The sequence below is a fragment of the Sparus aurata genome, chromosome 19 (genome assembly GCF_900880675.1).
Source record: "Sparus aurata chromosome 19, fSpaAur1.1, whole genome shotgun sequence".
In the NCBI taxonomy this organism is placed as follows: Eukaryota; Metazoa; Chordata; class Actinopteri; order Spariformes; family Sparidae; genus Sparus; species Sparus aurata.
In genome coordinates this window covers 11813468-11957646 of record NC_044205.1, presented here as the reverse complement: position 1 = coordinate 11957646, position 144179 = coordinate 11813468, and the positions used below count along the sequence as shown (strand labels likewise).

Here is a 144179-nt window from a genome sequence, read left to right as displayed (position 1 = left end):
TCACACCAAAGCCTTATCAGAAATTACACTGACATGCTATCAGGTCTAGACGTGGAAAATTGGGCGGTAGCGATAGCCCTGAATGGTGATGCCCGTTCACATTTACACACGACGCCATGCAGGAACTGTTCCTGGACATTTCGGGGATAGCCTGAATGCATGAAGAGGAGTAAGTAGCAGTCTTTCTCTGAGTCCCTGTGCTTGCTCATTGTTTATATGATAGGGATGCAAGTTTGCTCAGCAGAAAGCCCACACACAACAGGACTACTGCAAAAAATAAATAATAAATAAAATAAAAAAGCCATTTAAACAACAAGCAAAGCCCAAAAATCTCTCTGTGATACCGGAGCTTTATGTCTATAGGAATATCATCTTCAGCACAGTGGTTATTTTGAAATGCTTTTTAGGTAAAACATGCTCATTAAAGTACACTTACTCTTGTGCCTTGAACATTAGTGGATCTCTGAGCTTGTATTCATTCAATAGACAAACTCGATCGGTTATCTCTTCCCAGTAATACTCCACACAGCTGCCGAGACGTGACCATTAGTGGACGTGTCTTTAGGGAGGCGGGAGGAGAGCACGGACACCATGTCATCAGCTGATGGTAAAAGGAATAAAGGTGAATTCAATTACAACAGCACTTGAGGGAAGCAACCGACTGCTGCCCATATCAATTCTCCGTGTCTCTCTGACTCAGTGGGTCTAATGAGAGGTTTCATTTACAGAGAATCATTTGATTAAATTCACCTCACACTGGCAGAGCTCATGTCAGCGGAGAGAGGACAGGAGAAGCTTTACTTTGTTAGGATTTGACTGGGCAAAGCTCATAAAAAAATCAGAATTCAACTGCGAGTGACTCTTCTCTATGAATATGTAGTCGATAGCCGGAATTCATAAATATTTGAATTGGACAGCCATCACATGAAAAACCAAAGTTGTTTTCTGAGGGCTTAAACTGCCGCTTGAGCTGCATCCTGTCTGACCTGCCCTCCAGCTGTCTGAGTCACGGCTGTGTGACGTCTTTCCAGCTAACGCAGTCTCAAAAACACTGGCTTTATTAGGCTACAGTAAACAAAATAACAGTGTGGATGCCCAAAGTGAATAGAGTTAAATGTCTTAAAAAATCAAATCTAAAATAACTTACATGAAATATGTAGATGATGATAAATGAATAATGACCCTAAAAATTGTGAAATAACTTAATCAAATCAAGAAAGATAACCTATTTGTTATGAAATGTTATTTCTCTACTCCTTGTTTTATAATGTTATAATTCTCTTCAAAATACCCTTTTGTTCATTTTCATGTCATGGCTTTTTTGGAATGCTTCACTTCCTGTTTCCATCTGCATCATAAGAAATAGAGCTCAGCAGCTGCTACCGAATTTAGCTGGTTAGCTCCTGTCAGCGGTAGCAACGTCAATGTTGAAGTACAGCTGTGAACTGACAGGGAACTAAACTGATTACTCAGCTTACCAAGGCTCCTAATGCTACCTGGCTGGGCAAGCTAATTAGCTAGGCTAGTGTGTTAGCAGTTTAAGCGAGCTACCGTTAGCTATCGTGGCCAAGACTCCTCCTCTGTTCTGCTCTCATAGGATCAAACAATGCTGACATAACATTAGCAACAGCCACAGGTTGCTAAATTTAGTAGCTAGCAGCTATTTAGCTTTTTGCTTGATGCTTAATGTTAGGGGGGCACTTTCCATTATTGATGCGCCTCATCTGACGCTTGCTTCTGTGGCGCAAAGCAGCTGTGGTCACGGGGTCGCCATGTGAATAAAGGTAGCTAGCACCAGCCCCAACATTTGCTAATAGTCGTCAGATGGCACCATGCGCTTATTTACCTATTCACGACGGTTGCGGTGAGAGATCACTGTAAGCCATATAAAATCCTCACAAACTCACTACAGAAGTCAAATAAAATCTACAAAGGGAAAGCTTTATGAATATGTGAGATATCATCTATTCAAGCTGATTAGCTACTCTGCTAATTCAGAGGGAAAGAGTGACAGAAACAAAAACAACAAACTATTGAAATATTAACATGAGCAACACATAACCACAGAAAGTCAGTACGAGAGGGGAGGATGCCGATGCCGTGTCTCTCTCTCCGTGCTTATTCTGAGCAGCATCAATGGAATTAATCACAGCTGGCCTTTGAATATCTTTCCCGGCTTTTCACTGATGGTCAGAATGAGCCGCCCAATTCCGCACTGGTCGCTTCTTAGAAATAAAGTCACCGAGAGGGTCTGAAAATGTGCTAAATCTGACGTGCCTCATGAATTTGGTGCCCCTTTCTGCAACTTGAAAACAATGATGTTTTCAGTGTGTTTGAGGCCTGAGGACACGCTGTGTTGATATCCATTAAAAATGTTCAGGGTGTCAACAAAGCTACACCACAGTCACTTTGTAAGGACACAAAAAACTACAGCTCCCATGAGTTCTACCAGTGCAGTACTGGGGGTTACTTGTAACTAATTTTAACTTCACTCTTTTCAAAAAACTTTCCAACTCTTTAAATTTAATCTCCGTCTTATACAACATTCAGTCCTCCCTTATCACACACGTTTGAAGTAACTGCCCCACAGTTTGCCCATATTAAACTCAGCTAAAAACAGAAATATTGAATAAAGAAAATGTTTTAAGTGCAGCTATGTTCTCTGACTGGATTTTTGCTTAATTTCACTCAGTCTCCCTATTTGTGTAACATCCCATACAACCAATCTCCCTATACAACAACACGTTCCCAGTGTCAATCACTCGTGCGTGTTGTTGCGTGGGGGGGGGGGGGGGAACAAACAAAAAGGACTCACGCTAACTTGTCACTCTTGTTCAAATTCTCCTCGCTTGTCTCCGTCCGGCTGCTGCGAGCTGATAACGAATGGGAACAATAACCATAAACACATCATAACGAATAAAAGATCGCCTCCCCGGACATTTTGCACTCCCCCCCTTCATCATTTTAAAAGTGCGGGGCCCAGCCAGGCATAAACAGATCCTAAGGAGAAACAAAGACCATAAAAACCAAAGAGATGTGCTGCTGCAGATAAACATAACAGGCGGACCGTGGGGGAGCAAAGCAGCTTCGAGTGCCCGGGGGGGATAAATTCAGGCAAAAAAAAAAAAAAAAAAAAAAGAGAGAAAGAAAGAGAAAAAGGTTTTTCCCATACGGACTGAAGTGGTGGTTGTTGTGAGCGGTTGGACGTCCACTTAACCGAAGTAAACAGCGTCATAAAATAAACATGCCTGCAAAACAAACAGCGCCATAAAACAAATGAGCACTGCAGATAAGTAAACCTAATTGCTGCGGGGTATATCATAAAAAGCAATTGCGTGTTTTTTCAAAGTTTTCAATTGTGCTCCTCACAAAGGTGACTGACTCTGCCTGTTCCTCTCCTCTGTTCATTATTAATATACCGCTATTTTAATTTGGCCCCCAGAGCTGTTTATGTGTACTCCAGCCCACGTCGGCCTCCGCAGATAAGCGTGGATTATTGCCAGCTAATCTAATCAATATTAATTACAGCGGAATTAACAATTCAGAATGCTGCTTATCATCTATCTTTCACGGCGCGTTTGCTTTATATCGCGTTTTTGAAGCCGCACAGTCTTTCCATCATCAGAGTGAATCATCATCTGTTGTTGCAGAGGGCCAGACCAGTTTTTAAAGTGATGATCCTGCAGTGTGAAATTAACTTTTTTCTTCTCCTCTCTTCTCTTCTCTTCTCTTCTCTTCTCTTCTCTTCTCTCCTCTTCGATGCCACGTTGGAGCTAAATGTCCAGTTGAGCTGACCTTTCTCCGCCGATGACTCACGGGGCCTCTTTCTGAGCTCCTGTTGTGATGAGTCAGCAGACAATCACCACCGATGGCTCCAAATATCGCATCCTGTCAACGGATGCAACGACAGACGCTCCTCTCGGTTTCCGGCGGGAGGATGGAGATAATCAGCTTTGATAAGGGGAAACTTGTTTTTCCCCAGTTGTGATGCTTTGTTGGGGCGTGAATTAAGCAACAATTCGCACCATTTATCCCGCACGTAATTGTCCCGTTTCTCTATAATATAATATGACCACTGCGCCCGAATCAAAGGGGACAACAGGACTTTTTGTGTTGCCAGCTGAGCCTCCACAGGTGGTCTGGTAGCCTGAGTACAGCAGAGTTGTTTTTGGAAGTGAGTCTCTCCCGGTGCGAGAGAGGCGCCAGCACAATGCTGCAGTCACGGAAAAGTGCTGCTATTATTACTGTAGCCAGCCTGAGAGTGTGTAGATAGACTCAGTGAAAGTATAATAGTGATTGAAAAGATGCGCTTTGTTTGCCGGCACAGAACAGAAGGCATACAAGGCACCTTAACATTATGCATTCTTCACATTATGCAGTCGGGCGGGACCAGTGGTGGACTTGAGGATGTTTGAAGGGGCAGGGGCAAAAAACATAAGAAGGGTACCAGCATGGAGAAAGGATACTGTAAGGACAACCCTGGAGGGCACTTTCGTAGCGTTTCACACAGATTTTGCGAAGAAGCTGGTGTCAGCCATCACCTAATCCCTTTGACGAGATTCAAAGTGGGATACAGCAATCTCCAACTTAGAACAAATGTGAGTCAGGGGCATAAAGCGGGCTCCCTTCCCTGCTCCCTACCTCCGTACGTCTGGCACCTTTGCTTTGACTGCACCCGTCTTTTTCATGACATGAAAAACATTTTTGTATAAAACGGTAAACTGCTCTTGTGTTTCAGCCGTTCGTTCAGACAACATTGTTTTGGAGGCCAGAAGATGCAAACTATTGAAACCCGGCTCCAGAGTGTAATCTTTTGAAACTGCCACCCTCACCATTGTTGCGTAAACTGGCAATAAGAAATTCCTGTGAAATTGTTACAACATGGTACCATATTCTCACAAAGGCAATTTTTCTTGTTTTTGAGTATCCATTTGCAGCACTTTTCCATCCAGTTTTACTGCGTCGCCAATGGACCTAGTCCAGAGCAGAGCCAAACAGCGACTGCCCCGCCTCCAAGCAGGCTGTCTCCCCTTTAAACAGTTGCATGTTGCAAATCGATACTCAACCCATGTCTGTGCAGGAAACCGCTTTTTAAAAGTTTGTGTCCCGTTTGTTATTCTGAAGACGATAGTAAATAAAACAAACTTAATTAGCGCAGTCAGTTTGTTAGCGCTTCTTTGGTAGTACTCAAAGACACACCTTCAAGTAGGTAGCCCAGTGGTGCTGTCAAACCAAGTGGAGCCATGCCAGCAGATTGGATAGAAAACAGCATAAATGTCACCAGGACCCAATTTTACCATGATGACACACACACACAAACAGAGACTCACAATGGATGGTAAAAATTAAGTTTTTAGTTGTCTGGAAATGGATTCTGGCATTAGGTGATACCACCCTGGAAGGCAGGATACGTATCTCTAAATGTCTTTGGAAAAGACGAGGTGGTACTGTAACAGAACACACAACCACCAGTGCAAACCACCAGTGCGGCTTCAAACACTCATTATAGGCGTCACGCTATTGTAAATAGTTTGGTTTATTTGTATGCGCATACCGGCTGCTTGTGAGTTTGTGTATGCTGTGTTTGTCCTGTGTGCAACGACGTGTGAGGACGGCCTGATTGCATGTGCGGCGGCTTTAATGCATTTTATTAGGGTAAATGAAAGGCAGCGGGGTCCCGGTGTCACCCTGGTTAACATAAGTGTTTTGGTATTTGGGCGAGGGCGACGTGCTGAAAGGTCAAACTCACTGACGCGACGCTTTGATATGTGGCAGAGAGATGACCTTCACCCCTCCGCCTCCCTCCGCCTCTCACAAACAAACCTGTGGCTCCAACAGCAACCAGGTGTGTTCTCTCAGCAGGCGAACAGCACTTCCTGTCTGTCCCCAGAGGAATGAATTAAGTTGTTGAGTTTCAGCAGCGTACAGTAAAGGAAAAAAGTCTTTATTATTGCCTGATGGAAATATTTCAAGGTCCCGCCTTGATCTTTCGAATATGTATCTGCCGGATTCTTTGAATTGTTGCGTTCCGGTGAATTCCTTGCTCTCCTCAGCCCAGCGTTCGTCACAGCTCCTCCTGGAACACAGACACCTTCCTCCCACAGTTTGTTTTCATGTGTTCTGCTATTCTTTACTTGCCGCCGATTTCACACTTGTCTCATGCAGCTCGTGTTGACGTCATTGTGATTTTTTTCACCCCCGCCAAGATTAAATTCAGTAAAGGTCCTTCAAGGACAGAAAATGCTACACTTAAGACAGTTTGCTTCCATTGTCTCCTTCTCATTTGTCTTTCTTCATCTCTGTAATTCCCCTCGTTTTTGTCCTAGTTCTTTTTCCTTGAATGTTTACAGGGTCTTTGATGTATGTATTGTGTTAATTACCCCTTTATTTTGAGTGACATGTCATTTCATAGATTTATTGTTTACACAGAGGGCTAAGAAAGGCAAGAAATGTCCCCAAATGTATATTTCTTAGGTGGCCTTCTTGTAGATGGCTGAAATATGTCTTTCTGTAGGTTTCCTTTAAGCAGTACACTGCTCTGCACTGACTCTCAACATGGGGGGGTGATGGTCATCTGCTGCAGGTAATACACTGAGTTAGTATAAGTACCTCATAGAACCCCACATCAGAAGACCTGAACCATCGCTTCAAAGAACAAGGCAATTTCATACTGTTTTACTTTGTTTATATCTGGCAGACCCTGCCACCTTTCTAGCCTCAAACAGTGTTCTGGGGGATTTTCCTCTGGGAAAAGCTCATTTATTCAGTTGTGGAAAAAATGAATATTTCGGAGTTTGCATTATTGGAAATAATGATAATAATAATAACATTTGAATATTAAAATTCTGAGTTTGATTTTTCGCTCCAAAACTACATACTGCCCCTTTAAATAAAACATTTCATGAAATCCCATGGCTGAAGAATTGAGAGCACCCACTGATAATCTGGTGAACCGCAGTTCATCCAATACATAATTTATTACAATAATAATATCTTGCCAGTCATCAGTTGTTGCTCCAGCGTTAGAAAAACAAGTAATGTGGCAACATCTAACGGGCGTGTAGAAGGGCGTGACTCACTCCACATTTAAGGGTTTCTCATCACCCAGTGCAGCACATGCAATTGACTGTAACTGCTCTCATGGCTGTGATATCATGTTACTGCGAGTCGGCCCCTGTATGGATTCGTAACCCTCCTCAGAGAGGTGTTTTGCTAGAGTGATATCATCCAGCGAGCTTCCACGGGGTGATTACACCTCCGAAGCGAATGTTTGGCCCTGGAGTTAATAACCTGATCCTCCGTCTGAAAATCATTGTAACCTGAGAGGCCAAAGGTGCATCACAGCGGCATGACATCACAGATTGTGTAGTCACTGTGAGAATATAAGCAGGAGAGTTTCAGCTCTCAATGCTGAAGTATGTTTTTTGGCCAGTGAAAAAATCCAGATAGTACATCATAAATGATGGAGGAGCCGCAGGGCCCTCTGCGTGTACGGGTTTTGATATGTCCAAAAGTTTTGGACCAAAGCATAATCTGATCCGATCCAAAATTCAGTCAACCCAAACAGTGGAGGAACACTGGCAGCAGCATGATAGTCCATTAATTATTGAGCAGCATCGGTGGAAAGTGTTGCAATATGTCAACATAACACAACAAACAGCGACACTGAGGAATTATGGGACGTTGTTTTTTTTGGGCTCTCTGAAAACAGCTCAGAATTAATTAGAATGCACTATATGCAAATCAGTTATTCTGTTGCTGAGCTAATTTATGGAGTACATCTCTATAATGTTATTTTCAGGATAAAATGATTTGTGTCCAAAGTGAAACACCTGAACAACACGAGCCACATCCCTCCTTCTTCAACCCCTTGGCGATATACATATCACACTCAGGTTACATATATATGAGCAGACGGTCATGTCAGGAGATGGAAGGGATGGCGGATGAAGATCAAACTAGCTGCAAAGCTGCCAAGCCAGCGACAACTGTTCAAGACTGAGTCCTCCGACACAAGTGTGAAACCACTGGATGTCTTTGGCTTAACCTCACAATTTCTAACTTAGATTGTGGCGACATAACTGGGTGTTTTTAACAACTCGTTGGGACATCTCCAGCTGGGTTGGTGGTGACTGAAACAGAAACACTTTTTATTTTCCAACCCCAAACAAGTGGTTTTTGTGCCTCAACCTAACCAAATCAGAAGTATAATGTTATCACAACATAAAACTGAAAACGTACCCAAATGAAACAGAGAGGTGCAACATATTATATAGTTTGGCAATGTAGTATGCCTAAACTTACATTTCCAGTATTCATTTTGGCGGTTGGGTTGGTTTTAATAAAGTCAAGTTTACAGTATATTTATTTTTATTGAAATATATTTTTTAAATAACCTTAACTAATAGCAGCCCCTAAACTTTAACCAGCTGTCATTTCCAACCTGCTGTGCTTCAGTAATAAAGTACTTATTTTTTAATCACTATTTTACAATAGCTCTGCTGTGTATTCGGCTTACGCAGACAAAGTTAGAGGCGACTTCTTGACTTTACTGGCACACTGCCAGTGAAGCTCTGCTCAGCACGTACTGTACATACTGGAACACCAATCTGCTGTTTTAAGATTTACACACTCTGGAGGCTGTTAAGGAAAAGCTGTTGAAAAACTCTGTTTTAGTCTGGATGGACAGCTGAAACGGAGAGGAAAATATGTGTTTACTTGGGCTCTTCCTGTTAAATTGATAATGATGTGAACTCAGGCTGACATGAGTCTCAGTTGCTGAGAGCTGAGAGGACCTCCTCTGACTAATAATGTATATCACCTCATATTGGCCCATGGTGTTTGCTATCCATACCCTGATGAGTACAATTTTTTTAAATGTGGAAACCAGTCGGTCTCATCATCAGTGTCTGAGACACACATGATGGCGAACAAGAGTAATCAGCTGAACCACCCTCTTTGTTGTGCCAAACTGAGCTCTCAGCCACTTCACACCTCCAGTTTCCTGCTACATAAACACTTGTGTTTGTCGAGGCATGAGGAGATCATTGTCGCTATCCACTTTTATTCCCGCGCTTAAACGTCTCGTCCGTATGTTGACTTTTCTCCACCATGTGTTTCTCGCTGAAATAAATGGCCGTATGTCCTTGACCCCCGGAGGAAATAAATCAACTCCCGACGACAGAGAAGAGAAAACAAACAGAAAACGGACCCTAGAGCTCTCAGTAAATAATGGAACCAACAGCTATTATTATATTGTTGTTAAGCCACTCAGGGAATGGTGATAGATAGAGTCATAAAAAATGAAAAACAGTCTTGTTTTGGTCACAAGATCACTGGTGTAATAAGTTTAATGGTGTAATGATGTCGACATCAACTTTACATTATGGGAGCGGGAGTCTTCAGCGCTCAGACTCCTTAAGGATGTTAACTACACTACACTGAATTTCACGTGTCGAGCCTCTTCCCGCAGTCATACATATTCAATAGAGGAGCATATGGTTGTCATCGGAGGAGGTCAGCGCTCGAGGCAAAGTTGTGGCTGTGTCCTGTTGGCTATACATATGCCCTCCCTCGTCGGACTGGGTGAAGGGGGGAAGGGAAGAAAGTCCTGCAGGAGCTCCGAAAAGAGAAGGGACACTTGAGACTGACTGTATTATCACCCATTTTATATCCGCGTGAAGGTCAGTTTATTAGTAAAAAGGAGTAATAGTCAGCCTGTGAAAATCTTTTGCTTTTGTCCACTGTCAGAGGTGCAGCTTTGAGCTCAGTGGTTGGATGTTCCTTCTCAATAACTCACCCTGAATGGCAGTTAACTTCTCACTTAACATTTCTATGTACACGGCCTTGTACCTCTGACTCTGTGTTAAAATGAAATAACCAGATATTTTCTCGCACAGTTGTGAGTAATTTGCACTTATTCAACCAGGAGCGTTTCATGTCAATCCAAACCGTACAGGTGCAGCACTTATGAGTCATCTAACATCACCTCTTCAGACAATTAATGTGGCTTTGACTTTAGAACAGCCAAGAATCAGTCCTCCAACTTTGCCGCTCTATGAGAAGTTGAAATGTTGGAGGAAATCCAAGGTTTTCAGAGCTTTTTTTCTTTTTTTCTTTTTCTTTTTTTTTTTATCTGTCTCTTGTGAGTCCCCAAAGCTTTATCGGAGTAGGTCATGATATAGGTTACTGACATAACCTTTTAATTGAAAAAAGAAAGTCACAATGAACACACCAGCATGTGAAGCAGAAAAAACGTTCTTCTAGTTGTGCACCGTGTCACTGTCGTGTTTACCTCCCGGCTGATCCAAAAGTGTGCAAAGAGGTGGCTAGCTAGACAGCAGCTAGCTGTCACTCCAAGTAATTCATTATATATCATTTTAAGATTTAAAGGGGCACTTTGTAGTTTTGAAAAAGATTAAAACTCAGAATTTTAATATTTAAAAGCTGTTCTCGGGGGGCCAATAAAGTCCCCAAAACACTGTTTGAAGCTAGAAAGGTGGCAGGGTCCGCCACATTTAAACAAAGTAAAATAGTATGAAATTGTGTTGTCCACTAAGATCAATTTATTCAGTTTAGTCAGTCATTAAAGCTAAGAGTTTGTTTATTTAGTTTGTTTGACCAAAGTCAAACTCTTGTCAAGCAGTGGCGGTTCTAGGCCAGTTTTAATAGGGGGGCCAGGTTGGGGCCGGCTTATTTGTTAGGGGGCACATACAACCTGGAAAAAAGGATAAATCCCTCATTCAGACAAAGCAGTGTTTACAATTTCAGCAATTTTGATTGGGTAGTAAACTGCTGAGACACTTAATTTTTGCCTTTCCCTTCAGAACAAAATCATTGCAAGAAATCTGTCATTGTATTATTAATGCAGATTCACTGTCAGGGGGGCCACAAGGGGGTCCAGACTCAGAGTTATGGGGGCACTGGCCCCTGTTGGCCCCCCCCTAGAACCGCCACTGTTGTCAAGTTTGCTCTTCTCAATTTCTTCCTCAAAACTACAGAGTGCACCTTCATTATCATTTAAAAGAATGAATTATAAAACAATTTACACAGATATTGTTGTCAGCGACAGGCAAATTAGCTATCTAGTCTAGATAAGGTAGTCCTCGGCCCTGGAGGTTGCCGTTTTGTGATCAGGTAGCTTCGACACACATGACTTAACTAGAGCTCCAGAGTCTTGCGAACAACCTTGTCTCGCATTGCATTGAATAAAAAGCCACCAACCTGTTTTAAGCCTTTAAAGCCTTGAAAATGACTCTAAAAACTGCTGTAATAATAATGTCAGTTTTGATGGAGGGCAGCACTGTTGCATGGAAAGTCTTCCAAATGAAAAAAAATATACATACAGCTGCGAGTAGACATGGAGAGTGGCTCCTCAGATTGGAGTGCTGCTAAAGCTGTGCAAATGGAATATACTTCAGCTTTAATTGAATGCATGTACTCACACGCACACACACACACGCACACACACACATTTCCACGTGTGTGTTGGTGTGTTCTTCTGCCTTCTCATGGCCAGTTGTTGCAGCGTGGCAGAGGTTTGACGCGGCTGATCATCCTAATGCACCCTCCTCTGCAGAGGTCATAAATTAGTCTGAAATACGGAGCGGGGCCGACGCTGCCAACCTCATCTGCAAAGTGAGTGAAGTGAAGCAGAAAGAGTCGGCCCGAGATGCAGCGTCAGGCTGTTCTCAATACAGAAGTGTGGTGTGTCTGCGGCGGCCGGCCCGCTTCTTCTCCGACTCAGAAATGAGATATTACTTTCTGTCATCTCCGAGTCCTCGCTCCACTCCACGGCTAAGGCCGCATCCAGCGCCGACTGTAGATAATATTGACTGATTGGCCTCATTCTATAAACCCGGGATTAATTAGAATTTCTATGAGTAATAAAATGTATTGGATTCCCATTATTGTGGAGAGAGGAAGATAAGGAGCTCTTTTTGTCTGAGAGGATTTCCTTAGCTCCGCGCTGCTCAAAGCGCGAGCGACTCTTAAAAGTGTAGAAGGGAAAAGAAGAGATACAACATGAAGCAGACGTTGCTTTTTCTATTTTTCGATTGTAATTTCATTTCCGTAACCTTTTGAACCATTATGGAAATTGAAAATTAGACATTCCAGAGAAAAACACTAATTTCATTCCGACCCAAAAAGCAACCTTTTATCTACGTCTGTCTATTGTGTTCCAAAACGCCCCCTTTGTTTGGATTGATTGGAAGGTAATTGTGCGCTGACTGATATAAACTCAACAATAGCTGCGTTTATTGCACTTGTATTCCAAGATGTCTCTTCAAATCAACTTTTTAACCACTGTGATAATTAACAGACTGCTCAGCTGAATTAATCCTATATCTGCCCGCTGCCAGCAAATCTCACTGTTTTAGAACCAGTAAAAACGAGCAGCTCCGGGTCGCGCTCCATCATCTGAACGATTTGTGAATATTTACCGAATGAAGATCCATGTGTGTGTCAGTCCCTCAGTGAGCTTGAGGAGAAGCATCAGCTCAGCATCCAGCAGTCTACACTCTGTGTTTGTCCAGATCTGTTGCAGCTTATACAGCGCTCTGTAACAGAAAAAAGACTTTCCATGAAACAGTATCTTGGCAGCCTCGGCTGGGGTAACAGTGTTTCTTAGAGTAGTACAAACAGAATTGATTAGCTGCACTTTTATGTGCCTGATTAACATTTCATTTTGATGATGCATATGGATCAGAATTGTGTCTGGGTGGTAGACTGTGCTGCGGCTATAAATACCGTAAGGGAGTTTTTCAGGCAGTATAACATTTTCCCCTGTCTTGACTCCTTTGAAATACATTATTCTGAGAACTACTGTTCTGAAACTAAGCTCATATAACCTTATTGCTGTTGTAGTTACACAAACCTTGATTGGTGAACCCCTGAATGTTAAACAGTTACACAATTCTTTAAAATTGTTCTTGTTTTTTGTATGTGTTCCCAGTTTTTCAACACAAAGCAAGAATCTATAAAAATGTAATAACCATGTTAAAGTGGTATTAAGTAATATAAAAGATATTTATGGTTCAACATGCACAAAGTTTATATTAATGGATTTTGTCTCTACGTTTGTTGTTCTGTCGTGGTTTGAGGATTTTGTTGAGTTGTTTCCTGTTTTATTTTGTCGATCTATCCTCATGTTTCATGTGTTACTCTCCACTTCCTGTCTTTGTCTTTTTTCCCGCCCCGTTCCCTGCTCACCTGCACTCCATTTGTTAATCAGTTCTTCTTCCTCTTTCTGGTTTGTTCTTTGTATTACTCTTAAGATTTTGTTTTTTCTCTTTTACCTGCTTTTATTTTTGTTTTTGTGATTCCAGTTTTGTCAGTAAACCTCACCTTCACCCTCTTCCTTTTTTTGTTATAAACTCTATGTCTCATTTCAGTAAGGGGGATAATCCTGCTCTAGGTTCCCGCAGTTCCTATAATTGGGAGGCTATAGGGGGCTCAGAGAAAGAGTACAAGATGCAAATTATTGCATAGTATCTTAATTACCTTCATGAGCTGTGTGTCACATGCCAGTGCTACTACTGCTTCTGCCAACCATGTTGATGACCAAGTCAAATTCATGGGCCAAAAACAACAATAACCAAAATCCCTTTATTTTCTTACTAGACATGAAGTATCTTTGCCTAATGCCTCACAGTTGGAAAAACTCTGGTGTAGACCATTATTACCATCTCTGCTTTAATTATCATACCACTAGTGGAGCAAAAAAATGTAGCATATGGCCTGAAGGAGGCACCTTATAAAGAGGACACACCACATGTTAATACAACGTGTCATCTGGCTTGTCAGAAGTGTTAATGGTTGCTCCGAAGTGCCACAATGGCGGGAAGAACAGCCAGCTGTACCACAGAGGAGGGAAACGCCATAATCATTTAAGTGTGGAGATAATGATGCACTTTTTCATAGTCTCAGCTAGAGGGCATTCCCTGTGTTGTACTCGCATGCACACACAAAAACAGAAGTACTGGTGTGCTGTTGATATCTGTATGGACCAGCTGGTGAAGAGACTTGAAAATCTCATAGCGAATATATTTTACATGAATGTTGGTTGAGACCAAACCAGAGCTAAAAGAAAAAACACTATTGGATTTCATCAGGTGAACAAAAATGTGACTCCAACTGAGGTCGTATAGTCGTCGTAAAATGTAACTACGTCCATTCAAGTACTGTATTTACGTACAAATGTAAGTTATTTATACTTGAGCATTTCCATTTTGTGCTACTGTATTGTACTCTTTCCTCCTCAACATTTATCTGACAGCTTTAGTTACTAGTTACTTTTAAACATTACTTTTTTTTAAATACTTTTCCAATCCAGTAAAAAACATGTACCTCTGAATTTGGTGATTTTGAAGCAGAATCTTTCTGATAATCTGAAAGATTTTGTGTTCATTCATGTGCTGAGGAAACATGTAGTACCTCTAAAGGGGCAATACCTAGAATTAGCCATCTGTTATATTCATACTCAAAACAACTATCGGCCAGCATTTCACCAGAATAACCACTATTTGCTACTAACAGTGGCTGCTGTTAGCTAGTTAGCTCAGTTAGCGATGCAGCTAGCGGTCTCTACTTTGAGCTTGCGGCACCTGGGTAGTGTTGGTGTTCTGACTCTGCCAGTTATTCAGTGTTTTTTAGTGACTCCTGCTGGTCAGTTACCATCATGCAGTGTTTGGGCATTGCATTTCTACTTCCTGTATGTCAGGAAGTTAGTCAGTAACTTGTAAACAGCATGTGTGCTGCAGGAAAGCTGTTATCTGTTCATCCATTGCCATCCTGCGTTCATAGCCCTTGAGAAGGCATTACCTGTGAGCATGCACATTGTGATATGGTGTGTCTTTGATATAAGCACAGTCTTTTGACCAAATGTTAATTATATCTGCTGGATATAATAGCCAGTTAAGATTGAGCTAGCCTTAGTTTCATAAGCATGTTCTAGCATTTATGTATGTTTTCATATATTTTTAGGATACAGTGTTTAATCCTCAGTGTAATGCAGTTTATGTTGTGATGTTGTGCGTTCATATTTGATATAATGCATTCAGTCTTTCTGTGTTTGTGTAAACAATATAGCCTTGTATATTACATTCAGGTACATTAGTACTTACCTTGCTGAATACTTACCGGGTGTATAACCATGCATATGTAATAATGATATGATGGCAACACTTTTATTTCTTCATAGTACAGTGACGCTACACACATGTTGATCTGATAGAATATCACACTTTGTTGTAGATGAAAAATACTTAACGTTGCATAAAGTAGCTTAAATGATCTAACTTGTAGTGGAGTATTTTCACAGTCTGGTATTTTTACACCTGACTATACACACACACACATGCGCGTGCACACACACACACACACACACACACACACACACACAGACAGCAGAGTTTCTCTTCCTGTCTCACTGAAGCAGCAGCAAGCGTTTAACATTTACAGTGTTTAATCACTAGAAAATGGAGGCAGTCAGTTACAAGATTAGTTTAATCAGCCCCTTCCTGCTCCTCTTCCTGGCTCATTATAGCGAAGACACTGATGGTTTGATACGCGTCAAGGTGCACACTGACAGGTGAGGCTGATTGACCTGAGACAGCTCTTTATCAACTCATTCAAAACACAATTCAGGGCTGTCATGTGTCTGACTTTTATTTCTCCTGACTCGTGAACTTTTTTATATCAATTATGCCTTCCATTCTGTATTTAAGGTAGATTTTTCTGTCTTCAGATAAGTTGTCGTTCGTAGATTATCAGGTGGCTATCGCACAAAACTGCAGCGATCCTTAGACTAAAAGACTTAAGTGTCAGATGTGAAGTCACACCAGATTACGTCAGAGAAGGTGATTTCAGGTGATTTCAGCAGAAGTGGCTAAGTTCGGTGGTTTAGGACTGACGGTAAGCGTCTGTGGCCCATGTTGCTGTAGTGTGTCCCACATTGTTGGCACTTGTCAGCCCTTGTTGGTGGCTCTTCGGCTGATTGAGCATACTGAATCGGTGGCTGTGAAATCACTCTGTTCACTGTCAGTGCAGCAGAGTAGAAATTGAAAAAGAGAAAGCCTCTTGAGCCTGTAGCTGTAGTAGCCATGATACAAACCATTTAGTGTTTTCTCAACATGTTTTTTTTTAACCAACCTCCAAATCTTTTGAATGAACAGAAAAGTAATAATTGGTTGCAGGACTTTCTGCTCCCGAGGGTACATCTGTGAAGCAGTAATCGTGCTTCAAAACAAAGACCAAATAGTAAGTTACTTTTTTTGGAAATAGAAAACAACACACGAACGTCAGCCATCTTAATCAGACGCAATCGCATCCGCTTGTTAATTAACAGTCTCCTGTGAGATCTTCCCATTTGAAAAGCTCGTTTCAGCAGTCCTTCCCATCGTGCACCGTTCACTGTCTGCTGCAGACACACTTAAGATAATGAATAGCTAGAGGAGGCTGGCGTTCTTTACTGCAGCCCAGTAAAAGGCCACTCTGTCTGGGTCCACCAGGCCAAAAAAGAATAATTTTTCCGGCAGCGTCTGGCTGGACGGTGGACAAATCAGAGCGCTGAATCTCTTTGGATTTCGCTGAATTCAGATGGTTGTAATAAAAGACCCTAACCCGCCAAAATAAAATGTCTTTGTTTAAGTTCATCTCCCATCCTGTGACTGTCCAAGACTCTCTATAGAATGGTCAGGGCTTTACAGAAGCTGACTCCAGCTGTATCTGCTCACTGGAGGAGCTTTAGAAGGGGCTGATTGGCTGAAACCATTAGCTTTTGATGACATCTGCCAAGCTTATGTTGGAACATCTATTTGAGTATTTACTAATGAATTCATGTCAAATAAGCCAACCGGTGGGTATTGGCTCTAATAATGACCCTGTTTTAGCTATAAAAAAAAATAGCAGCTTCTGCTGCTAGGTAAAAACGCCCCAACTCACAGGCGGTTACAGAATCATAGCTAATAGAGCTAATGAGCTTAGTGAAACAAGAAGAGAGAGTCTAGAACAATCTGACTGACTAAAATCCAGAGTAGGTTTTATTTAACTCTTAGTTCTATTTACTGAATCATGAATTAGGATCATTACATGAAAGTATTTATTATTAAATACGTAATTTAAAGCGTCTACAAGGAACTTTGATTGTTTTTTGACTCTGGCGACCCCTGTGGATTAAAGTGGTATGAGCACCACCGCCTTCTGTCTAAAGATTTGGATCTGAAATGACTGTGCCTTTGTTTTGGAAGCATGTGAAAGAAAGTGGTGGTGTATTTTTAAAACATGAAACGTGACAAAGGTGAGCGTCTCAGTGCCGTTCTGTGCCAGCAGTCTACAAAGCAGTGTCTTTCCACAGGCTGTGACACTCCTCTATTCATTTGTTGCCCTCCGTCATAAAAAATAGTTTAATTTTAGGGCTTTTCCAGCAGTCAGAATGACAAGTATTAAAAAATAACTGTAAAGAGCCAACTATATAGAAAAGGCCAAACATATATATTTACATATATATTTCTCCTCTATTCTTACAGTGTTATTTTATTTTATATTATTTATGTATATGTATATTTAACAGTGCTGTGTGTGATATGGAACTTCAATTTCCCAGAGGGAACCTCCCAAAGGGATTAATAAAGTTAAGTCTAAGTCTAATCTTACTGATGACCAAGTGTGAGTTCAAAATAAAGACACATTGACACAAATTGCCTGAGAGATTTAGGGGACTGGAGGGGGGAATCATGATTGAATCAATCTTTGTCGATGTTGAGTTTGAACTGAACACCCCCTGATAATCTTGCTTTTGCGGACCTCCACACGCCGCTGCAGTGTTTTACAGGTGGAGTCAAGGGTGTGGTCGCTCCGCCGTGACATCACTGGCACCAACTCCATATCAATTTCGATGTTTGCACTTGAGGGAACATGTCGTGTATGAAAAGTGCTGTATAAATAGAGTTGTCCCTGAATAAAGACTGGCACAGCAGTGGCTCCGCACCGCACGACTCCCCTGGGTGGCTGGTTGTGACTCATTCATCATTAGGAAGTTATAAAAATTCTAACTGACTTACAGTTTTATATCAGTCAAAAATCACATTAGACATGCAACCATGCCCTGTTTTGTGATAAGAGACGAGACACCCAGAATTGAATCACTAATAAACCCGCACAAATGCTTCTAATTTTATCACTTGAGTGACAGAAGCTTCGGCGCACACACTCGGTAGATCCCTCGTTGTAATTGTTTTGTTTTTCGACTGTTCACACCTCCGTAGACACGGCTCTCGTCGATCGGCCCCTCAGACTGTTGGCGCCACGGCAGCGGCGAACCTCAGACTTCATTTTATGCAACAGCATGCAAACCGTCTCCGACGAAAGCCTGAAGTGGGTCAGGGGATATTTAGGGACAAGACAGTGCTCGGGGAGCGAAGGAGGGAGGATTCAGAGGGATTTAAAAGGCTGTTTGTTTCATCACCATTTGTTATTGAAGGGGGGGGGATTATGATGCAAGACTTGCATTTATTTATTTTTTGCTATCGTGCCGTGTGGATGTTTATCACAAGCTGAATTAGGCCAAAAGGGCAAAGTGTGCTAAAATGCTAGAGATTCCTTTAAGGTCACCAACTTACTGTAGGCTATTTACATAATGAGCTCCCTGGAGAGTGAGTATTCGCAGGCTGAGGATGAAGTGCATGAGCGTGGCTTAAAAACTCACGCACCAGCATAAACATACTGTACAAAAAGTGTGTACAGTACAGATACAGCTGCCTCTTTTCACTTTTGATAGTTTTCCTGCTGTTGTTTGTGTCACCTCCATCTGATCTTCTCGGGGGCCCACAGGGGACCCCTCCAAGATTCAGTGCGTGTCGTGCAAATTTGAAACAGGACATTAGCATGAAAAACACGATTAGCTGCCATTCATCACCGAGCCAAATGAAGAAAAAAAAAACAAAACAGTGAAGCTCATTAAATTCTGGTCTAGTTAGATTTTCAACTCTGAAGACAAGAAAAACTGAAAAACTAAAAATGGGATGCCGATCATTTAATTTTGTTTTTCCAGACGCGGTGAATCCAATCTCTATTAACCGCAAGCCAAGGCTATTTCCAATTTTTCTAATCGGGGAGCGAACCGAGTGAACTCATTTTTGTCTGCTCATATGTGCGGCATTTTGGAACTGCAAATGTGATTCATCCACAGTGGAGGTTAATTTAGGGAGATGGTGGCAAAGATCACACACATGCTGGGAATCAGGCACACAGGGTTCAGAAAGATAAATGTCGGCTTGTTTGAGATCAGAAGCTTCTTTCGAGACGACACGTCCATCGGTCATTTGAACATTTGTGTCAGGCTCTTGTACCACTTTCGACCTGGTCTGGGCTCTCTGATAGGGTTGACAGTTTTGGTTAATTCAGCTTTTGATAGCCTGACGCCCGTTAACCAGTGACAATTGAGCGATTGATTATGAAAAAAAAAACAACACAAAATGACGTGAAAAACCTCTGCGTTTGGCTCTGTCAACAACAAAATATCAGGAGTGCAGTCCCTCACACGGGCTCAAATAAGACTGTTAATACCGTTGGAATATCAGGTTATTGTGATACCAGGAAGTGATTTTTCAGCCATGTAGATGTACATAACAACAGAGGATTGGGACTTCTTTTAAAATGGCTCCAAAAATGATTTGAAAGGAAGTTTTCCAATAACCTTTTGTAGCCAAAATCTTCACTGTAGCGCACACCCCATCTGAAGTGTATGCATGCAGCCCAACAGCACGTCTAGGGTGTGAATGATGTCTTTTTAAAAAAAAACATACGTGTGACCCTGGAGCTTCCAGAGACTTGGATTACGTCAGACCTGCATGGAGCCATTTCATGTTTTTTTTTTTTTTTTTTTTCTGTTCCCATCTACTTCAGTTGTTTAGGAGAGGGCTGCAGCGTTGTTTTGCCGTGATGCTCCATAAAAATGTGTGGACTATTAAACTTCACTCAACTTTCCATTGGCACGAGGGTCAATAGACGATGACTGGATTTTAATTTTTGGGTGACCTGTTCCTTTACCCATCCAGCCAAGAAGGCTTGATCCAGAAGTGGGTGTATCAGAAGCTGAAGTTCCTGCAGCAAAATTAATTATGATCTAGGAGCAACACCAACACAGCAGTATGAGATAGACCTCAGCGGTCAGGCTTTAGATACGTATGAGCTTTAAAATGGTCAAAATGAATACATGGATTTACAGGCAGCAACGCTCAAATATTCAAGTTTAAGTTTTTAACCCGCGCTTAGCACCTCTGGCTGGCTTTCTCAGCCTCATGTACCGCGAATATCACAGATGTGTCCCCATTGACTGTATACAGGTCAGGCAATGACACACTGTAGCGCCGAGGGGCTGTCGACTCCTCATCCACATCAGACACACACACACACGCAGGCTGCAGGCATGATGCGTGGACTTGCCAACAAACACAGACGAGCGGCCGTGTTCTCACACAAAAACACACATATGCAGCCTCAAGCTTACATACACAAACACATATATGGGGTCATTTCTCGCTCTGGCACTATTCCACTCGTTCAGACACACACACACACACACACACGCCGAGCGAGGAGGCCAGATGGAATCACAGCATGGGCTGTTGGCCTTTCACACTCCGGAGGACTTGATTTCTCACCGTTTCTTCTCCTTTTCCGGGCCCTCTTTCTTCCCCTCCCTCATCCCACTTACCCTCTTCTCTGCTGCTCTCTCTCATCTTTGTCAGCGCGTCCTCGCCTCGGTCTCACCTTCTCCGCTCTTTTTATCTGACCTTTTTATTTGTTCTCCCATTTGCAGGCCTTTTCATTCCGCAAACAATACATGACAAAGGTCGATCGTATCGAGCAGATTGTTCGATTCACCGTGAGGGCAAGAAGACGCTTTGACTCCAGAGGTGCGCTGGAAGGTCAAGAGTTATCACACTGGGATTTTGGAGAAAGAAAATCACCCGATTGTCCCGAGCCATAACCAGGAAGTGCACTTTCACTCTGGCCCGCAGTCTGCCTTAATCAAATCAGAGGCAAGAGAAAAGGGAGAAATGCTTAGTCCTTCAGCCCTGTGGGTTGTCTGTGCTGTAAATATTGATTACAGGTTAAAGGCAATTAGAATAATGGAGCAAAAAAAAAGCCGGCCAGCCGCTGCCAAAACTCTTCTTGGCTTTGGCGTGCAGTTTATAGAATAAAGATGGTGGGGAAAGCTTGCGAGCAGGCCGGGTTCTGATTTAAAGAGCTGGTGTGTCTTACCGAAATAAGCCCTCAATACGTCTTGCAGAGGATAATGCGCATTATACACAGCCGATCAACATCCTGAGCAAGAGAAACCTCCTGCCAAAGCCCACGAGCTGAACTTAAAAACGTAAACTCAAAATTAGACAAGGAAGTGTTTAAGTAAATCGAAACAGCCCGAAAACACCGAAGATTTAAATAGCGAAGGTGTTTGAAGTCCCAACAGTCTCTATTCAGTAAAAACAGGAAGCCAGGAAAAGGCAGACATCATGAACACCAGTCGTTTCTCAGCGTTTCAGTGTGATGTTCCTCAGCACAGCCCCTTTTACATTGTTGTTTTTAAATGGTTGTCAACACTACTGATTTATAAAAGTGTTCATTGTCACGGTAATGTTTTCATATAAAGTGTTTATACAGTCGGTGTTCAGGTCAGTTTGGTCAAGTTTACAATCATTCTACCTCGAGTGACTTTTGGACCACTTATCCATTACTTTATCTATTTTATTATTTTTACCTCAACTTTCTCGTTCTCATTATTCTTATGCTACCTTCAAGCTAGCTAATAACCACACCAATGTTTATCCATTACTTTTAACCCAACATTTTCAATTTTGTATCCATTATTTTTTTGCTGATTATTCAAACGTTATTCTATGACTTTTCACTATGAATTTCAACCGTTTTATGTTCGTCTTTCTCGCCATTTTCCTTCGTGGGCTAACTTTAAGCTAGCGATAATTATTTTGTCTGTTTATCCATAACATTAAGCTAATGTTTTCAGTGTTTTTTGTTTTGTTTTTGCTAATTGTTCAACCATTTTCTGTTCTTTTAAGCTATCTATTTCATTTTATTTTATTTAGCTTTCTCACCATATTTTCTCATCAGCTACCTTTAAACTCGCTAATAACTATTCTACCTGTTTATCCTCTACTTTGAGATAACATTTTTGATTATTTATCCATTATTTTTTTGCTAATTATCCAAATATCTTTACATTGCTTTTGGCTTTTTTACTCATCATTAACGTTAAGCGTGCTACTTCATCTTTCAGCTAGCCTAACTGTAATTTTTGCTTAAATAAAAGTTTGCCTACTTTTAACTAACATATTCAACCATAACATTACTGGCTTTTTCACTTAGGATAGTTAGCTTAATCTGTTTAAGACTTGCAGCTATATGTTTATACATTTTTATCCAACAATTTCATGCATTTTTTTAATCTTTTTTTTTTTTTTTTGACTATTTGAACTGTTTATTCATATTAATCTTTTATGAAATTCACAGATAAATATATTTTTGGTTACCTGTTTAGACTTCTCTGTTTGCATTATAATAACTTTTCACACATTCCCTATTCAGGTTGTTGGAGCAGACTCAATATGTCTTTGTCTAGGCTTTATTTTTAAATAAATCTATTTATTTTTTTTCCCACATGGAGATACTCCACTCCGGCCCCTTGGCAACCGCAGGAGCACCCTCCAGGGTACAGGTATCCTGGGTTGGTAATTATTTCTGCAGACACTACGGTACTCTGCTGGCGCTGTTGAATTGAGTCCCAGGTTTTTATTGAGTGACATTAACGAAAGACTTTGCATGTAAAGGTAAAAGTGTCAAATGCCTGCAGTGGGAATAATAATCTTGTCCCCGATGGCATGTCATGACATAATCTGTATGAGGCCTCTTGATGCCAGGCTGCAGATGGCAGACACCCCAGGGTCCTGATTCTAAGCAAAGCATGGGGAGCGGTCCAGTTCTGTCTTATAGTTTGCCATAAAGCTCAGGGCAAATTCTGTATCACCCACACACACACACACACCGCCCCACACATACAAACACACTCTCTCGACACAGGCTCTGTGTAAAAATGTCATATAAATATTTAAAGTCTGATTAGGGGACAGTCAGACAGCCAGAGATTCCCAGAGGGTCCAAACTCCCATTTCTAGCTCTCAATGCAATCTATTTTCTGGTCGGACTCAACACATTCCCACGGGTCAGACTGTGATCGACTCCAACAGACACACACGCACGCACACTTTCTTTATCAATACAACCATTCAATCGGCAGCGCCGTGGGAGTGCTCTGTGGAATATGTTTCAAAAACCACATTGGACTGCAAAAAAAGTCTCCAGCAGATAAAGCATACCTCTGTACTCGAAACTTTTTTTTTTTTCCACTTTTAAACGGAAGCTTCTCAGAACTGCACCCTCTCCTTGTCCCTGCAACAAAAATCTCATCGACCTGACTTAAATCGTGCACTCTTGATTTTTTTTCTAGGTCGCGGCAACCTGAGGGGATTAATAATTAGCTCAACTCGAGCATAACACAAATCACCACCGGTACGGATCGCCATGAGTGATGCTAATGTTACTCTTTCCCAATCCCAAGTCCAAATAAAGCACACTAAAAGATGAACTACTCTCTACGTCTGTCAAGGAGCTACAGCCAAGCTTGGCTCGGGTTTTTTTTTTCTTTTTTTACAAATAAATCAGTCCCGCTTGTCCATTCAGCCCCAATGTAAACCGGGTGATGGTTTTCACTTTAAATAAACACCCAGCTTCTCCTGTAACCGCCATTACGCCCTGTGAGGAGGTTTTTAAGGATGGACTGACACATGGCTACTGTCAAACTGACAAGGGAGTGTTCACATTACATGCATGCTTTCGCTTATGTGTAAGCGCAGGCATGTGTGTGTGGGGGGGGGGGGTGTACGTGTTTGCTAACATTAGTAAATATACAAGCGCAAACATGGGTCAGTGCGTGTGTCCTTCATGGGATTGATTTACCCGGTTTGTGTGTGCATGAGAGGGGGGTGCTGTGCCATGTTTTTGAAGGCTGATGCTTCATGCTTCTATCAGTGGTCCCACAGTGCGTGCATCATCACCTAATGACACGCATTTAAGGGAATAGTTAGACATTCTAATACGGTAAATATCTGTCCTCTGCCCAACGTTAGAAGGGAAAATTGATACCACTCTCATTTTTCCGCCACATTACAGCAAGCAAGGGATTAGCTGAGCTTAGCATAACGACTGTAAACATGCGGGAAAGCTAGAAGCCTGGCTCGAAGGTTGCAAACATCCACCCGCCAGCTCATCTAAAGCTCAATAAGTAGTTTTTTGTGTGCGTTTAATTATTCTATCCATTATTTCTTGCTAATTACCCAACCATGTATCTAGTTATTTGAGCTTTTTCACTGTGTATCACCTTTAAGCTAGCTAAAAGATGAAGCTTAACTTAAAGGGGCCGTATGTAAGCAATTTGGTTGGAGAGTTTTAAAACGTACTTAAAGTTATCTACAGAATGTAATGGAAGTTTTGACATTATATTAAAAAGCATGTTTAGCATGCTAACCAGTATGCCCTAGCCCATCACGATCCAAAAGCTCCTGCGCTAGCAGTGTAAACACAAACACTTACCTGGTGCTCCGAGCTCCCTGTCCAGACAGCTAGCTGCGCTAACTGCAGCTATAGTTGGCAGCAGATAGCAGTTACTCTGGTGACGTGCTGCCCCATATTTGTTTAAGTATGAATTCAACAGGCGGGCCAGTTCTTACATATTGCATCTTTAAACAAATAAAGTAAGCCTTTAATTAACATATTCAACCACATCATTATTAGCTTTGTGACCTAAGACAAACAACTAACTTTTTTACTTAAAGCTGTATATGTATCAATTTTAAACAAACATTTTATCGGTAATTTTAAAATATTTGAGCTGTTAATTGTTAATAAACTATCAATAAAGCTCAGTTAATATTTACTTTTACTTTTATTCTATATATAGTTTTAATTTTTCTGATTCAAACGGGTACTATTTAATATATGTTCACACCCAGGGAGTGCTCATATAACACTATTTAGAAATATAGGAAGACTCAGTCTTGGCAAAGTATTCAGAAAATCTTCTTGATCTATATTTTTTATTTCAAATTAAATGAAGAAGCTCTTTTCCTGCTGCGTCTCCTGGTGCTTTGTCGTAGAAACTTCCCAAACTTTTTTTTTTTCTCCACAGTAATCCGGATTTGTGAACAAATCTAATTATGCAATTCATTTGTTTCATAATACAAAGAATGTAGCTAATCTTAACCACAGCAGTCCTTTTCGGGAGGCTCAATTACCCTGATGAGTGATGTGGCTAGAATGTGCACAGACAATTTATGTTATAATTCAAGAAGTATATTCCAAAAAAGCTGAAGGTGCATCAGATTTTTATTGTGCTGTTTTGTGCTGATCTTTGAGGTGAAGTTCCAGAGCGAGCGTACAGTAGTTAAAATCCATTGTTGTGATTAAAGTCACAATTATAGATGTAAAATAACATCAAGTTTTATAAAAGGTGGGTGTTTTCGGTAGCTAATTCCTTTATAGTAGCAGTAACAGTCACATGTTGAGACCCACTATACCAGCCTCCATGGCTTTGAAATCCAACTATATTTAAAGTGTTGAATTGAAAGAGCGACATAATGGTCCTTTTGCTATTCACAGACCAACAGAATACTTGGGCAAAGGACGAGGTTGTTGCCATTATATTAGCTAGCAGAGGTTTATATCCCTCACAGTCTGAATAATGGCAGCCAATGATGGGCTGCTTATGGTACATTATGCTGGTTAAATTGAAAGAGGTTCATCCACAGAGGAGTGTGAATGTTCTTAATTTCATGGAATCTTACCTTATTAAGTTTTGATAATTCTGATGGCAGGATTAAAGGGAAGGTAAGAAAGAAAATAACAAGGTTAGAAGGAAAATAACAAAACAACAAGTACAAGCAGGTTTGAAGTTTACCACGTTTGTTGTCCTAGTTTTAGAGTTTTAGCATTTACTAATTAGCACTTAATACAGTGCAATTCAGATGAATAGGATGTCAATAGTTTTGAAGGTGTTTGGTCATAAATCAAAGTGTTGGACGCAACCCAATGATTTTGAATTCATCTTGCGGGGACCAAGAATGGCAGTACCAGATATCATGACAATCCAACCAAATATGACGAATAGTTTTTTGAGATATTGAGAGCTGTGGAGCGACCAACCAACATGGCCTCTCCTATAGTAATGTCTCCAGCGTGGATAAAATCCATCTATCTTCTGGTGAACATGAACATTTACAGACAGTTCCACAAGAATTTGGCAATTAATTTTCAAGTAAATGTGTAACGAGCAAATTATTAGTTAAATTATTTAACCTGATGGTCGCACAAGATGAGCAACCGAAATCATGAACAATCCTCTCAACTATGAATATCCACAGCACATGTCACATTAGTGGTTGCTGTGAGATGCTGTATGTTGCACTAGAGTCTGGACCAAAGTGTCTGCATGACACACACTGAGAGATAGACCGTCTGACGTTGTTACAAACAAGCTTCATGTACACTTTAACAAGCAGGAACCTTTTCGAAGTAGGGGTGGCATCTTTTGACTTTACATAATCTTACTGCCAGATCCCTGCACTGATCTCTAAACCCAGTTCATTCACTTTGATCCTTGATCCTCCTCTATCCTCTCTCCCTCTCTCCCTCCTTCTCTCCCTCACTCTCTCTCGCTCTCTTTCTCTCTCCAGAAGCCCCAGAGGAGTTTGTGGAACAGAAACACATCAAGGAGATCAAACAGGAACCCTTCAATACCGAGAGCTATGAAGACCATAAGCGTGCTGAGAGATACTGACTGTGTGTGTGTGTGTGTGTGTGTGTGTGTGTGTGTGTGTTGTGTGATTTTGGGAATATGCAAAGTGGTCAAAGTGTTTGTGTGTGTACTATATTTTTGCGTGTATGCACATTCCCAGGGCATGTGCGCATGTTTGTATCAAATTTGTGTGTGTGTGTGTGTGTGCATAAAACAAACCGTTTCTGTGCTGTATAGTATATTCTCACTGTGTGTGTGTGTGCGTGTTTGCACAGGACCAGGGTTCTGTGATATAGAATATGAACACCAGAGTGTGCAGGGAAAGAGAGAGTTGGCAAACCCGCTTGGCTAAAATTGCTTCCAGCTTTGAAAGAGAAGAGGAAATACCATTCTGGGAGAGAGATCCTCTGCGTCTGTGTTAAACATCATTGCCATTGTTAATGTCTGCAGAGTTTAAGCTGAAACACCTGCTCAAAGAGGCCCCGTCGAGCTGAAAAGCCCCCTTTTTTTTTCTGTGTTCATTATTGAAGTTTGTCTTTCAAGATTTAGACTGGAGAGAGTTGTCATGTAATGGCCTCGGTTAACCTGGCCCGAGCCATTAGCATTTAGTTCAGCTTAGGGAGGCAGAAATGTTCCACAGGCTAAAGCACGCTGGCAGTTTGAGGAGAAAATCACAAGGATCTGTTTGTATTGAACATGTGCTGCAGTCCAAATCTTGAACATTTAGCTACATTTTCAAGGCTACTCGGAACAACTGTTCTGCTTTTACAACTCACTGTAGAGGTGCTCGGATAATCCACAACCTGCTGAGCCAGTCCCTTACAGCTACTACTACACAGAAATGGCGTTTAAAATCCAACCTCTGCTTTAAGTAATGCGGATTCAAAACATTGCATCAACATGTGATCGCAGCGGTTGCCTGGATTCACTTAAATGCACAACATGTAATATCTACCATAAGGGGTCTCTATCGAAAACAGATATAAAATCTGATGTGACTCGGGCACAAATGTTTTAGTTTCGTTCGCTTTACGTTAAGTTCCATCCTCACCCACTGACTCTCTCTCAGAAGTCATAGCGACAGGTGACTAAATGAAACGCACCGCTATCTTAAGTGAACTTGTGGACTTCTCTGGTTCGAACATTGTCGGAAACAATTGGGATATTGTGAGTAAAGAGCTCAACAAAATATATAACAACGGTCTGGAAAGGTCTCAGTGTATTCACAATTTGTGAGGAGCACCTTTAGGATACACGAACAGCTCATACCAGGGTGGCAGAAGTACAACGAGGTCACGTCCTCAGCGGCTGTGGAGGTTTTTGCAACCCACTAATATTTGTATGATTAAGTTGGGTGGAAACTGGAAGTCAACGTTTGTGATTACATCAACTTCTATTTAGACCTTCAGGCCTTTGGGTCTGGTATGTGATTTCCTTTGAAGCATATGGCCTCACAAATGTGTGTGTATGCATGTGCGTGTGTGTTTGTGTGTGTGTGTGAAAGAAAACGGCCAAAGGCGCTATACCATACATGATTAAAGACATCTGTCCCCTTCTTAACATTACCGCGCTCTCAAGTTTGAATTTCACTGGGGGGCTAGTTCGTCTAGTCTGCTAACGTCTACAGCTGAAATCAGCACTGATATTAGCAAAAATAGGCCACACACTGAGCGCTGTGGTCGTCTGCGCTGAGGACGGGAGTGTGTGTGCGTCTCGTCGTCTCTCCTTCATGGGTCCAGTTGCAGAGGGCAAATCAGTGTCCGTTCTCTGGCCGTCTAGCTCCTGTAAAATACAGATTTCAAAAAAGCATCATTCAAAACCGTCACCAAAATATACTGCATACAGATTTCATTTTGAGAAATATATGATTATCTTATCATATACAGCAGCTGCATGATCCTCAGTCCTTTATTAACAAACAATAGAAAAGAGAAAGATAAATACTGCCCTATCCTTCCTGCAAAATAGCCATACTGTACATGTCTGGCTACAGCCCTGTGCGTGTGAAATGTAAAAGCCTTGAACATTGCTGTGTTGATATATGCGACTAAGCGGACTCTGACTGAAAGAATCCGTGGAGTACAAATGCATCTTTGTGGCGAAGCATATAGAAAGCTGCTGAAAGGAAAGGCAATTCCTATTAAATAGCTGTGCACGTGCCAAGAAAAAAGGCAGACATTTCCTGAAAAGGGGGTTGTTTTCTGATAAAATCAAACACACATGTTGCGTGGACGATGCCAGTGATCAAGTGTGGCTGTTTGGGAGGGGGGGGGGGGGGGGGAAGCCTTTAGACGATGAGCACTGGACAGGTTGCGATGGCTTATGTCGATCACTCAGCCGAGGACATAGTTCGGCCCACCCACCTCGTCTCACGTACGATTCTTTGGCTCTCCGTCGCTTCCTCTCTCGCCACAGAGGGTACAGTGCAGACAGTATCTCGTCATCGGCCATTTGGGCCCAGACTGCAGCACCAGATGGATAAAGCGAGAACCTTTAAGACTGTGAAGGGAAAAAAGAACATTTTCTAACTGTGAGATAAGAGGCCGGATGTTTTGACACGTCCAACTACTTTTTTACCAAATGTCTATTTATGCAGCCGAAGGCACTGATCGTAGCAGAGTAAATCCGCGATGTTAGTCAAAAGGTTCGCTTCAGCAGGCAAGGTCAGTTTGGGATGCGATGCCAGGGGGAAGCGGGGGGAGGGGGGGGGGGGGGGGGGGGGGGGTAATCATAATTAGCTGAGTTATTGATTGAATAATATCACTATAAATGTATGAAATGACCTTAAGAGCATCGTTTGAAGTGCAGTGATAACAGCACTGTCACAAAAGATTCTTTTTTGGAATCAATCACTGACTATGTTTTCTGACGTAGCATCTGTGCAGCACACAAAGACGTCCTGAATCACCTTCCTCACACACGGTTCCAGTTGTATACCGTCTTCAAGGTTGCTTCTGTAAGGAGCTGATGTCATGTTGCTCCAAATACAGCTCTGTTGTGGGACTTTTACATGGATCTAGTGCTTAATATGCTCAGCGTGGCCTCCCGTTCACCCCAGAGGCCTCCTAAATAGATGCCATTCTTCAGTGTCTCATTGAGCCAGTCACTCATACGAGAAATAAGCAGTTGGAAGGCAGTGATACCCTTGGGGGGGGGGGGGGGGGGGGGGGGGCACAATTAACCTGCGTCTGCAGTTATGAGCAAGGATACCTCCATGGTTAATTAGACCGGCCTCGGCGAAGACTGTCGTGACGGTGATGAGTTTGAGATGCTGGGAGATGAGCGAGGCGTTCACACTGATGGCGACGTAAACGTCATGTGGTGGCCGGCCATTTTGAAATGCTGCGCTCAACCAGTTTGCTGTGAAAGTGGAGCAGACAAAAGGAGAGAAAAAGAACGAGCAGAGGTCAATGAGATGAGATGAGATGGCGACGACAGGTCAATGGAAAGCCCATCACGGGGATGTCAGGTATAAGTCAAAGGCTGTTGACAGGACTGAGTGCCACACACCGCTCTCCAGCCCTCCCTCTCAGATTTACGGCTCTCTTGCCCTTGACAAACCGGCCTTGAGACACACGGAGGATTGCCGGCAGCAGAGTCTGAGTTTGTATTGTAACGTTGATCGCAAGACCTCTCAATGGAAGGAATTCTGAAACTTGTACTTTTCGGCAGCGGCACAGTCAACTGCACATATTGAGCTAAATTGTAAACTGTCTCAGTTGACCTCCCTCTGAGACACAGAGGAGCATTTCTTGCCCAGTGAGTGCCATGCTTGTTGAGTCAAATTCAACTCAATTACTTTTCTCCTATAAGTGCACCATGACACCGGCAGAAAATATACAGTACTGCAGGGCTCGCAGGAGAGGAGGGAGATGGACTCACTCTGACAATCTCCAGCAGAGTGTCTGGGGTTGATAACACCCATAACCCCCCAGTGTGTCCAATCTTTCAAGGTTTCACAGGGTTTGGACATAAAAACACTCCCCCAAGGCAATCATACCGGCTTGATTTTTTTTTATGCCACAGTATACTCTGACTCCATAAAATCATGTCCTCTCATAACTGGCGTTGCTACACAAGCAGCAGTGGATTAGTTGTTTTTTTTTATTGATGATGATTGGGTGTTTTTCTTTTCCTCTGGCTCTTTCATGACTCCTGCCTGCAGCAGGCCACACAAACAATAGGGGGTTAATGCATTTTTATAGCTCCATAACTCCCTTCTGCGTATTAAGATTGAGTTTATTATTATTGCTCTCGTAGGTGCACTGTCATCGTTAAAGTCCCCCCCCCCCGATTCAACAATGCACGAGTGGCGATGGCGGCCGCAGTGCAGGGTTTTCAGCCAGTTCTGAGCGTACCGCAAACAGTCTGCCTGAAGGGGAAATAAAAAATAATTGAAGAGCGACCTGTTGTTTTATGACCCTTTTCATTTTTGTCAAAAAAATAAAAGTTTAGAAGACTTTCAGCGCTCACTATTCAAATATTTCTCACTTAAGGCAACATAACAACTATTGCTGGCAAAACAGTTTGCCAGGTCATTGGACTTAATGTCGAACTGGTGAATTTGTTTGAAGGGCTCATCGGAAAATGTAAAGCAAGAGAGCTAATCATTCTCTTGGAAGTGCACTTTGAAAAGTTTAGTACCGTTTTCCTAAAAAAACAGAAATGAAAGCAGGGGTTCTACCTGAAGAAAAAAATCTCTCAAATCATTTCACTTTGTGATGATTTGCCATAATGTCTCACTCAGGCGCAGTACCGCTGCACTTTATTTAAAATAATTTCAGAAATGTCAGCAATGGGCAACATTTAATAAATTAACCTTATTTGGAAGTAACATCTGTAAAAATCTAAACGTCTCGTCAGTGTTTTGGCCGCAATCTTTGATACAGGGACATTGTTGCATCAAGGTCATTTTCCGGCAATTGCTACATCTCCCGCTTTGTCTTCCTCCAAAGGACTGTTAAATTAAATCAGGGCATAATTTAGGCCAATGCTTTTATACATTTTAATGGGAACCTGTCTGAACCAGGTGCTTTGCCGGAGGGTATTAACAGAATGGCCTCCCAAATTTCATCCTTGGTAAAATTGAACATTTGGACGAGCCGGTATTCATATTCTGACACAGCAGGCTGAGAGCTGCTGTCCAAGTATGTCATTAAATCTTCTCTTGAGCCTTTACTCCGCTCCGAGGTTAATAGGGATTTATAAAAATCATGAAATGGGCTATTAATGACCGGCGGCACCGTCTAAGTAATAGGTCCCAGACGTTTGATTCGGTTGTGTTCGCAGCTGTCGAGTCCTTCTTCCAAACTGGTAGTATCTTTGTTTATAGCTCATTTCATCTCTTGTCTTGTCACAAACAGGTGAGAGCAGAATGCATCATTACTCAGGTGTTAAGCATTCAATCTTCAGTTATTTACCATTCCTAAAACTTCCCTCCGAACTGTTCACATGCTGAAGTGGTGTGCGCGGGGTTGTGGCGAGAGCGAGCATCTGTACAAAGTGTTTTGGTGTCAGTTTCTTGTTTTAACTCTTTCATAAACCACAAGTATTACGACAAAAGTCGGGTTTAAACGCGCTTTCCTACGCTGACGTTAGCCGCTAACTTTAGCATTATCAGCTAGCTAGCTTACTAGGCTACCTAAAAGTGCAAAATACTGTTATAATAATGTAAAAATGTCCTGCTTGTCCACGTGTGTAAACTAAACAGAATGAATTAACTGCCCGACCTTACATTACATACACTGCAATACAAGAGCTATATTGTTCCTTTACTTCCATGACTCAGGAAAAAGTGTATTCTAAATCTATATTCCCTGCTTAAAAAACTATTATTCTCATACTGCATTGTATTGTGCATGTAATAGGAATTTCTTCTTGCGCACAAGTAGACTGACTCCTCAATGAATCACCAGCACTTTCCTATAAGAAATAAATACTGCAGGATAAATATTCAGGAAGTTAACTTTGTTATCCACCCAGGAGTTGATAGAGAAGTGTTCCTCCACGGCCAAATGTTTGGCCTTAACCTTGCATCTTGTTGAGTGAGAAGAGAGAGCTGTGCTGTACCAACACTCGTTCGCAGCTGATATCTGTCCAGAATGTGGGAGGATATGTTTTGAAAATGACCCGTAATCCAATACAGGCTCCCTGCTTCCACCCTGATGGGATTCCCTCGCCGGCCTCCGTTGTTTTCATTTTTTGACAACACGCTGAAGCACATTTTCATCTCCGCCTTGAGCGACCTCCTCTACAGGATCAGCCAGCGCATGTTACACTGATGTTGCCGAGCCAGGTGCCCTCGCTCAGAGGAGAACATGCATTTTCAGCACGGTTGTCTCCGGCGGTGAGCGAACCACAGGCTTTTACAGTAACAAGCTTTACCAGCCGAGCCGCACGGAACCGGATTTCAGCTGGGTGCTCCGATTATACTGTATCACTGTGATTAGACTTTCATACCACATCGCAATTGAATGGAAACACAAAATGGTCCCGGGCTTGTTTTTTATCAAGGCTGTGAATGAGAGGGAATGGGCAGGAGGTAAACCTGTGTAGATGGCTGTATTATGGCTCAGAGTGACATGTTCCTAGTTCTCAGAAAAGCCTCCACTAGGAACATGAAATCACAGAGTTTATATTTTGGACATGTTTCCTTTGGATTGCAAATGTTAGAGTCACGCATTCACACTTCCCAGACTAGTTTTTTGTTGTTAGACATTTTAATGCAGAATTCCTACATGTTATATCCTTAAGTAGCCCTTGTCGCTTTTTCTTTTGGTAGCGAGTGAATGAGTCGAAAACAGGTAGAGTTTGCTGTGAGAGCTAAATGATAACGCATGCTAGTCAGTGACAATCCCCAAATTATTTTGTAAAGCCATCATTTTTGGCAGGTATATTGTTGGTCTTTTTTGCAACCTTAGTTAGCACGTTAGCACGCTAACATTGGCGAAGTTTATTTTTTTATTTTTTTATTTTTATTTATGTTGTTTATTTCGGGCATGTCAATTCATAAACATCACATTTCATCATTGTTCAAATAATACAATACACATGGCCGAAAGGGAAAAGCGGGAGAAGCCAAAGCTTATCAAGTCCCGCCCCCATAAAGTAGAAGTACAGCTGAGGTTGATTTGGCTGTGAGTTTTGGAGATATTTGGAGGTTAAAAATGTCATTTAATTCAAGTTTTACAAAAGAATAAAAAAGACATTTCTGATGGTAGAGAGCTGAAGATGACTTGAGGAGTCTCACCGCTTGAGTGAAGAGGCTTTTGGTATCTCACTTCTCACTTCACCTGTTCGCTGATGATGTTCTGGCCGGTTTTAATCGCCCGCTCTGCACAAGAGAAAAAGTTGAGGGATCACCAAAGTTATTACAATCACTCTGAGGGGCAACATGAATGTCTGCTAAGTTCGTGGTGATTCATCTAATAGTTGCCTGTGTGATACGAGGCAATAATCCACTGGTGTTGTGTTGTTCTGAATCACAGTGTCGGAGTGCTGGAACAAATCAACAGATCTGTAACTCCCACATGAATTCTCCCACTGGCAGCATCAAATGTCATTGTCACCAAAAAAAGATGATGTCTGCAAACTGCAAAAAGCTGTGCTTCGCAGTGACCGCTGGTGACTTCCTCTGGACTCGTACGTCCTGTACGGATTCATTTCCACATACGTACATAATGAACATGATGTGCATAAATATGTTTTCGGTGCGTACTGATGCAATCGCGTTTGTCATGTTTTACTGTTGATACCAGTTTCAAACTCCTTTGGTTTAACTTTGCAACTCTCGACCGTTCTGTGTCTATCTGCTTCCTCTGCTGGACACCAATTACAGCAGAGATGTTCATTGATATTTTTCTTCTCTCTTTGCCCTGCGGCGGATTTCTTTCTACAAAAAGGTAGGGCGCACAGCTAAAGCTTCCTTTCGCCTGCAACGGCTCCATCTGGGCGCCAAATGACGAGTGGGTGGAGAGAGGGGGGAGAGAGAGAAAGAGGGAGAGAAAAAGAAGTGTGCAAAGTGACCAGAGTATCCACCCCAATGTCAGCTCTGTAACAGAGACAGATTGCAGTGGGAGGGACGTGTCCCAATTCTGAGTGTGAGTAACGCTGAAAGCAGATGACAGCATGATCTCAATCAAAGAGGCTGTCGGGGATGAAGGACTGGACAGACAGAGAGGGGAGCAGAGCCAAAGTGTTCAACACTGCGTACATTTAAAAAGGGGCAAACCAAACCTCAATAAACCTCATAAAATGTTAATTCTTCTGTTTTCTTTTCCTGTGAGTATCAATCAGTAACAGTGATATTGCAGCTAGTGTGTGCCTATTTTATTGTTAATTTTTTTTTCAAAAGGGGATGCAGTTTTATTCAGGATAGACACCATCTAAGTTTTTAAGCCTCCGGTGGTGTTTCCCATCGCAGCTGCTGACTGACGTCTGTGAGCTGCTGTGGCGAGGAGGCTTGCCGTCAACTTCTGCAGCGAGCTACTGACTGAGGCGCAGCAGACTTTAAGCCTATGTGATCGCTGAGAGCCTTTTTTCAGCACATCCATACAGCGTTAGGTATCGAACACAAATGATCTATCCCTTTACAACAATCAACACTGTAGAACACTCTGTGCTTGTCCAAAACTTAAAGCAGCTAATACTCCTGCACGGGGTTCCTGCAATTTGAGTTTCCCGATCATACCAGTGGAATTATAAAGTGCAGTGGAAAACTAGCAAGGATGATTTAACCCAGACTTATTTACTTATCAGGACCTCCCAGCAATGAGTCATGACTATTACTAAAAATCTGAATGATAACATTCACTTTCATCACATAATAATTACTTAAAACTAATAATTATCACTTTTAATCTCATAATAATTACTTTTGAACTCATAATTATGACTTAACATGAGAATATTGGAGAATATAGTATAGAATACTGTCTTGGTACTTGCTACCAGTTGTAACATGGCTTACTACAGGTCATATGGTGCTAACTGATACTGAACAGCCTGCTGATTGCCCAATACACTGTACAAAATCTCACATTTGATTTGTAAGGCTTAATTTGTAGGTAACAAAAAAATCCTAAACCATGATCGGTATCAAAAAGAGGAAAAAAGATGCTTGTTGTGATTTTCATGAAATTCAGATAGGAAGTTGACTGTTTCAGCCCTTTTGGACAATAAAGTTTATTGTGTAACTGTAAAATATCTACCACATTGGAGCCAGCGCGGCCCTGTGGTACCAGCAGAGGGATTATGTTGCTCCCACTTGGAACATCTGCCCTGCAGCTGTCCACAACGCTCAATACCCACTCTGACAAATGGCAAACGACCCAATCAAACAATCCAATTCCACCTGGCTGACAAATCCAGCGGCTGAGCTGCCTGGATGGTTACTAGCCATTGATTACAGCGCTCACAGATTGTAGCTTTAGATAAAGCTCTAAGAACCTGTTTGCTGCACGCCCATACTGGGTCAAATGGATAATAATGCAGATAGCAATGTGCGGCATTGATAGCAAGACAGCAGCTGAAGCTGTTTGGCAGGCAGCGCACCCACATTCACTGGAGTCATTACAACACAGAAGTGGAAGAAATTGAGCATTATTACTGTCAGATTGTGCTGTTTGCTTTTATAATGGGGACTGATGATGATGAGGAAGTCAGCAGACCTCAAAAGCCCATCAAGTGAGCACAAGGGAAAGCATACAGACAAATGGCGGGGGCTGCAGATTGATGAAAATGCTGCACTCAGTCTACAGCAAGAAACCGAGAAAAACCTCTGGAACATTACCCGCCACAAACATACAGTAGCATTGTTCAAGTAAAGAAATAATGTAAGAGAGCAACCTTTGAGCCTCCATCTGTATGCCGACTCCACTTCGTTGATTCGTTGAACTTCTCTGTGTTTGTTCATCTCCCGGACACCCGCTAGCCTCAAGATATTCATTCCATAGATAATGTAATATTTACAGATATCTTCAGCCGTCTGTTTCAAACAGGCCTGACCTTTCAAATGAATATATCTTCTTATCACGACCACACTTCTGATAGATTTGTTTGAACCTGCGCTGCAGCCAAGCTGCATACAAACAGCGGCGCTCCCCTAGGCTGCATTTTTATTTGCTCTGGCATTTTGATGTGCCCCGCTTCACGCCGCGGGACGCTCATCAGGGCCGGCTCATCATCCCTCTGGATGTGACTGCTGACCCGCGCTGCGCACTCGAGACAGCTGGATGTCTGCTCTCCCACCTGTGGTCAAAAATCCTCGACTAATTCACAAACCTGTCTGGAGTTACATAATGATAAGTCTATTATGCTATGTCTATCTATCAATACGTATCTGTTGATGTCCTTTTTTAATGGACGAGGTAAAAGCCTGGACCAGAGGACTCCACACCCGAACTGACGTGTTTATTAAAGGATGAGTCCACCCAAAAAATGAAAATTCATTAGTCCTTATCTACTCAGTTTGTGCTGATAAAAGTTCAGCAGTCCCACAAAACATTTTCTGGAGCGTTACAGCAATCAGTGGGAGTCAATGGGAGAAAACAACAACATCAACAACACACAAATGGCTCCATACAGCTCATCCTGCGTCTTCTAAGTGTCTGGAAGCTGAGATCCCAGATTGAATTGAGAGGAAGTTATTTACACCATTTTCCAAGCCAATGTCTTTACTGAGGCTGCTGGGCTAAAAGTGTTAGCATGCAATAACTCTGAAGCAGGTGCACAGACTCGACCACAAGTCAAGGAGTGTACCTACCGTCTTTCCGCTCGACTTCCAGAAACTTGCATTTTGGAACCATTTTGTGAATGTTTTTGTCCTTGCTGTTGTTGCTAAGAACGTAGCAACGCTGTTTTGCTGGGAAGCGCCCCCCAATTTTTTTTTGCAGACTTTTGCAGGCTTTTGCATTTCTGGCCAAACTTATCCTTTAAAAGCAGCATTTCTATGAGTACAGGCTTACAGAAGTTGAAATGTTCTTGTTATGAGCTGTAATGTTAGCTTGCTTAGTTAGCAAGCCTCTTTTAACATTATTATTGGAATATATAGTTTTGATTTTGAGGTGAACTGTCCCTTTAATTCACTTTTTATTGGTCCTGACTCGTTGCTGGAAAATGACCCAGTATGACCTCATTTTTAATGTGTTGATGGAATTGAACTGTATATTGAATATTGTGTGGACGTAATGTTTTTAACTTCCTGTTGAAAAATGTTTTCATTAGGATATTTAATTAAAAATCGAACAGATGCATGTGGTGAATATGAACAAACTGTTACTTCAGAGATGTTTCATCTCCAAAGTTTCTCATGGGTTTCATACTTTATGTGCCAGAGGAAGATCACACTAATTGGATCGGACTTATGCTGAAAGGCCAACATACAGCAAATATCAGAGGATGTGACCTATTACATCCTCCGCGCAGGGATCCAGCACTCATAGAAACACGTTGTACATCATCCCCGTCCCAGTTGGCAGTTTGGTTAATGAGTCAGGGTCATAAGCAGCAGGTGAACTTCCTGCGATGCCGTCACACACATGTGTTTGTAGGGGGGCTGCCAGGAAATGACATGTTGTCTAGGGGGCAATGCTGCCAGGTTTCTCTCTGACGACGCACACACACACAAACACACACACATACACACACGCATATTCTTTGTCTGTAGTCAGTGTGTGCATGTCTCTGTGAGGTTCACAGATGTATCTTTATTCAATTCTTTTGTTTCAGGAAATGATCCTCGATGTTAATTTATTCAGATTCTCTCCACATGGACCACATTTGCCTCTCAGATCAGACAGAAAGAAAGAAAGAGATGGCTCAATATGATATTAAATGCACCAAAAAAAAAATACAAGAAAAAGAAAATAATTTGATCAACTAATGAATCTACAAAATGTGACATAAATGTATATATAATATGCATCCATATTTATTTACTGTTTTATTAATTCAGCTCTTTTTTCATTTCCCCCTTTGATTTGATTCATTTTCTGATTTCTGCAGTTTCAGTCTTCCACAGCAGGAACATGTTGTGGAGGCAGATTGAGCTGCAAGTGTCGTTCAAATTAATAAAGAGCAAATTTGACGAAATAGACAACATGGTGGACAGAGAGATATTACACCACACGTCGTCCCCTGAGAAAATTGCTTCAAATGTTAAGTATTTTTCTATTATGTTATACCTCCATTATTAAATAAGCAACAGTCAAACATTACACAAGACTTACTGACACGACAAGACAGTAGCAGGTTAGAGCTAAATGCTAATGTCAGCATGCTAACACCCTCACATTGACGACGCTAACATGCTGACGCCCAGCAAGTATAGTTTGCAATGTTCACTGTCTTAGTTTAGCTATTAGCTCTTAGCATACTAGGGTGTTATACTATTGGCTTACAATCTTATCAGTCAATATTAAGAGACATACACAGCAATCATTTTGGACCCGACAAGCTTTTTAAAATCATGTTTTTAAGGAAAAGTGATACTTTTGTGATTTGTCTTCATTAAAATGTTATCAATATAACCTCCAAGAGTTACACAGTCTCAGACTTATGGACTGTGTGCAGTCCAGTTGTAGATGATTGTCTGACTCTGTGCCTTTGGCAGTCTCCTGTTAGTGTAATGCCTGAGCTGCAGGTGTGCTCTTAAAAAAATATTTTCAGGATTGCACTATTTGGTGTTAACAAGCACAGCAAGCCCTCGCTCATTTCCTCTTGCTCCCAGTAGTGTTTCCACTTGCACCATCTGAAAGCTTGGCAGAGACTTCAGTCAGGAGTATGTTCTTGTATCTGTGTCACAGTTAGACACAGTAGTAAACCCTCTGACTCCTCACCAGTGTTCCCAATTCACCCCGCTCATTAGTACGCCACATTTCCCGTTAATGATCACAGTCTGAAAGTATTCCTCTTTGTATCAGCTGTGCAGCTGTACCATAGCCTCCTCGTGAAGTGTTTCTTAACAGTTGGAGCAATTTTGTCTTTGAAAGTCCGGGGCTTTTTTGCTTACAATTAACATTTTTAAAGGCCTCTAATGTCATAACACCTTTGTTTTAATGTGATCATTCATCTGAGCAGCATCTGCAGGATAATGGTTTTCCCATGGCGTGTTTTCAGCTTCGCGATTATTCTTGGCCCACGGCTCGTTTTTGCCCATTACATTTTCTACATTTACATTTTAGACGGGTAGCTAACACTTGTGTCTGGAGCTGCTTACAGTGAGCGCTGGAGTAGGCCTCAATGTCAAGATCCCCAACACAATCAGCAATAAATTCACTGTCAGAGAATTATGCAAGCTGTAATAAAGAAAGCACTCAGTGTGAATGAATACTTGGTTTGAGGAGTGAGATTTAACCCGTTACATAACCCAGCCATTGTTCATAGACCTTCCTGCATCAGTCCAGCACTGAGCTCAACAGTAGTTGCTTCTGACAACCAAAGGACCAAATTCTGAGCACCACATTGAGTACTGTCATAATCAATAGTTCTATTTTACCAATAGGTCTTGATGGGTTCCCTCCAAAGACCAGGGTTCATGCCATGCATACCCTGGTCTATGACCTAGAATCAAAGTTAATCAAAGTTATTTTATGTAAGTAAGCAAACAGTTATGAGACTCAATAGTTTGATCTTTTCCTAAATGTAACCGATACGTTTTGGAGCCTAAACCTAAGCAAACCACAGCAACATGAACCACTGTCCAGAGGTCTGTCCTGTCAGCAAGCTCTAGTTTGAAAGTCTAAACAGAGATCGCATATTTATACATTATCGCAAACTTGATCACGGAGCCCTTCACATGCAAACCCGATGCTGGGGGGTTAGGTAGAGCTGGTGGTTTGAAGCATAAAGCCACTGACCAGGCTGCCTACGATGAGTTGGGAGTGAGATCGTGTTAAAGGAGCTGGTGGAGCGATTAAATGGAGGTTGCACAAGCTAACATAAAATTACTAGCGTATTTTACTTTGTAATTTTGATGTCACTTTGTCAGATTTTAGGGTTTTAAATAAATGCAGGGTTTGTGAAAAAAAGCAGACTTGCCTGAGTCGAAAGGATTTGAAATGAGGTGTTTCGCTGAATCGTATGAGAGCCCAGTTATGGTCAGTTGTTTAAAATGGCACAACAATGAAATTCGATCCAGATTTTGTCACATTTTAAATGTATTCAGCTGACCTGGGGTGGATCGGCTAGAAAGTGACTGCAGTTCCTGTACATTTTTCTTTTCACTCCCTTGAGCTGAATTGACAAAAACTTTCTGTCTGCACTGCTTCACACAACATGAACCTCGCCAGTCTGGGCCAACTATTCAGACATATTTCAGAAAAATCATATGGGCCCCCCGACTGCCCTGGAGCCCGGTCTGCAGTCAGGAGGGTCTAGGTATTCACAGCTCAACCCAATTCAGACTGCAGGCTAATCCGTGCCGACAGCTGGGTTCCCACAGTCGCACTCAGAATAAGAATAAAACTCATCCACTGTAAAGTGGCATTAATTCATGTGCTAACTGCGACAGGTCTGGGGTAGCTCCCTTCTGCAGGCTGTGGTCATGCTTTTAAAATATCGCTGTGTGAAATGGTGCTTCCCCCGAACGAATTCAGCGCCCTTCGAGGAGCCATAATCAATCATAATTGCTCAGAGTAGGGTAGTGAGTGCACCGCTCATCCTTTCTGCCGTGGCATTCCCCTCACTGCTGAACTTGCACCATTGAGCCTTTTTTATTCTGCAGTATGTCGAGGTGGACGACAGGGAGCGGGCGGCGGCTGCGGCGCCCGAGGTGCTTGATCCATCACTGAGAATATTCCCACCCTCACATCGGCCGTATTAAAACATATTGACTGAAGTCTTATGTCATATTACTCACACAAAGCCTGCGTGTTCCCTCTGGGGCTTAGGTCACAGCCAACTCCTCATTTCCTCAACACACACACACACACACACACACACACACACTAGAAAAAGATGGTTCAGATATTGTAAGACCCTGACTGGTAAATTATAGATCGGTTGGCAAACACAGCTCTCTCTCTCTCTCTCTCCCTGTGCGACAGCATTTTCGTGCTTTTTCCCCGCAACAAAAAAAAACCCCACAACACTAATAATGAATAATATATCGGTGGCAGTAATTTATACTCTTCATATTTCTTTTCTCTGCAGAGAACCGGTGCACTGGAGCCACTTCCAATAACACTAGATCATTCAGGAATTGTACAAACAGTAATTATCACCATATCCGAATGAGAAAAAGCGATTAAAAGCCATGTTCTGTGCAGATTATGCCAACCATCGCCTCTAAAGCTCCCTAACAAACTCATTATGCCGTGTTTGTTTATCCATGTAGCAATCAGTTCATTTTTCGGCGCTTATCCGGGGCAGGATTGTGACGGCAGACGACCAGGCAAGGTAGCTCAGATGTCCTCCTCCATGGCAGTGTGGGGAATCCTGCGGCATTCCCAAGGCCAGGTGAGATATACAGTACTGGAATCTGTCCGGTGTGTCTACTGTAGGCTCTCCTACCATTTAGACATGCCAGGAAAAAAACAAAGGTAGGCACCGAGAAGACACCCATATCAGATAATCATGGAGTCCTGCACCCCTATAGAGGAAACTTAACTCAAAGGCTCATGACTGAAGGCGAGGGTAAGAACCTAGATCGCCCGCTGAATCAAAAGCTTAGCAGCCATTTTCGGCCACCTCTCAGCGGTCCGCTACCATCTGTGGATAGTCATATCAACATCATATCAATGCTCATGCCAATTAGCATCTCTACTTGGGGCAGCAACTCTCTCCCAACTCAGAGGAAACCATCCTCCCATTATGAACACTGAGCACCCTTAAGACAGATGGCCAGCCCAGTGCGTACTGGTGGCTACGATGCAATGAAGCAAGTAGCGGCCCATCATCTGCAAAGAGCCGAGATGCAATTGTGGATCCCCCCAAACCCTCGCGCTTTCCTTCATCCTCGAGAAATTCACAAGAAGAATCACAGAATAGGGAGCAACCTCGCTGAGCCCAGTGCCCACTGATAAAAGTGAGGGACTTGTCGCGGGAGAATACAGACACAGCTGTCACTCAGCTGACACGTGGTTTTACAGGGGATTTATATGCCAGACTGTTTCTTGGTAGGAAGCAAGCCTTTGTAATAGGCTCAGCAAACCAGCTGCTGGCTGCTGCTTCACAAGCTAAATGTTTTCCAAAATGTCATATTCCTCCAAGCTTACAGTGTGTCTACCGTTTCAAAAACAAAACACCTACTGCAAAAGTTCCGTGCCTCCACACACAATACACAGAGTCTATATCTTGCCATTAGGATAAAAGAGATGGGAGGTAGCCGCTGCCTTCTCTAGTCTCGTACTTCCCCTCCAAGTTTCTCCCACTGAAGTTATTAACGGCTCTGTTATGCCATCAGTCTGCCTTCATTCCCACAAGCACAAGTTTGAAAAAGAAACTGTTGGCCGCACTGAGCGAGAGGGAGAGAGAGAGAGAGAGAGAGAGAGAGAGGGAGTGGGAGACAGAGTTTGCCAACAGCGCCAATCGACCTACTTCCGATTTTGCGGTACGGATCAGTTTCAGGTTTTTGGCCAGTGGGTGGCTGCATGGTACGAATGTTTACCCCGTACAGGAAGGGTGGAAGCGTTTTTGGTGCAGAGCAGACTCCGGGTTTCAGAAGCCACTGTAACCACAACCAATCAGTAGGGAAAATCTCCCCAAAGCCATTTGTGTGTGTGTGTGTGTGTGTGTATGTATGTGTGTGTGTGTGTGTGTGTGTGGTGAATTAGTTTCCATTGGCCTGACTTTGAAGCTTAAAGTTCCTAATCTTATCAGATCTATGGGGAGGTTCTGCACAACTATTTTTGGACTTCAAAAACCTAGGAGGTAACGTTAGTATGATAACTGTCCTGATGGCTGATATCATTAATGCATTGATAGCAATTTGGTGGATAGGTTTCTAATCAAATTCCCTGTAGTTGCAATATAAAGCACTTAACTGACTAATTTCACGACAAATACCGTAATTAGGATGTTTAACAGTCTGAAAAGCTCAAAACTTTTATTCTTGACTATAAAACGATGTGCAAGCTCTGTGTGTGTGTGTGTGTGTGTGCGCGTGTGTGTGTGTGTGTGTGTGTGTGTGTGTAAGCATCTTTATGGTTTGCCCTCCGCACTTTATGAATACCAAATCATAATCAGGCGTTTAAACATCTGAGGCAAAAATGTGGTTTACTGCACCTTTATTTTCTGTATTAGCCCAATATTTCCATGAGAATTTCGTCCACAGTGGATCATTTTGCTCATATACATCCATCTCCAACACCCAGGAAGTGCAGAAAGTCTCACGCAGAGATTTGTCACTACAGGCGTTCAAAAAACCCTTGGGGAGGCGTGTTTTGGGCAAAACAGCATGGTGCACCCAGGGGAGCATGTAACTCGTGGAAAAAAGCAGCAAAAAACTTGACGGGCCGTGCAAGTGAGGTGCGCACACCAAAGCCACGGGAGAAGAACGGGTTTGGTGACACGTCTCTTGCGACACATCTCGGTGTGATTGTCCGATTCCAGTTGGCTTTTTGTTTCTGTATCCACGTCCTATCCCAAACCAAATCACAGAACTTTCAACTTCCTATTTAACTGTGGCCACTTTGAACTTGAGCTCATGTTTGCAGAGATTCAGGAAACGCAGAGTTTGGAAGAAATCCTATCAGGAGCAGGCAGAGCGTTGTCCCTCTCACTCCTTTCCTGCTTGTGTCACCATTCTTGTTCATTCGATTCTTCACCGGACTTAATTTAACATTTCATTTGAAGACCAAAATGATACGCCTGAAAAATGGCCACGCACTGAGGGAGCAAACTGATAAGATATAATATAAAAATATCATTTATACCAAAAACTGAAGTTGGTCGGGCAAGATTAACGAGGCTCACACTGCTTGGACTGATATATGTCAGCGAGTGCCCGACTCATAGTCAAATGTGGACAACTGAGAGAATAAACCAGCCGCACCTCATTTATCTGCTACCGTACCTTCACCATATGATAACAGCTAGAGTTCAAGAGGAAGACCAACACCGGATCACACCGAGCTAACTCCTCACAGCCTCCGACGGTGAACGGTGCCTACGCCACGCTTTGCTTTTCACAGCACACCTCCACACCTTCTCTCTCTCTCTCTCAAACCTTAATCTTTTCCGTCTCTCCATGCAGGTTCCTCTTGGTGTGTTTTTTTGTTTTTCATCAGCAAAGAGACTGCCAGGACTCTAAAGCAAAAAAAAAAAAAAGATCATTGTCTGCTCCGCACAACTAATCTACTGCCAAATTACCTGACAGCCCTCGCACCTGAACAGCTCGTCGCATTCATACATATTTTCTCTGTCCTCACTAAACTCAGTGGTTCCTGAGTCCATACGAGTGTTTCGTGCGCACGTTTTGCCCCATACATATTTCTCAGCGCAGATAACAAGTACCCCATCGCTTCTGCAAAGTGAATCTGGTTTGTTGCTGGTGTGAAACTGACTGCACGACTAAGCTTATTATGTAAATATCCAATCTGTTCTCAGGGTTGGCAACGTGTGGGCTGTAATCAGGTTATTTTTATACCGAGCAGACCCATTTCTGCTGTCGGTCTGTGCGTCTGTGTGTCCAAACTTTAAACAAGCCAGTGCTCAGATGGAGCCACATGGCAGGGACTCACGGCGTCACGGGTGGGTTTAATAGAGATCAACTCTCTGCCTTATGTCAAAACTTCCTAGAAGGAGGCGCAATCAAATCATCGTCAGGGCTGCGATCAGAGCCAGGCGCCCAGATGTGTTGATTTCCTGTGTCATTTGGTCTTGAGTGCTCAGCCAAGCCATGATTAGAAATGGAAATGTTTTGTATTGTGGCCAGGCAGGGCCATTTTCCGGCTGAACATCATGTGTAAAAACGAAACCTGTAGAGGGTTTCTCTTTAATAAATGTAAGGATCTGATGCGCGCTGGGAAAGAACGAGCCAAACTTTCCATCTTCTATTGAACTGCGTCACTGACTGTGCATTAGCAGACTTGAACTCTCCCCTGAAAACTCCTGTGAATCCAGAAAAAAAAGAAATATTAGACAGCTAATGACGCACGTAAGAGCAGAGGATTAGCAAAAGCTTGAACTTGAAATGACTGAAATCTTTTAAAGGTGCAGTATGTAAGAAATCTCCATCTCTCCAATCCAGTCCTCCAACAAATACTGAAGGAGGCAGCATGACACCGGTGTAACCACTAACTGCTGCTAACTGTAGCTGTTGTTGGCTAGTTAGCTCAGTTAGCTGTGCAGCTAGCAGTCTGGACTGCAAGCTATGAGTGGTGTTATTAAAAAAAGGATGGGCCAGGGCTAGCTGGTAAGCATGCTAACTTCAGTAGAGACCTCTGCAACACCATACTTAGTTGTCACAAAGTTGAAATTGCTAATTTTTCAAGTCCTGTTCATAATTTAGCTCATTTTTGAATGTTTTCAACCACAACTATTACATATTGCACTTTAAGTAAAAATCCCTTATTCACTATGACTGTTTACATTAAACTCAAATTACTGGTAGGAAGTAAATAAAAAAGTAATGATGACAACCGCAAACTGTTTATGGTTTGGAAGAATTCCCATGTGGACAGAAAGCAGCCCTGTGAGGGTGACAAGCACCACAAATTGATTTGGGGTTTTGAAATACATGAAGAGGTCCAACTGCGTAAAAGGCCCTTGTTGGAATAAAGCAGCTAATTCTGACTGGAGCCTTTTTTCTTTTCGTTGGCTTTAGCTGTTTGGTGCGATACAGCTGCAATCAGTTAGGGCGGCTTCTCACTGTGCTTCCAGACCGACCCCGGAGCTTCATCTGGAGAGAGATCCGATCCTGAACCCACCCAACCTCAAGAAGCACAGTAGGAGTCAGGCAGAAGTGCCCAGGAATTATTCACCCCCTGAACAAAAGCACTCGGTTTTAAAATACCTTAATTGATACAATCATTTTAGTTGAAGTCAGCGCTCCGTTCCAGATCACTGCCCCCTCTTCCTCTTCCTCTCTTCCTCTTTTCTTTATTCCCCTGCTCGGAGAAAAAAAAAAGAAAAAAAAGAGAGAGACAGACGGGAGGCTTTGGATTCATGCTGCCAGGAGATCCAGGAGGTCTGACTGGGAGCAGATGCAGCAGTTATGAGACAGAGTCATGTTTGGAGAGAGAGGCTTTGAGGATCCTGGCAAGGCTGGGTGCTGGTGGGAGGACCAGTTGGAAAGGGCCAGAACCTTTCAGAGAGGGCATTCAGGATTATGGAGCGAGAGAGGAAATCATTAAGAGGAGGAGAGGAAGAGGGACGGGCGAGAGCGAGAGAATTAGGAAAGGAAGAAGGGAAGTCGGGTTGAGAAAATGATTCAACCAGCCAACAAAACTTCTAAATGAGCACGAGGCGGACAAAGAAAGGAAAGTCAAACTTTTACGCTCGCAAAATTACTGTAAACCTTTATCCCAGCTTAGTAGTGAAATTAATTAAATCCAAGGGACACAACTTCTCTGTCGCTGCTTAGCTGCCTGTGATTCATTTCAGCTGCTCTCGGGCGATTTATTCTCCAACAAATATTCAACAGAATGCGGTGTACATCGTCTGCTCTGCACCCATGTTAAAGTCGCACACGGATGTTAACACTCATGTAACGTGTGGGTCAGCGTACGATAATACACAAAAGAAACTCATCGCTGCCGTCTTGACAGTAACCGCTGTAGCTCCATAGACACCTTTTCTGTCAGACATTATCATGAGATGTGTGCACGAAAACAGAGAAGAACGACTGAGAATGTAGGATGCCATAACCCTAGCAAACAGCAGTTTTTTGGGTTAAAATGTTTTCTAAATCTACAGTAGCCATCGTGTAATTAGGTGTTGGATAGTTTCACACCCCCACTGAGCAGAAACATGTCCAACAGACGCTAAATCTTTATGGCATGCAGCAAAAACCACAGGCTGGTTCTGAACCCCGAGACTCGGGGGGACGAACAGCGTGAATTTCATGTACGCTAACGTAACTTTTTTTCATGCTAACGTTACGTGTGTGGGCACTTTTACTGCTACTAGCTGTGGTTTCTATATAAGACTCTGTGTGTTGTATTTAGGGTCAGATGTCTTTAGAAGGCTTGTTTTAGAAATAGAAGAATAGAATAGAAGTTCTTGAGGGCAGCAATTAAAGCTGCTGTAAGTGTTAGCTACTTCCTGTTAGCATTTTAGCTAACGCCCAGCCCGTTTTTCAGTTAGCCGTCCCCTCCCTCCTCTCTACGTCAGCAAGTGAGCGTGCAGCAGGAATCACCAGACATAGCAGACAGGACTGCCTCTATGGAGTTCACAACACAATTTCATACTGCTATACTTTGTTTACATGTGGCGGACCCTGCCACCTTTCCTGTTTCAAACACTGTCCTGGGACCTTATTTTCCTCTAAGAATGGCTTGTTTATTTAGTCATGGGAAAAAAAAAATATTTCTGAGATTGTGCTATTACCTCATTGACAGTGTAAATATTAAAATTCTGAGTTTGAATTTCTTCTAATGCCCCTTTGACATAGGAAATATATAACTTACAGCAGCTGTAATTAAACTTCTAAACAGACATTTTTACTGGTTTCCAGCAAGCTGTCTGGATTTTCAAAATACCAATTTGTCGCACTAACTAGCATCATGATTTAGCGGAGTTCCAGGGGGATTTTAGCGCCTATATTCTCATCTCTTAAGAGGTAAATCAACCATCTCCGCGTCTTTCATAAATCACTACAATTGTAAACAGGGTCTCAACTGTGCTTAAGGTAAATCAACAGTTCATAAGTCTCCGATCCCCCTTGTTCAGCACAGTGCCAACTAATGGCCGTGTGAGTCAGCAGACCTCGGTGCACTACACAGTCTATAACCTTTTCAACCCACGATGAACCGTGTCACGCGTCAACCCCCGAGCATCAGACTGTGTCTATCACTTACTCCAGTGAATCTTTTGCCCTGCCACGATTTACTGTGAGCATAATCATGTGCGCTTTTGACATTATAGTGTGACAGCGTGTCCCCGCAGCGAAAAATGAGACTCACAGGTGACTCAGGGGTCAAAGCGATCGCTGCGGTAAACAGTTGCGGTCCCGACCGTGGTGCTGCGGATGCTTTTCCAAACTTCAAATGGGAGTTTTCCATTCAGTGCGATCGGTGAGAATTCCTCGGAGGAAAGTGGCGATGTGTGTGCAAATTGAAACCTCATCAATGGGCTAATGGTGCGACTCACCTAACTCTCCTTCTGGCACGCACACACATTCACACACAAATCATTGATGGGGCTCTAAAGATCTCCCCCTTCTCTATTATCTGAGATTACAGGAAAGGCGTTTGTATTAGATTCAGGATTTTTGTGTATTATCAGTGAGCCATGAGTCAATGAATCATGTATCGCTCTTTACACAGGCAACATAACTTACATAACACGTTTTAATATCAGTGTGTGAGACGTACAATTGAAAGATTATGCTCAATACATGTAAAGATGATAAGACCTCGGTGCCTTGAACACATCATTCACTCTACGGTAAGAGCAGTGACCGCCGACAGCATCATCGTCATCTTCTGGGAACGGTGCTGAGACACGGATGAGACTTCAGGGTACCATGGAAGACTCACTCACAGCACACTGAGGGCTGAAAGAGGCTCTGGGCCTTTCATTGCCCTCTAGTGGCGCTGACTGTCTTCTGAAATGAAACAGCAGTAAATAAAAAAAAAAAACCCACACACGGCAGGAAAGCAGTGACACAACATGCAGCTGTGCGTTGGAGGATAGAAAGAAGAACAATAACAATTCAAAAACATCAGAAACTCACAAGGCACAACATAAGGCATCATTACTCTTCATTCTCATGTAGCTAGTTTCATTTACAGTGTTTTTATGCAACTTATTGAGCCATTTATGTCAATGAAAGGGTAATTCAACTTGTATTAAACCAATGCTTCAGCAATTATACGAATTTTCAATTGATAAATATACCCCAAATAAGCCATATAAAGTAATTTCCTGAAACCCTCAAAATGTGACGTAACGCAAGGCGTTTAATGGGAATAATAATAGTATTACTAGTAAAGTATAAGCTCCACTCAACTGATATCTCTACCTGTATGGTCGCAGGCTTTCTTTGAATTCTGGTAAAGTGAATTCTGAATTCTGGTATGTTGAGCTGGTCCTCTTTACAAAAGAAGGGTCGCACAATGTCATGATGAAGAAAAAAAATGTTGCTGTTTATTTACAAGACCAAGTAAACTATAATGAACTGACTGGGGGGGATTAAACTGCAAGCCTGAAGCTCATGAAAAACATCTCAACCGTAGCTGTGAGTGCTGAGGACTGTGTTTATAGCAGGATCTGCACCGGAGCGCGGGATTGGGGGGGTGGGGGGGCGCGCTCGTGCCAGCGCGCACATGCGCACTCGGTGGGAAACAACGGTTGAAAACGGGCAGCTATGCCGCGCGGTGCAGAAAACGAGTCGGACGTGTCCGCTTGGAACAACGGCCGGTGTAGCGGAGGACTCACCCGGGGACTGCGGGACCGGGAGGCTGCTGACAGGCGCTAACGGCGACTCTTTCCCCGGGGACAACCTCCCTCCTGAGAGCGGCGGGGCGAGCGGTCGACGAATCCGCTCCTTCTCCCCCTCTCCTCTCCTCTTCTTTCCTCTGCTCTGCTCTCCTCTGCTCTGCTTTCGGCTCCGCTAGAGAGACACACACCGAGACAACCGGCTATGTCGCTGCTAAACGTGTAGGATTTATCCCCGTTGTCCGTTTGTTCGTGCCGACTGTAAATAAAACTGAGACGCTAAGCGACCACGGCGGGGTTCACTATGGCTCTGTCGGCGCTCCGCAGGAGGAGATGTCTCAGTAGCTGCTGTATGGGGACGTTATGCTTGCAGTTGTTGCTGTGGATTTTATGCGCCGTGAACGGAGAGGAGCAGCCGTTCAGCGTGGAGGTAAGAGCCGGGACCGATATCTGTTGACACCCCCCTTTTACTGTTAATATCCTGTCTTGTCTTCCCTCAGGAGAATAATGTACCACATTGCAGCCCATGTTGTAGCCCCGAGTTGATGTTTTAACCAACAACAGGGTCTTTGTTGGGGTGGGAGATGCCCAGCTGGGTCGCACCTCCATCCCTCTTTTTCCTCCACTTTTTGAATTCTCTCTGGAGGAATCTCATTTCTCTTCCCACCAGTAGCTTGTGTGTATGTGTGTGTGTGTTCTAAAAATCGACCAACCTTTAAGCTGACAAAAACAAGGACTTGCTTATTTTCACCATAATTTGATTTACAAAGAAAAAGGAAAAAAAAAAGAAATGTCCCTAGTAGACATCAGCGAGAACCGGTTTAATTTTAGTCAACTGTAATGCTGTTATCTCCCCCCTTGCAAAAGCCCACATGCCCGTGTAATTCAATACAAAGTCAACAGAAAAATCATCTGTCAGTGGGGCAAATACTTGGACAGGTCTCTGTGTCTCAAGGAGTTTTTAAGACCGAACATGAGAGCCTCCACTACAGAGCGTTCAGATGGTATCACGTTGTGCCTTTTTTTTTTTTTTATATGAAAAGCAGCACATGCTCTGAGGCTAAACTCTCCAGAAAGAGATCTGATGGGTTCACAGGCAACAATGTGGGCAGTGAGATGAGATTTTAACTAAGGAGAGAAAAAAAAAGGGTTTTCTTTTCAAAGGGAGCTTTTATTCCCATCTGATATCTCGACTTAATGGATTGTTAAAAGCCTTCGGGCTACAAGTGTTGCGCCAATAAACTTTAACACTCAATCAGCCTTTAAAGGGAATCGATGTTTATTCCCTTTGACTTTTCTTCCTGCCAAGAGCTAACACGAGCGGACCCCAATTTGCGTTTTTTTATGAAGGGCACATCCGTCCACTTTGCGCCCTTTTATTATTTTCGACAGCAAAGATCTGCTTTTGAGCCACAGTTGATTGGGCTATCATAAAGTGTGACACTGCCAGCCCCCTCGCCTGTCTCTCACACTTGGCTGCACATGCGCACACACACACACACACACACACACACACACACAAACACCACACAGGAACATCCTGGCATGTCTACTGACAGTCATTTAAGTCCTACATCCACATATCCACATGATTTGCAAGCTTGGCATGCCGCGCTGTTCCCTTTGGAGAGGCAGGGAGCAGATTCAGTCCAGATGCTACAGGTTATTCAGTTAGAATGTGCAGGCTCACATGACGGAAAGAGGAAGAAAGTTAGAGAGATTTAAAAAAAAAAAAAAAAAAAAAGGTTTGTTTTGTGCGCTGTCTCAACTAGGGTCTCTTAACTCTGGGCCAAATAGACGTCAACCTACCCAAGCTTTTCATTGAGATCCAGCCTCAACATAATTAAAAATCTAAATACAAGCGATTGTTGATAACGTCCGGCGTGTAATCGCAGTCATATTTCACATTCCCCTCTCCCACATCCTCTGCCCTCACTTGTTATTATCCTACACAATCCCTCGCATCGAATATCCTCTCAAAGCTTTTCTTTGTTGCACTTACATGTGAATGCACTGTAGTCAAGGAAATCTGAGCGCCGCTGTAAGTCAGTCTTTGGCAGCCAAGTGACTCCCGAGCAAAGATATGAACTTGCAAACCCACTGGCTTTTTAAATGTATGAGATGTGTGCTCAGCCCTGGGGTTTAAAATGGAGAAAACGCTTCATACTTTTCACACGAAAAAAGAATTCCATACATCTCTGCATGCATACGAGTCGAGACATCATAAAGTAAGATGTTCTCACTGTGTGTTGATGACAGCCTCCCGCTATGCGTCTGTCATGTGTGGAAACTGCCGTGTTCTCACTTCAGTCGCTCAATTATCTGGCTAATAAATGTTATTTCAGTAGTTGCACATCTGTGATCACTGTTTTCTTAGCTCCCTGACATGATGGCGTGTGTAAGAGGGCTTCAAAGCCTCCACATGTCTGGGTTTTCACTATAATGAGAGCCATTGATGGTCCCTGATTTAACCATTATCATTGTCTCGGATATCCTGGAGGTGAGACAACTTTGAGTAAACTTGATTATTTTCGTTATCGATTCATCTGATTATTTTCATGATTAATGGAGAAATCTTTTAGTCCTTAAAATGTCAAAAAATTATGAAAAGCACCCTTCACAATATCCCAGAGCCCAAGGTGATGTTTTCAATCACTTCTTTGGTCCCATAAAACAGTCCAACCCCTTAAAGACTCTTCATCTGCTGTCATAAATGACAAAGAGTAGGAGTGAATCCCTAAGTGGATGCAACCAGCACATGTGTTTTTGCTTAAAGAACTACAAAAACCATTGTCGGAATACCTTCCGTTTAATCTCCTTTCGAGCAACCTTTACAGGTTTGAGCATCACGCTGCCAAACGTATCTGAGTGAGACTGTACTGCCAGCTGTCTGCTGTAAATGTGGAAATGAAGAATGATACAGATTCAGTTGGCTTTAAAACAAACCTGATTTGACCTTGGGAGGCAGTTGAAGCAGGACAAAGCGATGTCCTGAAATGTGTCGTACTGTAAGTGCTGTATAAACAGTGTTCAGCCCGGCAGTGTTATGTTGCAGCCAGGCAGCGGTCCACAGCCAGCAGGGTGACTGATGTCTCATGTGTGTCTGCGACGGAATAAACAGTTTGTGTGGATTGCAATGAACTGGTTTCACTGGAGCCACATACTGGACTTGTTATGACTGTGTGTGTGTGTGTGTGTGTGTGTGTGTGTGTGTGTGTGTACCACAGGTTACAGAGGGTAATAATGAAGAGAGAGAGATGAGTGTTCCCGCTAAATGACAAGTGTGGTCTGAGGTAGGAGGTCACCCAAACCTGCCCTGTAATTGCCGGTCAGACTTGTGGTCTTTCAGAAAATGTTACCCTTTATGTTGGCAGCTGTAGCGCCGACTTCCTGGATTTGACTGCATGGCTGAGTTTACTGTATTGCCAATTTTCTCCTTTCTTACAATTTTCTTTGCTCTGGATGACATTTTACAGAGAGTGCAGCCTGTCGCCGGGTGATAAAACAAGTAATTAATACAAACTTGTAACACCTCTCTTCAGTCTAACACTATAGATCAGCCAGCCGGTGCGTACTGCTGAAATATTTCTGAAAAGCTCCTCAGCTTTTGTTTATCCGATTGTCTTCCCTGAAGAAGTAATTTTCTCTGCAAATTAGACAATGTCATTAACGATGGCACAGCCATGACTTAATTTCATTTATCTCCTTGTGAGTGTTATTTTCTGTTTCAATCCATATTGATTTTATATGGGAAAGTAACGACTTAGTGCGACAGCTGGTCAAGTCGTCCGATCCATTTTCTCCCGATGGTATGTGGTGGGTAGGTGGGTATATTTCATGTAGTGGAGAATTACTTTATGAAAAAATATATCCGATGTAACGTTAGTCTCTCTTAGTCTACATTGAGAAACGTGACATCAATTAATTGTCGCACATGTATGCCTGCTGTATATCTAACGTTAACGTAAGGCAGTTACCTGTTTGTGTCAATTTGTATAACTTGGATTAAGAGGGAGAGGGAGATTAAGAGGATTTGGATGTTTTCAGCAGAAGTGGCCCTCAAATGATGATTGACTCAGCGCATCCTCCATGCAAAATGGTGACATACTCCTCTGCAGTCGGTGGAGGCTGCGTAGCCATTGGCAACTATCAGAGCCAAGTGCAGCCAATAACAATTGTTTGTAAGAGGTCTTATCATCACTGGCATCGACCTCTAAAAGGTGCAGTGTGTAGGATTAAGAGAGCAGTTGAGCACCCCTAGTCTCATCCTCCCCTATAATAGCTGCGTACAAATCCCCCCCAAAAGCAAAAACAGAAAGACCCTCTCTGGAACAAGTGATTTGTCTGTCCCGGGCTACCTTAGAAACATGGGGACGCGACATGGTGGACTCGGCATGAGAGGACCCAGTCCCTCTGTCGATATTAAAGGCTCAGTCTAAGGTGACGAAGAAGATTAAGAAAACAACAGTTCTCTGTTTCAGTTGATTATGCCCTAATGAAAGCATGATTATGACTATTATATTCCATTTCTGACCTTCAGTCCCACACACTGAACCTTTTTAATATTGCATAAGAATTTTCTCTGCTCACTGCCAGCCTGAACTGTGTCCATCGTCCCATTTTGTCTAAAGTGGTTGTTTTGAACTGGTGCTTCAAGGCTTTCACTTCAAGATACAACATCATATTTAAAGGCCAAGTGCACTACTGATGCTCTTCACCCTGTGCTGGGTTTGCATTGGAGTGACGCTACCCCGAAATCTATGGTTTGAGCTTTGAATGCAGGCACAGAGCGACCGATATGTACATTTTAAGAATTTACTAACATTGCAGTGAAATAGGAATATATTGATCTTAAAAGCTTTTGTTTCCATTTGTGTCCAAAAATTGCCTGGTTACATAAAATCCTCATTGTATCACTCGCAGCTGTTTCCGTGCTCTGTAGCCTACTTTCTTCTCCTTCTGCTGGGATTTGTGATATTTTGACTCATGGCTGATTTTTCTCACCACAGTAGCTTTCTCTAGGAACACAACAACAACAACAACAACAACAATGAGGAAGCGCCAAAGCCTCATGAGCATCGCACTGCCTTGGTTACACTTGGCGTTTCACAGAGAGGCATCAGGTGCAGCGCTCCGCTCTGAGTCACATTAAGTGTTTGAATCATGCCACTGTGCTCACCAGAGACTAAGCAAAGTTGCGTAGTCAAAGGTAATCCACTGTACAACAAAGAGAGCGCAAAGTTGCTCCAGTGTACTCCCATCTGTTTGCACATCCTGTCTCAGATGAATTTAATGAAAGCTGCTTCAGAAAGACTCCGCTGACAGTCTACTGTAATTATTAACTTCACAAAGGAGTTGATCTGTTCCCACTGTTGGTTCTGTCAGTCAGTCAGTGAGGTATCTGAAAAATCAATGATCCGATTTCCATGAAATGTGGTGCACAGACCTTGTGTCAAGAAACAATTGATTAGATTTTGGTCATGATCCAGAAGTGGAAACTCAAACATTAGTCAGTCCATTGAGTTTAAGCCACAACTATGAAACAAATACAGATATAGACTTTTGATTACAAGGTATGAGAGATGCCAAAATCAATTAGGTAGGAATAGAAATGTGTCTTTGGGTGTAACAGTTCATAAAGTGCTTTTTTTGCTCTTATTGCTTGCAATAATGGTATTGCCCTCAAAATGATTGACTTGCTGACTGACTTTTCAATTGTTTTATTATTAAGATCAATTAATTATTCAGCTTTAAAGGTACTGGTAGGCACATGATTACCATTTGACAGAGCCAGGCTGGGTGTTTTCCCCCATTTCTGGTCTTTATGCTAAACTATGCTCGTAATCTCTTGGTTCAAGCTTTAGATTCAATGGACAGACATTATAGTGAGTGAGATTTGCTATTCATATTTCAACAAAAAAATGAGGCAGCATATCGCTAGAGTCACCGCTAACTGTAGCTGCTGTTGATTAGTTAGCTCGGATAGCTGTATATCTAGCGGTCCAGGCTGGGAGCTCAGAGCACCAACTGTGGACCGGACAGGTCAGGTTAGCTGTCAAAATTTCTATTTCTTCCCATTCTGTTGATGAATTAAGTTAATTATTTTAATGTTTTAACAAATAATCATTTTAATCACAAAACATTTTACATTTCCAATTACTCCAAACATTGTTAAAAACCAAGTAAATCACAAGTATGCAGTGTAATGTACAGCAGGTACAGACACCAGTTCATTGAATCAGTTTATTGTTTTATAGACTGTTACCTCCCATATCATAATGTACTGTATCACCAAGCGCTGCTGCAAAACTATGAGTCACATACCACTGTAGCTGTTTTCAGCACTATGCTAATGCTGAGCTCATGCCTATCCAATGCAAACTACTTAGTTCTGTTGTCACTATGTGGAGAATGGTAGAGATTCATTCCTGCCAGTTTGCATGCTCGGCCTTTGACTGGCGTCTGAGTAATGGGAAGCAACTGATGTGAATGTGTTTGAGTGTAGGCAGTCGTGGCTTCTTTGGTTCTGTCTTCTCAGTGTTTGTTGCTAGTCACATTTACATGGGACAGTGGCTGCTCTCAGTAGGTAGCCACAGTCCTGCTGATGACTAAGACAAAGACTGTAACATTTACTCTGCTGGACTGAACTGAGGCTTAAATATAACTGAATGCAATTCAAAACAGTCTGAAAGATCTTATTTGCTATTTTTGGTGATAAGCGTTCACTGGCATGGTGTTTTTTTCGCTGCGTTTCCCAGAAATCACTTGGCAGTCACACCAATGTCCATGGTACTTTGGTATGTTTTGACTTGAAATTTCTGTTAGTGAGGCTTAAATTTCCTTCACTTTCCTGTGCCATGGTGGTTATCAGTACTTATATTAACTACTAAGCTACACAGTTATTTGGAATAGACACAATTTGAACACATTTATAAACTAGAACTTTTATTTTCAACAAAGTAGATGTTTCATGGTTGCTGATCATTCCATGCGGCTGCGTTTTCCGCCTACATACAGTACACTTTGTATGTATGAGCTTACCTTCTGTGTCTGACTGCATGCAGGCCTATTCATGAGTGTTTGCCCTCATTTCTCACTGAGCAATCATATGAATTGCAAGAGCACAAATGCCTGCATGCACACACACACACTCACACACACACAAACACAGTATTCTTGACGTCATTTGGCGTTGATAAGAGAGCAGATTTCGGAGCCACTGGGGTGTCTGTGTCAGTCTGTTCACCCAATCCTAGAGAAATACACAACACCTGCACTGACCTAAATGATTCATAATCACACACACACTGACACACACAGACACAAATCTTTCCAAGTCTTCCTCCCTGTATGTCAACACGCAGTCTTTCTCTCACTGAAATGTATCTTTGGTCACAGCTTACTGAGCTGCTAAATCTTTAATGTGACTGACAAGTGCAACATTAGATGATGCCAATGGGGCATCACATGTAAGGCTGTCAATTAAGCTGTTGACAGAAGCGCTCAGGGACGTGTGTGTGTGTGTGTGTGTGTGTGTGTGTGTGTGTGTGTGTGTGTGTGTGTGTGTGTGTGTGTGTGTGTGTGTGTGTGTGTGTGTGTGTGTGTGTGTGTGTGTGTGTGTATTTTTACACCACACAGTTTAGTGAGTCATGTCAACTGTTGCAATCTGTTTCTGCGCACACTAATAGAATCTTATAGCAGCATATTTGAATATATGATTACGCCTCACCATGAAATGAACATAAGTAGAATATCAATCAGCCGTATGGAGGTTCGGTCTTGATTGAGATTTTTCTGCGTCAGCTGATGTCAGATATCATACTCCAGACAATTGTCTTTTCGTCATTTTCCAAAATCTGAAGTCTTTAAAATGCTTTGGAAAACCCCCAAAAGATTAGCCACCAGAATAGGCACTGTTCTGATCAGTATGTATGATCAGACTGTGACATTTTTGGATGACATTTTTGTGACATTTTGTCCTAATGGGGCCACCGAGATGGTGAACATGGTGTGCATTGAGTATTTTCGTGTCTGTGTAGGCACTGGCGGCTAAATATGCAGTAATACCCTGTACAACCTCTGCAGTGATCTCATCGCTCTTGGGTCAAGAGGTGCAGATAATAGTTGGGGCATCATCATTTTTGAAATTTAAATTCAAGTAGAGCAGTTAAATTATGTGTGTATGTGTGTGGGTGCATGGTTACTGATGTGGGCAGGAATGCTGCGGTTGCCTTGGCGACCCTGGCATACTCGCCAGTGGTTCGGCGTGTAACCGATGAATAATTCAGGGTGGTCAGAGGCGGCAGGCTTTCCCATGAGGCCGGTATCATGTTCCCACGAGTCACCTGGGCCGAAAGCTCCCGTCACTCCCGAGTGCTCCGTCCCAGCTCTGTTACTGGAGAGATGAAGACACGTTTTTTAAACCCCTCCAGCTGCCATCACCCACAGGCTTTGTCATACAGTCAGTGATACCAGTGTCCAGTTGCATGGCATACGCACTCTGCTTTGCTGAGTAGTGGTGAAACAGAATTAAGTTGAATCGTGATCTGTTCTTAGTTATATTTGACCCACTTTTGCTTATTGTTTATCTATCTGAAAAATTGCTGTATCTCTGCCTTAAAACCATGACTGGATCTGAACCGTGACCTTTGTAATCCATTGTACCACTAATTTTCAGAAGTCTTCAAGCACAAATGTTGGAAAAGTTACATTTGTGACAGCCATGTTTATTGTGCATTGGCTTTTTTTCACCACTGTAACTCCTTGAAATTGAAATAACTTATCTAATACATATTTAGATAATTCATTGAATACATAATTATTTTAATTAAATGTCAGGGCAGGAAAGATTAAAACATCTTTCTTCTTTAACTGTTTTCTTATCTAGGTTCTAATTGGTAGACCTGATATTTGTGGTATAAAACTTCAAGGTCTTCTCCTGCTGAGTGTCTATCCTTGCAGGGAGCTAATTGTATTCACCCAGCACCCCTGGGCGTAAATCCTTCCCTGATTAGATGGGTAGAATGAGAACCTGGAAAGCTCATAGGCAGGTACTGACAAGGAGGTGCCCATAGCAGAGAAATTTGTTGGCATTTTGCATCCCTCAAGCAGTTTTAAGGCAGCATCTCTGTCCTGCCAAGTAGCACACCTGTGTCACTTGATGTTTGTGAAATTCTAGCGAGTAGCATATGGCTCAGAGTGACCGCCAACCCTGCTTATTTAAAATGAGACATTATACTAGAGTTTGTTTCCATTCTCAGTTTGTACAAATAGATCTTCTGAATTATGAAAGAATGTGGAGATTCAATCCTAAATAGTGTGCATTCATTGTGAATCCAGTTATGTCGATATGCAGTGTGTCGTTCTCTGCCTGAACTGCCAATCTATAAGTCAGATTCCGTGTAGACATGTAGGTACAGTACGTTTTTATGTACACATTCTTAAGAACATGCAGGGACAGTATGTGTACTCAACATGAGTAATACTGTTAAATATACAAGGAACAGTTGTCTCCTCTTTTCCATTTAGCCCATGAACATTCTCGGAGTAGCTCAGGCTTGTAAACACACACTCTGCTCTCAATGATGGTGTGTGACAAACCTGCCCTGATCACAGGCATAGAGACTTTATAGACCAGTCTGAGACTAATTACCTCTGATATTGCAGTGTGTGTAACAGGACCCAAGGGTGAGTGATGGATAATGTTGCAAACACTTGGGAAATAACTTGTAATTCCAGGCACTGTCACAGAAATTGATGCATGCAAGGACATGCAGAGGAGCCAGCAGTGTTGTAGTCAAGGCCACCTAAACTAAGAGCAAGACAAGACCAAGATCAAAGCAGGGCAAGACCAAGTCAAGACCGAGACCAATGCTTGTCCCACAGTACATGGCACGCTAAAATGTGGAACATGCAAACTATAGGTCTTGAAAGGAAATCCAGAGTCTTCATTTGTCCGAGACAGAGACGAGGCAGAGTAAGAATGCAGTGGATTCAGAGACGAGACCTTCAAAAAGTGGTCTTGAAACCAGAATGAAACCAGACTTGAAACCAAGACAAAGTCTCAGTTTTTGTTTCTCTCATACTCAATTTATGGCAGCACTATCCAACGAAGACTAACTAGTGTGACATTAACAAATATAAGCCAACATTCTTCTCTTGATTTTTTGTTCTTGTCACAATCTTTTCATTCGTTTTTGAAGTCACTTGATGTCAAAAGTCCGCCCTCACCATCTGTCTAGAACCAAACTTCCACGTCCACAACTTGCCATATAGAATTTATGCACATGTGATCTGCAGCCACATGCTGTCTGTAACCCAAGGGGACCGAGCTCCTATCAGCTGATCGGTCACAAACGTCAACATCAGCAGCCACTGCACGTTGCCATGCCGATCGTGCTTCCTGAGGCACTTCTCATCCATAATGGAGTGATTCCATCGCCTTGCCGGTTGGCCTTTTGATGGCACCCATCGACTAATTAGCCCGCCTTCTGCTCGTCAGGTAATGGGCCAGACCGGCTGGTTGGGAGGTGTTCTGGGGACATGAAGGCTGCGGGTTCACCCCAGTTCAGCGCATGTGCGAGGCATCTGGATGAGGACAAGGACTGCGAGTCACTTCAGGACGAAGCCTACTCTTCCACCGGATAACTCGCATGTTGCTCCCCTGATGTGCAATATTGGTAGCAGAGTCTCATTTAACCTGAGATGACATTGCTTTGCTTCTTAGCTGACAGGTTCTATGTAGCTTTGGCTACATAAATACACTGAAATGTCCTTTTAGGGGAGATATGAAGGCCATGATTTTAAACCACAAGCTTTTTTTTTCATAGTGTGACAAAAGTGAGGATGAAATGCACTCTGTGTGAAGCCTTGTGTAGAGAAGGGAGGTGAGGCCGAGTTCTTCCTGCATCAGGCGCATGAGCGATATCTACTTCAAAGTGAAGTGAAATCAAGTGTGGACGACCCAAAAAAAGGCACTGATGAATTTGGGAAACTTTAGCCTTCATCGGGGCAGGCTGCTGGACTCCATATCATTGCACTCCAAATCAATCTGAAAACTTGATTTCCAGAGAAGTTGAACCTCATTATTGCACTCCACTCTTTCCCCAACACACACTGTTTTTCGTACTGCAAACATTATCCGATTACACATAATTGGCTGGTTTGATTCCTCTGCATGACGATGCAGGTGAAAGTTTTCGTAAATGCATGAATGTAGAGCTGTCCCAAACGATTAGTTTTCAAACGATTAATTTAGCGATTATTTTTTTGATTAGTTAATTTAATGTTACATGACCAAACAAAAGTAATGTAGTAACTGTAACTGTCGTTGGTAATTTATATGAGGAAAAAAATACCGCAGTTGTAGGCGGAGCAGCGTCTGTCCTCCCGCCTGTCCTACCAACTCTTCGTCACATTTCTGCCTGAAAAACAGCGTATGTCACCGGCAAAAACCTTAAACTCACTCAAGTGGATGTGTTGATAGAAATCACCGTCACGTCTCTTTAGGAGCGGCAGCGCAGCTTTCTGTGTGAATTACATGGCGGTTCTTCTTTATTCCAGCGATGCTTCACTCTGTGAATTGAAGAACCGCCGCTGCGGCGTGAATGCAGCGTCTGTGTGAGAGGGGCTATTCTCAGCCTCCGCAGGTACTACCACTTCCTGTTTGGGATGACGCGTCGCGGAAAAATTATTCATGTCAACAAATTGATGTCGTCGATTACGTCAACTACGTCGATGCGTTGTCCCAGCTCTACATGAATGTATCGAACAGACAAAACAAATATATTACTTGTTCGTTAAAACATTTTTATCTGATGCCTAAATGTATTCCCCCATAACATGTTGCACTATATGACATGTCGTCTGATCTGTATCCTTTGTTATTAACAATCCTTTTGTGTTCTCTGAAACTGAATGTGTCCAGTTGCATTTTAAAGGAATAGTTTAACATTTTGGGAAATACCCATGTAATTTCTTACAGCCGTTTAGCGAGTGAGACCCCCGGCCTGGCTTCGACCAAAGGTTAGATAATGTATACCAACTCTGATTCATTAGCACGTCATAGTTTATTAATCCTTACAAAAAAAACTGTGTTCGAATGTCAATTCGGTTTTCACCATTTCACGCCCTCAGGGAATTTTTTCAAATTTGACACAAACTTCAACCCCGTTCACCAAAACTACATTTGCCTTTCATGTAATTCCTTTAAAGTCTTCAAAAATGTAGTCTATAATAAATGAGTCTGGGCAGACATGGATGTAAACTACAACCTAACTGGTGCATAAAGGCATACGATCGCGAGGCATTCAATCAAGTTTTGTTTTGTGTAAGACAGTGTGTCAACTCTAAATGGGCAGGAGTGTAAATCACCAATGTATAATTTCCTGCTTTGATCCAGAGGAGTGAGCCCGAGATGTGAACATTCATATTGATATCTCCTCATCAACAATTCATGAAGCTTTTCTCCCCCTGTTATGGTCTGATGCTCTGGTCAAAATAATGATGGTGCCTGATGATCGTCCCTCTGATGCTTTACCTCTGGCTCTATTTGCAGTAATGTTACTGCGGCAGCCCAGTGAACCACTTGTCATGCAGCAGTGGATGAAGTATGGTTACCATTCTGCATCATTATTATTACATCAACAGGGAGTCCAAATTGCAGCTCTATTGAACAGCACCGTCTATTCTTACAAGCCCCCTCGTTATCTGCAGAGAAGACGAGGAGGAATTTCTGTCTTATTGAATAAGGAGGCTGTCGAGCTGGAGCCTCCTGGTCTCTAGACTCCTTACATTGGCTGAACACAGGACCCATAGATCACGGAGAGAAAGAGTGAATCGATGAGAAAGAGAAGAGGGAGGATGAAGAGAGAGATAAGGACTGATAGGAGAGCGAAAGCTAGAGTAAAAGGAGTGGAGCTCGTTGCTGATTCAGCAAAACACATCCTTAAGATCTACCCTTCCCTCTCTAGGATTACAAGCAGAAGATGGGTCACTCTCCTGGAAGTAGTAAAAGAGTGGGAGACACTGCTTCAGTCCATTGTACTGTAGGCATCAGTAAACATCTGTATTGTTGTTTAGCTATTCTTTTATTTTCTCGGCTGTCCAATAGCGTGTCTAACATCACTGACCGTTTCCTTTCTCGCTGAATTCCCTTCAAGTTTAACCTCTTCCCAAAAGAAGTCATGGAAGACAGAACTAATAAGATGACGTGAATCATGATCTGTAAACTCTGTCAAAGACTAGGATCCAATCTTTTACAGTTCATGCAGTATTGGGGTTTCCTCAAAAAGCTTAGCTTGGCAGCAACATTGAAGGTTTCCGCTTAAAAATGGTGTGGAAAAACCTCTTTTCACACTTTTCATTCTTTGGCTGATGCAGCATTCTCTCACAAAATGTCTCACCCACCACTATATATGATTGGTCAAAGCTATTAACCTATAAACACCGAATAATCTGAATCTGCACAGTAACACAATGTATCAGATTAGAGAGGAAGAGGAAGTATAAAGCAGCAAAATAGTCTGAAGAAAAGTTGCTGAAAATGGCGGGTGTTCGATGCCAGGACGAGCTGTAAAGAGTCGTTTTACTGTTTACTGTCTGTCTGAGAATCTCCAGAGATGTTTTGTAGATTATGAATTTTTCCAGACTTTCCACTGGCATGGGACGAGTATGCTATGACTGTGTTTTTTTTATTTTTGGCTGAACTAATCCTTTTATTTGCAAAATGTCGCTAAAGAAGAGGCACAGAGACTTGTTGTCGCCGTCAGTGTACAAAGTTTGACTGAAATCACCGGCTGCTCTTTTCTGCTCTACTCATTTATTGTGCTGTGTGAACCGGTGTGACAGCTCCACCCTTCATGTCCTGCCAATCTGCTTCTCTTATGGGACGCTGAGCAAATCCCCCCCCCCCCGCCCCCCCACAAGCTCCTACAATCACACACACCTTCCAATATCCTGTCAGTATCTGAGTGACAGACATATCACACAACAGCTTCGGCTTTCTCTTTCTCTTCTGCTCCTCTTTCTAATGCATCTCTGGATCTGATAATGACCGCATTGTCTGGAAGCCCAAACACATCACAGCGCCTCGCTGAATACTTACTGCCAGCACCTCTTGAAATACACACTGTCATGTTCTCTCCATGGCTTCTCATTTACATAATAGTGGTGTTGCTCATACTGCAAATGCATTTCGTACGCACTGTTCTTGTGTTCTTAGCAGAGAACATCTCAGATCTGTACTAGACACAAATGTATATTTTGTGTTTGTCCTCAATCACATAGACGTATTCATCTAAGAAAAAAGCGGGCCAACTTTTTTTTTTTTTAAAAACCCATGTTCTGAAGCTCGTGTCGAATTAAAATGTCTAAACAATCAGCTCGTATAGCATTCCGACGCTGCAGGAGGCGCGACGGCCTCGTGGCAGTCTGATGCTTGATACGCAGTGCCACGTCTAAACCCTAAACTTTTTCTGAAGTTTGTTTTCGTTGAAGCTCCTTCGCTCCAAAAGCAGCAGTGGATTTCACGGGGTCAGTGGTTTTAGGACAGAGCCAAACGTGGTCACAATGAGAGACCTCCGATGTCAGAGAGGAGATGTGAGGGAGCTGATTATAGGACATGAAAAGGGAAAGTAGACATTAGGAGGAAAAAGCGACGACGGTAGGGAGTGATGGAGAGGAGATGTGGGAAAAGAAAGCATGGGGGGAGCAAGTAAAGATCTTCCAGCATGTGTGACACCTGCTGCTTAATGGGATTGGAATGAATTAGGCTTAATGATGGCAATATGAGGATGATTTTCAAGCATGCTGAAATCAAATGTGAATTTAATATTATAATATACAACATAATATAATGTAAATGTTGCTTGACCTACAATCTAATTTACACTCGTAAAACTGAAGACTTGTAACTTTAAGCGCAAGTTCTAAAAGTCTGATTTGTGAAGTTAAAGATAAGAGTTGTTCCAGAGATTTAAATTATGTTTGTGCGCTCGCCTCCCTGAGATTTAACACCCTCGTTCTTCAGAGATTCGAACGTTGCCTTGCCGACTTTGCATGCGGGTATTTATGACCCTATTTTATCAGGGGAAAGATCTGAAACTGAGAGAAAAAACAAAGCAGCTTTAACTAAACTTGGCAGGGTTTAAAAGAGGTCATTTGTGCTTTTCAAACCTAAATCATAGTTTTTATGCTTTCCAAACCTTACTTTGGTACTTGGATTTGAGTGTGTTTTGGAAGGAAATGTGCTTGTTTGTGTTTGTATGTGTGTGTGTCCACCATGTGTGGTATTTCTGTCATGATTTTATCATGGCTGAGCTCTCTGTCAGTGAGTCAGGCTTATTTTCAAGTGTTTCATGACATTTCTGTGTCGTCGTCATGAGCATGCACGTGTGCCTCAGATTGGGGAGAAGTCATTATAGCGTCCGGAAATATCACACCCGCACCTGTCGCCCTGACGTCTATCCACAGTGTAAAAAACCTGACACACATCACAACGTTATCGCACACTCAGTGAGCGTGAAAGGGCGTACATAGAAACGAGATGCAGTGCACCCAGCAGAGGAAGATGGAAAGTGTAAGCAAATGAGAAAGTCAACAGGTGGAAGAAAGAGTGAAGTATGAGGAGGAAGCCCTGGTGTGCAGGAAGGTGGGAAGAAATGTGAATCATGACACATTCGTAACATTTTGACGTCTGCAGCCCTGATGAGAGCCGGGCTGGATAAGTCATCGTGGCAGAGTGCGAATACGTGCATGCACCCAACTGTAGTCCTCAGGGGATGATCTGGGATTTGTCAGTGTGTCAATCAGAGAACAGATAAACTACAAGGAGCAAGTCAGCCTTAGATACTGTATGTTCCTCTCTGTTAATCTCTTTTAATGGAAGCTTGGAAGACTTTTGAAAAAGTTAAAAAAAACGAAACAATGTTTGAGTCTTTTGAGTCCTACATCTATTTTGGAAAATGGAGTACTGATGATGAATTGAGGGGTCGCGGCTAATAAATATTAGCATATTACTGTCCTTTTGTATAATTACAGTTGTCTATTCTGTATGGCCAGATACCTTTTCTGTGCTGAGGTGACAGCGCTGAGGATGGCAGTGATGTATATTGAGCAAACGATGTAGTTCACAACAGTATTGTATTATCTATTTACGTCAAACTGCAGATTTCTTCACTTGAAAAATGAAAAATGAAAAATTTACGACAACATTTCAGTGGAATCAAACATTATTTGCCTCGTGCCATTGACTGCTGTACAAAGTTTATCCTGAAATACGGTCCCATGGGGCACACTTGAAGCGACGTCACATTGCCTCCCTATTGGCTTATTACCTTTCTAGCTAACATGAGCTAGCTAGTGGTTGAATGCGTATGTGAGCTGTTGTCTAACGGAAGCTAATGGGTTATCAAGTATGTTGTTTAACCTTGAAATACGGCCTGATTTCCATCGCAATTTTCACCGTCCATTGTCTAGTCTAGTTACTGGTTGTAATATTATAACAATTTGTCGGATTCCCTATGTGGTGTAATGCCTTGTAACATCAAACTCAGCATGATTGCATGACTCTGCTAGAGATGAAATGCTGCTCCCCGTCCCCAAGCTCAGTTTAGCTTTTGCTCCACCACAACCTCAAATCACGAATATTGCCATCACTCAGTGTTGTAACGGGCCTCTTTGTGTCCCAGTCGGTAGCGCTTTTTAAATATCTACAAACGGCCCCAAGTTTCTGTGGAACTCATTGTCGCTGCTTGGAGCCCGACACGAGACTCGCTCTGTGTTACAGAAGCTGTAGACTCACATTTGTTCCGTTGTTGAATCATGCTTTGCCTTTTATTGCATTCTCCTCGCTGCCTCTCACACCATGCTTCCCTTTCCCGTTTAGTGAATTAAATTCTCAGTATGTATGCTATCCCGAGCAGCAGGCCTCCATGATGACTAAAGCAGCCCGACAACATTGTGTACGAGAATAGCGCTCACGTTTCACAGCACAGCGCTGCTGAATGAAAAAGAAGAGGTCTGAGGCAAATATGCAGCCTGAGAGCACCGAGTTCACTGGGTCTTTCCAGTCCAATGTCTTTGTGTTGTGGTGTCTCCCTCCACTTCAAACAATATTATTAATATTTTATTGGTTTAATTTTCTTTTTTATTGCGCGGCTTTGTGTTGCTAAATGCAGCAAGACGAGAATCTGTATAGCATTGTTATGATGAAGACCGAGAGGCTGGGACTCTCCAAATCCCTAAAGCCTCTACAGTGGGAAAGCCCAGTTGACAAGTCAAAAGATCTGAGCTGCGATTCCCTGTGGCAGGATTTTAAAGGGGCACTGAAAGCTCTATTACACCAAAGCCCTTTCCTGACGAGCCAAATGACTTGATAACAGATGACATTCTGCTCTTTAAACTTGTATCTCTCTTTCTACTCATGCCCTTTTCCTTGCTAAGATATTCTGAATAACGAGCTTTTGGATCTGTTATTTGCTTACTATCTTTTTCTTACTATTGTATCCTTAGCTCACATATAAATTGGTGCTTTTCTTTGTCTTTTATGACAGTAGAAGAAGAGTCTTTGGGTTTGTTTGTTGGAAAAAAAAAGAGAAGCAATTTGAAGTTGTAGCTTGCGGCTCATGGAAATTGTGGTGAGCATTTCTCACTATTTTTTTTCAACGTTTTATGTGCTAAGTGATCAACTTTAAACTAGCTGGCAAATTAATCAATACTGGTACTGTTGGACGTGAGCTGTAGCCATCAGCTTTCAGAGATGGGGACTTGAGCCCTTGTGACTTGTGTCTTGTGAATTCGAGTCATTGTTTTGATGATTTGACTTGAGACACGATGACACAAATTACTTCTTTGTTGAATATTTCTAGTCCTTTTTAATCTGGCTGTCATTATTTCACAGTTTGAAAGTGATGGGGAGGGAGATTTTTCTTGGAGGGAGACAAACTTATCTGTCGGCCTCTCAACTTGTAACTTGGGGTGTAACAATCCATCGATTTATTGCGTTAAGGCCTAATGATCCAGTATTATCAATGTGAAGTGAAATGTCATCGTCAGATAAACCTATACACCATTTGTTTCCTGACAATTTTGCAGAATTTGAGACTTTTGTAAAAATGATTCTTGTTCTTAAGCCATGTTTTATGTGTTAGGCCCATGAATTTAATGGGATCTGTTAGAACCCCCGAAAGAAATTATCCAAAAGAGGTGTAACAGAAACAACAGAACCAAGTTGCAATTGAAATAATTTTTTTAACAAGCAGCAGAAACCCCCCCACATAACCTCATAATAATCAAAACAACAAACTAATGGGTCAGTCAAAATAAAGAAAAAGAAGGGTAGCCTTTCAGACCAACCAACCAGGGGCCATCGGACTGGGACTAACCCTATATCCTAACCAAAAATAACAAGCAAACATGAACTAGCCATGAAAATAGGACTATTCAACCCATCAGAACAACACAAAAGAAAGCAGCAGAATTGAAAACATCTCATGGCGGACTATGTCAGCAAATACTGTATCATCGACCAAAGAATCGATATGATATCGAATCATGATGAACTTGGTCATTCACACTCCTACCCTTTACTGTGATGTCTCACCTCTCTCTCCGTCCCTGTTTTTGTCCATAGGCATGGCTCCAGAGGTATGGTTACCTCCCATCTGCAGACCCCAGAATGTCAGTGCTGCGTTCTGCTCGAGTCATGCAGTCAGCTATCGCTGCCATGCAGCGCCGCTACGGCCTCAATGTCACAGGGACTCTGGACGGCACCACTATAGAGTGAGTCATACTCTTATAAAAGAATCTTTTAAGGATGCCACAAAATGGGAGGTTGGAGTTGTGTGCTTTATTCATGATGTGTTTCTTCTTTATAAAAATTTGAACAGAAGGGAAGTCATGGCCAGTTGCACATCTAGCCTATTCTAGGAGGTAAATGTCGGTATAAAGAAAGGGCAGTGTTTAATTTAGTAGCGTAGATATTTATTTCTTGTATTAGCTTACATGGCAGTAATATGTATGGATAAGTAAACAAATAACGTGTGATTTTTCAATCAAATGACATGTGACAATTTAAATTTCTACCTCAGAATTGTTATATTACCAAAAACATCATGCTCCTTATATATTTTTATAAAGAGATTGTTTTTTTTTTTGCTTGGTAAAAAGAATGTTTTTCTTAGTCAGTTATGTTTTTGATTGTTTCGACGCACAAAGTGACATCTTCAAAATGGGGAACAAATGGTCGATGAGTCGTCATTCATCCCTTGATTTGCATTCTGAAGGCGAGCGGAGTCATTCTGCCAGACACAAAGTTACCCTGACACGGATTAAGTGGGGCATTTTAATTTGATCAAAGGGGCCTTTTACAGAGAGCACACCTCTACCATCAGATCAAAGGCTGCAAAATGTCAAAGTATTACTACTCAGCGGAAGAGACGGAAGAATGGGGGCAACGTGCGATCAGTCAAAGCCGACCACCACAGCCACGGGCAGGGGTGGTTTGACGAGAAGGGATACATACACGTGGATGTAAGGGGAGAAAATAACAAACAAAATTTCTGATATCACATGTTTGTAGTTTCCGCTACATGTTGTTATGTAGCTCGGATTTCAACCCCAGGACCTTAACCAGACATCCTTTTACCTGCAACTCACTAAATTCAGTGTTCACTGACATTTGTCCCCACCAAATACCATCCATGCTACAAATAGCAATGAGCTCAAATTGGCCGCTGAACTGTAACATGGCAATGTGGTGGCCAGCGGTGTGAATGCAGACTAACAGCTGTCCAACCACCGGGCTGAAACAGAGTGAAATGTGATAAGCTAACAGTATGCCTGTGTTTTTTTCTCTCTCTCTTCCTCTGCTTCTCTCTGTTGATGTAGCGATAACACGATAAGGTGAGGCGTCTCTTGTGTGCAATACGTGAATGAATAAGTACTCTTAGACGGTGGCTGTGATCAAATGTGTGCATGTGTTTTATGTGGTAATTTTTTGTAGTACCTCATCCACTTCCTGCCAACACTTTGTCAGTGTTAGAGTTTCTTTTACATACAAATGCAGATTACTACATGTTGTGGTTGTACAAGCAAAATGATCAGTGCACTCTCGGTATTGATTGGTTGTCTCCTCTATCCTTCGCCATAGGTGGATGAAGAGGCCCAGATGCGGTGTACCTGACCAGATGGGCGGTGCAGCCAGATTCAGCGTCAGGAAACGGCGGTACGCCCTCACAGGACAGAAGTGGCAACACAAACATATCACATACAGGTGGGTGTTTTTGAATTCATCAACAATATGTCGACCAACTGAAAAAAATGAAGACGCTGTAGTTTTTTCTATTAATCTGACATGCACAGAAAATCTCAGCCACACACACACACACACACACACACACACACACACACACAGCAACTCTTGCTGTCAAGAGGGCTTTTGTCAAGTTGTGAAGACATCCGGTCAATAAAATTAACCCAGTGTGGGCCCACAGCCACAGAGAAAAAAACTGATAACCACACGCACACACACACACACACACACACACACACACACACACACACACACACACACACACACACAGGCATGTGCACACAGAAGGGGCTTCAGGACTTAACCAGTGTCGTTGACCTTTTGATTAAGACACACATTCCTTTCACAGAGACAGAAAGAGAAAAAGCCTGCTGACAATTTTTTCATGCAGTTGCTTCTATTTTCTTACACTTGGTATCTTTTTTTCTTCTTCTTGCCTCCATGGTGCAGCTTATTTAAAAATATAAAATTTGGCTGACTCTTGACTTAAAGGGTCCCGTTTGTCTTGTAAATATTCCCAAATTCACACTAGTTGAACTAAGGAGCAGCAAATACAAATGGTCTCTCTACTGTTTGTATATATTATTATTGTTTATAATATATTTTGCATATTTTGTTTTGTTGTGTATATATTGTTATTGTTTATTGTTTATAGCACACTGTGCATTGTATATATACACTATGTATATATTGCCTTCTATTTATGTTATGTACATAATGTTATGTTTTATTTGCGGACCCACTACTGCTGTAACATAATAATTTCCCTGTCTGGGATCATTAAAGTAATTCTATCTATCTATCTATCTATCTATCTATCTATCTATCTATCTATCTATCTATTTCTCTATCTCTCTATCTATCTATCTATCTATCTATCTATCTATCTATCTATCTATCTATCTATCTATCTATCTATCTATCTATCTATCTATCTATCTATCTATCTATCTATCTATCTATCTATCTATTACACCCAATCAACAATATTTGGACTTGTATAATGGACAGAAAACTACACAATCACAGGTTAAACCAAGGTAGAGCTGCAACAATTAAAGGAGGCATATGCTTCATTTTCAGATTCATTCAATTCACATTTGATTTTGGGTTTACATGCTTCAGTGTTCAAAAAACACATACATTTTCTCAGACTGGCGTGTATTCCCCCTCTGTCTGAGACACTCTGTTTATTTAAGGCCACCCTCCTGAACATCCAATACTAAATCAAGTCTTGCGTAGCAAACTAACTGCAAGGCATTACTTATGCAAATGTGTGACTCTGTGACATAGTGTGATGTCACAAAGGGACTACTGTCGAGGTGTTTCAGGAGCAGTGTTTTCTGTGGGAGAGATGAACTTCTGTTGATGCAGACCTTTTTTAACTTTTAAGATCTTTTACATAAACAAGAACATAAATAATGCGCAGAAGGAAAGGGAAAAAAAGAACACGATTAATAGGTCCTCTTTAAACAATTAATTGATTAGTTGTCTATTTAAAGTGAAACTCACACCAAAATGCAACCCAGGGCCTTTTTGTGAATGTACTTAGGTCAAACGTTCGCTCAAAAGCATAATTACGACGAAAGCGCCACTTTTAAGATTGACTGTATTTTCGTTTTCAGGTCAAAATCATTTTCCATGGAGTGCTAGGGGCAAATACTAAGTTAGCATCAAAATCGCTATTTTTAAAACACTTAGGAAGGCTCGACACAACATAAAACTTTACTCGTAGTATCACCAGGGTCTCTATACATGAACTTGAGCATTGAGAACATTGTTTGTGTACACAGAGTTTATTAAAAAGAAAATTTTTAAACAACTCACTTTAGCAGTTGTGTTTTCCGAGAAGTGTCGATCTCCACACGCGACGTAACAAGGAGGACAGTTAAGGTGGAACGCTACTGTCTTCCTGCAACAACTATCCACGTGACTTTTTACGGCTTTAGGTTTTAGTAATTTGGATTTATATGGCACTGGAACAGGACGGCGGCAGGCAGAAAAACTGTTTTAGTAAACTCTGTGTACACAAACAGTGTTCTCAATGCTTGTCTTCATATGTAGAGACCCTGGTGATACTACGTGCAAAGTTTCATGTTGTGTCGAGCCTTCTTTGTGTTTTAAAAATAGCGATTTTGATGCTAACATAGTATTTGCCCCTAGCACTCCATTGAAAATTATTTTTGACCTGAAAAGTAAAAATCTTAAAAGTGGCGCTTTCATCGGAATTATGCTTTTAAACGAACGTTTGACTTGAGGACATTCACAAAAAGACCCTAGGTTGCATTTTGGTGAGAGTTTCACTTTGATAAATTGCGAACTACTTTGATCGATTAAACTTGTTTAAAAAAAAAAGACAACAATGTGACTTCAGCTTCTTAAATGTGAATAATTTCATGTTTCTTTACCCCTCTGCGACTGTAGGCTGAATGTCTTTAGGTTGTGGACCAAGCACGACATTGGAGGACGTTATCTCCACCGATCATCATTTTTCAAATTTTAAAGACCAAACAATTAATCAGTTCATCAAGAAAGTAATCAAAAGATTAATCAACAATGAAATAATCATTAGCTGCAGAGCTGCAGGCCTTAACTCTAGGTCAGCATAATTTTAAGCCAAACTACACCATTATACACATTACTGACTGTGTTCTTCAACCCTGGGACTTTAGAAGAGCCTGCTTTATCCTCAACAGAACATGTAGCACAAATGGGAAATAGATTGTACATGTAAGAGCCATGCGTGGGCCAGAGACCCTATCACCAATTTTTTAATTCACAAGAACATTTTCTGATGTTCAGCCACATGAGTATTAATGTAAAGGACAACATGCTGCGGTTATATAATATTTCCCTGTTGATTTAGTGAGGTCAGTAGCCCAGATTCTGTCATATTTTATACATACTATATGCTGCCTGCCCGCAGCTTCATGTTTAATGGGATAATCTGACTTGTTTTTTATTTTTGCTCTGCCCTAAGGATAAATGTATGAGCGGCATTACATGCTGAATATAATCTAGTGGATCAGTAACCTACAGCTGAAGTAGGATAGTATATCACCGATGGCTGAACTGTTCAGATTCATGCCTGCGCATTTTTTCTTTTTTAAAAATGACACTGGGATTGGGTTTGGAGTTTGTTTCACCAGAGCTTGGTTCGTCTGTCGTGGCGCAGATTTGAAAAAAAGAAAATGAGCAGGCAGATGAGTGGAGGAGCGGATAGGTGGAGCTGAGGAGGGAGGAGAGCGAGGCGTGGAGGGGTGGGTGTTGGAGGAGAAGCAGCTGCAGAGAGAAAGAGATGAGCTGAGAGGAGAGGAGAGGAGGAAACCCCAGTGGAAAGCAGAGGGTGCTCTCTGACAGATTAGGGTTATGTAATAGGATGGGAGCATTTTGAGAGTGTGTGCGCTCCTTTGCGTGCATATATGCGTGTGTGTGTTGTACGTAGATGTGTGCCTGGCCTCTAGTCAATAGTCAGATGTGCCTGCAGCTGCTCCTTTCTATTCAAATTGGTGCTAGAGAGGTGCCTGGAGAACATAGAACATTATATTTCATTGAGAGGCATCTTAATCTTCTTAAAGGTCGTGTGTGTCACGTCTACATATCATTTATCCCAAAAACTCATAAACATTAGTGTGAAAATGTTATCCAAAAGGAATGTCCGTCTGTCTGTTTGTTACTCGTATATCTCGAGAATCGTTCATTCGATGTACTTCACACTTGGCAGGTTTGTTACCGAGGACCCGGGGAAGTGCAGTGTCGATTTTGGCGCAGTGTTTATTACCAGATGGCCGCTTTGGGTGCTTTGTAACTATTTCTTGGGTGTGTTGTTTAGGGGCGTATCGTTGAAGTGTGGGTTCTGGGCAAATGTCTGTTCAAGATGGAGTTTTAATTCTAATGTAATGCTGAACAGTTTGATGACTAATGCAAGGTATGTTATATTTATGAACCGCATGTTTTGAACGTGAGGTTTCAATACGTTTCAATACGTTTTGCTCACTTGTGGTTAAATAGATTCCTTTAGCTGATACTCAACTTTACTCAACACAGGGACACAGGACTGTGTCTCTGCTGGTTTATGTTATAGCCACCAGGTTTAATTATTTTAGAAGGAGGAATCATGTTTTGTCCGTTATTTTGGCAGGGCATATTGCTCTAAATACTACAATACCCATGAGCCTCAGCCGACATTAGTATGGAGAAGAGGTCAATCGGAGGCATGAACTGGATTTGTAGCTGATTAAAGCCTTGTTGATACAGTTGAATTCACCAACAATAAAACCAGATTTTATTACCATTGTCATATTTAGCTTCCACTCCCTATTAGTGGTGAAAGAAATTTTGAGTGAAGTGATTGTATGTTTCTTGCCGGAATACAATATCAGCCTTGAATTTTAATGCACACAGGCTTGGTATCTTCAATGTCTTATCAAGGTAGCACAGTTCTTACTTATTCTTACTCATTTGTGCTGGTGATTTAACTGAGTTTCACTGATCCTAGCCATAGAAGTGCTATAGCTGTGAGTCACACAGTATTCTCAATGGGTAGCTCTCAACAATTTCATTGTAACTGATAGAAATGTCAAAACTACTAAAATTAGACAGAACTTAACTTATTAAGTTATCTTATTATTATAAGCCAATAATATAAAGATACTTCGCTGTCTCACTTTTCCCAGTGTTCTTTTAACCTCCAACGTATAGGATCTAGGGCAGGCATGTCCAAACTATTCCACAAAGGGCCGGTGTGGCTGCAGGTTTTTGTTCCAACCAGTCAAGAGCACACAATTTGACTAATCAACTTTCTGAAGACTGAGATCAGTTGATTGAATGAGTCAGGTCTGGTGCGTTGCTGCTTGGTTGAAAAGAAAACCTGCAGCCACACCGGCCCTTTGTGGAATAGTGTGGACATGCCTGATCTAGGGGGACCTGTAAGCAGGGATGGAACATAATATTCATGATTACGTTTTAATTAGTCAATAATCGCCTGAAAATAAGAATCCTGTTTCACTTCGACAAATCAAACTCTGGCTTTAGAGAGGGCCTTTCTTGTTTATTAGTGAAAGGGTGAGACGAGGGGTGTTCAGTTGGCTGCAGTCAAACTCACACCTTGTGTGTGTGTGTGTATATAATGTGTGTAAAATTTCATAATGGAATATGTCATTTTTCTGCTTGTAGCCAGGTGGTATAAATTGTAGCTGAAAAAACTGCAATGTGTGTTCTTAAATCCATCTTCAGGTCTTTGACTGAAGTCAAGTCAGTCTTTGTTCTCACTCTATAAGCTGAATGCTCCAAAAATAATTTGAAAAAACAACCGTGGCATTTCGAAAGCATAACAAATGCATGGCCGCCCTAGGTGTGTGCTAGTTCCCATGTAGCCACATACAGTACTTGCTGTGGGGAGGCACTAATTAGCTTTGGCATCCCTACTGTTCTTCCTGCATGCAGGTACCATTATAGCACATGAGTTGCATCCGGCGTCATTATCACCTCACAACATGGATTTTAATATTGAAAATGGCCTGAGAGCAGTTTGGAATTCTTTCGTTTGTTGCTTTGCACAGTCTCTCTCCGCACATTTCTTGCTTTATCTTTATCTTTATCTTTATCTTGCCCTTAAAAAAGACTTGCAAACAGTGAAATGGATAATAGAATCAAATTAAAGTGTCTTTTTTATTCATCAAGAGGCTGTAGATGTTGGGAGGCCTTTCACTGTAATCTCAGAAAGAGAAGGAAAAGGACATGTATTCATGGTGAATTTCAGTACCTTTTTTGCAGACATGTTTATCACCCTTGTACTCTTCGTATTTCTATCTGCTCTGCATAAACACTTGAAAAGACAAAAGGGCCATTTTATGTTAACTCCACAAATGGTCTTAATCAGGCAGGGACTGTTTGCTTACTCAACAACCAACAACAACCAACAATCGCAAACCACTTCAATGGATGTTCAAGATTATTTCTGTAATTCAGGAGTTTTATATATAGTTATAAAAAAGTTATAAAAATAGTTTTAAGTATTTATAACTCACACTTGCAAGGTGATTGAGTATCAGACTATTTTCAAACTGTCATTCAGCACAAAATATCACTTATTACTAATCCAGTCACAATCAACAATGAGCCATCAAAACTGGCAGAGCACTGACTCAAAACATTTTGAGTGCAAGCTGTCAAATGCAATTTCTAGGTTTATATCGGGATAATATCTGCTCATCTGCCTTCAGATTGATATAGCAATAGCAACTCTTTCACGTGCCACATTCAGTATTTCTCTCATGAGGTAAGCTAAAAATTAAAGCCGCTATATCGGATCAAATCACAATGTGTACTGTGTATTTAAAAGCTGCTGCTTGTAGTGTCAGCGAAGATATACCCGATTCTTTATGGTTCTACTGAGCGTCTTAGCTCATTGTTTTGGTTTTGTGGCCCATTTTCTGCCACAGCACACAGCTGTTGAAGGCCACTATAAACTACCTGCCTAGCACCAAACAGCACACAGATAAAAATAGCAGCTAGATGGTAAACAGTAAGCAGTTTAGGAGCCAGATATTTCCCTCAAGAGTTGGTTGAGACCAAACAATGAACTGTAAGAAGACACTTGCATTCATCTGGTGGACACAAACATGACTCAAAATGACTGCTAATGTTGTCTAATAAATGTATAATTAAACCATTGTTTGTTCACACCTAACATAATATTATAATTTGTCAGAGCTGTCTTCACAACACTGTCCCCATAGATAATTGCAATAAACAATATTTCCTAACGTGACCATTTTATGCCACTTATTTAATGATAATAGTTTAATAATACTAGTACACCCTGAACTTTTAATTCTTATGTATATCCTAATTAAATAAAACAAATAAAATGAAACCACACAACCAAGACAATTAATATAATGGATTCTTGGGTCAAGGACAGCAAATGCGATGGTCACCATGTGCCTGTATTGGTAAGATAAGATAAAATAGGTATGCTAAGTCGACAATGTACTGTCATTTTGCTGTTGACTATTAAAAACTGCTTACACCATCAATTCAGCTACCAAAAGCTCTGTCTGTGTCTATGTGTGTAGGGCTCAGGGCTATCAACACAAAAAATTATCATTGACTGAAAAGGAAAGTTTTGCCTAAAGTTGAGAGCGTAATTAAATCTATACTTTGCTTAAGTGGAAGTCAGCTGTCAGCAAGTCGGTCTTGAAAGAGCAGATAGCGAAACAGAAGCAGTGTGTGGTTTGGTCTGAGCAATTACAACATTTTAAATGAACATTGCAGGTTATTTAGTAGCACTCTATTTATATTTCATAACCAGGCTTTATGCTTCCCTTTTCACCGAGTTTGAGTCAATAATTAATCTGAGCTCACATGCAATATTGATAATGCTGTATATAAATGTGCCTTGCAGCAGTCTCCCAACCGTGCAGACGAAGATGAGAATAGTCAAAGACAGTAGACGTACTGATAATATTTATTCCTATTATGGAAAATGACAACCTGACAGCCAAACAGAGACGACGTGAAGAACTTACTTGAAACGCAGAACTAAGGCGAGGAGGTAACAGAGAATAAGGCAAGGAAACAGTTTGGATGTGAGGAGAAAAAAGGGAATTCCTGCCACAATATGAAACACCTGTTCTAGAAGACTTTGAAAGAGAAATTGGCACAATGCTGTTTTGCTGCGCACTTTCACATTTCACATTCTCATACTGAACTTGGCAACTGAACACAAACCAACCAACTTTTTCACCCAATTCTGACACTTCACTAAGGGCAAACAAAGACATAGAGTAATTGTGCATTACAAGCATCGAAGTTGGATGATGTAAACTATACCTATCTGTCTATGCTGAGAGAGAGGCCAAATTTTAATAGAGCGTGACAGAGATATTTTCGGAGCGAATGAAGTAGAGAGAGGTTTTTCTTATTGCCCAAACCAGACTGGGGCTCTCAGCAGGCAGTGGGCTGTTGATAATCCTTAATTAGAAAATAAATTCCAGAGGCAGGAAATTGTCCCGTCCTTTCCACACCTGCAGCAACTCAAAGCCAGCGGGGGAGGACTCAGCTGTTTTCTCTCACAAATCGCTCCATTTAGCTCTCTGTTGGCGAACACGATGAGCGTGAAATGGCAGCATGCAGGGAAAACAGTGATAGTGACAGATTCTTTTTTGGCAAAGTGTGATCATGTAGATTGACATGCAGCAGTGTCCTCCTTTTTCAGTCCTTGTGTTGCTAACTGTTTGACTAAACTAAATGAATTGTTTTCTGTCCCACCATACCTCATGCTTCAGATGAGTTGGAGGCTATTTACCTTGACGGATTAGATTCTAATCTGTTATTATTTCTCTGTGTGGACATTCAGCAGAATAAGATACTCTTAGGTGTGTTTGTTTTACCAAAAGTGCAGCAAACCCAAGAGTCTTATCAGGCCAATTTACAAGAGATTTTCTCATCCTGACAGTTGAAGGAGAAATCCTGATTTGAGGCTTGCTGGGGCTCGATGATAAGAAAAAAATTTTCTGCATGTGTGAAATGTTTACAAAGGCCTTCAGTGTTTTCCCACTCTAACTTTCCCCTCCTTTATCTCACGTATTTGCAGCATAAAGAACGTGACACCCAAAGTGGGTGCAGAGGAGACCCATGATGCCATTCGGCGAGCCTTTGACGTTTGGCAAAATGTGACGCCTCTGCGCTTTGAGGCTGTGCCCTACAGCGAGCTGGAGAGAACAAAGAAAGACGTGGACATCACCATCATCTTCGCTTCAGGTTTCCATGGTGATAGTTCGCCCTTCGACGGTGAAGGTGGCTTCCTGGCACACGCATACTTTCCAGGGCCAGGAATAGGAGGCGACACACACTTTGACTCAGATGAGCCGTGGACGCTTGGAAACCCCAACCATGACGGTAAGCATTAATTAGTAGTCATGGGAATGTTTTGATGGCACGGGATGGTGCAAGAGATGTTAATGAGAAAAGGTCAGTCAACAAACTCAAATGGACTGAATTTATATGTAAATGTCAAATATGAACAGGGTTGATATTTAGTGTCCAAGCTCTGACCTTTTCATTCCCCATAAAAAGCTCAATAGAGCAGGGAGTGGGGAGTGACAATAAAACATACTCCCTAAAGGAACATAAGCTGCGTTTCCTCCAAGGACCTTCCCTAGAGACTCCATTTCGACCACAGGGACCGGGGTCTAAATTAAGTTCCATGGACATTGTTACGGTGACCAAAAACTCACTGCTCGTGGGGTCTTCATTTCTATAAGTACAGCTACTGTTGGTTGGGGCTCTCAGTGCTGAACATTTCAAACTTTATACAAATCTGTAGTTGCAAAAAGGTTTGTTGTTTGTGATTACAACATTGTTGTATTATTGATTGCACTAATGTCACGTAAAAACGGGAATCAGATGAATACTGAGGTGGAGGAAGAGAGTTTTTTCAAATGCTCTATGAAAGGCAGCAGCGGGGAGTGGGGAGTGACAAGATTGTCTTACCCCCTCAGGGAACATCAACTCAGAGCATATAATTGGATAGTTAGGTGGAGGTAGCTCATTTTTTAAATGCTCCATGAACAACAATAGCAGCAGGGAGTGGGGAGTGACACTATTGACTTACCCACTCAGGGAACGTCGACTCAGCAGGAGCGGCAGCAGAAACTGACAATTGGCATTACTATATGATCATTCCTTCTAATCATATATCATAATGAAAGCATAATATTTGTCAACATAATTTAAATGTGAAAAGTTTTTTTCTATGACATGGTGCAGCCATTTGAATGGAACCCAATGGATAGTTTGTTCCGTGCATTTGTTGATTTGTTGCAGTGAATTGCTTTCCAAACATACTGCATACTGAGCTACTGACTGTCCTTATTATGTTATGTTACAGAATCGTGATTTTGATCATGATCATATATTTTTTGTATTGACTCATGTTTCTGTGTTTTAATATTTTGCAGTGGAATGCCTGCTGGATACTGGTTTTGCTGGTCCGTATGCTGTAGATTTCTTCTCTGTACTGATGCGACTTAATTCCAGTCTGTTGAGCCTTGCTCACTTATCTTACATGTGTTTGACCTTGAGCTCTTGCAGTATCTGAGTACTCGCCCTCAGAGCTTTACAGCTTGTCGGGCTGTATGTAAACTTGGTCTGTCTGTCATGCTATATGGTGGATTGCATGTTGAACAGCTGTGTTGCTGTTTAGTGTTGTGTTGTGGTCCAACAGATGCGCGGCATCAGTGGCAGCCAGCAGACCTCTGAACCCGGTGCAGGCTTCAGTGTGGAGATGAATGGGCCCTGGAAGAGAGTCGATGGAGAGGACAGAATAGAAGGAAGAGAAAAAATATAGTGAAAGAGACATGATATAAATAAAGTCAAATAGAGGAAAGAAAATCCAAGCAAGTGTTGAAAGTGAGGGGGATTTTTGGTTGATATTCTTGACCGTATCTATGTCGCAGCAGGGCAAATTTGTCTCTCAGATTCTGAAAGATTGATGTTTCAGCTTTCTTCCTCGGATCCCTCATTAAATCTAAGGGGCAAACCTGCCCCGCGGTCCAGTGAGACGACTCAAGAGGAGTCATGACTGTTACTGAGTCATGAGTCAAAACAATGACAGGGAAGACTGAGCGAGAGACAAGGAGATGCTCTTAAGAAATAAGCACACAAATGAGAGGAGGGAAAAAAGAGGAGTCACTAGAAGGAAGGCAGTGGAGATAACGGAGAGAGGAAGAGAAGATAAGAGAATGGCAGAGCATCTCTAGACAAATATTGGAGGTTCAAGAGCTCACAAGAGAGAGAGACGTAGAGGGAAAGAGTGAGGAAGCAGCGTAGCGAGAAGTAAAGAAAACATTTGAAGAGGAAAGGAGAGAGAGAAGTGCAGAGGAGATGAGTGGGAGCTGTTAAGCACTACGTGTCGGAAATAGAAGTGAAGAACTTGCTGTCGTCGACTGAATATAAAGCAGAAGCAGAGGGGCTTTTGTAGGCTTAGATAATATGTTATGAATGGCTATATATTTTAGAGAGCGCGTAGATTGAATCGAATTGAATCACTCCTTCTGATTGAATAACACAACGGAAGTTATAACAATAGCCTCACTATTGGTCCGTCTGCTGCTTTATTGACCACCTGATCCACTCCATTTAAACATGTTTAAACATGTGCAGGTGATGATGGAGACTCAGCCTTGCACATACATTCACACAGAGTGTTGTCCTCCCTGCCTTGGAGGACGAAGAAGCAGCTGTCATTGAAGGCAATGATTCACTCCCTTCAACACTCGCAGACACACACTGTCTCCCTACCCCTCAATGCAATATTAATACAGCCCTGCTGCGGCCCACACTTCTGTGAAAACATCCCATAATGCATGCAGTTCTATTACGCACTCTCCAGCTGGCTTTCTTGCCAAATATGAACATGCACTGGCTGAATCCTGACTGTTCGCCGTGGCGGGGGGTACTCTTATTCCTTCACAGTGACTAGTGTTAAACTGAGATGGATCGCTGAAGGCTCCTACAGCTTCAAGCTGCATACAGCCTGTATTTTGTGCTGAGATGCTGAATATCTTCAATTTTTTTACAACACTTATGCCAAAAAATATTACAAATATCTGTTACTCTGTATTCCAGACAGATTTCTTTTGGTTGTTTCTGTCTTGGCACGATTGCAGCAGTTCCGCTGGAGTGTGTCGATTTTGGCAGGCGAAAACCAAAAGAAACTGTAAGATGATAGTGCTGCAAGTATTACTAATGTTACTACTAATAATTAAACACATTCACCTGTTGCATTTATCAGCATTATATGCCATGACACAATCTCTTTTGATGTGATATCAACACTGTGGCTGCAGCATTTAAGAGTCAGCGGGGCTTTTAAGCCTGAAACCGTTGGCCATCTGAAACGCTTGAGGAGACTCGGACGAGTTTGGGAACAAATCTGTTCAGTGTGTTCAGCTGCGTTGGAAGCTTTTGGAACCACGTGGACAGCGTCTGCTCCGATTCAAATGGCAAAGTCTGAGAGCACTGGCTGTTGGCCGTCTGAGCCATTCGATACTCTGATTGGTTGTGTGCTAGCTGTATGACCATTCTGATTGGCGGTGATCTAGCGAATCAGCGCAGTTGTGGGAGGGGCGGAATTCTGTGTGCGCCACTGAACTTTATGTTGTGCGCTTTGTTTTTCTATACTTATGGCATCGAGGTGTGTGTGTGTGTGTGTGTGTGTGTGTGTGTGTGTGTGTGTGTGTGTGTGTGTGTGTGTGTGTGTGTGTGTGTGTTCATTTTGGTACAAAGTGTTTAAACCTAGCTGTCAATGAACTGAAAGCTTAATGCAATAGAAAAATACATCATAGGTTTGATATTAAAAAGATAAATTAATATTAACGACAGGTTGTGTTGATGTTATGTTGAAGACAACTTTTTGTTGTGTTGCGCAGATGTTGGCATGTTGGCCAGCTTGTCATGTTCTTCAACATTACTGTCTAGTAATACGGCCATGTATCTAAATAGGCAATAGTGATAGAGTCCTCCAATTGATCGGCCTCCGAACGTGAGCCAATTATTGGCTTACATTCATTCTGAAGAGTTCCATCGATGGTCTCTACAAAGGCCGAACAGGTCACTGCTAAAATACCATAGCATAGAAGGGCTAGAGATTAAGGCCATCGGTTGCCCAGCCAGGGATGAGAGAAACCATGTTTCTCAAACTGACGTTTTGAGCTATGACTGTGAGGTCGCAGTCAGAGTAAACTCCAGTTCGCCAATAATGCCAAGAGATCCTTGGCTAAATGAGCTACGTGCTATGACAACTAGTCGCCTTTAAAAACAAAAGCTAAGCATATACTGGACCTTTCCAGTCCTGATATCAATATGTGAGTATAACTGACGCTAATACCAATTTTATATAACACGTGTTGTTAAAAAATGAATAAAACAGCAAATAAAAGTCTGAATATTGAGCCGTAAACATAATTAAGTCATTCAAGATTAGATCTATAGATTAAAACACATGAAATTGAACCATTACACTTCATCAAGAAAAGAGTCAGATATGCTGTACACACAATGTGGCTGATAAAATAATAACTGCTGCATTTACTGCTCTGCAGGTTCTTCTTACCTACAGCATGTGGCAGCAGGTAAATTTCCCTCATTGCTTATACATACATCATAATTTTTTCAAATGATGCACTATGATTATATTACCATCATCAACAATTACATTATAACACAGTGCCTATTACAGAATTACATGTGTTGATACTGTCATCATGCGGGCCAAATATTGTCATGTTATTGTTCTGCGAATTAGCCTGTCGTTCTTTGTCCTACTGCATATGTATATCAATTCAACTGCAGCGCATCCATCAGAGGGAGAAGTCCCAGATTCTGTAATATCAGATCGTTTATACAACAGCATGTATAAGCTGAACAAAAAGATTACCTGTAACAGTGATGAAAAGCTTACATCTCCGAACTACATTATTTGTTTATGTAAATGTTCTTTTTAATCTAGAAATAGTCTCAAAATCTCTGGCAGCAGAGGTAGATAATTCCATATTTTTCTAATGCAACTAGTTTTCAAGGATTTGTAATCCATCTATCATCATCTCCTCTCTCTTCCTGTATCCATGCTGTGTAGGGAACAGCTGGGAATGATGTAATTTCATCACATAATGTAGTGTCCGACTTCTCTCTTCCTCATCTCTTTCTTTTTGTCTCCCTCTCCCTCCTTTTATTGTGTTTCAAGTAACGCACACACAGACAAACACTGGAGACGAGCTCCTGTCCAGTAAGCTGTCATACCTAATCCCCCCACACTGTTGTCGAGCAGGATCAGTCGTCACCACGACCGTTGCCAGCATCACACCGTAGATGTTATTGTGGTTGTTTTGGATGATGACGTCACTGATGCACACTGGAGGATTAACCCTGGTCTGCATGGAGATAAAACGCTTGCATACACGTGTTTAAGTACTCACACATAGACATGGGTGCGTGCACTCGCACTGTTTTCTCTGCACCTTCGCTCACACTGCAACCCAGGCATTTGAGGATAGAGGATTACCCAGAAGTTACATTCAGCAGGCATTTTTAGCACACACAGCTGAATGAGGTTCTTATTGGGATTAACTAATGGCATTTTAAGAGAGACTTGGATGTACAGTACACAGCAGCTGCTTTCTATATGTGTGTGACCTGATGCTTTTAATCATATAGAAGAGGAAGCAGAATCAAACACACTGGAAAAGGCAGATAACAGCAATAGCATCAAGAAAGTGGTCCTGAACACTTCCTCAAGGTGTTGCGGATTTTAATTACAGATGTTTGTTTCCATTATAGAGTTTGCGTTCATGTGCTCGTGCCTCTTGGCTGCTTTCAAATAACTTCCTCTTGTGACTCTTTGCCTCATCACTTCCATCAAGGCAATAATTTGACTGTAAGTCGTTATTAAAAAAATAAATCAAAATCAGAATCCCAATCATTGTAAATGCCCGGATTAGTGTTTTTTGATCTTCAGTCTGACCTTTTAATTTGATTTCCTGTCTCTTTTAATTATGAACGAATAAATCGGTATGAATTTTCTCTCAACATAAAGCATTCAGTATGATATGGGTGTTTGTAGTATTGCATGCATGCAGAGCTGTAATAGCAAAGAACAGCAGCATCTTTTGGACTGTTCATCTATCAAAACAAGTTATTAGAATACGTCACTTTGGGCTCAAATTATCGGCTGGATGATTTTCAGGGTCATTTTCAGCATTTCTCTGATTATTGGTATCAGTATTTCTTGTTCCAATTTTGGCTCACATGCAGCATTATCTCCCTGCCTGTAGTCTAGGGCTGGGCCTAAATAATCGACTATGCAGGTATTTGTTGTTGGGTTGGTATGCAATTTTCTATTTTAGGATTCAGATATTGTGTTTTTTTTTTTTTTTTTTTTTTTTGCTTAATAAAATAATAAAGGCGTGCTGCAAATTGTGCATGCCAGCAATGACGGGTTTTCCCATACGTTCATTTATTAGTCATCTATTTACAGAAGCTGTGCTGTCTCTCTCTCACATACACATGGTATAGCGTTTCCTACACATAGACGTTACGTGGGTGGGCCGCCCAGGTATATTAATGGCAGCTAAATATTTGGCGAACCATTGTAAAAAAATCATGTTCATAAATTTGACAGAACATGGCCATCCTAGATTGATTGACTAGTGGTGGTAGTAATTGATAGTAGTAACATTCCTATATATACGCAACATTTTTCACAAATATGTTCAGTATACAGTGAGTTGCCATGTTGCTGCAGCTACGCATGTTTAGATAAGATCTATCTGATATAACCAAATCCTGGTGGATGGAAATGCGTCATGGGTAGCAGTGATTCAGTTGCAGCGCCTTTGGTCTAACTGTACCAGTGAAGCAGAGGACGTCCTTACTGAGCATCATGACAGCAAAAGACGAGGAAACTAGGGAATTCAATCTCACGTTCATCCTCAGTGTTACTGCCTCAACTTCACACTGAACACTCTCCTCTGAGCTGTGTGTGTGGTGCTGTGGTTGACAATGGACATGATTCGCAACACACATGTCAAACATCAGCACCAGAACCTTTTATGTGCAGCATGTCATGCCGGAAAAGACTTTAGAGCAGCTAAGATCGAAGAGGGTTTTGACACAGAGGTTTGGAGAAATCCTTTTTTATGAAGACTAACTGTCGGATTTACCCATTTATTTCCATTTTCTCCCTCCCTCCCTCCCTCTTTTTCTCTTGTTCACTACAAAGTGTGTATCAGCCTTTGGTGCTGCTTTAAAACAATGGGGCTTGTCGAGGGAGAGGATTAGTTTAAGCAATATTTAAACGAACAAACATTTCTAACAGTGGATTAGAGAACCACTTTTGGCTCGAGGAAATTGTTTGTGGGTTTTATTCCATCATAATCAAACTCTTCATATCAGGTTGGTCTTGTTCACAGGTGGAATGCACGTCCAATTAACAAAAACAGTACATTAAATATGTAAAACCTTGCAGTGGGCAAATGTAAAGTTGTACACAACATGTGCATGAATACTGCATGCAAGAGAGATCAACGTCTATGTTGATTTTGCAAAATTGAGCAACATCCCAGATGACTGGTGAACCGTTTGGTTTGTGTGTCCATGCTGGAGGTAGATAACAGCTCAGTTATGCAATCTCAAACCTGTGGCCCCTTACACAGATCAATCCCATGTCTTTCTTTCTCAGTTTTCCTTTTTTTCTCTAGCCTTTGAGCTGTCTGCGAAGGTCAGATATTAAGAAGAAACACACTGACTGATGTATTCTATCATCTCACTTCATCTTGCGCTGTACAAATTCACAAATCTTTGTGTTAAGGATCGCAGAGTGGTAGCTGTAATTCTATATTAACCAGGACGACGCAAAGAGAAACAACAGGGAGGGACTGTGCAGAGGCGGCTGATCAGCCAATATCCCCATTGAGAGTGCATCATCCCTGAGGGCAAAACAGAGAGAAGTGGTCCTGAAGCTCCCACAGCTGCCCTACATTTCTAGACTGCTTGGCTTTAGGAACTGATGAATGAATAGCTGTAAGGGATCAATAGATGGAAGGATAGATAGATAGATGAATGCATGGGGAAATAAATTAAGACATAATAGGTTGTGATGGGGACGAGCAGAGCAGGTTGGACAGGAAAATTATGCAGGGAGAGCAAGGAGATGGAATATGTTTGGATAAAACATCGCAAATGTTTCAAAAAAGGTTAAATCGAGATGCCGAGGCAGAGCGCTGGAGGGCCTAAAGGCGAGGATTGTGGAGGGATTTAGTGCGAACACAGGATAAGAAGGAAAAAGAACTGGAGATCGAAATGATTAGATTGTCTTTTCATCAGAGCTCAGCACGCCACGACCACTTTACAGAAGGGAGCGCATTTGCAGAGGGCGGTTTTTCTTCATTTGACAGTTTTCAATTTCTGCGCAACAAGAAAGGCGAACAAGCAGACGTTCATCCGTGCTTTATCACAAGGTCATCTTCGTGGGCTGAGGCCGCGGTGTTTTTTTCTTTGTGAAAAATCAAAGCGATGCACGCAGGAATAGATAAGACAGATTCCATTTTGACTTTCAGCCACAGCAAGGCTGATTGGATTTTACACAAAAAACAACTTGGCATCACAAAAAAAAACTTCCATCGTTGCCACTGCATACCATGACTGTACACAAACACCCAGTCTAACCCGAGGGTGACTTATAAGGCCTGGTATGCCTTCAAGGACCTCCAGCCTCTTGTAGTGTAACATAACACAGCTTGCGAGCTAGACCTACACACAGGAAATGAGAGATTCCAGGGCTTTATTATTTTCTTCCCCCTTGCCCCCAAAATGAGCTAAAGAGGTTAGAAAAACACACCGTCACCAGGCGGAAAAAAAACGTCAAGAATTTATGTTCCCTAGGTTGGTAGGACTCTCAATAACAACGTGATGATTGGCTAAGGGAGGAGATGTCGTGACCGGCTCAACATTGATCAGCTGATTGATTGTTGCAGGAGAAAGCTCTGCTCCCCTGCTTCGATTGACAGAATGGTTTATCATTGATGTCCAATCCTGTAACTTGGTTGTTCATTCAAAGCTGCTGTAATTTTGGCCTTTTTTTTTTTTTTTTTTTTTTTTTTTTACCAGTGGACAATGAAATGCGATCAATCTTCGGCTTTTCAGCAGTGGACAGTGGAGGCATTGTTATGTGGAGCGGGCTCTGTCATGTCAGGGTATTGTGAGGAAAGAGAAAACAAGAATGGAGAAAATCAGAGATGTTAGCGCAAGTGGAGTACAAAAGAGGGAAAGGGAAGAGAGGTTGAGGAGCATAGGAGCATATGGTGTCCTTGCAGGTTTATTTTTAGGTTGCTACTCCTACTGTGTGATGAGGAGGAAGCAGTGGACTATCTTTTCCACCCTGTTTCTCTCTTTCTCTTTTGTTCCCTATCTTCTCAGCTCTTGCACATGCTCTCTCCATTAAGTTCAGCGGGTTTTCTTGGCATGATGCTTGATGGGTTCCCAAAGCACTGTTACAGTTGAAATAATAATGACTACAAAGGAAACTGGCTAAAACAATGAAATATACTTGATTCGCATATGTAGGTGACTGTCGATCTAAATAAAGATATATAAAAGATTAAAAGAAAGAAATTAAGAACACACGCATTTCTTTTCCGCTTGCTTGTTATTTTTTGTCGCATAACATAACATATTTACCAGATGAATAATCAGATGAAAAATTTAAATTGCGGTGTTTACAAAATATTTGAAAGAATGTTTCAGTAAACTGAGTTTGTCTCCTGTCTGATTTTTGCCATTCAGTTTCTTATCAGCAGTTTTGGTCAGTTAGTCTGCTGCTACATGTTATGCATGTTATGTTTGGATTTGTTGTTCCGTTCCTGCGCATGATGTATTCTTGTTTTCTTTGGTAGTAATTTGATCTAATGTTTAACTCAAAAGAGAACTTCTTTCTTCGCTCCTAGCAGGATAGGCCTTGATCATTTTAAGGGGTATAATCACTACTTTTGATGTGACTTCAGATCTATTGAAATTTTAAGGATGTTGAGCTCCTGCCATGCGAGTGAAGTGGGAGTTTTGCTCTGGGCCCTAGAACTACGTTTGCAGAAGTCTGCAGAGATGCAGTTTGAATTTTTTGTCCCAATAACTTTTTTGGAGAGACTAAAGCCTCAGCCTCATCCCTGTATACCCAGTGCATTACATTCTTTGTATAGTATAATTTGCTATTGTAGGCAATTTCCACTTAAGTCTGTACATAGTTCATTCTCAACATTGTGTAGTTCTCTGAAATGTGAAGTATGGCATTGGACAAAGCTCTGAAATTTCTTCCGCTAAAGTAGTAATAGTGTGTGACCCATTAACTATTATAAGTCTAATTCTGATCTGAATCTGAATTGAATTCTCATTGGTACAAGAAAACAACAAGAAAACAAAAACACAGCACAACACGTGTCATCTGCATAGATGAGGATTTGCCGGCTTCATCTTAAATTAGAAAAGGTAATTGTTTCCATAATGTCACATACCAGAATTGATTAAAATATTAACAAAGATAAAAACTGATATCTAATCTTGAGGTTTCATCTTCAAGCTCTTGATCAATTCAAGGATAACACAGACGAAGTTAAGTAATTCTTCATTCTTTCAAGGTTATTTAGCTTCTCAGAATACCTCCCTTCCCTGAAAAGATCGTCAATCTTTCCTATGTCCTCTGTCCCTATCTTTGTCCCTTTATCTCCCCTACTCTGCCGCTGCCTCTCTTTATATCTCAAAGAAAATAAATGGGGAGAATCAGATGCTTTTTTTCCCCTACCACAGGAGCAGGAGCTTTATCTTTTACTGGAAGCATGTGTATGTGTGAGTCCTGAGGTCTTCCAGCATGGCTACATTTGGGCAGGCAGTAGGAACAGTATTGATGGTTGGGTTACTGTAAGTAGTGTTCGTGGGAGGACACAGGCGGTATAACAGCACTGAAAGCTACAAAGCAGACAAATACGCATACACACACACACACACACACACACAAACACGCACACACACACACACGCACGCACACACACACACACACACACACACACACACACACACACACACACACACACACACACACACACACACACTTCAAGGGTGCTGGAAGAACTCACTACCTTGTAGGCAGTTTGTCTGAAGGATGCAGTAGGACAGTCGACATTACCTGATGTAACATCATGATATGATACAGTGCAATTCAATAGATCAGCACAGGATGCTACATGATCCAGTCAGGGAACATGATGAGTGAACTCGATGCATGCTATACCACGATACATAGACATATTTAACACATCATGGAGCATATTGTAGGCTATTTGTATGAGATACGGCTATACATAGAGCTCAGTATTTAGGAGAAGATAGAGCTTTTGTCCTTGCCCTGGGCTTCGCCCGTCAGGCAGCATATAGGCTATCCTAACCTGAGATTGGTGAACACTATTCACAGGGGTGAAATAGTATTCACAGATGGGAAAAAAAACTACTCATCTTCACTGCATCTTTTTCAAGTAAAAACATGAATAATCTCGGAAAGATAATTCAACATTTGTCAAGATGCAAATACAATATTATCTATCAATGAAACTGCATGTGATTTTCATTAAATGAGGTCCCAGAGATCCCAAATTGATCTGATTTTGTGGACTACTACAAAGTAGTAGAGATAAATGACTGAATTTTCATTATTGGGTGAACTTTAATCCTTTGATACCTTGTTTATTGTGTTTGGATACATCTATGTCTGTTACATACTATCCAACTTTGAATAACATCTTTGAGAAAGACGAGCCATTCAAATCATTCCTTGCACACCTTCCCAAAGAAAATGAAAGCAAGAGAAAGAAAAGAGAGATATCACCATGCGTTCCTGCCCACCAGGCTGCCACTAGAAATAGACGGCCGCCTACTGACAGCAGCATCAACTTCCACGTGGGCGGCAGCACTCTCTTCCGCCCCCACACATGAATACACACACGCACACACATTTAGAAGAACACAAATCGTGCACCCGGGGAGACTTGCCCTCCCACTATTCAGTCAGATGCTCTCATAACCTCGTACCCATGATCCTTAGCAAACAAAAAGTGTAAACAGCCCTGCCTAGGGTACGTCGCCCTCTGAGAGCACACACAAAATATCACAGTTCAGGGAGCATCCCTTGTCTTTAGTGATGTGTAATATCTGCCTGTTTTCATATTGTAAAGATGAAGTGGCTATGTTATCAGCAGTGGTACACATTTCTTAAGGAATCATTTTAGAATCTTCAAGGATGCCTTGGCACGAAAGTGACCAACTGAGAAGCTTCGATAAAACAATATCTCACACTTTGTTACTATTTCGAACACTAAAGGAAAATGGGTTTCTTACAAACCCAGACTGTCACTTGGAACCTGCTTACATAAAGTCCTCAGGCTAGAAACTCTGACATCAGCAAAGGCAGCATTAGTCTGTAAATATCAGATTTGTAGTTCTGCACTCTGTAAAAAGTCTCACACAATAATGCTCCTGTTGATCCAGTCATAAAAGCAAAAAGGATTTCGGCAACAAAAGCAGGGAACTTTTTCTTTTACTTCACAGAAAGGTAGACAAAAGAGAAAGAAAAAGGCTGTTTTCTGAGGCCTGAAAGGATTTGAAGTGTCAGCGGAGGTGCAAACATTGAAAGGAGAAATATGAGCATAAGAGATGAATGCTGATGAATTAAAGATCAGTTGATGTAGAACAACTGAAAGCTGCGGAACAGTCACCTGAAAGGTAAGAGATGAAAGGAGTAGAAGAGTAAAAGAAGGAAGCAGTTGAAATGTCAGTTGCCACCCGAGTGGTAAAAGTAGTTCAAATTCCCGCTGAAGTAGAAGAGCTGAAAACAGTGAAACATTGAAACTTGAACTTCTTTCAGCACTTCAGATTGCACTGCTATTTGTACTGTGACTGCCACTTAAACTTCTACTTTTTGTATTAATTAATGGGGGAAATGGCAGCTGAGCTTTTTTTCACAAGAGGATAGAAAAAATGACAGAGGACTCACCCTTTTTAAAGCTGTTTTATTAGTAGGCCTGATGGGTCATCACTTGTTTGCTGAATTAACCAGAGAATCTTAATGGTCCAAAGTGAGGCTCTACACACATTTGAAGGCCAGATCTTTATTATATTTTTCAAGTATTCTGGGTTGTGTAGCTTCATTTGAAATGCTGTTTCCAGTACCTCTCTGTCTGGTTCACTGGTAGAAGTTCAGTTAAGAAAGCTTTTTTGTGGTGAAGCAGCGTCTGCAGTGTCCACAGACACAGCTGCCAGAGTGTGTGCAAGCTCGTGAAATGCACATGCACACACCACTGCTTGGAAATGCATTATTAATGATTAATGATCACAATGAAAATGTCCACACATCCCTGTCTAGCTCACAGGTGCTGCACAGAGATAAACATGACAAGAATAAAGGATGTCCTATGCTTGGCAGCATTTTTTTCCTCCTTTCTGCTGGTTTATTTACCTTGAGTCCGCAGGAATGGCCAATATTTGGATCCCTGGCAACGTTCCACACACAGTATTTCAGTCTGTAGCAGTCTCTGTAAATAGATAATTACGCCAGTGTACATATGTAGCTCCCATCAGCAAGGGTTTTGTTCTCTGACAAGCTTGTGAGAATTAAGTGTAATAGATTCAACAGCACAAGTGTTGCTCAACCAATGTCAACAGCCGAGAGCGAGGGGAACAGAGAGAGAGAGAGGGTAGACGAAGAGTGAAGGGATAGAGGATGAGGGAAGGGAGGAGAGCAAGTGGAACAACAGACTGTTCTCTATAGGATAGTGTAGCTCACTGCATACTGGATAGTGTGTGGTACTGATACCAGCACTGCCAGGGTTAGGATTTAGATTAATACCGTGGGGCCATCATGCTAACGGCTAGTTCATCATATCCTGAACTGGTCATCAGGGTATTTTTTTCAAACATCAAATATGTTCCTGAAAGAAAAAGTGTTTGGTGTTTTATCCCATAAGACTGTGTTTTCCAGCCTTATTTGTAGTCGAAACTGGACTCACATGAGAACTTCTCAAAACAGAAGATCATCAAAGTGCCATCTATAAATGTAATTAAATGCTTAACATCGTATATTATTAAGCACGAAGGACTGTTTTATGCCTTTGATCCAATATTATTGATACAAGCCAATTGTATAGCACCAGAAAACATGATAAATTGCATTTAAAGCAAGACTGTAATATTTGAAGGATGAAATACACATTCTATGGCATTCAAATGGTAAATGAACTGAGCAATGACAAAGGCTGATGCTTAATTAAATACACTTAGCTACTGTTATGGCATAAGCAAACTTTGGATAGGCATTGCTGCATACCAGACGTTAACAGTGTGTTGACTGTGACTTTATTGGACTTGTACCACTGTCACTCTGTTGTTTTTATCTACCTAATTAATATTCTTGTGGCTTGAGTGACCACTAAATGTTGAGAAAAGATTATAGCCTCAGTTGTGTGATAAACTGTAGGACTGTATATTGGTGGGGTGCCACATCAAATCCTGATGGATGGTTACATTATCTACCAAAAATGTTTTAATCATTAATTGCGAACGCAACAAACCAGAATGGAATGGCATTATCATTCCAACTTGGATATGGAAATTCCTAGGATTTTGCATCTGAAAACCTTGGTGTTTATACATTTGCCATTGTAAGGTGGTACAGTGTGTAACTGTTTTGTCCTGTGAGGGTGTGTTGGAGTGTGTGTGAAGCGAGCAGAATGCAGCCATTGTACTTTGGCTGCATTCTTCACAATGGTCACTCTGTCAAGTCAGGCACACAGCTTTGGTTTGACAGCCAGCAGAGCTGTGTGAGCCCAGGGCCCTCTGAGCCAGGCACTGAACCACTGGGCTGAGATCCTCTGGCAGCTTGTCAGTACAGCGCAGCACTCCTGGACGGCCAGGGCTCTCATTGAGGCAAACTCTGTTTCACCGTCTCTCTGGACTCTCCGCTTTTCCTCTCACCTCACATATCTCCAGCTTCCTTCAGGGTCAAGGTTGTTCCGATTTCTGATGACGTAGAGAAACAACTTCAAGTGTCAGTGTTTTAAACTTCCTCGGCAAGTGGATAAAAGCTCATTTCCTTCCTTTCCCTTCTCTTTCTTCGTTGTGGAGCTCTATGTCAGTGTCAGGGACAGTAAAATATTTAACAGCAGTATCACCGGTGTATCTAACATTTTGGCTTTTGAAAGCCAATGCCAACTTTTGAATTAAAGCTGGTCACGGGATACCACCTCTATCCAGTGCTTCTAAGATTCTGCATTCACAGTACCTTTACCGTACCGACTTATGAACTTCGCTTGCAGGTGCTACGGGGTACACAAAAAGATTGTTTAAACACTTAACTAATAAAAAAAAAGAAGAATTTATAATAAAAACAAAAAGATATCCCCATACTGTACACATTAGCTGTACGACCTAAACATACCTTCATGTTGCGATTGAGAGGGCATGAAAACTGGGTAACAAGTTAGCAGAGGCTAAGCTGTTAGCTAACATAAATAGATGATTGAAAGAGTGAGCTGAAAGTTTTTGTTGAACAGTTGAAATAGCTAAAAGGAATGGGTAACCACTTGAATGGGTTTGCGAAAAAGTCATCAACAAATAATTCGCTGAAAGTAATACATAAACAATTAAAAGAGATAGCTAAAATTATTAGATAAACAGTTGAAATAGTTAGCTGAAAGTCATGGATAAACAATTGAAATAGGCTAGCCTAATTAGCTGAAAGTAATGAGTAAACATTAGAAAGAGTCAGCTAAACGTGTTGGAAAAAATAGAATAGTTAGCTGAAAGTCATTGATAATTAATTCAGAGGGTTAACTAAGCTTATTAAATAAACAGTTAAAATAGCTTGTTAGCTGAAAGTAGCCTAATGTATAAATGGTTGTGACGTTCATCTTCTGCCACTTTAAGTGATAGCACTGCAAATGCAACTTAACTGACCTAAATATTGACATTGATTGCAGGGCAAAGTTCATAAAACCTTGTCAATTTGTATGTACAGTACATCAAGAGTGTGAAATACCATCGAGTTTAATATCTGTATAAATTAACACATTTGGAACGTGATACATGAGGAAGCAGTGCTCAAACACGGCTGTGGGAAAACATCAGACAAATCAGGTTAGGAACCACAGCCGTACTGCCAAAAAAGGTGTCAAATGCATTTTAAGGAATGTTCCTTAAAATGCATTTAACCCCAGTTTGCATTCATTTTACCATGCAGCACTGTTTCGGTACATTTTTCCGAGACCATTCCTGAAAGTGCTGTGTCAGCCACTCAGGGAATATTTGAAGCTGAACAATGGGAAACATTTGAGGTCCTTTGGGACAAAGAGAGTGCTTATGCTCGCCTAGACTTGGACGGCATAACAACAGCATCAAGATAACAGCAGAAACAGTCGCAGCTGTGTTTTCTAAAGAAAGGGCGGAGGAGTTCGAATTGTCTGTCTCTGCTGGGCATCCTCATTGGCGCAATTGGAGCAGTGAGGGCTGTCAGAGCTTTGTTTGGGGGCTTGCTCTAGTTCAAGATGTGGATATGGTATTAACATCGCAAGAGGTTGTTGTGTTTTCAAAAGCCCTCCTGACTGGAGAGAAAAAATTGGTCCCTCGACAGCACTGGTAATTTGTCAAACGCAACCACGGGGGTGATAATGAACATCTGAAAGCTCAGGGAAAAACTTGCAAAAAGAATAGGGAAACCAACATGTGGATAGCCAAGCCTGTAGCTGACGTCAAATGTCATGTGTTGGGCGAACCCCAGACGCTTAGTTAAACAGTAAGGAAGCAGAGAGGGTTACAGGCCCCTGGAGACCTGCGCTGACAACCTGAGCTATTACTGCAATTGAACAGCACTGTCCAGGGCCTCATATCTGATTTGTGGGCCAGAGTGTGTTTATCTCTGTGTGTTTATGTCTGAAATCCGGTATTCCCATGTCACGTGTGCCCCCAGCCAGCAGATGGGCTGCTGGGGCAGTGGCATGTGCAGGGAGCCGGTAAATTATGGAGAAAGAGCCAGGTAGAGGTCTCTGGTTTCTAATCACAACCCCTGTTTACTTTACTGCAACCCTGTGGGGAAAGACAGAGAGAGGTATGTCTGATCATAAATCTCCAATGACTCTCCTCCTCCACCTCTTCCACTCTATCTTTCCTCCTTTATTTTTCAGTTGTTTTTTTTCCTTCTCGGCTACACTATCTCATTAGCAGCAACCTTGACCTATCCTTAGGAGAGTGTCTGCAAGACTGCTGCTACCGCGAGCTGCCATGCTGTGATCATTGCCCGCTTAAAATGGAAATAAACATAGAATGATTAAACAATACCAGATTTTGGAGGCTTTGTTGCTAGGAATATATCTTTTATGCATAAAATAGTCGACAGGATGAGATATTTTTATAATAAATTCCTGGCCAAACCAGTGGATGGAACAGATGCGAGTGATGAATCACAGTGTGGTGAAAATGTAGGACTCTCTGTCTGTTCTTTTCCCCCCTCAAAACCACAAAAAAAAACTGGTGCCCTCAGTGGGTTATCACACAAGTCCTGCAGAGCTTTGTAATGTATTTCATCTGCTGGCATTGTTTTCGTCAGCTGTATCCTGCTGTTCAGGCTATGTTTTCTGCTTTATGTTTTGTGTCTGGGGCTGAGATACAGCCACTGACAGGAAGGGGTGATGTTACAAATGCCAAGGTCAGAGGTTACAGTCTTGTAATTCATCATCTCCATCTTTTGCGATTGCTGGAACATTGGAACATCTTACGCGATAACAAATAGTCCTGAGCCTTATCGCTTTCCTCGCCTCAGATTTTCCGCTTCTCTTTATCATCCTATTTTTTTTCTCCACATTTTCTCATGCAGGGATCACTCCAAACGCCCTTTCTCCTCAGTTTAGCTCACCTTGTTTATCTCTGTATTTATCCACTCTTTCGAATCTGTCTCCCACTCATCTCTTCTCCCACCTTCACATTGCTTCTTTTCTCCTCCTCGTACACTATCCCCTCGCATTACCTCTTTGTCTCTTTCATCCTTCGCTCCCTGCCTCATCCTCTCCCGGTCTCTCTGCACACTCTACCATCCACTGTGTGGGCTCCATATACCTTCCAGCTGATAATTAGCCAGGCAGTACAAACTGCCTCGGCTTTGTTTGTGGCCCCGGGGCCAACAGGACGTCCCTGTCTACCACAGTGTGACTTACATAAGCAACCAACACAAAGTGACAACGCTGACCTCAAATGGCCTCAGGAGGCGGGAAGACAGACTCAAGATTGAGGGATGGAACAAGACGGAGATGTAAAAAGACAGACAGTCTTTCCATTTACTCATGCAGCCAATGTGACAAGAGAATCTGGTGCATCAGGACTTGCACCGGTACAGCTCTATGGAACTTGTACTACATTTGTCAGTAAATAAAGAAGATTGGTATTACTTTCACTGATACTTGTACTGCATATATAACACAGCTCAAGTAGAAAAGCTCAAAATGCTCACTGTTCAGACTCATCACCTCGGATCAATTCATTATGATGGCATTTGTAGTTAACAATTGTGTAATCGAATGCATCAAAGCCTAATTCAGAAGCATTTTAGAGCCTCCATTTACATCTACAACTCTTTTTTTTTTTTGCCATAACGTCTTTTGAAATGTTTCCAAATCAGAATCAGTGCACTCAGCAATCATACACATTTTCTATGCTTCTGTAATTGTCCTGACAGTCCTTTGCACCAACTACACATCTACGAGAAAGAAGATGAAGCAAAAACCTAGAATTTGTCACGGACCATGGTCACATTCGTGTACCACAATTAATTCAACAATGATATTTCAGTGGTTTTTTTTCGCCACATTGAGTTCTCCTACTCCTCTCCTTCCACTCCCGTCATAGGAAATTGCTTGAAGAAGGGTCTTCAGCTGCGGATGAGCGTGACCCCATTTCCTCCACAAGTCTTTCCTAAATCCCTGAGCCGTTTCTCTCTCCGCTTTATCTCCTCTCTCCTCTCTGCCTCTCTTTATTTGCCATAAACTCTATCTCCAGACACTTGTTCAATATTACAAGCTTGCATAAATTTTGCCTCACTTGCTGTACTTCTTTAATTTTCACAAGCCATCTACTTTCATTGGAAGAATTTGGCTGAACGGTAGAGCTTTTTCAGCAAAACTCTGGATCTTACCGCAGTCTGTCTGTCCTGTTACACCCGGTGCGGTGGAGGGCTTTACATCAGCCCTATAAAGACTCACTGGCATTTATACAGTCAAATATCCTTTACAAGGTTCCAATTAAGCCATCTCTCAGTCGTAGCCTGGTCTTTAAATTCTCGAGCATTGTACTGTACCTGCTAAGAAGCGATCTGAGTCACCGTCTGTATCTGCTGATGTGTTATTCATGTGACAGATTTGCAGCAGATAAGTGCCTCACTTTAGCAGGAATCGCAATGAATAAGTGATGCTGTTTTTCATTCATGGCCAGTCTCTCTGTGTCTTAAAGCGAGACTCTCGCCAAAAAGCAACCAAGGCTTTATTTGGGATTGAATATGAGTCAAACCTTTTTGTAAATGCATAATTACGACAAAAGAGGCACTTTTAAGATTTACCGTAGTTTTGGTTTTGGACACGTTAATTTTGAACGCGAGAGCTAGGGGCATGACACGCTAGCATCAAAATCGCTATTTTTAGAACACTAAGAAGGCTCGACACAACATGAAACTTTGCTCGTAGCATCACCAGGGTCTCTACTCATGAAAAAGAAGGTTTTTGAACTACGACGCGCAGGAGGTGCAGCAGCTAACGTGAGTAGTTCAAAAACCCTCTTTTTCATAAACTCTGTGTACACAAACAATGTTCTCAATGCTCTTGTTCATGAGTAGAGACCCTAGTGATGCTACGAGCAAAGTTTCATGTTGTGTCGAGCCTTCTTAGTGTTCTAAAAATAGCGATTTTGATGTTAGCGTGTCATGCCCCTAGCTCTCCCGTTCAAAATTAACGTGCCCAAAACCGAAACTACGGTAAATCTTAAAAGTGCCTCTTTCGTCGTAATTATGCTTTTACAAGAAGGTTTGACTCATATTCAATCCCAAATAAAGCCTCGGTTGCTTTTTGGTGAGAGTTTCGCTTTAAGAAAGAGAGAGAAAGGTAAAACTGACAACATCAGAGAGGTGGCAGTGGTGAGAGCATCGGAGGGTCACCCATGAAACCAAACATTTGACAGCCCAATTTCAGACACAAATCCACCAATATTTTCAGTGTCGTCGCCAAATGTGATTTTTAATTCAAACAGATCAGTTCATCTTAACATTTTTATTTATGATTGAGTGTTAAAGGCTTTGATGAAGTAATGGAATGGCGTTTATTTTGAGCCAGTAGATGTCTCATTGGAATCGTGTTAGCTTCTCCCTGGTATGAATTATACATAGCAACCTAACCCTGATTGTAAACCCACAAGTTTCTCAACAATAACGACGAGTTTCTTTATGGGTCGGATTCGACATCTTGGCATAAGATCAGAGAGGACTTTGAGGAGGAGCGTTTTTTGTTGTTTTCATCGCTAGTGACGAAGTTGAGGAGATTGAATGGGGCACGGACGGGCAGCTTTAAATCCCAAATATCCAAATCTAATACAGTTGGGATTGAGTTCAGGCTTGGCTGTCTGCCACAGAGGGTTTCTGAGTCAAAAGGTCAACCCGGCGTAGTCATCGGCTTACCATGGCTCGAGACTAATTACAGAGTGCTGGCTTTTCTGTGCTCTGTGAGAGTGAATGTGTGTGTGTATGTGTGTATGTATGCATGTTTCTGTGTTATACGTCCCATCAATGGCTGTTCGCTACATAATCCACTCATTAGATACATAAGTAGTGGATTATCTATGCTCATACACACACATTCACACATGCTTGGATTCATATTGTTCCGAGGACCGTACGTTAATTTTATTGTCTATTGCCTATATACTTGCCTGAAACTTATTTGATTTTTACTTTGCTTCTATAGTTTCTTTGACCCAAAAGTTGGCTTTATTTTGAAGGAAAGTTACTGTCACTGCCAACCTGAGCAGGTGCAACTTGTGAGAGATATAAAATGCTGTAAACACAGCGCTGACAGACTGCTCTGTTTCCCCTCTCTTTGCGTGTTCAGGTAACGACTTGTTCCTGGTAGCGGTCCACGAGCTCGGCCATGCGCTGGGCCTTGAACACTCCAACGACCCCACGGCCATCATGGCTCCTTTCTACCAGTACATGGACACTGACAACTTTAAACTGCCCATGGATGACCTGCTGGGCATCCAGAAGATTTATGGTAAGGCTTCATTTAGATGTTCAGTGGGACTATAAATCCAGTTGAGGTCTTATTTACATGCCAGAGTAATGGCATACCAGAAAGTCACACTTCAATAGCTTTGTATAAGGTATTTATTCTTTATCATTCATGACACTGAATTTGACATGCCAGATTAAAAAAAAAAATAAAAATAAAACAAGAAGACACTGGCAATGGGAAAACAATTTCACATATTTTTAGTGTGTTGACCTGCATTTTAAAATCTTACATACAGTTAATGCACTTATTTAGCTGTAAAGGTGATATGAAAAGTAGGCAAGATTAAAAGTGCAATATGTAAGAATTGGCCACCTGTCAAATTCATGCTCAAAATAGATAGGGGGCAGAATGTCACCCGGTTAAGTTCTTACTGCTGCTGACTGTAGCTGCTGTAACTAGTCAGCTCAGTTAGACATACAGCTAGTGGTTTTGACTGGGAGCTCGGGAACTAGAGGAGTGTTGATGTTTACACTGCAAATACAGGACGTATGGACCGGTCTAAGGGGCTGGGGCTAGATTGTTCGCATGCTTCAGTAGATATATCAGTAACATGATACATAGACATCATAATTCAAAACTGCCATTTCCTCACATCAGAAGTCAGCACTGTCCAGCCAGTTTGCTTTTGGTCAAAGGTGCAAGTTTGAGTTGAACTGATTCAGCATATAATATGTGTCCCAACACAATATTTAACATTTAAATGACAATGTAACCTAACCAAGTTAGACATCATAACTTGGGTAGTGTTTTGTCTGTGTTATTCTAACCCAGTTTTGGCACAACTTTGATAAGTAGATAAAGCACAGATCTAAGATTAAGACCTAAATTTAAGATCGCAGGAGGCGAGAGCTTCATCATCAGAGCACCCACACATTCTTCATTGACACACATTTTGGGTTGACAGATGCTGATTGCGGTGCTTTGTCTACTCATAAAACTGATGTAGCTCAGGGGCGGGTGTATCAGAAGTGTGAAATTCAATTTGACGGTTAGGGATTTATGTAAGCATCAGCGTAGTCTCCATTTTAACACTTTCAGAGTTGAATTAGTTTTACATCGGGGTAGAACTGGCTGAGACCTCAATCTAGACGGGCTTTTGATTGTAATGAGGTCGATTTGTTTCTTATATGTATGAATTTTTGCATTTATTTGAATGTTCAAGTGTAGTTTTAACCTCAGTTTGACATTCAAAGTAAGAAACAAGTCGGTGGGAAGTGACAGTATTGTCCCTTCCAGCTGTCGTGGCCGTAAACCAGTCACACTCAGCTGAGATGACTCTGGTCTGTCACATGGATTGCACACACACACACACACACACACACACCCCCACACCCACACACACGAGCACAAAAGAGCCTGCCATCTGCTTACATAGCCAGGGCACGTACCTCTGGGAGTGACAGACCTGGGCAAGCGATCAAATCTCTCCTCATCCCTCTCGTGTTTAACTCCTCTCCGCTGCTCCTCCTCCTCCTCCCTTGTTGTACCAGGAGTTGAAGGGCAGGACAAGTGATGGCAGCTCCTCTCTCAGTCTTGTTTGGCAGTTGGCCTCCTTTCCTTCGTCATGGCAACAGGGATGTGAGATGAGGAGGCTAAACAGGGACAAAGGTAGAAGTTGCAACATTAAGGTTGAACAGGGAACAATGGGAATGACTTTCCAGACAGAGACATATAGTGAGATATTAATGGAATTGTGGGTGAGGTGTAAGAGAAGGGATGGGGAGCTCAAAAGAGAAGAGGTGTAACGTTGTAAATTGGATGTTGAATTCAGGACTTTGATTTGCAGTCAGTGGGAGCGAAGCAGGATCACACAATGAATTGTGGGAAGAAAAGGTCTGACGGGTAGGATGAGTATGATAGTGAGGATCGATTCGCTGTTACAGTTTTGGACATCCAGCAGCTGTTTCCGTTTCTCACCTCAGAGCTGAGGTCATAGTACAGTAGAGAGGAAAAGCCCGCTGGTTGCATTTATTCCTCAGATCATTTATGTTCCTGTGTGCAAACACACAGTCATTTCTCCTGAATAATTAACAACCTAAACTTCACTGGATATATTTATAGGCTTAACAGCTAAAACTTTTAGCAGCCTGTGAGTACTTACAAATATAAAGACAGATCATATACAAACATATGAAAGTGGAATTACCGTCATGCTTTTGGGTATTTTTTAAATCCCAGTGAACAAATCACTGTTTTTCTCACTGAGCTTTGAACATAATGACTTCCCACTCGTTTGAAGAGAGGAGCTGGCTTCCTGTTTACATAACTAGCAGAGTAAAGAAAGCCATCACATCACTGTACAAAGAAATACAAACTTCTGAATACACAGTGTAGCTAATAAAGTAATCAATTAGTGTTTAAAAGCAAATGTATGAAAGTCTTTATTTGCATCATGGGAATTACAGGCTCCAGTGTTTTGTGAACTTGTGACCCATACTAGAGATTAAAAGTTTGGATATCAACAACACTACCCAAGTGTTCCGAGCTCCAAGTATACTAATGGAGTGAGCAGATACTACTGCCAGCTGCATGGTATACTGAGCTTACTAGCTAACAGCGGCTGTAGTTAGCATGTATTTACTTAGAGTATTCATTTGACAAGTGGCCAGTTCTTACGTATTGCACCTAAGCAATGTAAAGGTTTACGAACATCACTTGCAACTTTGCAACAAAAAAAATTACAAAAGTTTTAGGTAACTTAATAAAGTGTTACCCCTGTGGTTCTTCCTTGGGTGACGTATTGTAAATTATGCAACATGATTAGTTTCAGCTAGCAGCATGGCAGATATGAAGCTTGTGCCAAATGACCCTCTTCAATGATATAAGAGATATAAAGATTATATCAAGGCTGGCTATAGCCTAAAATGAAGTTAATGAGCAAAATTTTGATCATGGATAATAATGGATATGAGATTGATGGTGATATCTTTTGGCTGGATTGCCCTCCTTTAATGGAAAGTCATACTACAAGCTGAATTACGCCTTTAAGGACACTCAGACAAGCTCTTCACTTTTGTTCTTGGTCTAGAATGTTGGTTTCCATCTATGTTCAATGAAGGCCCAGGAGTGTGCAGATTTTCACTGGTGTCAGTCACCACACCAGCTGAGTTCTCTGATTAGATCCCCGTTGTTTGGTGTACTAATCAGTGAAATGAGACGCTGCAGAGGTTGGCTGGGCCTCGTGGCACATGGGTGATCACTGGTCAAACATGTGGGACTACCTGGAGAGTACCGGATGAATGGGAACAAATGTAGTGGTGTGGTGGCTAAAATGTTCACAACATAACAGCGTATATCTGCCACATTTAATTTTCGTTAACCGTAATTGTTGTGTCTGTACACATTCGCATGTTTGTCTACACGTCCGTCCGACTGCGAGTCTTCCCAGTGCTTACATAACGGCAGAGTGCTTTGGCTCCACTAATCTGGGGTGTATTTCAGGGGATTTAGTTCAGTCAGTGAATGGAATCTCTGTTGCAGACCGCAGATCAGTTGTGCCAACTGGGAGATGTCTGGCAAAGCAGTGTTTCCTCTTAATCCTCTGATCATCAGCTGGTGTGTCAACTAGTTTAACGGTTCAACATCCTTTGTTTCTTTGTTTAGTTGCACACTATAGATGGAGAAGTTCATGGATTTATTGCTTATTGACTTCTTTAATCCTCTTTCATTCATTGACTTTAAAACCATTTGTTGATTCATTAAATCCAACATGCAGCCGTCCTGAATGATCACAGTCAGGGTGAAGGCCGTTATTTGTGATTCAGTGATACTTTTTTGGAGGTGATGGGGTTTCACTTGTCATGTTTGCATCTTTGTCATCTGTTCCTGCAATGGTTGGCCCCAATCAACACATGGCAACTCATATCGTCATTCTCACAGTCACACAGTGTGTTATTCATGCGTCGTCATGTGCTCAATTATTCATACAAACAACCCACACATTTGCCCTCCCTCCACCTCCTCTCCTCTGTTTTCCTTCTGTACGTCTCTCGCTCTCTTTCTCTCATGCAAATCATGAACGTGAAATGTCTTGGCCGTTGTTTGTGAGGACGTTTTATTTTTATCTCTACAGTACATACTTTCTTCCCCCTTATGCTTTTGATTTTCTGTTTTAGTCATCTCAACATATCATATTGTGCTTTGGTGAGCTGGATCCCTGAAACTGGCAGTGTTTAACTCCGCATGCTGACTTTCACAGGGCCTCATCTTGTTTTTCTATCTTCTCCTCATGTTTTATTTCCTTTTCTTTGGTCCTTAACTCCTTGTTACTACATTTCCTCTTCACTTCTCACCCTTTGTCTTTGCCATTTGAGTTCACGTTACAGGTGAAAAAGATAAACATGTAGTTCTCAGGCGAGCTCGGGTAGCTGGTTGGCTGTAATTGGCCCGGTAATAATCAAAGATTTACACACTACCATAACAACTACATCTAACTCAGGGCTAATACAATAAGTAGAGGCTAAAATTAAGATTTTTGGAATCTGGAGTAGAGCCTGACCAATGTATCAGTTATCTGTCTATCCCAAAAATATCCATATTGGCATATGTGTTGCCTGATATTGCATAAATGTGTGTATTACAGCTAACAGATTGATATAAGATATATATGTATGTTTCTCCTGAAGGTTGTACCTGCATCTGCCCCAAAAATCAGTTGGGCCGTAATAATAATATTTACCTGTATCCATTGTATTCCAAGTGGTATTCATTGTAACTCTAAGCAAGAAAGTATACAGGGGTATTTCCCAGCATGTTGAACTAATACTTAAGAGATGTGTATACAGTTGCTGTAGCTGAGTTTAAATTTATGAATAACTCAGATGCACATTCAATTTGCATTTATTGCAAAGAAATGTAGTCAACAAAAGTGAAATCTGGATTGCAAATTCTGGTTGCAAATATCATATAGTGAGATGTTGTTTTTCTCTGACTCCCTCCAGGGCCCCCTGATAAGATTCCCCAGCCCACCAAGCCTTTGCCGACGGCTCCCCCTCCCCGCTCCCATCCTCCCTCAGACCCCCGCAAGCCAGACAGGCAGACACGACCTCCAAGGCTGCCCCCGGGAGACAGACCATCCCACCCCAATGCCAAACCCAACATCTGCGACGGAGGCTTCAACACCCTCGCCATACTTAGGAGAGAGATGTTTGTCTTCAAGGTAAGCGTAGGGGTCTACGGTATGAAAACAAACCTGGGGCATTTTCAAATTTTTTTTGTTTTGAGGAGTCATTTTTGAAGCCTGAAGCTGCCCCAAAGTTCTCTTCTTCGCGTGAGGGTACTGCAATCAGTTGGGAGACTTTGTTCAGGCATATGTCGTTGATTTGGTGTAAAAACTACCCTTCCATCAGAGTCCTGCATTGGATTTCTTGGTGTAGCACATAATTTAATCGGCTGATACGCGCAACAAAAGAACAACTCCATCAATGCCTCCATTCAGAGCAATGGAAATGGGCTGTAGGTTGGAAAGCACCCTGCAGAGAGGGAGCTTGCTAAAGGATTACTTAAATATAGAGAGGGTGGGAGCTTTTCTGTTAATCTGCATCATGCTCCTTGTGTGCCAAATGTAGAATTGGCTCACTTGGATGTAATACAAATTATTTGGTTGAAGTTTTGTTGAGAAGTTTTGTGGAATTCTTTGGACAGAAAAGTTTGACACTATTTGTAACATCTAGAAACATGCTGGACTCTCCTCAGTCACCTTAAAAACCAGTGCTTGTGTATTTTATTGCATAATCAGCGCAGACATTTTTTAAGAAGCTCTTCCAAGGTTACTTGAGCGCAGAGGACAAATCGGATATTGTACTGAGAAGTAACACCGTGCCATGCAGAGCGCAGCAAAGTTTTCCTTTCTCCCAACAAAATTCTGCCTGGTTTTCATTCCAGTGTGAGAGAAAAAAAGTACACATGTCCCTTAATGCATCTTTATCCTTGGTCTCCGCTTGTGAGCACAAGACCTTGGCAACAAGCAGTAAGGAATAGAGAAAAACCTTGGGGCAACACAAAGCTGTCCTGTGTTCTCCACAGAAAGGAGAAAGAGTGCCTCTGATGCTTTCTGTGAGTGGGACTGTATTTTTCAGCGGGATATAAATAGTTAGTATTCAATGGTTAAATAAGAGGCTTGTGGAGTCGGGGGGAAAAACCCTTTCTGTCCTTTCTGCCACCCCGCTCTGAGTGTGTTCTTTAAAGTTGAACAAATAAATCTCGGGACCAGAGCTGCTACCTGTGAAGGTGATGAACCAGAATAGCGCTCAAAGCTCACACTGTGTCTGTGTTTTTGGTGTGAATAACACCGGCTTGTTACAATATTCTAAATACAGCTGTCACATGGTGTCGGCAGCAGCCCCCATCACCCAACATTGCTTCCAGGGCAGCAGTCTGGTCTGATGGAGTGATGTGGATCATGGGATTTGTGCAGAGCTCAGTGACTCTGTGGAGGCACAGAGGAAGTTCCGTAATCAGACAATCTTTTCACGAGTTTAGGAAAAAGAGAATGCGAGGTCAGCCGGGCTCCAAAACACCTCCTGTGGATTAAAAATTGAATTTGAGTGCAGCAAATTGTCTTGGCACTACTTTTTAAAGAATTAATTTCCGTAGTGTGAGCTTGCCAGCCCCTCTGTCATAACTAATCAAACATCACTTTAATGTTATTTACCTCTGACCTGTTTCTAGAGACTAGAAGCAGGCTTCCTGTCGCAAAGAGCAGTACTGTCGTCACCTAACAACAAATAATGAAAATGAAACATCATGATGGATTCCTGCCTTACAGTAACCATCAGAGTTGCTTTAAGGAAGGAATTTGTCATTAGCATACCACTGAAGTCACTGCTGTTCCCCACTGTCGCTCTGACCCAATGATCTTACCCAGACGAGAAAATCGTCTCCCTTCACCACTGCCATGCATCCCCAAACTCAAAAGGTCTTTATTTCTGCCCTACATGTCTGTCACTTAGCTGTTCAGAAGCTTGAAATAAAGTTAGGGGGCTGGCTTTGCAGAGGAAGCTTAGCCGAGAAAACGCAAGACACGGTCGAGAGAAGTCATTAACAGCGACCTGCACAAAAGGAACACTGCTGCAATCGATGTTTCCGACCGTCTTGGGTTCGCCAGATTGGCATGTTAAATAAGAAAATAATAAGCAGGACATGGAGACATGATGTAAGTGCACTGAACAGCAACAAACTTCCTATTCTCTCCCACATGTCACAAACAACTTCTGAGGGGACATACCACTCGTTTGTGCTCTCTGCAGCTGTCAAGCAACTGAATGTAAAAGCAACAATGGACGTTTTGGTTTGCTGGATTTAAGCTAACTCTAATTGCTATTGTTTGTTTTGTATTGCACTTATACTTTTGTAATTAAAGAAAATAAAGAAAAAAGTTTTTTCGAAAACGTATGTACAAAACTTTAGCTCAGTTCGTCGTAAAAACTGCTACTTCGTCCTTAGTCTTATGTGCTAGATGAATCTCTCAGTGCTCTTTAAAGGCCGATCCACAGGGGCCACACGCATACAATTCTGTTCAGCATAATCTGCTCCCTCTTTGTTTAAACTCTCCACTTATTACAGCCAGCAATTAACACTGTAAATGAAATGCACATAATTAACCCCCGAGCAAAGGGGCAATGAGGGGTAGGGCAATGTGCCTCTTCAGTTGTGCGATTTACTGTACGTGTTGTATGCATGGAAAGGATAAAAAAAAAAAGATTAAAAAAAAACAGACAGACATGAAAATAGAAATTTAAAGAGTGAAGTTAAACAAGTGGGATTACCTGTAATTGCTTGGCTTCAATTGGCATCAGCGGCGATGGGAAAGAAGGCTGTTTGCTCCATAATTTTGAAGGCCGTGATGAGCATCAATCTCTGTTGGCTTTTACAAGTAGTAGCAGCTCCCATTTTTCCGAAGGTATAGAGGAGTGGAGGGGAGAGACTGACAGAGAGAGGTGATTTGTTACAGAACACATGTAAGTGCAGTTGTAAATCCACTATGTTCACATCATTAGGACCACCAGTAACATCGTGACTCACAATGATTTGCTCACCCGTTCGCATGATCCACGTCTCAGCCTGTGAATCAGGCGTGTTAAGTAAAGTGAAATCAATAAGGGATCACAGGTTTGACTTGGACTCACTCTGTAAGTGTGTTTCACAGGAGGAGCAGGTGGTCCTAATATTTCTTGATTCTCAGTGAGCTTGGTGCCAATTTTCTCCGAGAAGACTGAGGTATCATGTTAATGCTTTCTCTCTCTCCTGGTAGATGAAGCTGCCCAAGTGTAAAACGGATGATGTGGAATCATAATCAGAGATGTTTGTATTAGTCCAGAGTTTGATATATTCCCTTCAGAGCATGCCAAGGTCTGTGTGTTAGATTGAAGACTGGTTAAATTGATGGTTGGCGAATATAAGTGATTTACAACTTGTGCTGACTTTTTTTAAATTGTGTCTTTTATTTCCATCATTTATAAGGGTGATTTCCTCTTTTTTTCCCCAAAAATAATTCATGTGATTGTCTGCATGCTTACTTCATGCCGGAGGTCCATTTAGCCTGTGAGGCTTGGCTATACTCACCGTCCACACTTGATTGTTTTGGAAGAGCAGAGTCAAGTCGTTGCCAAGTCATTATAGCAGAGATCCTAGCAGTCTCACAGCCTGCGGGGTCCACAGGTGGTCCAGCACGTTAGAGGGCTTTGGAGAGAAGTCATGTTACACTTGTATGTTTACAGAAGAGCCCTCATTGATATCACGTCTCTGTAGATTACTTGTGTCAAAACTTTGGATGTGATTATCCCTGCTTGCTTCTTTCCTGCCTTTGAAAGTATATTGAAGTCTACAGATCAACTCCAAAACCATTTACATGTAAATTGAAAGTCGTTTTTTTGTTAGTCAACACGGATCTTTGCAGTAAATGGGATTTACATTTCCTTTTCCCTGTGCTTGACTTTCAGAACTTTTTTCGTAGTTGAAGTCAAGCAAACAAAGTAGGTAAATGTTTTTTTGAAAAGTGCAACATGGTATCATCAAGTCAATTTCAGCATCACAAAGTCATTGAGCTCATCAAAAACTGCTGACAAAACTGAACCATATGCAACTTTATCCCGTCCTGAAGGCATATTTATAAGTGATGTGTACACACAAAAACCATGAGTACTGCGTAATGACAACTGTTCTGGTGCTGGATAGAACTTTGCTGGTGAAACAAAATCCGTTGTACGTTTCCTTCACTGCCATGTTCTCAGACAGGTCGAACTATAGGTGGAGCAGGCACAATTACTGATGTGCAACCAGATGTTTAAGGGTGTTTTCTACATCTGTTTGTGCATGATTGCATGAGTGTAACAGAAACTCTTGCATATGCGTCATTTTCACAGTGATTTACATTTGTTAAAACAGAATCACCTGCTTAGTTCTGCTCGGTGGTCAAGATCAACTCTCAAGGTTTTTGTCTTTTTATGGTCAGATAGGCTTATTGGCTACAAAGATGGTGCTGAAAGGTTTAGGTATTAATACCAATTGTACTCTCAATTAGGATTTTGATAGTAACTTAGTAAATTACATTGTGTAATGTTTACTGAAGTTATAGACTTGAAAAATACTCATAAAAGTACAAGTAATTCTGTGACAAGTAATGTAATGAAATACAAATTTAGTATTGCATTTCTCTAAAGTTGGGGTACAGACAAGATAAACAATATAAACTGGAAACTACCCTGGCTTTTAGGCCTTGTGTAGGCTGGGTCCTACACTTCCCATAATCCAACCCACAAGTGTCTCTAATTAGACCCCCGTGCCTCCTACATGTCCACTTCTCTCAAACCTTACACCTCCAATTTGAAACGCTGGCCTTCAGTTGCAAAGTTTTAACTCTTAAAACCCAAGCCGACATGACCCTGATGACATCATCAAGGTTATTATTTCAAACTTTGGAGAGCTCTTTTTACAGCGGCTGACACATTTAACAGTATATTTTACAGAATGAGTAATAATTCTCGCAACCCCTTTAACTTCAGTGATAATGTTGCAGATACCATTAATGGAGGTAAAAGATTAACAGTTTGTGGTAACACCTTTCAAATGGTTGATCAATGTCAATGGCAGATACTTGTCATCTCTCAGAATACTCTTATTTTATCATGAATAAGACTGAGATGAACACCATACGTGTTTTATGAGCCATGTTTTCTATTTTAGATGTATAGCTGATGCATATTGTTTTTTTAACTGTTCAGCACAATATTGTTCCAAACAGTGCTGAGACGTGCCTGATTTATTCGAGGCACATTAATCTACAAAGGCAGGTTAGGAGTCATGCTTGTTAAGGTGGTAGTTTAACGGTCGATCATTTTTCTTTCAGTGGAGTGACAAGAGGGTCGTTTAAGGTTCACAGATGACTGTGTTCAGCCGTGTAGATCCAGTGTCACCAGTAAATGCCTCACTAAAATTACACAGCTACCACATTTATGATTGCAAGCACTTCAGGTTCAACTTTTTATGAACTCTCAAACCATGTGGTACCATGCTTTTCTCAGGCATTAATGCAACCCGTTTTTCTCTCTATGCTGCACTTTAAATGTGCTGAACTATGACCTTGTCACTTATACTGTCATACTATGACTGGGCAAAAAGATACCAAGAGTCCACTTGTTTCCCATCAGGCTTGGAGTGTAGTAAAACATGGACATATAGTCTGCGATGTTGTCCAACGGACATTTAGAAATCTGGATTTGAGTTTATGGCACGCTGTCCTCTTGGCAGTTAGAGCCAGAAACCCAAACAGGAGTCCCTAAAACATCTTTCTCTGTGAGCCTTCAAATGTATTTTTTTGGATCAGTCATTTTAAAAAATCATCACAAGGACACTCTACTGAGAGTAAAACATCTTGTGTTCCTTTTTGTTTCTAGAGAAAAGTTGAGTTTTCCATCGACTTCCATTCACATTACAGCCATTGAAAGCCAGTTAAAGCATTTAAAGGTCCACTGTACACCTTTGATGGTGGTTTAAGAATGGTTGTATTCATTTTTAGGATAAACAGCTGAATGCTTGAAGGTCAATTTAACGAGTTGCCCTTATTTATAGTGCTTAATTATGGTGCTTGCTTTGCCTGCTCAAAAGTCTGTAGTTGCAGACCAACGCTTGGATGCAGTCAAAGCCTCTTGTAATGCTCCTAATCAGATAAGATAGAGAAAAAACACAATTCTTCCATCACCCAGCTCTCATCCTGAGATGTCTATAATAAAGGAAACTGCCACACTCTTGTGCCCTTTTCCTCCTCCTTTTCACTACTCCCAAGTTGACTGAAAGAGATTCCTTTCTTGATGTGGACAGATTTAGAGCAGGGGTTCTGGGATGCCAGAGGGTGCCTTGCAGTTCAGGATTGGCCACTTGGCCTCCAATGTTGGAGACATGCTTTGATTCCGACATCCATTAATGAGAACACAGTGGCCAAGTGGGCAGTGAGCTGTCCACTCTTCTCAGGATCTTTCTCTTTTGTGTTACTGGGAGTAAAGAGATGGATAGTCCTGCACTAACAGCGTGTCTGAAGCACTCAGAAATATACGGCCAACATTCTTTGCCACAGTTTGTTTTGAACTACAGAATTCTAGAAGATGTATCCAAAAACTATGTGAAATGGTTTTTTGTTTTGTTTTTTTAATTGAAATACAGAGGAAGCAAAAGAGATAATTATTGAGATAATTACCTGCTGCTTGTGCATTTAAGCAGAGCCAAAGCCATTTTTTCGTTCGCATTTCATCCAGTTGTTTCAGAGATATCAGGTACAGGAGTTTTGTTCTAGGATGACATTATCAAACTGCGCTTGATTGGTCACTGTTTAACAGTCTGAATATTGGACTCTATTGACATTTGTTGGATTAGAAACTTTTGCCACATATGCAAGCTACAAAGCAGTCATATCAGAATGAACCGTGACAAAAAGAAGCAGCTGCGGGTTGAAAAGTTCAACCAGGCCTTATTGCTGTAGCATTTCAAGGTCATACTTCATTATTTACAAGAGTTGCAGATAATGTTAATGTGGTTTGGAGAAGTTTCTTTCCAGCCTATGAGGTAGCTTTCAGCACATGAGAAAACACACAAATACCCAACTGCAGGCATGCTACTAAAGCCTGTGTTCTGCAGTTATTTCCTCTGTGAAAAAGAGTCGATTTGGCCAGAAATTCTTATAAATACTGAGCTATGTAGGCTGCAACCCTAATCCTCGTCCATATGAATTATTTACACCTGCATTATGCTCTCAGCCAAGCCAAGCAAGTGTGTGCGTCACATTAACTGAGTGAGAGGTCAGCAACACTATCATCCTAACACCACTGTCTATCATATTCTCACCTCCTCACTCACACAGAAACAAACATTGCAGCAGCAGATGCTCCACCAGGCTTGACCTGGGTGTTAGCGATGGCAAAGTTTTAGGTTAAACCTGTTGTCTTTTTTAAAAGGCATTTAGAAGTATAATTCTTAGAAATTAATAACGGCCCATTTTATTTATAAAAGCTACATCTTAGTAATTTTCTGATGAAGAGACAGCAAAATTATTTCAATTTCATAAAAAATTTAGCTCTGAAGGTCAGTATGAGAGTACATGTAAAAGAAAAAGAGTGTGCCTTGGATAAATATGTTGAAATTGACATTATTTTCATTGACAAATTTGAAGACCGTTGACTATAAAAATGTGTTTCTTTATAGTCATTTTGCATCTTTTTGCATTCTTGTTGTTTTAGCTTCTTTTTTAGTTTTATTTGTCTCTTTGTAGTGTTTGTCTCCTTGTAGTTGTTTTTATCTCTTTTATAGTTGTGTTTTGTCTCTTTTGTAGTGCTTTTTTTATCTCTTTTGTAGTTATTTGTCTTTTCAATGTTGTTTTTTGTTTCTTTGTCATTGTTTTATCCCTTTGGTAGTCATTTCATTATCTCTTTATAGTTGTTTCTGTCTCTATTGTAGTTTTTGTCTCTTTATTGATGTGTTTTATATTGTAGTTGTTTTTCTATCTTTTGTAGTTTGTTTGTCTCTTTGTAGTTGTGTTTTATCTCTTTGTTGTCATCCCAAGTCCCTTTGAGTCATCTGATTACCTTTCCTACAAGAAATGTCATTTTTACTTCAAACCGAGGATCTGACTAAGAGGGGAGGCATGTCCAGTAATCTGTCCATGGCATTTCTTTTTCTATAACGAGTTTTGCCGGTTATTTTTCACAACAGTCATACAATAAAGAAAGAAATCAATCAGTCAATATCTATAAATTTAAGTATTAATGAAATGCAAAGCGGTTCTAGTCATTCATCTGTTCTAAAGCTTAAAGTTGTTTGTCCCCTCTGCAGTACAGCAAATGTTGTACAATTTTTATTTTGAGATCAAAGAACTCTTGGCAGTATCTACAGTTTGTGTTCCGCTTCACAAACTCTCCTCGACACCGACAAAAACTTATCAGTAGGGACAGTTTAAGGCCACCGAGCAGTCAGGAATTTATATCTCTATAGAGAACATATGGTAATTCACCCTTAATGCAATGCATGCATTATCATGCACCATTAGACCGTATACGTGACAAACCCTGCAATGCCCTTTCACTCAAAGCACAGAACATGAACAATTTGAGGTATGATATTTGCAACTTCTGCTAAGACTAAACTTGTTGTGATTATTCTTGATGTTCCTGTAATTGCAAAGCGCTGGCTGAAATGTTCTACAAGTGAAGTCTGCCCGCCAAAGCTTTATTTTCAGAGTGGGAGTGGGACGGAAGGGCCGGAGGAGAAAACATTTTCTCTTTTATAAAGTCAAAAGTATTCAAATAGGTTGGATTTCACAGTCTGATCTGTTTTCAATTACTGGGCCGGGCGGTGTACAGATGAAAATGCTGAACAATTGAAATCTATGGAGGTAGTATGTATAGCGCGAGCAGGGGTGAGGGAGAGAGGAGGAATTGGAATGAGAGACAGGGGGAAATGAAAAGAAAGAGGAGGAAGAGTCCTGGGAGAGAGGACAGTCCCAGAGAAAAAAATTGGATTAGACAGAGAGAGAGAAAGAGAGCAGTGCAGAGAGTGTTTGATAAATGGGCTGTTTATTTAGCTTTCACTGTGAATGAAGCAGGGTGTGATGATGTGTTTCTCCCCTCTCTCTGTCTCTGCATCCCTCACTATGAGGTCAGGCTTTTGGGCCTGAGCGTTCTACGCGTTGAGGAGACGCAATTGCCCGTTCATTGCCAAAGGGTGGGACATCTCGCTGAGTCCTAATAGCTTTCACAGCTGGGTCTCCCCCTGGCCCCCCTCTGTCATCAAGTTTCATCCAACATCAAAAAGACACACCTTCCAGTTGGCCGCGCTCACGTTTCCCACCCCGAAGGAAATCAGACTCTTGGCTTCTCTTAAAGCTCCTGGCTATCACTTTGCCCCCATTACTTGATGATTTTCCCAGTATGTTCTTCAAGTTCTGCATGCGGAGTGCGAGTATCACGGGCTTCCCAGGCAACCTGAGAAAGTACATGTGGATCTTTAAGGCATTGGGGCTATCAAAGCACTAGCCGGAGTTCATCATTGCCAGCAGACTTTGTTTGTGAAACCAGAAAAGCAAGGAGCTGGCCTAAATACAGTGCCTGTAATTTTATACCATAAATTGTGTTATATGCAGAATTCATTACAAGTTAAATTAATTACGGACAACTTTCCCACCCTCTATCATCTCCGAGTGGTATTATTGTTGGTGCCATTGTTCTAAAGATAATTTCTGTTTTACTCTGAGCAGCAACTACCAATCAACCCAGGAAACAACATTGGTTTATTTGTTCATTTACGTAAAAGCAGATAGAAATGGTGCCAGGCTGCCAGCCAATGGTGTCATTATTCCACAGCCATTACATTGTGCCATGAGCATTAACTTCATAATGCTAAAAAAAAGGGACGCAGTTAAAGTACGTGTTTTTCCAACCCAAAGAGATCATCCCACAAAAAATCAACTTGCCTGGGGCATCAGATTAAGGGGAAGAAGACGCCGCAGTTGAAATTTTCTACAAGCAGCACTAGTGTCAAATGTTTTGGTTTTGGTTTTAAAAGAGAGAAGACTTCAGGGACGAGGAATAAGTAGCCCTTTATCCAGATGCACACTTGCCAAACCATGTACATCTGGTTAAAGGGCTGCTCCAGTGGTTTAAGATTTGCACTTTTTATGTAGTTAGGGGTCTCTGAAGAGACACATTAAACAGCAGTAGTTAAAATTGAAGCTACAGAGGCCAAGATATTCAATCTTTTTGTTCTTATTATGGGTCAGGACAGGATCATACATTTTCCATTTGCAGCACTTTTGATTTGATTTGACCTTCCTGCCTCCTGAATGCCCACATCTTTGAAAACTCACACCCAGTTTTTAATGCAGGCTTTCTGTTGATTTAATTTGAAGTCTCAAACCCAATCCACGATCACCATGGCAACGTCATCAGGGTGTCCAGGACCACAGAAGATGTCATATGACAGGCTGACTCGAACTCCCTGTGATGAGTAACCTGAACTATACATGACCTTTGTGCTGGTGTCCTCTGTTTCTTGACAATGTCCTTTTTCATCTCCCTCTCAGGACCACTGGTTTTGGCGGGTGAGAGATAACTCTGTAATGCCAGGATACCCCATGCTCATCAGTGTTTTCTGGAGGGGCTTGCCGCCCAAGATAGACGCCGTCTACGAGAACAGCGATGGAAAGTTTGTCTTCTTCAAAGGTGAGCCTGAGCTGCTGCTCCATTTCATCCATCTTCATCCACTCCAAATGTTGAGTCTGTACCATCCTGGTATACATTTGCTACACGTGTTATTTTTTTCTTCCATGTTATCTGTCCACAGATATGTTCTGTGTACATGGCTGTCGCTTGGTATAAACCGTATGCACATGTCTTTTCTGTATTCAGCATGTGTTTTCTTTGTGTGTCTGTACATTGCTGGCTTGATCTTATCTGTGTGTGTGTGTGTGTATTCAGTGTCAATATGTGAAAGATTAAAGCCGTGTTTTGCTCACTTGCTTGGAAAATCCAGCATAATCCACAAGTTATGACTTTTAATAAAAACTGTGATAGTACTATATTTTAATCTAAATCTTCAACTGTGGCTCAACATAATTTCCTGGAACTCACCACCACTGCATGTGATAAAGATCAGTACCTGCTGTCGGTGTTTGATGATCTTAAATTTAGTTTTTTTCTTTACCTCTGTGAAGAGATTTGCCTCCATATTCAAGCCTCGAAACACTGAGATCTGAAGCTAATTATGTCTGAAGCCGAAAAGCCACTTAAAAGAAACAGCAAGCAAACAAAGCAGTCCTGTAAACTCTTATTTGCATACACTCCAGGGAGGGAGACAGACAGAGAGAGAGGGAGGGTGTTGATGAAAGGAGATGTACGTAAGCAATGAAAATCTGCTGAGATGAAAACTACAAATCTTCAATCAAACCTGTTTCTATTTTCAACACCAAACAATTCCTGGAAATGCGGACGGCTGGTCCCACGTGATCTCGGTCCTGAATCGTCCACACTGCTCGCTTTCTCTGCAGGGTAGCAACAGGATTGCACACGGATTTAGAGAATTTATACTAACAGAATGCCGTTTTTCATTTGAACATGCACAGCTGATTTCCCAGAAGACTTCATTCTGTCTGTCCCCATTTGGAATAAAAATTAGGAAAGAAAGTCGGTCAGGAAACAAAACGAAGCACTCTAGGTCCTTGTCTAACCAGCCGTTTTGAATATTTTCTAGCAGCGCCTCGTCTGATGAATTCTACTTAAATAAATGCACAGATGGAGGCATTAAACTCTGGTTTGCGGTGAAGTGATGGCTGAGACACTGATTCGCTTCATGCTGTAATGGCATCATAGAGCAGGTCAGCAAGCAGACACCATTGTTATACATTAGAGATAGATTAAGCGTGTGTTCTTATTCCTACAGTGCTGTGCTTTGTGCCAATTCAGCCAGTGTTTTCATTCTTCAGAGATGCTGTAAGTCAAGAGTATGTAATGAAAATTATATGCAACAGTAAAATCAAGTCTAGTGTCAGAATAGAACAACTTGATTAGCGTAAATCACAAGATAACAGCTTGGGGTATGAACTAAAATAAAATTCATCAAATAAAATTTTGGCAGTAGCAAGTTCACAACAAGGGACCCTACACATGCAGCAAGGTCTAAACGTTAATATGCATTTTCTTCCCAGGAGGCAGGATTCAATCAGAGCTTGATTGGTGCTTTTTGCGTCAATGGTCAGACAGAGCTGCTTGCTTCATTTACCTCATGCAGCCATTTCTGAGAGCATGTTATTTTATATTACAGCCAAACCAATAAATCAGCAGAGCTAACATGTCTGCCTATATAGGCTTATTGCAGATATATCAGTGTTGGCGTGCATTATGAGGTAGGACTTCTGGTGCGGAATGACTTATTGTTAATGCTAACAGTACTGTTACTGTAACATTACTGTTAATGCTATTGTAAACAGTGTCAGTGCCACATTAGCACCTTTTGGTGTATGGAGAAATGTATAGTTTTGTAGTCCAGGAGTGGCCAATGTCAAAGTGTGTTAAGAAACCTTATAATTCAGTGATTTAACAGAAACATACCAAAATGTGTACTACAAATGTTGACACACATTCATTACATTCGATGGTTTTCAGTCCAACTGTTTTGGGTTAAACAAATCAGGAACAAAGATTAAGGTGCGTGTGTGCGTGCGTGCGTGCGTGCCTGCGTGCGTGCGCGCGTGCGAGATTCTGCAAATTAATGTCAGCACTCGCATGTGTGGCTCATTTGGTTGTATGTTTGCGTGTGGCCCGTCTCTTTTTTTGGAATATATAACACTCTTCGTACACTGTGGAGGGCGAGCTGGGGATTAGTCGTTACACTGCAGCAGATGCCGGAGCCACCGCTACATCAAAGCAGCCCTCACAGCTCTGAAGATGAAGCCCGACTTTTATGTGGAGTGCAAGTCGAGTCAGATTTAAAAAGAAAGAAAAGGAGAATCCTATTTTATGTGGGAAGAGATGGAATGGATGGATTTTTTTGGTGAATCAAGTTAACTCGTTCTTTTTGGGAAGGGGAGCTTCTATTAATCACAGGGTGTGGTATGTGAGCGTATGATAGCGCGTGTGTGTGTGTTTGTGTGTGTGTGTGTCAGGGCCAGAGGAAGTGCGACCCAGAATGAGAGGCGCACTGTAAGAAAAAGAGGATGACATGACAGGAATTTCCTTTTCCAAAAGGAGGCCACTACATTCCCACTTAAACTCAGCCGCACTTTGTCCTACTGTTCCTTCCTCCTCCACCTATCATTCTCCCTCCTTCACTGTGGCCGTATGTTGTAAATTATAAGCTTTAGGGTTAAATGTCAGGCCTTTTAAGAAGCAGGAGAGTGAGTTCAAATGTTGCTGAAATCTTGGCTGTTTTGTTACACACCCACTTCCTCTATTTGTTGAAGAAAGGCATTTCATCTTAAAGCTGACCCAGCAAAAGTTCCTCGTGAATCCAGCTCTGACCAAACTGTCCAAAAACCATGAAATCCAATGTAACATAAACTTGATTGATTGCAAGCATTTGTTACACAAGTATGTAGCCTATTGTATATTTCTCGTCTGCTAGTTTCCTCTGCAAATGTCAGACGAGCACACCCTCTTTGTTTTCCTTCCTTGTGAGCCTTTTCATGTTTTCCCTGCTCAGTCTCCGTCTTTCCCCCAACAAAATGTCTCTACCTGCGGGTTTAGATCCCAAAGAGAGACATTTATTTTTGTCAGTCCCAAAATTTTGAAAGACTATCTTTGTTGTGCAAATTCAGAGTCTGACGAACATCGTTTCCCCTGCATTTATCATTGAATGTTGACAGCCCTAGGCCTCGTTTTAATGAGTAATCAAGTGAATTTATCTGAAAGGCTTCTGATAAGATAATGTAAAATCCGCCTGACGTAGTCAAAGAATGAGAAGCCAAAATATTTGACATCCTTTGTTTTTCCTCTTTCCACCTTCGTCATTCCGCCTCTTCCTTTTCTCAACCCTTTAACGCACCACTCTTCCACCCACCCGCCACCCACTTCCTCCTGGCACACTCTCCACCTCCAGCAGTGACGAAGGAAAGCACTTCCTGGGGTCACACTGTCAGAAACATGCTGTTTAACCTAATTACTCAGCAGGAAGCAGGGTTTAAGGTAAATGGAGAAAGGGGACGAACGGAAAACATTTGACATGGTTTAATTTTTCTAGAACATTGTCAACGTCCTCCCAGAAATATCCAAATGTTCAGGTACTTGCTTGTCTTCTCAGGTTGAGGAAACTTTTAACAAATGTTTAAATGTGGCTCTTGCTTGCCAGTTTTCCCGCAAGGGATGGTGGCTGTTTCTTTTTTATCTTAGTCGAGCAGTTACCGGCTCAGTTTGCCAGCGCTGAAAAGTTCCCAAAGTACCTCTAAGCAAGGGCAAGGAGAACTTGTCACCATGTCTGTGCCCTATCTTAAATTAGAGGAACATCAACATCAAATCCTGTAATACAAGGCAACAGGTTATTGCCAGCCATTTGTTACCAGGCTTGTATCTGTCTTTTTAATCTGCCTCCTCTTGTGTTGCTCCTGGAGGGTAATCCCAGCTGTTTCTCGTCCTTCTCCTGCTGATTTGTTTTTCCCTCTCTTTCGCGATGTGCAGGGAAGCAGTTCTGGGTGTTTAAGGACACAGTGTTGCAGTCTGGATACCCCAAGGACATCGCCCAGTTCGGCCACGGGATGCCGGCCCAGAGCATCGAGACCGCTGTGTGGTGGGAGGATGTGGCCAAGACCTACTTCTTTAAAGGGGACAGGTGGGGATAAAGAACCTTAAAAACTTAGATAATTCAGAGATTTAGCAACTGCAAGAAAAAAAATGCCAAAAAATCCCACTTGATATTAATCAGAAATGTTACTATTTCATGAACTGAAATCAGTTCGCTAACAGTTGTTTTACATCTGCTGTTCCATGGCGGGTCACACTTAGTACACATAATAGTACATTACACAGACAACAAGCCAAAACAGATTGTTGTTTTCATTTGTTTTCTAACGGGTGACATTTTTCCAAAAACCCAAATATTCAGTCTTTAAACTTGCTTAACCAGCTTAAATTGTCTTAGCAAGGTGTTGGGTGACCATGAGTGTCGAGAACTGCTTCAGTCCTGTTGAGAAAAGTTTTGAGAGCAACAGATCAAATAAAAAATGATCAAGCCAAAGCTCATATTAAAGGTGCTAAATGTAAGATTGGCCTCCTGTCAAATTCATACACAATATAAATAGGGGGCAGCATATTATCAGAGTAACCGCTAGCTGCTGCTAACAGTAGCTGCCTTGGCTGGTTAGCTCATTTAGCCGTGCAGCTATCGGTTCAGACTTGGAGGTTGGGGACCAGGGGATTGATGGTGGAGCTTTGGACCGGAGTGGGCCTGGGGCTAGCTGGTTAGCATGCTAACTTCAGTAGATATCTGCAACACATCAAACCATAAACATTATAATGCTAAAACTGCTATTTATTCACATACGGTTGAGGTGAATATAATAAATTTCAACTAAAATTCCTACATATTGCCCCTTTAAGATTTGAAATACGAGCATCGAATACCATCTGTCGTCAATTCGACCTTGCATTCATGGATATACAGTAGCTGCTTTGTCTTCCTGTGGCTCATCATTTGTTCCTGTTTAGGTACTGGCGCTACAATGAGGAAATGAGAACCATGGACCCTGGATATCCCAAGCCCATCACGGTGTGGAGAGGTGTGCCTGACTCGCCGCAGGGGGCCTTCGTCGACAAAGCCAATGGTACGATTTGTCCTGCCCGATACTCTGATTTGGCAATAACAGCACGGTTCATGTGCCAAATAGCATCGATTTCAGCTGGTCACTGGCACATGCTGAGCAGGAGGTAAAGCAGAGTAGCATTGATTGAAATTTGCCCCAGTTATTACGCAGAGTCTCAGTGAGTGGCACACTTCCATACATGCAGTATCAGGGGAGGCAGACTGATGGAGAGTGTTTGTGTATGGCAATTGAAAGATGATAGGAGGCCAGTTTATCCAGAAATGGCTTCTTTTCTTCTTTTTTGGGGGTTTGTTTTTGATTTGTTTCACAAGCAGAATGTTCCATAATCAGTCCATCCTGCTCAGTGTGCCATAAGACCCAGTTGGAGCAGGCTTGTGGAAAGCAGAAAAGGACAAGACCACCGCTGGGCGCTCATTCCGGTTTAAGCCAGTGGGCCCTCGTCAAGGGTGAAGAGGCAGGATTTAGAAATCTCAAAGAGCTCACCCATTGGCCCGTCCGATAGTGTGAGGACAGAAATCGCTTTTCCCATTGGATGTATCATGCCAGGTGGGTTTGGGCCTGGTCTTGGCACCGCCCGGGTTGGAAAAAGCAGGGCAGGTGGTGCTGAGCGCTCGGGCCATCTGTCCTGCAGATCTCCTGCTAGATCCGTAGCCATGCATGTTTTTCGGTGAGGCCAGGTGGAGCGGGCATCTATCCGAGCATGAAGGGTGGATTTATATCCAAGGGGATGATGGGTGTTTGTGTGCATCACATGTATTTCTGCTCATATATGTGTCAGCCTGCGTTTATTTGGCGGGCCTGTTGTTTGTGTAGACAGTGTGTCGAGTGGCGCGCTCATAACATTGACCCAGATAACCAGCCATAATTGAGTGTGCTGCTGCTCTCGATGATGCGTGCGTGGCAACACATTTCGGAGCAGAGGCCTGAGGGCTGACCTGGCTCTCACCCACGATAGCTCAGACTGTCTCACCTCTCACCCTCCCTCACCTCTCTCTTTCGCTCTACCTCACGCTCTTTAAATTACAGTAAGCTTGCTCAGCATCCACCTCTATCTGATGCTTCACCTGAACTGTTCTGTCTCTCTATAACAGATGATTTGTGTTGAGTGTAGGACAGAGTGTGGCAGAAGCTGCTGCCTGGTTGGAGAGAAGATTTCCCAAGATTTTTTAGAATTCTTCAACTGATCACAGTTGTCAACTGAACTCTAAATGAGAGATTGGAGGGTTCTGTTTGTAGGCAGGCTTGTGTTTCAGTGCCAACGTGACCACATGTTGCTCAGACTGTAGCTGCTTGACGTTTAAAGATCAGACTGTGCCTCCTCATGAAGCAAACTACCTGTTAGCTAACTTCATGCCAGTTGATGTCTCCCCGAAGACCCATCCAAACTGTCTGTGCTGCTTGTTAAGTAATTAGGTAAAAGACATATATTTGGGGTAATTATTGGCCAACTTTTTTTGCCCAGAGTTAGATGAGAAGATTGATACCACACATGCTTGTTTGCCAAGTAAAAAAGCTAGGGCAGGGAGGCAATTGGCCTAGCTTAGCTTAGCATAAAGAAGCAGGGAGAGATGGCTACATTGGTTCATGCCAGTTTTCAAAATTATCAAATATGAAACTCACTAATTAACAGTTATCACATTGTTATGATCTGTACAAAATCTCATCTAATAAAAAAAAAAAGGTTGTTTTAGAGGAAATTACATTGTTGCTACATTGACTACAACTCTCCAGGAGCTTCCTGCTCCTTGTTCCTTTTTGTTTGAAAAAGAAAAAAAAAAAAAAAAAAAAAGTAGTTGTTGTCACGTAACTACCCATTAAGATTCAATGTGAGAAATACAGCATGTTCATTTGTCAGCTCTCTGTGGACAGAGCCATCTTAGGTCTATTTCAGCCTGCCTCTAATCTTTATGCTAAGTTAATTATTTGGCTAAGCTAACCACTTCCTGGCCGATCTTCTCTTGGATAGAAAGGCAGAAAGTGATGTTCAGAAAATGGTTTCTGTGATTTCCCTCTGCTCATGAGATGTCAGCTGTAGGCACACAGAAAACTGTCCCTAAAAAAACCACCAATCACCAGCAACAGTAATGAACGATAACATGGAAAGGAATTTAATTTGGTTTAATGTAATCAGATGACTTAAGACTTTGATATAGTCACACCCTGTTAAAAGTTTTTGTCTCACAGTACCAGACAAGAAGACATGTGCAAAGCAGTGCTCCCCAGATGAATCTTTTACAGCTCCGGCCTGTGCCTCCTCACTGCCTCACCAGAAACATCTTCACCTAACAAGTGATTTAAGAAGCACCGGCTCCTACAATAGCCATCACACTGTCTGACTGCAAAATCCGAGCTTTTCCTCCCCTTATTTGCCCCAGGAAGAGCGTGCATGAATAATAAATGGCGTGAAAACAAAGTGTAAAAGGGTCCAGCAAAGGAAGAGAAGAGCATGAGAATTCAGCCAGGCTGTCATACTCAGTTTTACACGGCATTTATTTTCCCAACTCGCCTTTCGGAGCCAGTGACTTGCAGGGGGCAGTGAAGTTTAGTGTCAACCCAAACAGACACAAATGTTTCACAACAACTTATTGTCACGGCACTGAAAACATGTCATATAAAGACTCTAAAATGTAGTTTTACAACTATTTTTATGCCTGTCAAACTTGTCCTTGTTAGAACGTATTCATTGTCATAATGTTGTCTGTAATGGTTGTTTCTGTGTTGGATAAAGGACATAATATATTTTTTCTGCTTCTGTCACCATGTTCATTGCTCCTGACATGAACACAGAGAGACCCAGTGAAATAACCCTCAATTTTTCATCACAAAATGAACATTGACTCACTGTGTAAATAGACTTCTGAATTTGCGTGACACCGGGACAATTGCCTCCATGTTCCTGTGAGGAAAAAAAAAACTGCCACTCTTGTGGTTTGAAAAGCACCGCAGCAGCTTGCTTCTCTATGACATTTGTTGTGCTGTTGTGTGATATGAGCTGTGGGGTTTGGCTCCTGGTTGGCTGTGTTTTTCTTTTCTATGACCAGATATAATTAGTCCTGAGGGACAGTTGGGGATGTCTTAGCTGAACAACTGAGCTGAAACGGAAACAATTGCTTAGCAGCAGAGCAGCACACTCAGTTGTTTGAGCGGCGCTTGTTTTACCTCTTTGGCAGGTTATCATCACTTCGATTTCAATTCAGATGGTGTGTTCTGATGATAGGAAAGGCAGCCGTCCCAAGGCAAAGTTTGTTCAATAGAATTAGAAAGAGAATGCTAATTCGCAGAGCAATTTTGTACTTTTTACTGCATTTATATGACAGCTTTTGTTACTTCTGACAGATCGAGAGACTTTAAACAAAAAAAAACATGATTACCTTAAAAATAGTGCGCTTTGTTACAGAGCAAACTGCCCAACACTACATTAAATTGGTCAAATTAACTTGTTAATAGGCTGCTGACATGTTAAGGCATCATCAAATAATAACAATATGATTCTTAAAAGGGACAATCTCCTTGATAATAACTTATTGAGTGCTATTTAATTTTGTTATTAGTACTTTAACTGAAGAATGGATTCTGACAATACTGCCTTCACCATTTAACAAGGTATTCATGGCCTGTAAGACCCTCGGTGTAAGTGGTCACCTTTCCATCACGTGAGGTGGTCGAAGTCATCAGTCATTGTGTGACAGTGATGTGATGACTTGCTGTTCAGTCGACCCTGTTGCTTATCTCGACTGTATTTGGAGTTTTGAATGAGCAGCTGAAGATCCTTATTGTTGACTTCCAGTGGTTTAACAAAGAGGTGTGCTCCAGGCTGTGTCAGTGCCATTATTGTATTATAGACCTGGATACAGTGGCACCACTCAATTTTGCTCACCGGCCACTCGTTGAAAAAATACCCCTGCGGCCCTTATAGCATTTTCCCCATAGAGCACCATTTGTAAAACTTTACCCAAGCAGAGGAAAGCTATTTAAAACCTGTGATGTCATCAAAATGGAAAGTAGATGGGCCGAGCAGGACCCCATGGGCAGGCCCAGTCGCTGAACCATGATGTTTATCCGCTTGGCCACATAATGAGGAAGTATAACCTTTAAAGCTGGGAAAATTTTGGGGCGTTTGTGCAAGGCGAGCAGTTGTGATTGCACTGGCATCATCTTTGCGTTCACTATCTCGTTCTTCTATATAGATCTATGGCCAACACACCATGCCTGCTGGGTGTGCTTACATGTGCAACAGACTCGTCAACAATGTACTTACAGGTTCCTGTTTCTCATTTCCTCCCTCAGGATTCACCTATTTCTACAAGGGGAAAGAGTACTGGAAGTTCAACAACCAGTTCCTCAGAGTGGAGCCGGGCTACCCGCGCTCCATCCTCAAGGACTTCATGGGCTGCGAGCTGACGCCCATCGACCCCGCCCGGCCGCCGGCCGACGACGGCAACTCGGACGTGGTGATCGAGCTGGACAACGAGGCGAACACGGTGAAGGCCATCGCCATCGTCATCCCCTGCGTGCTGGCACTGTGCCTGCTGGTGTTGATCTACACTGTGGTGCAGTTCAAGAGGAAGGGTACGCCACGCCACATACTGTACTGCAAACGCTCCATGCAGGAATGGGTCTGAAACATCGGAAAGAGGCAAGGAGGTGGGGCGGCACAAGACACAGGGGGGAACAGGATGGTGGCCCCCACTTTCACAGAGGAGGACAGTGGGCTTTGGACAACTTTCATGAAAACACACAGCCACGCCTCCTCCTTTTGGGTCATCTGATATCTTCGATCAGACCCCTCAAACAAAAGGTGACCCCAGGACTTAAAATGACTCCGCTAGCCCCCAGCCTTTTTAACAAACAGGGGAGCAGAGGGACAATTTGTGGGGGATCTTTGAAATGACCTTCAAACCCAGTCCAAACAAACAGGAGGGTCGGCATCACTTTGTATCTCAGAAACTTGACTTCCTGTCCCATTCCTCTTTCATTTCTTCGCCTAACTGCCCTTAATCAGGAGGACTTTTCAGGGGGACAAGCACTCTTCTCACAGGGCACTTCATTGTCATCCGTCATATCAGGTTGTTGATTAAACAACAGTTTTATATTTTCTGATCTTGGTGCCCCCCCCCCCCCCCCCCCCCTCATACTGCGCTCAAAAGATATACAGTCTCAGATAAACAGGAGTTAATCACATTACCAGTCTTCAGTCCTGTTTCTGTTCTTTTTCCCCCCCCTTTTCAAATTTTTTTTTTATTTCAATACTTCTTAGAAAGAAGGTCCTCACTGTTCCCTTTAACACGCTTCTGAGGAAGAGACCAAACCAAACCAAATAAAATCAATTTCTCTCCAAAGAGGATCACTTTTTTTGGCTTTATTTTTCATTTATTTTTTTTGTTGTCCTCATTTCAGTTCATCCTTCCTTCTCTTCTCTGGATCCTTGCGGCGATTAAGAGTCGGGGAGCTCTGACTGTTGTGGCAGTCTGTCTGAGACACAGGGGCCAAATTATTCTGCAATATTTTAACTCGCCTTAATTATAGATCATACTACTTGTGCTTGGTTTTGCTGTTCTTGGAGTTGTTGTTTTTTATTTTAATTTGTATACCGCTTTTGTTTTTGTTTGTTTGTTCATTGTAACAGAAGCTTGTTGTGAGCTTCCTGTGATTGTTTTTTTTTTCTGGATTTTATTACGTTACCCAGAGTTCTCAGCACTGGCTTGCTGAGCCATTCTGGACAAAAATATACAGTAGGGTCAGCCTGTATTGAGAGTAATGTATTGTATGGTAAAAAGATGTCGGAAGGTTCTGGAGTCAAGCCACTATGTTTGTGTGTTAAGATATTTGTTACTGTTACTTTTATCATTTCCGTACAACACAAATCAGGCCAATAACAAGCCTGGAAGTCTTTTAATGGATCGGCTGTTTTGTTTTTTTTTTGTCCTTGGCCCATGTTCCCCTCATTTTAAAGAAGTCTGCATCCAAAATGGTCATCCTGTATGGTTATTCGACCATTTTTTTTTTAAAGGATCCTGTTGACTGCCTTGTTTGAGAGAGCTCACAGTTCCCAGAATGCTCTTGTCTCCTGACTGAGGACCCACGAAGTGAGACACCAAGTCAAGATCAGTGCCTGTGTCAACGTGCATGCAAGCATTTACACACTGTACATCCAACCGGTTCTGCTCAACGTGGCTTTGGAAACCCCTCAAATGCTGAGGAGGAAGTTTACTCTTAAAAAAAATACTGTTTGCATTTATTTTTGTACATTTTAAGTGTACCCCAGCCCCCCTCCCCCTCCCCTTACCTCCAGGTACAATTAAATCTAAGAAAACACTTTAAAAGAATCAAGTAGTACAATTGGGAGATCTTTGGAAGATCTTTGGCAAATTAAATTGGCCTCTATAAAGCAACCAACCATTAGCAAACATGTAGTGTCCTCGCTGTCACGGCGAGCTTCTTTGAATGTGCGTCTGTTTTCATGATCACATACTGTTTTTTTTTTTTCCTTTCTTTCCTGTTTTCTGGTTAAAACAAATTGGACATCTCACCATGACTTCTTTGTGTATGACTATGGGACAACGAGGAAATGTGTCCTGACAGAATGAATAAATTGATCAATATATGATTAAGAGCTGCATTCAAACTCTGCTCGTCTTTCCGCTTGCATGCGTCGGAGCTGTTTGTGTATCTGTGTCCCACACGCCTGATAGTGGCAGATAATGCTGTGCTTGGAAACTTTGAAAAAAGTTGGAATTTGAATACTCAGAATTCTTGTTGAGCTCACATGTGTGCCAACCAGTTGATCTAATAATAAGTAAATGGAAACTACAAGTGTTGTAAAAAAAAAAATAAAATAAGTAAGTATTTAAAAGTAGTACTTTAGCAAATGTAAAGATTTAATCTTAAAATATTACATTGGTTAAATGAAAGTCACTTATATAGATAGTACAAATAGTTAAGTAAGACTTTTAAGTATCTGATATTAAAATCAAAAATAATTTTCTGGCAATTTATGTACTTTAAGGGGCTCTATGTAAGAATTTTAGCTGAAAACATTTAAAAATTAACAAAAGTTATCACCACAATGTAAATAAATAGCAGTTTGGCATGATGACAATGTATTGTGCTGCAGAAATATCTAATATTAGCATGCTTACAGGCTAGCCCTGGCCCATCCTGGTCCAAAGCTCTTGTGCTAGCACTGTCAATAATAACACTCCCCTGATCCCAGTCTGAACCACTAACTGCATGGCTAACTGAGCTAACTAGTGACAGGTGGCTACAGTTAGCTGCAGTTAGTGGCACTAAGTGCTTACTCTGGAGTACGGTGCCTCCTAATTGTTTTGAGTAAGAATTTGACAGGTATCCAGTTCTTACACATTGCACATTTTAGGTATCAGAGGTAACCTAAATATATACATTTTACTATTAATTATGAATTATAAATTAAATTGTATGTACAGTATATACTCTTAAATATGGGTCACCGATTACCAGCCTGGCTGAGTACCTGATCCAATATTTTTGAATTAATTAATTTGATCAAATAAAATCTTATTTTATTGAGTCCAATACTTTAATAAATGTTACATTCCATCAGTGAAGAATCCGAATAAAAGTGTTCTAACGATTACATTTATTTATTTATTTAACATCCATGACAACACAAAGTATGCCCCGCTCAGCACAGCGGCATGCATTGCACAATGCTAAGACACTGATGTTTTACAAGTTTAGTGCCAACTTCATGTTCACTACATGCATGTTAACATTGGTTGGCACTGAAGACAAAGAGAAATGTTAGCTGACAGCGACACTGGAGTTAAAGTCGGGTGATCACTATAGATACCTGTACTAATCTACTCTACGCAGATAGAAACCTTACAGTCACTCTGAACCAGAAAACTTCCTGCTACATGGAACAAGAGCTACAGACTTGTGTAACACAACATTAGATTCCCTGCTTAAGCATCCTTTTTATCTAACTTACAGACACTTACACTTGTCTTGGCCTGGACGTCAGCTTGTTGAACAAGCTGCCAAAGAAACATTGACTTGGGAAAAGCTCACCGCTAACGTCAGTTTGCAGCAGCTCAGCAATCTAATGTAAACAGCATGTAAATGTGGCCTATACGTGTCATCCGTGTCCTCAAATGCTGATGTGGTCGTTAGTCCTTAATACAATTAACAACGTGCTGTCTGCCTGTGACATGGACTACAGCCTGGGTTTGTCCTGTCTGTATCTTGCCAGGGCTCAGCCTGCCAGTCAAAAAAGGCAGGCACACACCCTCACCCAGCTGGAGGAGAAGAAGAAAAGTAGCATCTCTGTTGTCTCCTTTAATGATAAAAATTGACATTTATTTTGATAGCAAAAACACGATGATGATTTTATTATTTGTAGTTGAACTTTAAGCACCTAGAAACTTCGCTGGAGCCAGTGCGTCCTACAGTCTATAGCAACTGACACTTCAGGATGTTGGCTAAAATTATAGTGAACTCTGACCCCCGGAGATTAACTCAGGCAGCAGCAGGAAAGAGTGAGAAAAAGTAGCATTTAGGAAATAGTGTACGTGCTGATCGGGGCCCGAGAGCTCAGCTCACTTTGCTATTATGTGTGCTTTATTTTTGGGTGGCGTGATAAAAATCAGCGCTTTAGATGTACGAGCCTGGCGGTGGAGGGCTGGCATTTATTGCGTATTGAATGTGAAATGGGAGCCGTGTACAACCCGCCTTGTGTTTATTCTAGCTTTCGCCGGGACACATTTAACAACACACAGCCACTGACGACAAAGAGGGTGCGAGTCAAACCAGTTTACAGACTGTGGTCACTGAGTCTGTGTGTGTGTGTGTGTGTCTGTGTGATGAAATTACACTCGTAGGAATAACACTTCATTGGGTCTCATCACAGGGCTGTTCGGTGGTGAAATTGCCTCTCTGCTTTTAGACAAAGGCATTATATGCTCAGCTATGTTTAGATGGGTGCTTTTTCCCGAGGCTCTAACTCATTGTCTCTTCCCACTCCATCCCTTTAAATACAGGCTCGGAGTGTCTGTGTCCAATGTGCCTATTTGTGTTCTCCCTTCCCCACAGATGTGTGTGCTGTATTTACCAGTCCTGCAGCAGTAATACAAGCTGTTTAGTGCTGTAAGAGACGGTCAGGACTCTTGTTTTCTACTTCTATTTCTTTATCGGTGGATGTGGTGGGTGTTAATGTAATAAGGCGGTCCGCAAAAAAACCCACGTTGCCCTGCCTGTCTAGGCGTATCTGTGTCCCAGTCTCTGCTGGGCTTATTATAAGTGAGTCTCTTTCTGCATCCTCATCCTGTGCATGCTTTCTGGACTTTCCGCGTGTGTGTGTGTGTGTGCGTGTCAGCCTCACAACTGGAGCCCCGACAAACCCCTGTGGGCCTGGCAGCCTCTTTTGTGACTGCCAGGCTAAAGTATTGGTGCTAAACTGACCTACGCTGGTCAGGGCTGTTGTTCTACGGTGCTATTTTGGTCAGCCCTCCTCCTCCTCCTCCTCCTCCTCCTTCTCCTCCCGCTGTCATTGGCTCAAAACTTGAGTGATTACAACGGGAGCCAAAGTAATACATTTTCATTTAACCCCCGGTCCTTACGGTGCTCTACTTAATGGCCCCTCCTAGGTTAAGGACCATATATCCTAGCGGCAGTTATTAGCGCGGCGCGGTGAAGCAGCTGAAAGGAGCTTGCTGAAGGTCGGCAGGGGTCAATCTGTTGCCATGGCCCGGATGAAACAGGTTAAACCATATATAGGGGACGCGTACGGAGATTAATGGTTGCTTACTTCAACTGTCTTTTGCAGCGGGGGAGCGTGCAGTGGAACATCCGTATTGAGAGGCAGCATCGTAACTCGGCTCGTCTCCCCCTCGCCCCTTTCTTTCCTGTGTTTGTCGGATCATTACATCAGTTTGTGACGCCTGAGCACCTCCTTCTCAGCTCACTCATTCTTCGCAACATTCATAGTTGAATATGTCTGACAGTAAAAACAAAAAAGCGTACACGTAACCTCTTGTATGTTCGCTGAGAAGCTAAACGGGGTTGTGCTAGAATAAAATGAGCCTCATTCAACTTTTTTCCCCACAATGCTTTGACTTTAGACCATTTCTATACATTTTAGAGGTAACCCTGCCGCCATTATCCCTACAAGGCTTCATGTGTCCCTTGCAAGAGCTTGACAGGCATCGCGGCTGCGGACAACAGGGCTTTGGCCAGCGTTCAGCTGACAGGCCATTATGTTTGGTCAAGCCCACCGACGCAACCCACAGAGAAACATGTCAAAGATGTTATCCTGCATCCTTGTCTTGTTCATCCCCATGTTCATGCACGCGTGGTCGTGACCCACTGCCATTTCCTGCAGGAATAAAGTCGAGCCTACGCGGCCCTGACATGACAGTCCGACATGCTGACAGCTACATATGATCAAGAAAGCGCCGGGGTTTCTTTTATGAACGCGTCCCTGCAGAATATATATGAGCCTTTCATGTCATTCCTCCCACATCCATACGGAAATCCTGTATCATTCCTCAAAGAGGTGACCGGGGCCAACGCCGTGAGAGAAATAGGAGAGTTACTGTCACTCTGTGTAGTGTGACGGATGAAAGCCATCTTCCAATCTCCCTCTAGTCCATTCACAGTCAGAGAGCACCTCTCCACACACCACAGAATAGACCAATCTTCATATTTCGGCGGCAATAAAAACCAACCCCCGTGCGGACGGGAGATTTCAGATGGCGAGTGAGACCCTTAAGTTTCTAACACAGCACCATGCAGAAATGACGCTCGACGAACAGATCGATGGTGCCTCTCCGCTGCAGCGCACCGGCTCCACATCGACAAGGAAATACCCATTTGTGTGTGTCTGCCGTCTTTGATCGAGCGGCCTCGGACCAGACAAGCTCGTAATCTGTTTCCAATTTCTTTCATTTCCATCATTGGTTCCAAATGGGTTTTTTTTTTCTTCTCGGTCATGCACCTTCTTGCTGAAATCTGCTTAGAATAACACCTACCCGCATATGAAAACATACCCGGGGCACATTGCACATTCCAGACGCTCAAATGAGACGCATTATGCTTTTTTGTTGAAAGTACTTCTGCCCCGTTGTAACAGTATGAGAGTCTTTTTTGTCTAATTGCTGACATGTTGTTTAGGTTTCCCACCATGTTTTGACTGAGAGCTTTCTAGTCTCTGATTCTCCAGCTGTCTCCGCTACGCCGCCGTTATGTTCACATCATTAACTCCAGTGGTATGGGGCTGATGGCCTGAGATACAAAGGGGAAGGAAGTTCAGTACAGAACTGACTGAAAAGCAGTAAAGAAATAGGTCTTTTCTTTACTTTCCCTTGCTCCCTGTCGCATCTAAGAAGAATTTGGGGGTTTAATGGCACTGAGGGCACTAAACCGCACGTCCTACAATCAGGTGGATGAGGTTGGAGCATCATCTTACCATAAAGATTAAGGTATTATAGACTGTGGGATGAGGAATGTCAGAACCATCTGCTCATCCGTTACATACCGATGCTGATTTCACCTATAAAAGCTCCATTATTGCTCCCAAGACTACCGACACCATTACAACCAGTATTAATGCTCAGGCTTACCACACTGACGGCGCTTTCTTCTTTTGCCTACTGTTGCAGTTCATCAGCATTTCCTGCAGGCTGGGGTGTCTGCCACGGCTGCCTTTTTAACAGGATTCCCAAAAAACAGAAATCCGCATTGGTGAGCTTACATGAGGCACAATGGGATATTTTCGTGTTTCACTCGATTTTTTTATTCTGAGAAATATCTGAATTTTGCATTTTGCGTTTTGTGAAGTTTGTTTGTTCCAAATATCCATACATGTACCTCATTTTGAGTAGCGCAAATAAACGAGCGGTAGTGGCACCGTGGTAGTAGCTAACTAGCTATCTAACTGTTACTGCAGCTTCTTGTTTTTCCGTTTTGTGGTGAGCAGCAACCAGCTCTAAGGTGAGCTACATCTACCTACTGATACAAAGTGAGAACAGAAAGAAACAACATGATTTTAGAGGCGCTGGATTATTGCCGTGTTCTGATATCCATACTTCCCGTACTTACTATACTTAGTTTGAGTACTTAGGGTGTTCCGATATCGATCACGGCGAAGTGTACCTAAAGGACCCGGATGGTGCCCTCATAACGGCAAAAACGCTGAGTGTGCAACGATGTACACTTTACACACTCGACGGCCGCCATCTTGTCTACGTAGCGGAAGAAGCCAGGCAGAGGCGCTCAGTTCGAACATTTCTTTTTTAATGGCTACCGAGGCGACAGCGCCTGCAGCGGAGCCATATTGCAGGATTGTAGGATTGTAATTGTTAAAAAGTGAAGTTGTAGATGTCTTTTGTTCACCGTTCAAAGTGGGATGTTTTTGGCGGGTGACGAGCCACGGCGGCTGTTGCGATCATAATTTCCGGTAAATGCACCACGGAGTAGTTAGATTTGAAATGCTGAAATCTGTGTACTTAGTAAGTGCGGATAGTGTACTACGTTTAAGTGTACTCATGGAAGTATGAATATCGGAACACAGCACATGTTCCCCAGTCGCCATCTTTGTTTTGCATGTTAACATGCTAATATTTGCTAATTAGCATGAAACACAAAGTACAACTGAGGCTGATCTGAATGGCGTTAGTGTCTCGTGCGTCTGGTGACAAACTTAAGTATGTAAGAATTAAAGTTGTTTTGCTAGATGAAACAATAAGGGATCAACGAAGTAATTACAACTCATCTTGAAGAGGACATGAACATCTGAGCCAAATACAGACAGTTTACTCACAATCATAAATGTCAACCTCATCATGGCACTAGAGGAAAAGTCTGGTCAGGAAATGATCACGATCTATCCTCGGGGGACGATGAGTGTCATGTCATTCCAGATTTCATGTGAATCCATTCAGTAGTTGTTGAAATACTTCAGCCTGGACCGAAAGGACGGTTCAACCAATTGACATTGCTTTCCCTAGAGCCACACTGCTGGTGTGACTGAAGATAGTTTTGAAAAATTAAATTTACAAAAGTGCATTTCCCTCTGCAGAAAGTGCCACCGTCACATTCTCACCCAGCGGCCCCATCTCTCTGGTGAAACGATGTGTTTTTTGGTAAACTGACCCCTTAAATGATGATTTCGACAACAGAAAAATACAGACTGAAGGGACACAATCCTGTAGGTCAATAGTTGATGGAGTATAGAGCTCAGTTGACTCATGTTGTCAGCTTTACCATCTATTGTTCAAGTCCCCGTGGGCTTATTTTTTCTTTTCTCCTACACGGGTCATAAGTTCATATTTTGCAGGGGTCGTCCTCAGAAAAGCAGCCCCAGGAGGTTCCCTTGTTTTTAGTCGTATTTCAAACCGCGGTCCCAGGTGGCCTTTGCAAGCTAGGCATCTTAAATTCACAGAAAGAGGCATCACACATACCGCCCTGTCCTCCTGTGAAATTGAGCTCAAGGTTAGGGTCAACAAAAGATGCTTTCCATTGTTGCTGTTGCATGAAAATGTCCAAAATATCGACTTTTCATTGGCTCAGGAAAAAAACGGCCTTTTGCTTTCATGTGACCCTCTCTTAACCACAAAGCATTTTACGATTTGGAAGGGCTGCGCAAGTGAAAAGCTCTAAAACATTTCATCATCCCACGGAGACAAACTTGAAATACTTCAAGTGGATTAAAATAATAATACAAAACACTGAGGTTGCATCTCGTGATTCCTGCTGTATGTGTTTTGCAGCGTCAGGCATCACGCTGGCTATTGATCATAGTATAGCGAGCCTGTCATGTTAAAGTGGCGTGATATGAAGACTATAAAGTATCCAACTGTTCTTTTTTTTTTTTTTTCTTTGACTGTCAACAGTCAAACGGACAACACAGGTGTGTGGGGAATGGATGAGACTTCGTGTTTAGTCTGCTCTTGTCCGGCTAATTAGTTCAAACTACTACCTACAGTAGTCAGTGCCGTAACCTCACCCAGTGTTACTGCTTTATTTTGATACAGGCTACATTCAGAAGAGGCCACGTTCACAACAGATACTTCTTCACTGTGTGGAAGCCGGCCGTGGACGCTGCGACACAGTGCGGTACCTGTCCCGCTAGGTATGTCTCATTAGTCCGCTGAAGAAATGTAATCAAGTAACGACTAAATGGAGACCTCGTGTTTGAGAGCACAAATCTAACCTCCGTCTTACGTGTATGAAGCAACCAGTGTGACCTTAGCGTAAAATGGAGTCTGATCCTGCATTTCCCATCATACTTGAGGCACTTTAACTAGCAGGTTTGGCCCACAGTCTTCCACCAAAACCAAAATCTCTTTTGCAGCCATCAAGTTACAGACCTACAGGATCGGTTTAAAACAAGCCAGCTGTTATAGAGACCTCAATTTAAAAAAAAAAAAAAGTCACGGGGGGTTAGCTGGACGAATTTGATGGTCACTGAGAAGAAATGAAAAGCCTGCTTTTGTGTGCTTGTCTGAAATCAAGGACTCATGGGGCTATAAAACCAAGCTGCCACTGTTATCTTTGCATTCGGGATATGTTGTTTGGGTTGAGCAGAGCAAACAGAACCAAAAGCCTTCTCGGAAAGTCTCAGTTATTTTGATCTAACGAGAGGGCCCCCATCTAAATGAAGTGGGAGGGAGCGGCTTCGCTTTCAAAGATCACCAGGACATGGAAAAAAAAACTGCATGTGACAACAGCATTCTCATTCTAAACTTAGCAGCAGTCCGTCTGCAGTAAAGCTGATCCTTACTTACATTTCATCTCTCTTGTGATTGTTGTCACAACTACCTGAAACACTTCCACCTCCACAGGATACCAGACTAATGAAATACTGTGAGGAGACAGGTATGCGGGCTAACATTTCGAGTCAACGCACCGTGGAGAAGGTCACGACCGCCTCCGATAGCATCTCCACGTGCCGGGCTGCGGTCCCAGGTGACTCGCCGTCCGTGGCTTTACCCTCCGCCGTCCTCTGTCCCTCCGCGGGACTCTCATTAGTGAAGCAAACACATTATCCACGCTGACTTCCATATAGACAGGAGGAAGGAGGAGATGGAGAGCAGGAAGTAATGATCTGCAGTGTCCAGGTAAAATTAGCTCCATTAATCACGCCATTGATTGGTCAGCTGCAGAGAGCGAGTCCCCCCCCCTTCCCCCCCCGGTCTCTTTTCACCAGGAGCAGTTATGAGCCCTGGAGACCGACACAGATGTATGGATAAGTATGAATGATATGTTTAGAGTTCGAGAATAGTTTCTATTGTATTATTTTTTTTCCAAACGTCTTTGTTTATCCGGAGGCCCCTTTTCTCGTGGGGACCAGTCGATACCTGTCTGCTTCTAGATTAGAATGAATTGGGCTCGAAAGCTTCCTCCATCTCGTGGTTATTCTAAAACAAAAAGAAGAAGAAAAAAAAGTGAGACTCGACAGCAATTTGCCCGAAAACTTTTAAATCTCACTTTCTGCATCATCACCTTTGTCCTCTCCGCTTCCTCCCCCTGATGGATTTTCTGCCGGCTGCTCGACCTCAGACGTTATGAACTGTTTTTTAGCCAGATTCCAGAGTGGGAGTGAGAGAGCTTTCTCTCTGATTGATATCCACCCTTCACAGAGACGTGTGTGATTTGAAAATGGAGAGGCCGTCACTGTGCACCAACTGTCAGCCACCAGATACCTGCAGAAGAAAGCTTGTTGTTATTCTTCTGAACCCCGAGACAGATCGCTGCACAAACACAACGACAGAGATGTAGGTCTGATTCAGTTTAACGACACAGCTTGTCTTTCATCCTTCAGCCTCTGTGATGTTATTTTCTTTCATCAGCTTTTGGATTACAGTGCAGCTGAACAGTTGTGCCTGTTGGTCCAGAAACCTTCACTGCTGACGCTGGTCCTTAAACAAGCTGGAACCAAATGCTGTCAGTGAGGACTCGTCTGAATGAGAACACTTCCATTCAGAGATTAAGGAGGTAAAACTTGAACCTCAGACGCATCTTTTGATAAACCTTTCTTTCAGTCCAAAAAATGAACCGCGAGAAAGAGATGTTCTACACCAAATTAATTTGAAGCACCATTTTGCGGGGATCAGACACACAGGCGGAAACAAAGACGGCTGGCACTTCAGTTCGGCAACCACAAAGTCTTTGTACCGAATTCCGAACACCGGCTACACCTCCCACTTCCTGGGTGATGATTAACAAGATGACATGTTTTTGTCAGTCTGAATCTGTTACTATTGAGTCACACTGTTCTTCATGCTTGACAATGCGCTTACAGGAAGTCTTGCCCCGGCTCTATTATTAGTTTGAATTCACCCAGTGCTTTTTTTTTTTTTACGTTTTATCCCTCTCAGAGTGTTTTATTTGTGGTTTTTAATCATGTGTTAGTTAAAGTTTCATTCCTTTTGTCTGCCTGTTCATTTATACATTACTGTGTTTTTATTATTCTGTGTATATGTTAAAAGCAGTAAAATGAGCTTTTTATTCATAAAAAGTTTTATTTTTGGTATCACATGTAATGTAGGTCGGAAAACTCTCAGTTTAGCATTAGTCTGCAAGTTTGGTACCTTTCCCGGGACTTGAAAGTGCACAACAGAGAGATCAGTACTGATGCACCAGAGGTTCAGCTGAACACATCCTCATAACTTAACTACTGATAAGGTCGATTGTCAGTCGCTCACCAGTCCCAAAACAACATAACTGTTGCAGTGAACCAAGACAGAAGCACTGGACCCTTGTTGTACACTCACAGTTTGGTTAGGTTTAGGAAAACATTGTGGGTTGCGTAACTATATTAGGTATTATGTACCCTTACCTAAACGACATGGCTAACCGATATATGTGATGTATTGTAACTTAACATTATGTAATGTGTGGTGAAAGTCTTGTGCTTGTCCCCGGTCTTGTCCTCATGCGGATGTGTTGCCCTTTACACTGCTTTACCATGAAGAAATATAAACCTGGGACGTAATAAGCCGCTTTCACAGTCAACCTGCGTGGCCATTTTTTCTGATAAGCTCCAAAAATGCCAGGTCCTACATTTCCCACAATGCTTACTCACTGGTATCTTTTAATATTCCACGGCTAAAACCCAAACAGACTTAACCTGACGGCTTGAGAGAGACCTATGCGACTGTCCTCGCGGACTCATCCGCAAAGTGTGGACCGACGGTGATGTGTGAAATTAGCCGAGTGTCCCTTCATAAAAGATGCACAGAGGCTAAGAGTTCTGCATCTTGACCTCCGCAGAAGTGGACACACGAGCGTGAGAACTCCAGAGGAGCAAAAAAAATTGGTTTATTTTTTTCCTGCGCTGATTTCACAGCTTCCTCTGACAGTGATAAAGTTTTATCAGCAGGAGACGTGGGATACAATCTCTTCATGTCGAACACTACCATTTCTGAGGACCTCAGCAGCAAATCTGCTAAATCAACACACCCCAGACATTTTGCCTTTTCTCTCTCTCTCTCTTTCTCTCTCTCTTTCTTTGGTGATTATTTTCAGTGAGTGAAAACTCAGGAAGTGTTACGCATTTCAAACAGTCCGGAGAGGCTTGGCTGCGTGGCTACCCGCTGGCAGTCCATCTTATTTGCTTTCCCTTTGCTTTGTCTCGAGCCTCGGCGGGAAGATATCACCAGAGCCCTGCTCAGGACTTCACTTTGGTGCTACAGCCACGGCGGGCCCACCGTTTGTTTCCAGAGATAGTTTTCTCTCCCGCGCTCAGCAGAATTTGACTCAAAATCTCAGGCAATTAGGATAAGATCTACCAGACTGTATTAACCTCGGTCAAACACATCCACGTCTGCGATATCAAACATAAACACTTAAGGATCGTGAGTAGACCTCGACATGGACCGGGCCTCTGGGGGATGTGTTAAGGAGAGGAAGTGAGGGTTAAAGTCAGCTGACAGCAGTGTGGCTGCACGAGACAAATGACTGTGGGAAACGACAGGGAGCTCCGCGAGGCAGTCGACCTGACGTAAATGGCACTTTACAGAGGAAATGTGGGCTGCGGCCTTGTAAAGCAAAGTGCATGTTGTGTATGCTGCGCTGTACGATCACAAAGGATACGACTAAGGGCAATGAAGGGTATAGCCGCACGCTGTTCTACTTACAGGATGTATGGTCAGTGGCCTGAAAATCCTGAAATGTGTTTCTATGTGTGTGTGTGTGTGTGTGTGTGTGGCATATGTGTGAGTGTATCTGTGTTCTGTCTGTGCTTTCAGTATGACTCATGGGTGTCCTGGTGTGTTGGTGCGCATGTATGTGTGTGTATTCAGGTTTGGCTTCGCTCGCTGGGCCGTGAACACACACACATAACTTACGCATTGGCCTTTAGGCTGCATATATATATATATATATATGTAAGCTACATGGACCATAGAATGTACATCAGGTCGGATTACACACAGCAGATCACATGACCCACCAACAGTAACATGAACGAACAGTTGGAGGGTTGCAGGCGGTGTGAAAATGGGAAAAACAAGACGTATGACAGATTGTTGTAACTGGAACCAAGATTCCATTTTCAGCATTTGGAGCAGAAAAAGGGAGTTTTTACTTACACACCAGTACTGAGCTCTGTGAGTGGCAACACCACAGTGTAGGAGCACTCATTTAAGTGTCCTGCATTGACAAAATACCAGTGGTGCAAAGTAACTATCTACATTTACTGTACTTAAGTACAATTCTGAGGTACTTTTACTTGTCTACTTTCATTTTATACCAATTTTATACTGAAGGATATTTATGAATTGTAATTTACAAATTCATGAAGCAGTTTTCCACTTTTTGAAGCTTAGGTCGCATCCGGTCACACTGCAGCAGGTCTGTGACTCACACCTGTACAGCAGACACCGATCTGTGAGTGGCAGCCTGGAGAAGGTGCTGTCTATAATGGCCCAGCTGCTGTACATTAGCTGTGGACAGACTTCATATGGAGCTCGAGTGCAGTTTAACGGGGAGCCTCCCTCTGACGGCTCTCGTTACCCGCACTCGTTAAAGCGACTTAATGCATCTTGTTGGCGGAGACTCGGCGCAACGTTACCTCCGATATCATGGCGGCTTAAAGAATTAACCCCTCTGCCTTATCAAACTCTCAACTAGTGCAACCGCTTGGCACGGCTTCATGAAATGATGAGGACTCCATAATGACATTTTCATTATTAACTGTTCAGCGGCAGGCGTGATAAAAGTGTGGCAGTGTGCCACAGATGGCGCTTTGTAGGGGGACACATTGAAGTGTTTCTTTGAGCGTCGGCTCGAGACCTGCCTCACCTCCCGAGTTGTCACCTGTACAGTGAGGACACAGAGAGACGTCTTCTTACTGTATAAACCGGAGCTGTGGATGTGTGCTGCTCAGCAGCTGGTGTGTATTTATAGTAAGAGTCTGTGTTAGTGGTGAGTAGCTGTGGCTCTCTGACAGAGTTACTTAGCAAACCCCTGTGGGCTCAGACTATCTATCCCTTTTACAGGAAAGTCATTATAGAAGTGGATTATACACGACAGCAGAATCTCATTTCCAAATCTCTCAGGAACGCCGGCTGAAACGTTTGGATTAAAATTCTCGGGCAAGGCTTACTCCAAATATGAAACATAAATTTGCACTCAATCTGAAATGCTCGGCGCAGTTACATTTTTAACTCCGAGACGTGCGCTTATCAATAAATAAGTTGCATTTCTCAGCGGGGGACGCTTGGCCGCGTTAGTTCGGCGCGGACGGCGAGCCGAAGCCTTCGGACCGCACTTCCTGTTTGATAACCGAAGGCGTCTCCGATTCTGATCTGATTAAATCTCTCCCCTAATCCCACCACAAGCAGGCTCTCTGACCTCCCATATTTATGCGATGATTATTCAACTGTCTCATTTCCTCGTTTCCCGTTTGCTCGGGAATTAAGGCTTCAGTGATGTCGAGAAAGTGGATTACAAACAGTGTACGCAAACAAAGTTCTAAACGGCTGTGATGATAGTCGTGTTGGGATGGTGTCACAGCAGCAGGTCTTAGCAGAGAGCAGACGTTTGCCTCTAACTCACAGCGAATGGGTTATGAAATGATTTTGGAAATGGAATACGGGTCAGAGTCGTGACATAAAGAGAACAAATCCAGTGGAAAGTAAGTGATGTGAAAGGAGCGAACCCAACGCCATGAAGTGATGGACAGCCATGAACAGATTAGCTAATCTGCGACCCAGCTGAGGCTGTGACTGAGGTGGATGTCATCAAATGCCATCAAATGACTACAGAGGTTGTCTCAGCCGATCACTAGTTCATCCTTACATTCTGACTTTAGTCGCAAAGTGTTCCCGGCTTTACACCCTGTAGATTGATTAGTTTGTAGTAAAGTGTGTACCGTGTAGTTTATGATGAAAATTAGAGGAATTGGAGTAAAAAAACTCAATTCGAATCTTGATTCCTCTCTCCTACAGCTCATCTTTGAATAAGGCAGCGGTTGCAAGTGTTTATATTATTTAATGACGATTACCTCTTTAAGACGAACATTACGTAACGTTAGCGGAGCGGAGCAGGTGTCAGCAGCAACAAACAAGACCAGATGACGACCGCTAACGAGCTAACAATCATGCAGCCTTCAACGCGTTCATTACACGAACTCTGCAGTGAATGAAACAACTCTGCTCAGTGTGTTTCACCTCAAAAACTCTGCTTCTGCTCAGCGCCTTGCACAGCGACGGAGCCCCCCCCCCCCCGGAGCTAACAGCACAGCGGAGAGGCCGCTTTGACGGCTGGACTCAATACGCTAACAACACGGCAGAGCGCACACCTTTATTCTGTTGTCCACACACACGCACGACCATCAGACTCTTTCAAATTCAATCATTTATTCATTGATGCTGTCAACATTTTTCCAAAATAAAAAGGCTGCAGGTCGTTTATCTTACTTTCCAGCCGTGTCTCATGTTGGATTTCAGCAGACTGAGGACACAGTGGGATTAGCACACAGTGAGCCGGAGCAGAAGACTGAAAATAACGGCCTCTTTTCTATTCATGCAAGTGAGATCATGATTTTGAATCAAGAACCAAATCTGGATCGAATTGGACAATCAAGAATTGGAACGAAATCGATCAGCTCCAATCGTGAGATCACCGAAGATTCACACCCCTCTTTAAATCTTACCGTTAGCTTTATACTTCTGCCGATCGCAATCATGCCTCCAAACTCATTAAAGTTGTGTTCATCTGAGAAGACTATCTGACTGAACAAAATGTTTAAGTATCATAAACTCGGGTTTGCCACAGAGCTTTTTTCTTTGGTTGCAATAATCCAAAATGCAGCTGAAACGTCCCATTGGAGGGAACCAGGGCGATGCTAACTCCCGGGTTAGCCTACAAAAGTATGTCTTCAGGATCAGAATCACTATGTCTTTATTGTCCTACAAACGGGGAAATGTCTTTGCTTACTATACTACTTCTCCTTCACACACTTGGGGTGTATCAGTATGAGATAGTGACCTGCAGGGGGTGGGACTCCTGCAATGGGTCAAGAGGGCATCCCAGGATGGATCCCTGCTGCTCTGTAGCATGTAACACATCCATCACTACCTGGTGTCACCAAAGCTGCCGGAGGCCCTTCAGACAAACTGTTACAAACCCAGCAGCAGTTTTTATATTTGCTTTAGCCTCTCCCCTTCCTGTCTTGCAGCAATATCGTTGAGCATCGTAATAAGGAAATTGCCTCTATCTGAATCAGGTCGTTCCTGCACTTGAATACTCTCGATGGTCACAAAAAAAACATCTCTCTCTTATTGCCTTTGTGAAAATGACTTCCATAAAAGAGGCTAATTAAAAAACGCAATAATTCTAACGGCGACTTTGGATCTTATCGGTCGGACGATCTGCGCGTCGCGTCGGAAGCAATTAAGGGAGCTGGATGGGCTGAGCTGGCTTTTGTTCCCCAGTCAGTTTAATTAGTGTGATGAAAAGTGTAAGAACCGGGATCTGACTGCCGCTCGACTCGGAACCCGTCGGATGAAGACTGTTGTGTGGGGTTGGAGAGCGACGCTCCCTCTCTGTCCTTTCATTTCAAACACTTGAGATCGCTCTGCGGTCGTACTTTGCAGAGGCGCTGCGACGGAAGACTCGACTGGAGGCAAATATTAAACATATTCATCACTGGCGCGCAGTGATCGACCATCACCAGTCTTAAGTAAACACATAAAGTTTATTTCTCCCTTCTGGTTCACTTTAATTACTCCGGCCGTGCCCTGACTTTAAGTATGAACGCTCCCCTGTAGCTATAAATAACACGACCGATGTATAAACAAAAAGGCGCCGTCGTTTCATTGGTCAGATAATAAAGATGTAGACAGCAAAATTTACCTGCTGCAATTATACAGTCATCTGTATACCTCTTATCCCTGAGCCGCATGTGCACTCCCACAGTCCCATCCCTCCACGGTCTGAATAATTCAGACGCACTGATTCCTGAGGTTGTGGTCACTGCGGCCCCCGAAGTGGACCCACAACGGCTATTATTCATGCTACTGTATCGTGGCTTTTATAGCTACAACGCTGGTACAATGGATCTGAGTGCTGTGCATCCGCAAGCGTAAGGGAGAGCAAGAACATCTTGTTTACTCGTTTCTCTAGAAGTATTGATCCACAGCCAGCCATCGGAGTAGTTTCCACATTACGCAGGTCACTCAGTAATGGGTCCGGTTCTGAGGAATCCTCTCACTCGCCTCGTGTTTTTCAGCGATTCCACTCAGTGACATCCGATCCGCACGTAGCGTA

General features: G+C 42.2%; 1 protein-coding gene across 4 annotated transcripts; it reads left to right on the top strand.

The window, feature by feature from the left end:
- The first annotated feature begins 50292 nt into the window (after positions 1-50292).
- On the top strand, positions 50293-126542 carry mmp16a (matrix metallopeptidase 16a (membrane-inserted)). Of its 4 annotated transcripts, XM_030398313.1 has the most exons (12): positions 50293-50840; positions 69042-69190; positions 70298-70312; positions 70560-70682; positions 79321-79625; positions 83831-83860; positions 100454-100615; positions 105577-105794; positions 116199-116337; positions 120283-120433; positions 121309-121424; positions 125712-126542. In XM_030398313.1, the coding sequence occupies exons 1-12, from the start codon at positions 50715-50717 to the stop codon at positions 126044-126046; spliced, it is 1869 nt and encodes a 622-aa protein (XP_030254173.1). In that variant the 5' UTR covers positions 50293-50714; the 3' UTR covers positions 126047-126542. The 4 variants fall into 4 exon arrangements, with proteins under 4 accessions (XP_030254173.1, XP_030254174.1, XP_030254176.1 ...); XM_030398314.1 differs by lacking the exon at positions 70298-70312 and having other exon boundaries at positions 125712-126046; XM_030398315.1 differs by lacking the exon at positions 83831-83860 and having other exon boundaries at positions 50715-50840; positions 125712-126046.
- Positions 126543-144179: the final 17637 nt, after the last annotated feature.

Bases quoted from the DNA above. Each gene is read 5' to 3' on its own strand.
- mmp16a (XM_030398313.1), top strand. From the start codon at position 50,715: ATGGCTCTGTCGGCGCTCCGCAGGAGGAGATGTCTCAGTAGCTGCTGT. The intron at 83,861-100,453 runs GTAAATTTCCCT...TTGCGTGTTCAG, and splicing joins CCTACAGCATGTGGCAGCAG to GTAACGACTTGTTCCTGGTA. The intron at 100,616-105,576 runs GTAAGGCTTCAT...GACTCCCTCCAG, and splicing joins GGGCATCCAGAAGATTTATG to GGCCCCCTGATAAGATTCCC.